The sequence below is a fragment of the Neofelis nebulosa genome, chromosome 8, assembly GCF_028018385.1.
Source record: "Neofelis nebulosa isolate mNeoNeb1 chromosome 8, mNeoNeb1.pri, whole genome shotgun sequence".
NCBI lineage: Eukaryota > Metazoa > Chordata > Mammalia > Carnivora > Felidae > Neofelis > Neofelis nebulosa.
In genome coordinates this window covers 52,144,657-52,288,835 of record NC_080789.1, presented here as the reverse complement: position 1 = coordinate 52,288,835, position 144,179 = coordinate 52,144,657, and the positions used below count along the sequence as shown (strand labels likewise).

Genomic DNA, 144,179 nt, shown 5'->3' with positions numbered 1-144,179 from the left:
AGCTACCGAGGCTATGCTATTTTTTAATTAAAAAAAAAATTAAATTTATTTTTTTTAATGTTTATTATTTTTTGAGAGACAGAGACAGAGGGTGAGTGGGGGAGGGGCAGAGAGAGAGGGAAACACAGAATCCCAAGCAGGCTCCAGGCTCTGAGCTGTCAGCACAAAGCCTGACACGGGCTCGAACCCACAAACCTCGAGATTATGACCTGAGCCACAGTCAGATGCTCAACTGACTGAGCCACCCAGGTGCCCCTACACTTTCTACTTTAAACCCCACTCTCATAGGACATCAAATTCCTCAGAGTGAAAAGACAGTTTATATACTAGGGGTATCTAATCAAGTTTAGACAGAATTTCTACCTCAAACCAGGACAAACGACTTTGAGACCTTTTACTAAAAAGCCTTCTTTTTGGCTCTGTGATATAGCCACAATGTATTAGGTAGAGACCTCCTTTCTAAATTTAAAGGGCCAATAAGTTTTGCTTCTAATAAGACCTCACCCTACAATTTCCTGACCAACCTGAACCTGACCTTCCATTGATATAAATGAGGAAGACTTCCAACAAAAATCCCCTATTTTAACTGAGATGCCTGAAAATCTGTGGGCCACTTCTAATTCTGACATTGGGAGGATAACAAGTGCAGAGCCTACAGAAATTCACAGATAGGACTAAACCTATTCTTATGTTGCCCCAATATCCATTAAAGCATTAGGCTATCCAAGGCCTCACACCTTGCCCAGGGGTTAATCATTCCCTGTTCCAGCCCCTGCAACAGGCAGATTTTGCCAGTCTGGAAACCCAACGGGAGAGGATGGTGACTTGTCCAGGACTTGAGAGCTATTAACAAGTTTTCCCCATTTCCCAGTTGTCCCAAATTCAAATACCTAAGTTTTACCAGACTCAAATGGTTCGCTGTTATACACCTGTTCAGCCTTTTCCAGCAGCCAATATCCATTTGCTTTTACTTGGAACAATCAATAATACACCTGGATAGTCAGGCCTCAAGGATTCATTGAGGTCCCTTACTTCCCCCATGTATTCCACCAAGGTTTCATCCTCCACCAGTTCCTGGGAAATCGATCCTTTTACAATATGCAGACCATCTCTTTCTATGCTTGTTTACCAAAGAGGTCTCCATAAAGAGTTCCACGGACTTGCTGTAGCAGTTAGGTGAAAAGGGACATAAAGTCTCTGAGGAAAAAATCTCATTTCTAGACGTTGTTGATTACCCTAGGTCATAATCTAAGCACGAAAGGAATCCAGTTATCTCCAGAAAGGATTAAGCTAAGCATAGCTTTGTGGATTTCTAACCTAGCTGGCTATTACACATTACGGGTTCCTAATTTTTCTCTGTTGGCTTCCCCACTCTATGAATTTACCGAGACATCAGTCCCTGAACCCCTTGAATGGGAAGATAAACATGAATGGGCCTTTTTAAGACTAAACTAGGCACTAGAAGAACCGCCCACCCTAGAGATACCAAACCAACCAAACCAAACCCTTACGTCTTATTTGTGTGTGAAAGAGATCATCAAGCACAAGAAATGCTGATGCAAGAAGAAGGCAATAAATACAGGCCTGTTACAGCATACAGCTCGACTCCCCTGCTAGAGCCTGTGCAGCCGCCGTAAGGCTCCAGCTCCAGCAGCAGTTAGAAGCCTTGGTGAATTTAACCTTAGGAAATGACATTTCTTTACACACCCCAAACTCAGCTTAAAGCCTTTGGTAATTCCAAAAGGATTCACACTTCCAACACTTTTCTGCAAGCAGACTAACCTCCTAGGAACTCTTTCGACTCCTACCCCCTCATCTGCATCGTAACTGTCAGGACATTCTTAATCCTGCTCCATTTACTGCCCCTGCCTGAGCAAGGGAGCCCGGGACTGTGGGGTAGTAATGTCCCATTCTGTGACACTGCGTCCTGATTTACAAGACATCCATCCCCCTTTTGACTAATCCTGAGTAGTTTTATTTATTGATGGGTCAGACTATAAATACGAGAAAGGGAACTTCCAAGCAGGTTATGCTGTTAATCTCCCACAAACTCACTCGGCCCAATAAGCAGAGCTCTATTCTATGCCCCCACCTCAGCATGCAAATTCCTGAAAGGTAGAACTGTTAACACTGAGAGCCAGTAGGCCCATGATTTGGGGATGTTCTGGAGACATAGGGGTTTTCTTATGTCCACTGGGACCCCAATCAAAAATGGGCAAGTAAACTCCTTACTGCCATTCTTTTACCCTCTGAAACTGCTGTCATCAAAACTGAGGCTCTCACTAAAAAGACTGAACCTGAGTATCAGGGAAATACCCTAGCTGGCTTTCATGCAAAGGTAGCAGCGACAGAACTTGTACAGGTTGTGGCACATGTGGATCAAGTCTATTCTGCTTCTACAAAAAATGACATCTTGTTGCCAGAAGTTTGCCATGTGGGGCAAAGGGTGAGGTCTCATCCTTGCAACGTGGCAACATTCTGTTCCCGAGACAGAGAAATTAAGATTGGAAGACAATGGTTGTAAACTTAATAAACGACTGGGGTTACCGGAAAATCAAGACCTTTCTTCCTGGCTCCCTGGCAAATCCCATTTTGTGGCTTTTGCATTCCTTCACCAACCATGGTGCATTTAAGATGACGCAAATTATAAAAAACATCGGTGGTGAAACTTCTTTAAAGAACTATAAATGTCTGACCTATCAGGACCATAATCCTGAAAAAACTATTTTTGTTCTCAGAGAACTCAAACCTCCTCTTTCCAGACCCTCTGCAGAAATGCAACTGAATTTCATTCATTTTTCACCTAGCATGGGTTATATTTTCTTGTATGTATGTCTTCCAGATAGGTTGAAGCCTTGCCCTGCTGCAAAGCTGATGCCCTTATAGCAGCAGAAAGACTGTTAGAAAACTTGTTTTCCACTTCGAGTATATCTTCTGTAATCACCAGTGATTGAGTCACCCACTTCAATGGGCAAATCATACAAGCATTAATGAAAGCTTTGCAAACCTCTTGAAATGATCACTGTCCCAATCACCCTCGATTATATCAGGCAAGACTGAGAGAACGAATGGGATCCTCAAACTTACAAATCTCTAAACTTGCTGAAAAACTGGACTCCTTTGACCTAAGGCATCGCTTCTGGCCTTGACGACTATTCATAGCACCCACTTTGGGAAACGAACTCATTCTACTACATGAGACAGTTACTGGTAGACCAATGTCTATTGGTATACAACTTTCTGTTGATGCCTTGTTTCAAGCTAGCCTGACATGATATTGTAAGTCTTTAACGTCTTTTGCTAAAGCCTATTATCAATAGGTTAATGAAGCTTTCCTGGATCCCAATTCAAGGATCCTGTCGGTCACAGTCTTAGAGCCTGGTGAATAAATGTCCTGGAAACATCATAAGAAAACAGCCTTCAAGCCCCACTGGAAAGGTCCTCCCCAAGTGGTTACTGATCACTAACACTGCTGCAAAACTAGAAGGCACTGAGCCTTGGGTATACACCTCACAGCTTAAGAAGGCTCCACCTGACATCTGGTCATATACAGACACTGGAAACCTCCAAATCAAACTGATGAGGAAGACAAGCAAATGACATCAAAGTAGACTGCTTCCCCCTGGACCAAGACTTCATACTTTTAACCGAACATGAAATTTTTTTACCTTTCCCTCTTTTCCTTTACTCTTGTCTTGGCCCATAAAAATAACATGCTTGATCCGTTATTTCTCAGGGAAGTGCTAAGGAAGGTAACCTTTCAGACTGCTGGATTTGTCATCAAAGATTCTGATCTACCCATGATGCTAGAGATCCTCTGGTGTCCCCTGTGACCAATTTCTCTTCTATTCCCAATGTTACTACAAACCATGATCGAGCCCCCCACCCCACCCCTTCAAGAAGCCTTTTACCAAGTTCGACTCTTAGAGCTAGAACATCCTCTGCCTTGTTTCACATTTCTCCATTTACGACTGTTATGTGCTGGATTCAGACCCAAGTATTTATGTAAATCTTAGTACACTTGCTCCCTCACGTTCTCATGATTATGTAGGTCAGACCTGTCCCTTTTCACGGAAATATCTCACCAGCAGCACCCACCTCTGCAAGGCATTTAGAATGACTATTTCAGGCTGGGAGATTTTCTTTCCCTATGTGCTAAAAACCTAACTGTCCCCTGTTTGAACAGGTACACACAGCAAATCCTGTGAATGATCCATTAACACTACCACTTAAACGGAGATGATCTGTGCCCTGATCCAGTCTGTCTTTGTGGTGGTTTTCACTCTCCTTGGGCCTATGAATGCTGAGAGAGCTGGCACACAGCCGGGCAATGTCTTAGATTATCTAACTGTGCCCTTGACTTTCCACAGTGAACTAAGACACCTCACTGGTTGACTCTCTTGGATTTATACATCAAGTTAGAAAGAAATTACCAGGAGACATTCATGACTCAGAAATCACCTCCTTTGGGGCGCCTGGGTGGCTCAGTCGGTTAAGCGTCTGACTTCAGTTCAGGTCACGATCTCACGGTCCGTGAGTTCGAGCCCTGTGTCGGGCTCTGGGCTGATGGCTCAGAGCCTGGAGCCTGCTTCCGATTCTGTGTCTCCCTCTCTCTCTGCCCCTCCCCTGTTCATGCTCTGTCTCTGTCTCAAAAAATAAATAAACGTTAAAAAAAAAAAATTAAAAAAAAAAAAAGAAATCACCTCCTTTGGCAGATACTTTTCTGGTTATTAGTAAATATAAATTAGAATACGACAGAAACCTCTCCCCTCTTTAGGAAAAAAAAAATTTTTTTTTTTTTGAGAGAATGGGAGCAGGGGAGGGGCAGAGAAAGCAGAAGACAATAGCTTCCGGAAAAAGCTCCTTAGACTCTCTGGCTAAAGTTGTTCTTGTTTAAAAGAATAGCCCTTGATTGTATTTTAGCTTAACACAGAGGTTTCTGTGCTATGGCTATACTGTAGCTGGAGTAACACTTCTGGGGAAGTTGAAACTCAGTTGTGTAAGATTCCTGAACAAGCCACTTCGCTCAAAAAGGTGACTCCTTCAGTGGGATCTTTTTTTTTTTTTTTTTTTTTTTTGACAGATTCTGATTGGTTTGGGTCTTGGGTACTACAAACATTGGGAATTATCCTGTCCATAATAATCATCATAATCTTCCTGGTGCACTGTATTCTCTCAAAAGCATTAAATGTGTGTTCACAGCCACTAACCATCAAGCAAATGATCTCTCCAAGATTGGAATGTCAGAAAAGGAGTGAAAAGAATGATTGACTCAAAGAGTGTGAACCTGGGGGCATCTGGGTGGTTCAGTTGGTTAAATATCCGACTTTAGCTCAGGTCATGATCTCACGGTTCCTGAGTTCAAGCCCCGCATCGGGCTCTGTGCTGACCGCTCAGAGCCTGGAGCCTGCTTCGGATTCTGTGTCTCCCCCTCTCTCTGCCCCTCCCCTGCTTGTGTTTGGTCTCTCTCTCTCTCAAAAAATAAACGTTAAAAAAAAAAAAAAAAAGATTATGAACCTGAAGTTGTGGCTTGTGAATATCACAGAGATTAAGCAAAAGACGTCATGACCTATGAATACCACACAAAGGATGGACAAAAGCTGCGAGAACTATAGAGCAGTATCTGAGAACAACACTAATGCCTTAAATTCTTATCACTCTCAGTTAAGCTGACAGTCTGATCAAAAAGGGGTAACTGTTAAGAAGAAAAAAAAAAAAAAGAGACAACAGGACGCTTGGGTGGCTCAGTCGGTTAAGTGTCCAACTTTGGCTCAGGTCATGATCTCATGGCTTGTGAGTTCGAGCCCCGCGTCAGGCTCTGTGCTGACAGCTCAGAGCCTGGTGCCTGCTTCGGATTCTGTCTCCTTCTCTCTCTGTTCCTCCCCCGCTCACACTCTCTGTCTCAAAAATAAAGATTAAAATATATATACATATACATATATATATACACACATATTTAAAAAGAGACAACAGTTCTCTCAAAAATAAAGATTAAAAAATTTTTAAAAAATTAAAAAAAAGAGACAACAGGCCCAAAATGGAGTCACTTGTGCTAAACTCCACGTCAGCAAACCAAGACTTAATACCTAATTACAGCCCCCCCCACCCCCCACCTTGTACTTGTAACCAGTCAACCTGGAATTATCTGGTCAGTACTAGTGAGGTAATCTGCCCACTGGGCCCTTCCATTCCCCTTAGGAGGGCTACCATGCCTGAAATGATGCATTCTTCGCTAACGACTTTTTTCTGCCCTCTTTCTGCCTTTAAAAACCTTTGCTTTTTTATAGCTTGGTGGAGCTCCTTTCTATTACCAGATGAGCCACTGCCCAAGTAATAAATCACTGAATGAAGCCAATTTGATCTTTACCTTTACTCAGCTGAATTTTTAACAGCAGTCTATCAGTAACACCTGGGAGCTTGTTAGAAATGCACAATCTTGGGCCCTACTCTACCCTTAATGAGCCATGGTCTGTATTTCAGTAAGATCCACTGGTGATTCATATGCACAGTAAAACTTGAGAAGCACACTCTGAAACAGTGGTTCTCAGGGTGTGTTCCCCAGCAGCATTAGCATCAGGTGGGGACTTACTGCAAATGCAAGTTCTTCATTCCTAGTTGGGGCGGGAAACCATTCCTGATGAATACAAGTGTGAAAACTGCTGCTCTAAGGACTTCAGCGCACCCACTTAACCTGCTGACCACAGTGGGAAGGACTGGTAGCCTGTTCAAGGCCTCGGAACGCCACAGCTGCCTGGAAAGGGGGATGCATAGACAGGAACGCGTCTACTAACCCACTATCCTATAATGAAGCCTGAACAATCCCACACAGGTTAAGGTCTCAGAAATCGTTAAGTCACAGGATTTCAGAAGCCATCAACTCCTCTGCAGGTACCCACTCTACCAACTTTCAGCTGTGGAAGCTGGGAGTCAGGGGAATAGCTTATCTGTCAAACTCCAGTGGACTTTAAAACCCCACACTTGCGCATCGTTAATATGCAGACGAAAAAAGAGTATCTGAGAAGTCTACATCAGTTGTCTCAAAATTTTGCTGAATATTAAAATCACAAGGAGAGCTTTAAAAATCCCAACAGCCAGGTTATATCACAGGTCAATCAACCATAATCTTGGGGATGGGACCCAAGCAAAAGCAAGCAGTGTCCTCCTCATCTGTGGAGGGTACATTCTAAGATCCTCCCCCATCATGGATGCCAGAAACTGTGGATAGTACCGGACCTTATAGATACTGTTTACTCCTATTACATACATACCTATGATAAAATATAATTTATAAAAAAGGCACAGTGAGACTAACAATAACAACAGAACAAATACAATATACTGTAATACGAGTTATGTGAATGTGGTGTCTCTCTCTTGAAATATCTATTGTACTGTACTTATCCTTCTTGGAATAAAATACCCACGTGATGAGATGAACTGAGGGGGATGACACAGGCATTGTGACATAACATCAGGCTACTACTGATCTTCTAATAACACATCAGGAGGAAGATCATTTGCTTCCAGACTGCGGCTGACCATGGGTAACTGAAACCGTGGAAGGTGAAACCACAGATAAGGGGTGACTACTGTATTTTAGTCTCCAGGTGATACTAATGGTCTGGAAGCGTCATTAAACATTTCTGTCAAAAGCCAGATACTATTTAGGGTCTGTGGTTATATAGTTTCTGCTGCAGCTACTTGATTTTGCTGTTGTACAGGAAAGCAGGACTAGAAAATACATACATGGATGAACGTGGCTGTATTCTAATATAACACTATCTATGGAAGATGGGGGTGGGCTAAATTTGGCTCACAGGGGTGTGCCAACCTCCCATCTCTAGCAGCACCATCCAGAATTTTCTTACTGAAATGTACTGTATCTGTGCTGTTCAACAGTCTGGCTAGTGACACATAGGAACTGAATCCTCGCTTTATTCCTGTGACCTTAAATAGCCGCATGCAGCCAGCAGCTCCTGAATCGGGGCAGGCTAGGGCTGCGAGCTGCTCTGTGACCTTCATACACCAGCGGTCTCACCAGAGTAACTTCCAAAACAAAACAGGAACAAGGAGAAGGGTGGAATCCTAAGCAGTGCTCCCACAAGAATGCAGAGAAATTAACGACAGCTGACACTCCAACACACAGGGGTTAAGGGCACTGACACCCTGCACAGTTGAAGATCCGCGTGTAACTGTTGGCTCTTTAAAAACTCAACTACTGATGGCCTACTATTGGCCGGAAGCCTTACTAACAACAACGTCAATTAACATGCTTTACATACCTATTATATGATGTGTTCTTACAGTAAAGCTAGAGAAAAGAAAATATTAAAATCGCGAGGAAGAGAATATATACATTTATGGTACTGTATTTCTCGCATCGTAAGCTTGCCATCTGTTTACAAGATGATCTGTCAGCACCTTAAGGGATATAACACACTGTACACGTAACACATATTGGTAACACTAGACATGAAAAAAGAAAAAACGAGGGTCGCCTCGGTGCCTCAGTTGGTTAAGCGTCTGACTCGATATCAGCTTGGGTCATGATCTCCTGGTTCATGAGATGGAGCCCTGCATCAGGCTCTGCGCTGGCAGCACGGAGCCTGCTTGGGATTCTCTCTCTTCCTCTCTCCCTGCCCCTCCCCAGCTCGCTCTCTCTCAAAACAAACTTAGAAGTTTTAACAACAATGAAAAAATGTGAAAAAAAATCCCTATTTACGGGTATAACGATTCATGCATTGGCAACACGTAATGTGGCTGCTTTATGGTGACCTAGTACAGCTGACACGAACGCTTCACAGTAGCCTAGCTTAATGGATGATTATATAACTTTTATGGCCAAAATTTATGGCACACAGTATTACAGGCATATTCATAACACAGCATTGAAAATATGGTTACATTAAAAAACTCTTACCAGCGGTGACAGGCTGACACCCAGTTTCTCCAATTTTGAGAGAGGCACAGGGCATGGTAACGTTATTCTTTGAAAGCACAAATGGCAAGAAAACTAACACATTAATTTTACTTTAAATATCACTCACCTTATGCCTACGTAAGGATAGGCCATCCATGTCCGTAGAAGCCTTGTACACAACATTCCACACAGTAAATACTTAAGTGATGCTGTTGATACATTTCTTGCTTACAGTTACTAGATTTTTACACAAAGACAAAAACCTACACAAGTTTAACGTCTGGCATGATGACTATTTTAAGGACAGAGGATCATCATAAATGTCTTCATCCCAGCATCTTGTTGAGTAGGCTGAGGAGGAGGAAGGGAGAGGCCAGTCTTGCTGTCTCCACACTGGAGGAGGTAGAAGGGGAGGCAGGCGCACTCAGTATAACTTTATGAAATACAGTGTAATTTTTGTCTTTTTTGCCATTTCTCTAAAACCGTTTCCATATGGTACCAATCCTTCTTCCACTGTTTACGTTAGCTTCAGTGCCTATATCATGGAAGGGTCCATGGCACTGAAGACGTTAAAAGCAGTCTTGAATAACAGAAACCCTTCTGCCAGACTGTCCAGTGTCAATCCTCCAAGATCTGTATCTTGAAACCCTTGACCCGCCCCCCGCCCCTCCTTTTTGCCGTATAGACAATCTCTTTCACAATTTCCTCTACTGTAAATTTTGTGAAGTTAGGCACATATGGACACAGTTTTCTCCAGTAGGAATTTATTGTTTTGGCCTTGGTGGCTTTTATAGCTTTTTCTACAACGATGACATCTTTTTTTTTTTTAATTTTTATTTTTTTTTATTTTTATTTTTTATTTTTGGGACAGAGAGAGACAGAGCATGAACGGGGAGGGGCAGAGAGAGAGGTAGACACAGAATCGGAAACAGGCTCCAGGCTCCGAGCCATCAGCCCAGAGCCTGACGCGGGGCTCGAACTCACGGACCGCGAGATCGTGACCTGGCTGAAGTCGGACGCTTAACCGACTGCGCCACCCAGGCGCCCCAACGATGACATCTTTGATGGTGTAATCCTTCCAGACTTTCATGATATTCTGGCAGGGTTCTCTTCCATAGTGTTGACAATCCTTTCCACAGAGTAATGTGTGTAATGAGCCCTGAAGGTCAAGGTCCTATGACCCCCTGATCTAAAAGCTGAATTAGAGACACTGTGTTTGGGGGCAAGGAGACCATTTCGATGCCTTCAGTGTCGAGCTCATGGGGTTCTGGGTGGTCATCCTCATTGTCCAATATCAAAAGAACTTTAAAAGGCAGTCCCCTACTGGCAAGGTACTTTCTCCTGACTTCAGGAACAAACCATTGATGGAACCAATCCAGGAAAAGGTTCTCATTGTCCAGGCCTTCTTGTTGTACAACCAAAAAACTGGCAGCCGGTGTTTATCTTTTCCCTTCAAGGCTCAGGAGTCCTGATCATAAACCCAACTGCATTTGTACAAAACAGCAGGAGTTAGCCTGTCCCTTTCTGCCTTAAATCTTGGTGTTTCCTTCTCTTCCTTACTAATACATGTCCTTCATGGCATTTTTCTCCAGAATAGGGAACCTCTGTCTGCATTAAAATCCTGTGTAGGCAGATACTCTCAAGGATGTTCTTAATGGCATCGGGAGCTTGTCTGCTGCCTCTTGGTTGACAGAAGCAGCTTCTTCTGTTTCTGTTACATTGGCATTTTTAAGCTACATATCTTTCTAAAATTTTCAAACCACCCTTGGCTGACATTAAATTCTCCAGCTTTATATCCTTCAACTTCCTTTTGCTTTAAGTTGTCACATAATAACTTTGCTTTCTCTTGAATCACTTTAAGAGTCTATAGGTATGTCTTCCGTATAGCAATCCTGTACCCACATAAACGCTATTATTTTCAATACCAGATAAAAAGGTATTTTGCAAAAGGTGTCAAGTTTTCATGCCTCCTGGCATGGCTGCAGTAATGGCCTCACGAATTTCCTTTTTTATTTTTTTTCCACAGTGGTGTTTATGCTAGATTAATTTATCTTGAAATGGTGAGCAACTATAGCGGCAGACCTGATCTACAGTACATATCCAGCAATTCGACTTTTTCTTATAATGTCATGACTTTTCTCAGCTTCTTGGGAGCATTTCTAGCATCCCAGGTGGCACTTTGTAAGAGTCCCATGGTGTTATTCAAGGCTTATGGTATTATATTAAAGGCAATGAAAAATACACGAGAACCAAAATCATTTACCACCATACCCAGTTTACTAGAGAGACAAACTGTTCATGCAGAGATGATTAGCACCACATGGCATTTTAAGCAGATACTCATGACACTTGAGTTCACTGTAACAACAACTGGAGGTGGCTAGGAAATTATACAAAAATACAGTATGTACTGCAGTTAATTTTATGCACTTATGGTTTAATCCTGCCTTGTTAAGTTTTTTTACACTTCTCTCGAATGGTGTCATGTATGTTCTGTGGAAGTTTTTTTTTTAATATTTAATTTTGAGAGGCGGGGGGAGGGAGGGGGGAGAGGGAGGGAGAGAGGGAGAGGGAGAGGGAGAGGGAGAGGGAGAGAGAGAGAGAGAGAGAGAGAGAGAGAGAGAGAGAGAATGAGAATGAATGCAAGCAGGGGAGGGGCAGAGAGAGGGAGACGCAGAATCTGAAGCAGGCTCCGGGCTCTGAGCTGTCAGCACAGAGCCCGAGGTGGGGCTCGAACTCATGAGCTGTGAGATCATGACCTGAGCCGAAGTTGGACGCCCAACTGACTGAGCCACCCAGGCGCCCCTGTGTAAGTTTTGATAAGTGTTAACTTTTTATGATAGATTTGTGTATATTTTATGGCAGTAAGTAATAAAATAGTATCTACATATAAATTATACATGTGTGACATATTTAACCTTTTCTTATTTTTTCAATACTTTTAGGCTACGTAGTTCATTTGCTAGTTTTTAAAAACTGTCACAAATCTCCAAAATATTTTCCAATGTTTACTGGATAAAACCTGCATGTAAGTGGACCCACGCAATTCACACTCATTCAAGGGTCAACTGCATAGTAATTTCATCCCCATAGTGAAATGGTTTTTTTCCTAACTAGAAAGGAGACAGATAGTATAAAGTTTGTATGGAGAACATTAAAAGATGTAAATTTTCCTTTTACTGATCTATAGATTCAGCATATCAACCAAAAATCCAATATGAATTTTTTCAGTTAATCTGAAAAGTGGTCTTTAAAGTTTGTATGAGAGGTGGCTAAGATCCTCACAAGGACAATGACAGAGGTGTGCCTTTACAGATTTAATTACACAGCTTTATAACAAGACAAAAATGATACTGGTACAAGGAAAGACACATGTGTGGAACAGAAAAAACAACGGAGTATTTATAGAGAAAAAAATGAAACTGAATTCCTCATACCATGCCAGAAAAACCAATTCTAGATACACCAAAGACTTCCGTGTAAGAGGGAGAAGTATGAAACTATTCTAAGAAAACCTAGGAGAATTGTTTCTGATCTCGAGGTTCAGAAGCCTTTTTATAAACAAGATACAAAGAACACCAACGATAAAAGAGAGGATTTATACATTTAACTCCTGTGTTCTCATATCTTAATGTAGAGCAAGGACAAGTCACAAACAGGGAGGACATCACGGGCAAAAAGATGCACTTCACAAGGGAAGCAACATAAAAAGCATAAATGAAAAAGGATTCACTGATCAAAAACTCAATTAAAAAATGGGCAAAAGATCTGAACAGACGTTTCTCCAAAGAAGACACAGATGTCCAATAAACACATGCCAAGATGGTCAACATCATCAGTCGTTAGGGAAGCGCACATCAAAACCACAAGGAGATACCATTTCACACCCACTACGATGTAATAAAAAGATAACAGCAAGTGTTGGCAAGGATATAGCAAATTTTGAAACCTTATACACCGTTGGTGCAGTTGCTTAAGAAATAGTCTGGCAGTTCCTCAATAAGTTAAACATAAGTCACCATACGAAAGAGCAATTCTACTCCCAGGGGTATACTGGGAATACTGCGCTATTCACAGTAGCCAATAAGGGAAAACAACCTATCAATTGAGGAATGGATTAACAAATGTGACATATCCATACAATGGAATATTATTTGGTAATAAAAAGGAATGAAATACCGATACATGCTACGACATGATTTCTGAAAACATTATACTCAGGAAAAGAAACGAGTCACAGGGGCCACATATGATTCTATTTATGCAAAATGGCCACAACTGACAAATCTATAGCAATAGAAAGTAGATCAGTGCTTGCCTGGTGCTGGGAGAGGGAGCGAAGGTGGGGGGAGACTGCTAATATATCTGGGGTTTCTTTTTGGGAAGGTGAGAATGTTCTAAATTTAGATTATGGTACGGCTGTACAACTCTGAATATACCAAAAATTACTGAACTGTCAACTTCAGTAAACTGTACAAATTAAGTCAAGTAAGCTGTTAAAATGATTCATCTCATTAATAAATAAAGAAATGCACACACAGTAGTAGGACCAAATAAAGTTTTGGTCTTTTTAAACCACTAGATTGGCAAAAATTAAGCTGACAGTTTCATATAGAACAAAGGGAAATCGCATACGTTGCTGCTGGGAAGGTAAATTGATGACCTCTATAAAAATAACTTGGTAATATCTGTAGAAGAGAACAATGTGCAGTTCCCATACCTTGGTATATACACACATGTTCACTGGAAGAAATATATAAAAATGCTCTAACAGCACTGTTCCTAAAACAAAACTAGCATAACAGAAAGGTTTATCCACTGACAAAACAGGTAATTAAGTTGTGATGCATTCATACAATGGAAATTAGGCATCTGTGAACAACACGTATCAGTTTGGAAACAATGCTGAGTTGAAAAAAGTCCCAGACTACGTTCAGTAGGGTATAATTTTTAGAGTGCAAAACAATATCAAAAGTAAGGTATTTCGTTTAGGAATATGTACATCATTACTAAAAAATTAAAATCCAGAGAATGGTAACCATGAAATTCAGGAAAAGGATCACTCCCACGGGGCATACAAAGGTAGGTAGGCAGGATGGGGAGAGGCATACGGGGGGGGATGCACCAGCACTGGGAATACATGCCTTCTTAAACGAGGTGATGAGTTCACGGGGATTTCTTCTATCTCGTAACTTATGTGAGTGACAGGAGTCCTCTCGTATGAAGCATATACTACCTAATAATATGTCGTAATAGGTTCAGACCAGTAAGAGTCACCTATAATGAGTCACCGTAAACCGCAGCACATTTTAATACTGATCCTCCCAACTTAATATTGATCCTTCCACAGATCCTTAGCTCTGTGCAGTGCCCGACACACAGGAGGTGCTCAAATATTCTTGAGTTAAGTGTGTTTCCTTTAGAATAAATTCCCAGATGGAATTGCTTAATGTATTTCTTTTCCTTAAGATTTTATTTTCAAGTAATCTCTGTACACAACGTGGGGCTCGAACTCACAACCCCAAGATCAAGAGTCGCACACTCCACTGACTGAGCCAGCCAGGAGCCTCTTAATGTGTATATTCTGAAGTGAAAGGTCTTGTTAAAGACCTTTAGCCTCCTGACAGCTCATACTGATCACACTTCTGTGAACACAGTGTGAGTAGTTTTTATTTTCTCAGACTTCTGAAAATACTGGGTATAAATCTTTGTAATCTTTGCCAGTACTGTAGGCAATAAAGGCCTCCTTCGGTTAAGCATTTCTTGGATGAGCACTGGAGCAATGTTTTTGCATTTACTGTGGCCATTTCTCATTTCTCCATGAGTTGTTAAGTTACTTCTTTTGCCCACTTTTCTACTGGGATATTAATCTCTGCTTTCTAAGAACTCATCTATTAGGACCAAGTACCCTTTTTCATGTATGTTGCAACTATTTTCTCAGTTTGTCACCTGTCTTCACTTTGTTTATGACGGTTTCTTTTTGGGGCAGTGGGGAGGGAAGGGAGGATACAGAACTCTTTATATGTGGTCCAGTCTTTTAGAAAACTCTTTCCCACCATAGAGAAGAGAAAAATTCTATTTTGTTCCCCAAATTTAATAGTTTAAGATTTAAATCTTTAAGTCTAAATTTATACACCCTGGAATTTATTTCAGAGTCTTGGCTCAGGCCTGATTGAAGGCTTTATACTCACCAAAATGGGCAATAAAGACATCCCATCCATCTGTGTCTTATTTGGGTTATATCCAGCAATGTCCAAAATAGTAGGACCCAAATCAATGTTGGCAACGAGCATCTATGAGAATGAGGAAAAAAGAAGCAATCTAGAACACAGTTTGTCTGAGTTTTCTTTTTTACCTGTAATATAGCTGTTCCCCACTCCATCCAGAAGACAAACAGCATTTACTATTATTATTTTTGTATAGCCTAGACTTACTGAGGTCTACTGACTCATTGATTCAAACATAACTACAATAATTAAAAAACAACAACAACACATAAAGGTTTAATAAGACTTGTAATATAAGCCCCTGGGAAGTTATGTATTTATTCAACCTATACTGTTATTGATCAAAACATTTTTCAAAACTTCTTTGGGACTGCCCGAAGTCTGATGAATTATGAGAAAATGTTGGGCTAATTAATTTATACAAAGTGTTTACAACTTGATTATTTCTATAGTTCACTAAATTTGATTTCAAATGAACTCCTGACATTTTTAAAAGTCTCAAATGTTAAATGCTTTTTAAATTTATTTTTTTATTTAAAAAAAATATTTTTTTTCAACGTTTTTAATTTATTTTTGGGACAGAGAGAGACAGAGCATGAACGGGGGAGGGGCAGAGAGAGAGGGAGACACAGAATCGGAAACAGGCTCCAGGCTCCGAGCCATCAGCCCAGAGCCTGACGCGGGGCTTGAACTCACGGACCGCGAGATCGTGACCTGGCTGAAGTCGGACGCTTAACCGACTGCGCCACCCAGGCGCCCCAATTTATTTTTTTATTTTTAGAAAAACAGAGCACGCACGAGTGGGGAAGAGGGGCGGAAGGGGAGGGGGAGGAGGAGAGGGAGCAGGAATGGGGGTCCTGAGCCTGACATGGGACTCAATCTCACGACCCTGGGATCCTGACCTGAACCAAAATCAAGAGTTGGGACACTCAACCGACTGGGCCAACCAGGTGTCCCAAAAGTTAAATAGTTTTTACCAAGGAGGATATTAGTCCTTTTCATAGTTTCTCAAAGTGATTAACACATACTAAAAAATGTTTGCAATAGGCTGGAGACCACAGAAAACTTATTCCAACAGTGCACTGATAAAAGGTTCCTTAAAGAGCACAGAACTTAAATGTGCTACATAAACATTCTAGACATTAAAGTTATTGTCCTGCATTTATACCTTGCCTTATTCCTTTAGTTTATTAGACTATTTTCTTTCTGTACACAAATCCTCATTAGGACCTAAACCAGAAGAGTCTAATACAATGGGACCACATATGCAATTTAAAATTGTCTAGTGACCACATTAAAGTGAAAAAAAAAAAAAGGGGAAATTCATTGTATATATTTTATTTAACTTGACATTAACAGGTACGTGTGGCTGGTGGCTACTGTAGGGGACAGTGTAGGCCTATTCAGGACCTAAGCATACACCTGAAGTCACTTCAGTCACAGGCTAGGAAAACCTTTGAGAATGGTGAAGACAATCCACCATGGAAACTAGGGGCACTAATGTTTACCGAGCACCTATTCTGTGCCAGTATTTACCGTTTATCCTCAATTAATCCTCACCACAACTGTAGGATGCAGTATATTTCCCCCATTTTACAGATGAGAAAATGAAAGGGAAGTAACTGAAACAAAGCCAACAGCTCGTAACTGGAAAAGCTACCATTTACTCAAAGGAAATTAAGTCTTCAACATTGTTGAGAAAACTTAGAGTGTCTTAGGAAAGGCCAAACGGGGACTCCTAACAAGTCAGGAACTTTTAATTTAAAAACAAAACCAAAAGTACAGACATGAAAGGCAAGAAAGCATCTTCAGGGCAATATCCAGGGGCCAGCTGTCCTGTGGCTATGATGGCTCTTGTAGGGCAGACCAAAATGCTTATCTTGGCTGTGAATCATTTAGTGTAATGCTGCAGCTGTCAGAAATTACCATTCAGTGGCAAGCCACTCACGGGAAAGGCAATCCGTATGTTACTGGGGGAAAAAACCCACAAAAATGACGTCTCTAGAGATTATACAAGACCCAGTGTAAGAAATATCTTGCCTAATTCCAAGACTCCCAGACAGACTGAACCGCTCTGAACACAGTCAAGAAGACTGGGTATGAATACAGAAAAGATCGTGGCAGGAAAGAGCAGCACATATGTTACCTTCGGAATCAGATCAAGGCAACAAGACCCTGACACGTGACTAAAAGATCTTCAGTCATGTCTAAAACATAAATGACGTAAAGCCAATTCCACAGGTATTAGTAATAGGACCAAGGCAGTTTCATAAGAAAACAAAAAAAAAAAAGTAAACACCACAATAATAAAGCCTGTAGAGATATAAAATAGTGACTGCCTGGGGGTGCCTGGGTGGCTTAGTCGGTTGGGAGTCCGACTTCGGCTGAGGTCATCATCTTGCTGTCTGTTGAGTTCCAGCCCCACGTCAGGCTCTGTGCTGACAGCTCAGAGCCTGGAGCCTGCTTCAGATTCTGTATCTCCCTCTGCCTGTGCCCCTCCCCATTCGTGCTCTGTCTCTAAGAAATAAACAAACATTAAACAAAAAAATTTTTTTAAATGGTGACTGCCTGTTTCACCAGCAATTGCCTCAAGAACCATCAGCTGTATGAACCGGGGGTGGGGGGCCTCTCTCGAGTGAGTCTGCTCTACGGGGAGACAGGTCTTTTAGGTTTCAGTACAAATCAAGAGTCCCTAAGATTCGGCCCAAGTGCCATAAACACCATCCCAGGACTCTCCGTTCCTAGCTATCTACAATAATCACATTTTTCATAAAAATAATGGACAAATTCTATTACCTTCTAGACTTTTATTTGACTAAAAGGTGAAGAGTCTCAAAATTAGCATACTATGTCAGGAGATGGTAGACTTTTAGTGGAAATGGGAGGAGTAAAGAATTCAACAGAATTACACCTAGCTCTGGTTTTTACAAATAAAAATTAGAATGGACACTATGGACCCATGATCATAACGACTTCTAGAAACATTAGCATTCAAGTTCCTAAAATGGTACTGCTTTTATAAGTATAAAGATTCATTTATGGATTGAAACCAAAAAAGCACACTGACAAGACCAAAAGTAAATTATTTCATAAATCACAGCCTCACTGTTTGGTAATGTTCTTAGGTTTGAAGTATACAGACATTCTGATCAAGTAAAAGCTCTGAGAAAATTCTGGGGCATGAAATCAAGGGATATCATGCCTTGCAGCTGCTTATTTTTTTTAGCTCTAAAAAAATGACAGTGCTACAGAATTACTGAAAAAAAATAAATAAATAAGAGGGTTCTCGGGAGGATACATCGGATTTCCAAACAGACATTTAAGCCCTGAGAATCAAGAATTCATGTAGAGTTATCAAGGGAAGACTCAAAGCATGCCAGAGAACACCCCAAATCCATGTGGAGAAAAGCAGTGGAACCATGTAAGAGAGCAGAGAACTCTCCCCATCTTGGGCTGCTTCATCTGGGTTGGCGCCTCAACCCCAGCTTCCCTACAAGTGTGAAGCCAGGGTGTCACTAACTTACACCTGAGAATCTTTCACTTACCATCTTCCCGACTTCACGTAGGGAAACAAGGCTTATTCTGTCCAGTCTTAAAGCCATTATGTTGTCTTCTTGACTCCCAGTTCAGTTCTATTTCCCCTGGATCATGCTGGTCATTTTTTTCCTGCTAACCTTTTTCTTGCTTAAAACCCTTTTGAAGAATTTCTACCACCAAATCTAAAGCTAGATTAACTTCCATCCAGGGGAGAAAACCTCAATAAGCCAGTCTTTGGCATTCACACATACCACCTGCTTCTGATCTCCCAACAGCTAAGCCCCACTGGTCAAACGTGCCTGCCCTGTTTTGGCCATCAGCTTCTGGAGGCTCAGTTTATTATGCCCAACTCAAAACCCTGTGCCACTCACACGGGACAACTGGCACTGAGACAACTATGTTGTCAACACATGATGAACTACCCACCATCTCTGACATTCTTTGTGCACGGTGGAAGCTGAGCATTTCACACGTCTCCAACTACATCTGTCAGCACAGCAATGCAAGACACACACACACACACACACACACACACACACACACACGGATTTTAACCACACACTTAATTTTCAGTCCTGGTTCTGCCACTTACTATGTGACCTTGGTAATTAATTAACCATTCAAGCAACAAGGATGTCCCCCAGTGTGTGTAAGGGCTGGGTAGTCTAAGCTTAGACAGTGCTTCTCTTCTAGGAACTCCCCAGATAAAAGACAAACTCAGTAGGGTGTGGTAAGTGTGAGGCCAGCTAAGAACATGGGAAGAACACCTACCCCAAGTGGGGGCAGGGGTCTGTAGAGACTTTCCAGACAGGAGTCCAAAACCGAAGCTCTAAAGGACAATTAGTGAGGTGGAAGGGGCTCAAGAGGGGCATTCCAAACAGAAGGAGCAATCAGCCATACAAAGGTGAGGAGGGCAGAGAGATGGTTCACTTAGGAAGTGAAAATAATTCAGTACAACTGCCACATTCTGTCCCCTGAACAAGCCAAGCTCATTCTCATATCTGTGCCTTCGCACTTATTGTTCTGCTCAGAATGACCTCCCACAAATCTCTGCAGGACTATATCCTTCTCAACATTCAGGTCTCTGCTCAAATGCGTCGGAGGCTCTCACTAACAAGTGTAGCTAAAGTATCTGGTTCTCCTGCACACAGGGACTTAAGAACTGATCTTCCCTGTCTGCTCAGTACTGTGTATCCAAGGCTGCTGGCACAAGAAGATACTTAAATATTTTCTGAGCTATACTGTAATGGTTAAGTACAGACTCTGGAGCCAGACTGTGATACTTTTTAGCTACATTTTCTTGGGCAAACCATTTAACTTTGTACCTCAATTTCCTCATCTGTAAAAGGGGGATAGCTATCTATTTCTCATAAGGCCGTGAAAGTTAAATGAGTCGGTACAGCTAATACACTTAGAATAAGAGCTGTCACATATGAAGCATTCAACAAATCATACTTATTATTGAAATGGTTTTCTAAGAACCAAGTTTCATTTAGACTGCTTAGAGAAGGTGAACTTTTCTCATTGCCACTGTTAACTTGAAGACAAAAGGAATGGTTTGTTCAATGGGCAGCTGGCTGTTACATTTCACTTTGTTCTCATTCAGCCTCCTTCCGCACACTGGTTAGAAGTGGCCCCAGTAGCCCTGCTCCTTACAAATGTACACAGCTGCAGACACGTCCCTGAATCAACTCCCAACATCGAGATCAATAAAATGCTTTTTAAGATTTAATGGTCCTCCAAACTCGCCTCTCTCCTTTGAAAAAAGGCCCATGTATAGGGAACTGAATTTGTACTGGGAAGTAACTGGCTTTGGGATTATAGGTCTTAGGAGAAAAAGAAAACTCCCAAGGAAATTATGAAGGCCATTTTACCTTTCTGAAAGAATTTCAACAGAATTCCATCTGAGCATTACAAAAGGAAATAAGTGAATTACAGACATTTAAACAAAGTAAACATTAAACCTCCAAATTAAAGTATCTAGTATACCCAGAAAGTCTGGCCCACTTTCCAAATTTAGCTTAAACGATGTATTTGCTCATTTCCTTTTGCCTCACAGAGCTGTTATCAGGAAACAAAAGACATAACTGGTAGAGCTTATCAATTCTTATCTCCCAAGCGTTAGACCAAAGTGTTTTGAATCAGGGTGCCTACAAAGTGTTTTGGATCTAGGAACAAAGTGCCTCAGTATGAGGTACCAAGTTTGGAAAAAGACAATGAAACCAAATGGAAATGGCAACGAAAGAAAGTGGTACATTATGACAGTTCTAGGAGAATCAGTAAAGCAGAAACACATTAGCAAGGAAAAGTCCCACAGAGAGAGGAACGAAATCCTCACAAGACAGGCTTTCTAGAATGTTCTACTCAAAGTGAGGACAGATCAGCAGCAGACATTGGCTGGGAAGTCTGAAATGCAGAGTCAGAACCTGCATTTTAACAAGGTCCCCAGGGGAAATCTGCCTGAGGAGTTCTGATCTACAGGGTAGTAGGCCTCAAACCGGGCTGCCTCTCGGAATCATCTGTGAACTGAAGAAAAAAAAACAGAGGTTGGGTCTCTATTCCATCCAAGTGAGTCCATTAGAACCATTGTGGATGTTGAACCTTTCACAATTTCAGAGAGTGATTTTGAGGAGCACTGCACGGGAGAGTCACTGTTCTAGGACAAGGTAGAGATTTACAGTCTTGCAGGGGTGCCTGGGTGGCTCAGTCGGTTAAACATGTGACTTCAGCTCAGGTCATGATTTCACGGTTCATGAGTTTGAGCCCTGCATCAGGCTCTGTGCTGACAGCTTGGAGCCTGGAGCCTGCTTTGGATTCTGTGTCTCTCTCTCTCTGCCCCTCCCCTGCTCTCTCTCTCTCTCTCTCTCTCTCTCAAAAATAAACAAACATTAAAAAAAAAGATTTACTTCTTGAAGGACAAATAAAAGTTATTTATCCTGATATGATATGATATGATATGATATGATATGATATGATATGGGGGTGGGGGGAATACAGTTAATGGAAGGTGGCCAGAAAATAAAAAAGGAAATCACTATTTCCAAGGCTTATAAATACACTTAAAAGATCTTAAGCCAATCAGACATCCTCCTCATAGCGGGAGAAATCTCATTAGGCTCTTCTCCAGAGAAATAACCTTCTTTTCTTAGGCAAGTGCTACCTGTAAACACCACCATTTTTTCAGGCACCTACCTTGCTTGTCTGATTTGGTTTGATCCCAGGTCCTCGAACCAACAGTGGAACTTTGATGTCAAACTCATACAGCTGTCTTTTGTCTATTGGCAAAGAAAACTGTCCTGAAAACAAAATACATGGGGTAAAGATGGAGCCAGGATAGATGTGTCACTGATTCATTTAATTGATAGTAAGAATGAAAACAACTTTGTCCTACTATTTATGGCACTTTAATGGAAAGTTTACAATCGCTCAGGTCTCTTATTACTACAAGGCAGGAAATGAGTTCATCTTTAAACAAATGTCTCAGGGGACTCGTTGGTCTAACACAGGACATATTCAGCAAAAAGAATGACTGGAAAGTACTGTAACAAATATAATTTATGTATGTTACTCAACCTGACCACAGCTGAATGAGGTTACTCTAAAAACTGTAAATAAAGGAACAAAAACGTTTATTCGGCCTTTCCTGAATCAATGAATTTCAAGATACCAAACAGCTGATATGAGGAAGTTCTTCTCTAAGGAATTCCAATTAATAAATGCAAAAAGGACAGAGTTAGGAAGTCAACACTTTGCAATTTTTGAGAGAATGGATTAAAGCAACAATCATCGATGGAAGCTTCGATCACAAAAGGTTCATAAGAGAGGCTCAGGCTGATACCACATGAGCCATCAATTAGGAGCCTTGCTAAAGTGGGCCAAGCAGACACCCTCATGAAGTGATGCAACAGGAAGTACGTGTCAGTGTCACCAAAGAAAGCATTCTCACTGGAAACGTGAATTTCTATTAAGATGGCAGATCTAACTACCCATCTATGGAAAACGCTGACTAAAGATAAACAAGCATCACAAGACCGCAATCAGCCAAATCTAGAATGCGAGATGTTAAAGAACAAAAAACATTTTTCCCCAATGAATTTAGTGGCAATGACAACCTTAGGGCACACAAAAAATACAGGTAGCATGTGGACTTTGTCTAGATCCCAATACATAACGGACCAGTCAGATACACAATCAATTATTGATGTACGGAATCACAATGTCTGAAGTTTTTCCAAAGCCTTCCAAGCTAAAAAAAGAAAAACAAGGGGAAGTTAAGAAGAATTTAAAAAACTGGTCACATGTAGCTAAAAATTGAAGCTGGATAATGAGGGTTATTTTACTACTCTCTACTTTGAGTGCTTCAAAATATTCACAACAAAACATTAAATGCCTAGGGGCACCTGGGTGGCTCAGTCAGTTAAGCATTCAACTCTTGATCTCAGCTCAGGTCATGATCTCACGGTTCGTGGAATCAAGCCCAAGTAAGGGCTCTGTGCTGACAGCGAGGAGCATTCTCGGGATTCTCTCCGCCCCCCGCACCCTTCCTGCTTTCTCTCTCTCTCTCTCTCTCTCTCTCAAAATAAATAAACTTAAAAAAAAAATTAAATGCCTAATCAATCTGCTACTATGCAAGCAAGTCTCAGGTTAGCAGTTTGAAGTTTGTGAAATTTATACGTAGGGAAAGAGGCCATTGGTTTCTAAGAACATCCAAGTGGAGAAAAGGAAAGTCACAGATCTAGGGCTGACTTATATACACTTCTGAAAAGACAAGACATAAAACAAAACCACACACACACAAAATCAGTAAAACTTCTTTCACAATTTCACAAGACAACCTTATCTTGGTCTTTCCTTGTAAAATTTCTTACGCCTGTATTCTCTAAGGTCTACTTGCCCTTTAAATCTAGTTCTGTTTCCTACCTCTTTCATAAAGCCTGCCTCTAACCCAGCAAGCTCACTCTCCTTTCCCAACTCCTAGAACATCACGTAATTTAGCATATGAAATGGCAAATAATGAAACCTGGTCTTTCCATGCTAATGAGAAGAGCCTCTAAGCAGAGGAGTCCTGAGGACAACACCCTCCAGGCTTGGGCACCCCTATAACAGACCAGAGCTGCCTGCCAGTGCTGCTGACTGGGTGAAAGAGGAAAGGCACCTCATCAAGGTCACAGGAATACCCCAGCCTGCCCCTTACCTGTGTGATAGCCATTGTCTGAGGTATAAAAGATGTATGTGTTGTTAAGTTCCCCATTGAACTCCAATCTCTTGACTAGTTTCTCCACAAGGTCATCAACTGACAATAAAGTCTGCCACCTGGATGTAAACAGAAGGTGACAATGGGACTTCAGAAACAATGACTGAGGGAATGCTATTTTGCCAAAAGAGCGGGAGCAAAGTCGAAAACAAAACAATACAAAGCCCCCAAACCACACCCCTAAAAAGCTCAAATCCCAAACTTCCTTTCCTCAAACCCCTCACTGGAAAAAACCAGATAATTTTCTAATTTCTAATTAGAAAATTCCAGAAGGGAAAAAAAAAATTCCAGAATGTAATTAGTTCATTACAAATTTAATGATTTCTAGAGAAATAAATGGAGCTTTTAATAACCAGTTAGCTTTATCATCACTGGTTATGACAGCAGAAGCAACTGGAAGAGAAAACTGTCAATTCAGCACTGATGAATACAGATTAATTCAGACAGACCTAGGCTACAACAAAGTTTAAGGGTCTAAACTAGGGGTTGGCAAACCATGGTGATGGGCCACAGTTTGCCCACTGTTTTTGTTTGCTTTTAAATTGTGGTAAAAAATACACGACACAAAATTTACCATCTTGACAAATTTTAAGGATACAATTAGTAGTATTAAGTATATTCACCCAGTGAAACAGATCTTCAGAACCTTTTCATCTTCTAAATCTGAAACTCTGTATCCATTAAACAACAAATTGTTTTTATATAAAGTTTTATTAGAACACAGTCATGCTCATTAATTCACATATTGCCTAGCTGGGCTCCAACAGCAAAGCTGGGCAACTGTGATAAAAACTGTATGGCCTGCCAGGCTACAATATTCACTATCTGGCTCTTCATAGAAAAAGTCTGTTATTCCCTGGTATAATCCAAATACATCTTAAGAGAGTATAATTGATTTTTAAGAATTGACGTAATGCAATTCCTTGAAATTCCAAATAGCAAAGAAAATACTTTGCTCTAGTCTAAGCCTTTGGGTCTTATACCAATATTGGGCCTGATTCTCACAAAGTGACCTTTTCTTCAAACAAATGTATTTTTTTTTTTTTTTTAACCAAATGGCTCCAGTTTGCAATTATGTTAGTCCTGGGGTCCAAAGACCATCTCCTATACACCTGAATGTAAAGGAATCTCAGTCCGCTTCTAGGGCAGCGGACCCCCAACCAAAGTTTCTCCCATCAACCAGATAAAGTCTACCTTCTGACTTTATCTCAAAGATAACCATGTTGTGCAGTCCCCTGTTCATGGGCTGGTTTGCAAAGGTCCTCAAAGACCATCCAGACTGATAAAGTAGCAGCTCTTACCTTTTCCTAAAGGCACTATCTAAAAACTGTATTGAAGAGTTAGTCATTGGGGTCTTGGCTTGCCTAATTAACCAGTGCTTGTTCTAAAATTTAAAAGAAAAAAAAAAACGTTAATACCAAGTTACTACAATCAAATAAACTACCAGAGTTGATAATGAAAAGGACCGTTTTATACTTCAGCAAAGAGGAACACTTAAGCAACTTCAGACTTCCTCTCCCCTGCCCCATGTGTTTGTAAAAACATGTCCTATAGATTATCACTTGTTCTTTAGCTTCTTCCTACTACCTCCCTAATGGGAGAAGGCCTGGACTCCTTGTTAGCAGCATTAAAACAGATTTGGTAAAAAGTACTGAGAAACTACCGGCTAAAAGGAGACTGAATTTGTAACTTTAAGTCTATGCTCTGGGTCTACTGCCCAAACTCCAAAAGGGTAAATATTAACTTTACCTTCCATTAAGTTTTGTCCTCATAAGCCATCATTCTATCACCCTCTATTTTCCTACCCAAGATGACCATCCTAGAGCCTTGGGAAAAATCTCATCATTGCAATTTCCTAAAACTTCAAACTCGAATCTAGAGGGTTCTTCTCATTTAAACAAAACACTCACAGTTCTAAAAAACAAAAACATTCCCATACATCATTAATTCTCTCCTCCCTCTTCATAAAGTCCCAAGCCACCATCTCCCAAACTACCATCTTTAAAAGGTTCTTAGTTAACGTGTTTGAGAAATGCTATACAGCGTATCGTCCTGCTGGGAATTCATGTTAGAACAGGAATATCTCTGAGAAATCCTATAAGAGTGACCTATTTAAAATTCCTCAACTTACTTGCTCATGGGAACTTCTATTAACTGCTTTTGAAACAGTCTGAGAATGACTCTCTAGTTCAAAACTCTGTTCTCTCAGCTTTAAAAATCATACTTAAGCATTTGCCTACAATGTGCCAGGCAACATGCTACTCATTTCTAGGTTCTTTAATCCATATAGCAGCTGCATGAGGAATGAGCATCTCCCACTTTAGACAGAAAAGCAGAAGTGAAGCATCTTGCTCATGTTCAGGTCACTTAGCTAGAAAACGGTAATGCTGAGTCTACTCTAAGACTCATTCTGTCTACCGGTTCACAAACAATGAAGATTTCTGGGTAACACACAGGAGGCAGTTGAGCACTTCTGTCTCTGAATCAGTGAACTGCCTATCCCCTGTGCCAAGGAAAGTATAAGTATCCTGCATGTAAGGCAAATATTTAGGTTGTGGTCCTTAATTATATTCCCTGCTCTGGCTCATTTCTCCATTTAACTTCCCCTTCCAATCATTCTGCACTAAGTCACCCCCTCCTTCCCATGCCTCAGGCCTAGTGAGGGCCACCCATAGGAGGCTGCTGCAGGCCTAGCTCAGCCCCAAGAGATGTGCCTCAGACACTGAGGAGAACCAGCACAGAAATCATCAGGAGAGTGGGTGCCCAGGTGGCTCAGTCGGTTAAGTGTCTGACTTTGGCTCAGGTCATGATCTCACAGTTGGGGAGTTCGGGCCCCGCATCGGGCTCTGTACTGACAGCCCGGAGCCTGGAGCCTGCTTCATATTCTGTGTCTCCCTCCCTCTCTCTGCTCCCCCACTGCTCATGCTCTATCTCTGTCTCTCAAAAATAAATATTAAAAAAAAAAAAAAAAAATTAAAAAAAAATTATCAAGAGAGCCTGTAGTCAGGGAAGATGGCATTTCTTTAATATTCCCTGTGCACGCTCCAGCTGCTAACTGCATATGCGGCAGGAAGCTTATCCGTACTTCAGAAGTAAGTTTACACTATCTATTGTACTTGAGACAGGTACAATTACCTTTAAAAGACCTGGAAGGAAAACTGACTACTGGCTCAATGGCTCTCTGACAAGTTACTTATATCGAGTATGGTTTAATTCAAGGATTGGGGGAAGCTACCGTTCCATGGATGTTGAAGTTCTTATTTCTTGGTGCAAAGACGTTCTGGAAGGTCTTCTGGTACTGAGGCGCGGCTGTCCAAGGCGAGTGTGGTGCTGGTGTGGAGATCATCATGAAGAATGGTTCAGAGTTGGATTTGTAGTCCAGGAAGCCCAAAGAGATATTAGCCTGAGATACATAAAATCCATCATCATCGACCCTATCCAACAGTTGAGGACCTGAGAGATGCTTGTTCTCAGGTAAACAGGAGGTATACGGTCATATTCACTTTTAAGCAATCTTAAGAATTTTAACAATCTTAATCGAAACATAACCTATGTCACAGTTACTTACAAGTGTGTTGTTAGAACAAATATTTGGGTTTCAGGCAATACTTATTCAAAAAATGTAAAGATATACCATCCTAAGAAAGGAATGAAGATCCTAATGATTTTACATGATCTAAAGATTGTTATGCCTCCCATAAGAAAAGAAATAGTACTTTGGCCATTCAAGTATTAGCTTATATTAAAACAGCTTAGAGTGTTCCTTTGATACCTTGAAGAATGTAAAAAGAGTCAACCTAATTCACAACACTGGGACAGGTGGATCAAGTTACCTTAATCTTATAAAAAACACACAGAGCGTAGATACGGTAAGTTATGCCAGTGAAAGCAGCTAAGCTGTGTGAATAACATTAAATCCAAATACAAACACCAGGTTTTTAATTTATGTTGACTTATATTTTTCATTTGCTTATCTGGAGATACATCACGAAACTGAAAACATCTCACATACATGTTATGCTTTTAATTGTTCTAGCTGAGGGGTGCCTGGCTTAGTCGGTTAGGCATCCAACTCTGGACTTCAGCTCAGGTCACGATCTCACGGTTTGTGAGTTTGAGCCCCGCATTGAGCTCTGCACTGACAGCACAGACCTTGCTTGCGATTCTCTCTCTCCTTCTCACTCTGCTCCTCCCCTGCTCACTCGCTCCCTCTCTCAAAATAAGTAAATAAACTTAAAAAAAAAAATTGTTCTAGTTGTTATATTTTCATTTATCCCCATCACTAAAGTCAAAGGATACTTGACTGCATCGATTTCCTTTTACCATCCCACCCACCTGCTTGAGCCCTCTCAGAAGCCTGTGGTTTCTCCAACATGCCAAGCATACTCCTGCCTTAGGGCCCTCACACTTGTTGTTCCCTCTGTCTGCGGCAACCTCTCTCCTGATCTGCACAGCTCAATCTCACCTCTGTCAGTGTTATCTAAGTAACCCCCATACCCTGCCTTATTTCTCTAACCGATCACCAAGAGGGACTCTGCTTCATCTACTGAACACATGTTATGCTGGGGTCTCAAATATTTGCTGAATGAATACTCTATGGAGGGGTGTCATTAGAAACACCTTAGATAGGAAAGGAAAGTCCTAAATTCACCCAGTTTCAGTAATTTTGATATATAAATACACAATGCCTTAAGAACTCCCAATCCCTATCTCCCCACCCTCATGGTGAAGCTGCCATCTCACAGCTGGTGAATGAAACGGGGGTCAAGAGTAAAAACCTCTAAAATAAAACCTCTTCAAAGTAATCTCTATAGTCTTAGAGATTAGCCTTTGGAAAAGGGATTTGTTGCTGGAATTTCAAGAACATTAGCTTTGAGCCTGGCTTATATGCAAAGAAAAATACCCTCAGGAGTTTTTAATCAGTTGGAAATATTCCTTGCCAGTTAAAAGAAGTTATTATTCATTCACATACTCAATATGACCAAACCCAAAGGTTTCCTAGGCAGAGCCTTCACTCATTTGTAAAACAAACCTGCAAGGACAGAGCTTCAGTAACTCACCAGAACATCTGTCAGGTAGTCCACACTGTAGTTTTCACCATGCTTTCGTGCCTTCCCATTGATAGAGAGGGTATAATTATAGTATTTAGAATTCTTTTCCTATTAAGACAGGAAAGTAGAAGTTGTTATGAGGTCAGCACCCCAAACAAAAGTCAAAATCGTGCTGGGTTAACCTATACTGTTTAATTAGTGATAGGACATCAAAAAAAAAAAGGCAATTAAGTCAATACTGAATCGGATTTTACATTATCTCAATACTGAATCGGATTCTTTGAAGTTTTATGAACTACTAACATAGTTTCAATAACATGTCCTAGTTTAAAATGCCACAAGTAGGTCAGGTAGAACAGCAAAACATAGTTAAACTCTGTGTGATGCAGGAAAAATATCCTGCAGGGAGTGACTTGTAAATCAACAGACTTTGTTTTAAGGAGATAAAATAGCTACTCATAAACACAAAGCAATTTATGTGAAAAATCAGAACTAGAGAGTAAATATATTTCATATCTGTAGGGCCGCATGTAATTGCCAATGACTCCAGTCATCACTCACCAAGGCGTACCAGTAACTCCAGCCCAGAGGAACATGCTCTAGTCCACCTGCATCTGGGGCTCCATACTGAAAAGCAAGACAAATGGGGCATCAGAAATCCTTAGACATGACCAGATCAGAAAGAAAGGAAACTTTTAGAATCTTTTTACTCTATTTTAATTTTTTTAAAGATGGGCACATTTAATTTTATTAATTTTTTTTAACATTTATTTATTTACTAGAGACAGAGCAAGCAAGCAAGCATGCACCAGTGGGAGAGGGACACAGAGAAAGAGGAAGACACAGAATCCAAAACAGGCTCCAGGCTCCGTGCTGTCAGTGCAGAGCCTGATACGGGGCTTGAATTCACGAACTGTGAGGTCATGACATGAGCCAAAGTCAGCCGCTTAACTGAGCCACCCAGGCGCCCCTAGAAATCTTTTTAGATCAGTGCCTGAAACATGATAGATGTGGGGTGCCTGGGTGGCTCAGTCAGTTAAGCATCCAACTTCAGCTCAGGTCATGATCTCACGGTTTGGGAGTTCGAGCCCCACATCAGGCTCAGGCTCTGTGCTCAGAGCCCGGAGCCTGTTTCAGATTCCATGTCTCCCTCTCTCTGCTGCTCCCCTGCCCGACTGTATCTCTCAAAAATGAATAAATATAAAAACTGAAACATGGTAGATGCTCAATTTTCCCAAACACATAAACCAGTCAAAAAGTAAAGAATATAATCCTAGGAATTTCTGAAGAAGGAGTTTGCAAACTAATGGCCACTAGGTCAAATCTAACCTGCCAACTGTTTTATATGATCAGCAAGCTGGGAGTTTTTTTCCAACCATTAAAAAATGCAAAAACAGGGGCACCTGAGTGGCTCAGCACGTTAAGTGTCCGACTTTGGCTTGGGTCACGATCTCATCGTTCATGAGTTCAAGCCCCATGCCAGGCTCCATGCTGACAGCTTGGAGCCTGATTTGGATTCTGTCTTCCTCTCTCTCTGCTCTGTCTCAAATATAAATAAACATTTAGAAAAAAAAAAAAAAAAAAACCTTTAAAATACAAAAACAGGGGCGCCTGGGTGGCTCAGTCGATTGAATGTCCGACTTCGGCTCAGGTCATGGTCTCGCGGTCTGTGAGTTCGAGCCCCACGTCGGGCTCTGTGGTGACAGCTCAGAGCCTGGAGCCTGTTTCAGATTCTGTCTCCCTCTCTCTCTGCCCCTCCCCCACTCATACTCTGTCAAAAATAAACATTAAAAAAATACAAAAACAATAGAGGGGTATTTTGTGACATGTGACAGTTACATGAAATTGAAATGTCAGTGATAATGAACTTTTATTGGAACACAGCTGCACTGTTGATTTTTATAATGTGTATGGTTGCTTTCATGCTACAACAGCAGAGTCAAATACAGAAGTCCCCCCTTACACTATGTCACAATGCCTACGTCATTCACCTCTTTTCATCTCATCACGTAGTATTTCATCATCTCACATCATCCCAGAAGATTAAGTACAGTGCAATAAGATATTTTGAGAGAGACCATACTCACATAACTTTTATTGCATTATATTGCTATAACTGTCCTTTTATTAGCCGTTATTAATCTGTTACTGTGCCTAATTTATAAACTACACTTTATCACAGGTACATATGTACAGGTAAAAACATAGTATATGTAAGGTTCAGTACTATCCATAGTTTCAGGCATCCATCGGGGGTCTGGGAAAATATCCCCCATAGGTAAGGGGATGGGGAGTGGGGGCAGAGAATTCTGTCATCACAAAAAAGACATGGCCTGCAGAGCCTAAAATATTTACTTCTGGCCCTTTCCAGAAAAAGTCCACGTGGCTTACACCACAGGGTTCATTTCCTGAGCTATTGATGGCATAGACTGAATACTCCAACTAACCTTGTGGCTCACAAGGCCAAAATAATATTATGAGCTCTCAGCCTACAACTTGTGCTGATGATGAAATCTACTTTCAGAGCTCAACTTATTTGAGGAGATGAATAAATAACCATAGAATCATCCCTTTTTTCCTTGACAAGGTTTACTACTGCCTTACATTTAAGGAAGAATCCTTGAGAAATCTTCATTTTTTTTTTTTAAATATTTATTTATTTTGAGAGAGAGAGAATATCCCAAGCAGGCTCTGCACTGGGGACTCAATCCCACGACCTGTGAGATCATGACCTGAGCCAAAACCAAGAGTCACACGCTTCACTGACTGAGCCACCCAGGCGCCCTAAGAGATCTTCATATTTTAATGAATTTCTCCTAATTTTATATACATTATATGATCTTTGATATGCAAAGTAGTACATGTTCTGTTTATGTTCCACATCCTTATCTCGATAACCTAGTATCTGTACTTATTTATCATGATTCTTTTTATTTTTTATTTTTTATTTTTTTAAATTTTTTTTTTTTTTCAACGTTTTTTATTTTTATTTTTGGGACAGAGAGAGACAGAGCATGAACGGGGGAGGGGCAGAGAGAGAGGGAGACACAGAATCGGAAACAGGCTCCAGGCTCCGAGCCATCAGCCCAGAGCCCGACGCGGGGCTCGAACTCACGGACCGCGAGATCGTGACCTGGCTGAAGTCGGACGCTTAACCGACTGCGCCACCCAGGCGCCCCACGATTCTTTTTAAATAGACTCTTCTTCTTTCAAACTCACAAGGTTGCAAGTTCTCTAAATTATTGTAGGGAGGGAAAGAATGAACAGAAAATTCAGATAAGATATTAGGATCTCCAGCAACCATGGATAAAGTGTATAAGAAAATACACATCTTTTCTTTGTCCTGCATCCCCTCTTCTAGTTTTACTAGAAGAGACAACCCAAACACTCAAATAAACTATATTTCCTTTAAATTTGAACTCTAAAAGCGAAGGCCAATGTGGTAAATGTGGGGGCCATGAAATCTGGCCTTGGCGGGCTATAAGGGGTATTTCTCCATCCAGGCACACGAGAGGCCAGCATATCAACCACACAGACATATGCTTTAATGGCCTGAATATCCCAGGCTCTGAGTGCTTTCCCTTCATTACTGATCTCTCCACATATTCCCATTTTTTTCAGGTTAGGACATGGGTTGTCTTAAGTTGTTACAATGCAGAAAAGATGGTAGAGGAAAAAATTCTTCACTTTGATCTTGATAAAGGGGGAAATGTAAACAAAAATGACAAACAGCCACATGACAAGCAAAATTCTTAAAGAAAAAGGGGCAGATGCATCAGACAGCAGCAGTCATAGGACCATTTTTAAATAAATGCTATCAGGCTACTTAAAGGAAGAATTACTGGGGCACCTGGGTGGCTCAGTCGGTTAAGCCTCCAACTCTTGATTTCATCTCAGGTCATGATCTCATGTTCATGGGTTCAAGCCCTGCATTGGGCTCTGCCCTGCCAGTGCAGATTCTCTCTCTCTCCCTTAAGATTCTCTCTCTCTCCCTCTCTCTGCCCCTCCCCTGCTCTCTCTCTCTGAAAATAAACTTAAAAAAAAAAAAAAAAAAAAAGGAAGAATAACTATAGTACCCAAATCATGCAAATATGTTCATGTAAGTAAATTCTTGTTTAATGGGAAGATTAGGAGAAAACATCTACCAAAAACATTTTAACATGACTCAAATGGATACTAATTGAAAAACAACATGCATTACGTTAATTCACATTTGTAAGGCTTTTTTTTTTTTTTTTTTTAAGGAATAACTAGATCATTTAACATACCTCGTTTAAGTACTTCCCTGCGAAAAAGGTCTGATAACCACACACTGATCTGAGAATTGCTGGGAAAGTATTTGGTTCTTGGATCTTCTGCCAAGACTTACTACTGCAGTTTCCCTCTAAAGTGTTGTTAACAACGTGATGATTATGTGGATACTTCCCCGTCAAGATACTGGCTCTGCTTGGGCAGCAAAGAGCACTTGGCACATACTACAAAGGGAACAGAAGCAAAAAACCCAGTTACACAAGAAAGATGGATTTCTTATCATTTCTAAACAGAATAAAGAAAGCTGTTCAATACTCTAACTTTGAATTTCTAGTTTCCCATGGAATAGAGGTTTTTTGGTTTTTGTTTTTTTAAACACATGACACACTTCAGAGCTGCGCTAAGTCACATAATGGAGACAATAAATCAGACAAAACAAACCAAGAGAACAGATTTCTTTTGCAGTTGGATTCTTGCTGCAGAATAGCAGTGATTCTAATCTCATCTGCCAAAGAAATATTTACATGGTAGGAACCGGGTCTTAACGAAGATAAAGAGTATCACTTGAACCTAATGTAGCTGAGAGGCACAGGTTCAGTTTTCAGGATAATCTGTAGTTTTATACATTTCCCGTGTCACTTAAGACACTGGACATAGTTTTTCTGCTCTAATTGTATTTCTATTAGCACGTATCATCAATAAATTTAGCCCATTCTACCCGATATTTGTATAGGTCTTAGTACACACATCACCAAGCCACTTTACAGAGAGTAATACTAGCCTATACTCGCACCAGCAGGGAAGGAATGCTCATTCAAGCACACCCTTGCCAAAATTACATATTATCTCTTTTAAATACTCAGCATTTCTTTGGCCTTTCAAAATGGATTTGGCATTTTTAAGTACTGGTGAGGATGAACATTCTCCACATGCGTACTGACCAATTATGTTTACGTGAATGATTTGTTCACGAGCTTTGCACATTTTTTTCCTCCTGGGGCATGAGCTTCGTTACATAAAATTTGAGTTGAGGAAGGATTCAGTCACATTACAAATACATACTTGCCATTTTTTACTTTTGCCTTTTAATTTTGTTAGATATTTGACTTCTGTAATCTTTACATTGGCAACCCTTGGATTCCTTTCCCATTTTTGTTTGCTGACCTATTTTTTGGCCAATGTGACACTGTTTACTGTATCTTCACATTTCATTTTATTATCTGGAAGAGGAATTTCTTCCTTTAAGAAATTACCTTGATTGTTCTAACCTACTTATACTTCCAGATAAATCTGAAATCCCTTTATTCAGCCTAAAAAAAAATCTTGTTGGGATTCTGATCAGAATAAATTAATCTTGCGTCTTCCCACAGAAAATGATGGGTGTATCTACATATTAAAGATTTTTATTATACCACTCATGAAGTTCTGTACCTTTATTTATATAGGTCTTAACTATTACTGGCCACCAACAACTATTCCTAGAGTCTGCTATATGAATGGGATCTTTTCTCTCTCCTCCCCAGTACTTCTCTAACTGGTTATACAGAAGAAAGTTATTTTTGTTTTTTCATTTCTGTTTTACTAAACTCAATTAACTTAAAAAGTTTTCCAACAGTTCCATGTTTTCTAGGTAAAAAATCCAAAGAAGTGGAAATAATAATTTTGTCTCTTCCAGTCTTCCAATTAATTCCACAAGATACCAATGACCAGACAGTTCAGAAAAGCATTCAGTGACAAGTATTATGCCCTTGTCTCGTTCCTAACAGCAATGCTCTGAGTCTTTCACCTCAGCTATAAAGCGTGGTATGCTATTTGTTTGAAATACTCATCACAGTAAGGATGCACTTTTATCAGCGTAATAAACTACCAGGAAAGGATGCCAAATTTCGGAGGACTCTCAAGCATCTATTAACATGAACATCACATTTTTCATTTTTCAACTACTGATCTTGTTGGTGGACAGTATAATAACGACCATTATGTAGTACTATGAGTCAAGTGCTTGTGTTACATGTACCAATTAATTTACCATCACAAAGACCTTGAGATAGGATTTAGTACTCCCATTTACAAGTGGGGAGACCAAGGGCCAGAAACCTGCCCAAGGCCACACAGGTAGAAAAGAGGTAGAGATGGCATTCAAACTAGGTGATCCAGCTCCAGACTCTGTGCTCTTAAGCACAACACTGTGCTGGTGTTTAACGGATTTCCTGCTAAGCCAAACTACTACTTACTCGGTTATGTGCATGGTTCCTGAATTTTGTTAGTATTTGATTACGGATTTTTACATCCGTCTTTATACACACATATATATTCGTACCTCACGTACACACATACGTGAATATACATACACACACAGATGTCAGTTTTGTTTGGTTGTTATTATCGTTCTCAGGTTTGACTATCAGGGTTAACTGGACTTTTGTAACATGGCCTGCAAGCATTTACCACAAAGCAATTTACATAGCATGAATGTTACATGACTCCTAACATCCATTTTCAAACCTCCAACAATGATGTTTTGAAACAAAATTCTCTAGTTCTGAGCTATAGAGCAAACTGGCTTAGACAATATCTACAATTAACATTCAATTAGTAAAAAGTAATGCTTCAATTAAAAGAATTTAAATCACATTAAATAAGGTTCTTCCTTTAAATCAGGCATCTAACTAGGAAAAAAACCACATAGATTACACTAGATCACCCGAAAGAGAGGGTTTCTTCCTAGAACATGAACAGGAAGTCTCACAAAATTAAATTCAAAACTTACAGCACTGGAGAAGGTCATCCCCATTTCTCCAATGAGAGCCTTGGTTTTTTTTAGTGGTGTCTGCAAAGTAAATAATTATCTGTTAAACCATTTCCTCCAATAAACGAAAACACACAGACCAAAACTCATGGTTTTTGCATCTTACTCGCAATTATCAGCTCCATCAGACACTAAGAAACCACCAAGAGTCCTGTGTGATTCTTGAGATGAACCAAACAGGTTTGGTTACAGTCAGTTATGTCCCGTGCAAAAGTTCAGAGGGGTCATAATGCTTGCAGGAAGGGAACATTCACAGCTGACAGCATTATTCCAGCAATGCTGATTTCAATGTGATGAAATTTTGGTGCTCTCATTCGTCACCAGCCCCCTTACAAGATAGATAGGGCAGATCTCCATTAATTCATCTTTAGAAGCAGGCTGTGGGATAGGATATGAAAGGAGCCTTCCACCCTTTAAAACAGAAATAACACTTAGATTCTAAAGGCCAGATAAAGCCCTGAGGCCCAGAAGAGGACTCAAATATCACACATTCAGTAGTGCAGCCTAAATCATGCTTTTCAGATATAAGCTCAAAACCCTGTGCACTAGACCAATCACCACCTCAGGTAAGGACTTGAACTAGGTGGCAAATAGTAGAACAATTAATCTCAAATCCTAGAGTGAGGATAAAAGTATGACGGTCATTTAAATACAAATAAAAGGAACACTAACAATATTCAGATTCCAGACAAAAAGAGGCTCAGTTTAGTTGTATTATATGAATCAGTTCACAATGTTATTGAAGTACTTTTTAAATACGAGACCATATTCCGTGCAGTTCAAGTATATCTTATTGTGCAATAATTCCTTAAAAATAATCTAAATATATGTTAACAAGGGTCTTGTTTACAATACTATATAAATCACTCTCTCCCACTGATTTCTATAGATAGTAAAAGATATAAGGGACCCATAAACTCGAAAGGATGAGAAGTCTAACTTATTCAAGAAGACCTTTCATAATTTCATGAGTAGATCCATAATAGGTTCCCAGGAAATGCTACAAATATACAAGGTCTTCACTAACCTTCTGAGGCAATGCCACTGGCTATGATCTCCCACAAAACATCACTGGGTGGTTATCTTTAGGTAAAGAATACTGGGCTGACTGAAACCCTGGTGTGATGAAAAATCTGAGTTACGACGACACAGGGAGGGGAAATGAGAATACACAGTGTAAGTGGGGAAAAGGACTACGTGAGTTGATTATGTGGGACTTAATCCTCAAACTGTGTGGTCAACACACAAAGCTCCTGAAGAGTATCTGATTTATAGTAAGACTATACTGTGTGATTTTTTTTGTTTTTGAGAGAGAGTGCGTGTGGTGGAGGGGCAGAGATAGAGAATCCCAAGCAGGCTCCATGCCCAGCACAGAGCCCGACGCGGGGCTCAACCTCACATTCCTAAGATCATAACCTGAGCTGAAATCGAACCAGATGCTTAACCAACTGAGCCACCCACATGCCCCTACACTGTGTGATTATAGCCTACTTATTCAACACTTAATAATTCATCAGTGTGTCAGGCACTGATCTAGGCAATGATGGATCAAAGACAGAAGGTCCTTGCCCTCATGACCTTTGTATTCTTGGAGACTTAAACTAACAGGTCAATAATCATTTCAGGCAGTGAAAAGCGCTACGAGCAGAGTAAACCAGGATGATGTGCTTACAGCTGGTGGGAGGAAAGGGGGAAACTACTTTAGATGGGTGGTCAGGAGAAGCCTCTCTCAGCAGGTAACTTTGGTGCTTAGCATCACATGACAAGGAGGTCAGCCAGGCAAAGAGCCAGGCGAAGGTGTTTTCAGGCTGAGTGAATAGGAAGTACGAGGGCTGCCAGAAAAGGAAAGAGGCACATGTGAGGAATAGAAAGAAGGCGAATATGGCAGAAGTAGCACAGCAAGTAAAGGAGACTGTGGTGTTAGACAAGGTCAAAGCACCAGGCAGGAGCCAGCAGATGATGCAAGGCTGCACAGGAACACAGATTCTATTGGAAGTAAGACATTTACATTAAGGGCCATAATTTTTATACTGTTAACACCAGTGTGGTGATAACCATCATCCATGCTTCATCAAACAAATCCTTTTATTTTTTTAAAGTTCACTTATTTATTTTTGAAAGAGACAGTGTGAGCAGGGGAGGAGCAGAGAGACTGAGAGAGAATCCCAAGCAGGCTCTGCACGGTCACCACAGAGCCCCATGCCGGGCTCAAACTCACCAACTGTGAGATCATGACCTGAGCTGAAATCAAGAGTTGGACGCTTAACCGACTAAGCCACCCAGCTGCCCCAAATAAATCCTAGACAAGAAACCACACTGTATTGAAGATGTGTGTCCATGCTAATCTGAATACTAAAATGGAGCCTTAAGATGTAAGAAAAGACAGCTGCAAGGCTGGTCAGGTAAAGGACGTACAATACTGTTTAAGCAGCAGCCAATCTTACACCTGAATATAGGTAGATGTGTTATACTTTAACTCATCCAAAGCAAACCCCTTCCATAAAAATCCTAAGGAGTCATTTACTTTCTTGGTTCCTGTGTATAACTGCTCTGAAATAAAGTTTTAACAATTCTAAAAAAAATCTATGGCTAATGTTTCTTTTAACAACCACTTTTAAAGACCTCTTTGGTTTAAATAAAGCAGACACGTGATGCCGTCTTCTCCTACATTTCATCATGACTCCTTCCCTCATTTCCTTGAAATTGCGACCAAGTGTCACTTTTTCCAGAGTGAATGATTTTACAAAAGAGCAACCTGTGCCTCTGTGAAGCACACTGGGTCCATCACACCATAACAACATTCAAGCAAAATCAAGAAATAGGAACTGTTCCCAAAGCAAAACCCCCAAAGTCCCACAGATGACACCTGTAAACAAATACAGTGAAATGTTAAAGATGATGCAGAAAAGGCTATTTCAAAGACGACCAAAAGATTCTACATGAAACAACAATCACACAAATGCTATAATCCTTTGACCTGAGCTAGTCTGGTGGACTAGCTGTTTATTTTGCCAACTGTGGCCGCAATTCACAATCTTTTTTGAGTCAGAGACTTCACTATCTCCATAAAAGATAATACACAGACTTTTACGTGTAAATTAAGGATTTCCGTGACCCCACCGGTGCCCCTCAGTATCATCTAAAGAATCTCTGATCTGTGGTAGAAGTGTCTATGCTGATGTGGACACGTGGAATGGCATCTGGTAAGTCACTATTACCACACTGTTCTAGAATAGGAGAAAAATGGGGCTCTGAGATCGTAAGACACCAGATTTTGCCCCTTATTAGCTACGTGAACTTTGGCCAAGTTACTTAACCCCCTCTCAGTATTAGTTTCCTCTTATTTAAGGAAAGGATAATACCTACAGCAGAGGACTCCTGTAATGACTGAAGCACAAGTTTAATACTTCACACTCTTAACTGGCTCCAGTAGGTTTTCAAACAGTTATTGTCTTAGTGCTTTCCCTTCAAGTCCTCTTTAACAACTAGTGGTAGAATATTCTGAAAGAGGCTAAAAGAGAAGCCAGAATACTCCAGAGTTGGAAGCATTAAATTTGACTTGTGCCCTCCACTCCATTTTGGCTCATCTTTCTAGTACAAACGCCTATAAAAAAGAATCTGCTACTGGTTTAGAGAAGCAAACACAACACGCTAGGGGAAAAAGAACTCAAATATATACAGACCACATCTGTGGTCCCTAAGAACTAAGACAATTCTGAACTCCTTACATTTTAGTGATAAAGTTTTGTTTTCACTAGAGATGTGAAAGCTTGACCTTTTAATTGTTTTAGTCACTATGCTATTACTAATTTTTTTATAGAGATGGCTTGCTTTTTCTAGACAAAACGTTAAAAAATTTTTTTAAATGTTTACTTACTTTGAGAGAGAAAATGCGTGCGCTCAAGAGTGAGCACAAGAAGGGGAGAGAGGGAGAAAGAGAATCCAAAGCAGGCTCGGCAATGATAGTGCAGAGCCCAATGTTGGGGCTGGATCTCAGGAAATGTGACATCATGACCTGACCCAAAATCAAGACTTGGACACTTAACCAACGGAGCCACCCAGGCGCCCCCTAGACAAAATACCTCAAGGGAATTTTGTGAGAAGAGTAAGAGCAGTGGTTGAAATGGAAAGAACAAAGTAAATTCCAGGAGAGCATTTAAGTCAAGACTCTTCAATGTCAATGTGGCTGAGTGGAAACTAAAAGGCAACGAGGCACATGTGGCAGGAAGAAGCATGGAGTCAAAATGCAAGCATCTTAAACATCAACTAGAAAAGAGTCTCATAGCTGTGGACACAGCCCCTGAGTAAGAAATAACATTTTAATCCATAACCCTTTAATATACATATAGATTGTATACTTTGCCCCATGTGCCACACCAACATTTTCTATTCTACTTTATTCCACAGGAAAGTAAAAATGCTGGTAGCTACTCACTAAACTGATTTCACAACTCACTCATGGGTTGCAGTCAGCTGAAGGACAGTGAGGTAGGGAATTCCCACACAGTGCAAATTAGGAACCTCTTGCCTGAAGTGTTTTCATAGTCTCAACATTAAGCTGAAAGCAACAAGAGAACTGAAAGGAAGAAAAAAATAAAGCAGACCTTTAAAAAAAAAAAAAAAAAAAAAGCCATACCCAGGATCAGAGCACTGAGGGTTTCAACTACTTAAGCGCCTTGGGAAAGCCACTCTCTGGGGCCTCCATGACTAGGGGGCTGGCTGAGTGCTCCTGAAGGTCGTAAATTCCAGATCTCTAAGATACAGAAGCAAAATGAACTCCGGGCAAGAACGAAGTCTCATGACAAAACATTTAAAATGGAACACGGACAGCAGTAGCCAATGCAGCAGCCAGGTGTTCAATCAGGCTAATTGAATTTTCTTGATTGTTGCGAGGCAAAAGGCTCCCTGAGTAGTTGACAACCTTCCTACCGGATTAGTTCATCTCGGCATTGATTTTACAAATAAATATCGGGCACAGACATTGTACACAGGGACAAATTCAGAGGTGGCCTAGGTCCTTCACAGAGGAAGGACCTAGGGCTGGACTTGACCTCTGATCCTTCAAACCAAAAGAAGAGCAATAAAAGTTTGCGTGCTTTTAGCCAGCACCTGCTCCTTGGTGGCTCAGCCCATCCCTAACTGGCGTCCACATGTTCATCTTGAGCTGTAAACGCGAGCTCCGCAGCACTAAGGTCCAGACTAGAAGCTCCGTGTGGTGCGTGCAGGTGTCTACTCCAACAGACGCGAGACAGAGACGCGGGAGAAAGAGGAAATAGAGTCCTGCAAACCCTGAACTTCCGTAAGGGGTCCGGCGTGGCAAAAGCGAACCTCTCCCGGGGGGGGAAACTGCCAGCTGAGGGAATTGGGGTGGGGACGGCGAAAGAGGGCAAGGAAACTGGGGGTCAGCCCGGGAGATGGAGGGGCGGGGCAGAAATAGAAGAGTTACCATGCCGCCGAGCACTTCGTCCTGGTCGTCGGTGAGGAGCAGCACCACATTGGGCCTCCGAGAACCCGCCGCCACCCCAGAGACCCCCAGGCAGCTGCCCAGCAGCAGCAGCAGCAGCAGCGCTGGGCTGCAGGAAGGCAGGTGACGGGGGTTGTCCCGCCGGGGCCCAGTTGGGGCCAGAGGCAGGAGCCACATGGCGGACACAGCGCCGGGGCGGCCCCGGGACCGAGTGGAGGGAGGCGCAGGTGTCTGAAAGGCTAGAGGAGAAGGACCTGCAGGAAGAAAGGGATTGCACGGGAAAGGCCCCGGGGCTGGGGTCAGGCGTTTTCTCCCCTAGCACGATCACGTGAGCCGGGGACTGGAGGCGGAGCACACCGAGCAATCACGTGAAGAGCGATAGGGTAGGACTGCGGGCGGAAGGGGAGGGAGGACGGACCACCCGGCCGGAAACCGGAAGTGGGCGAAAAAAAGGTCCGAGAGCTGGACCTGGACTTGTTTCATTCTCAGGCTGGGGTTGGGTTCTCGGGGGACGTGAAGCTTAATGGTTGGTGTAAGGTTTAAAATGGAGAGAAGATAAGATGGAATGGAGGAGAGAATCAGCTCACAGTAAGCGATTAAGAGGAGGGAGAAATGTACCTACCGCATAGTAAGATCAGCTGGTGGGCGAAGTCGGCTCTGTCATATTTAATCTCCGAGTCCACACTCACTGATGGCCTTACAGTTAATCATTTCTAATTTTCTCTACCACCCACCTACTAAATTTGGAGCTGGATACCAGATTAGCATTCTTAATTTCAAGCCTCGGCTGATAACATGATTTCAAACAAGCAAACGATTTAGAGATATCCTGACAGCCTAATGTTCCTTGGTGAATTTTTTAATATTTACCCTAATAGTCTTCGGTGAATTTTTGAAAGCCGTCTTAGAGGTTGTTGGAGGATATGCATATCGAACAAAAACAAAACCCCTGAAACAGTCACCCAACCACATTAAGTAATGTTTGGGGGAACAAATTCCATGAAACTAGGACTATAAATATTTCTGTGGTAGCTCTAGAACAGCTTTATCTCAACTCTCTGTTGAAGTCTATAAAAACAGAATTATCCCTGGCAGGGTGAAGGGTCAAGGCTTATTTCCAATTCAGAACAACAACTAGTACCTCCTGGCCCCTAACAAAGTGTATTTTCTCTAAGTACTATCCTATTGTGAGGTAAAAATAATTGGAAATACATCGAAATGTCACATGTACAACTATAAGATTTATGCAAAAGGAAGTGTTGCCTTTTTTTGTTTTTTGTTTTTTAAATAGATTTACAGAAGGCAAGAGAATCTTTACAAAGTGAAGTAGAGTTCCACTGCAAGAAAAATTATGCTGGGCATCTGGTCAGAGTAGTTCCCAGATGGCCATGGTACTGGGTAACAGCCTCAAGCTGGGCTCATTTTGCAAGCTGGTGGAATAACTCCTAGGAAATCAAAGACTTCCAGGAAGACTTCTGGCACAAAAAAAGAACCTGCTTCCATGCCCCAAATTGTAAGATTATATCACTGTTCTTATTTCAAGGCTAGATTATAAAGTATGATGGTAGGCACTTTACAATTAGGTGCCAACTTTATTCCAAATGCTAGGCATCTGGAACTTGCAATCTAGTTGCAGAGAGATATACAATCTAATAATCACAGAAGTGTATTATTACAAATAAGGAGACGTTTTGTGAAGGAAAAGTAAAAAGTGCAATGAGCATTTAAGGAGGTGGGGGGCTGACCGAATTTATGATAGGCTAAGGAAGTAAACTTCCAGTGTCCATGTGAAGTTTAAATAGGAGATGACTTGTTAATGGAATGGTTCGGTGGTAGAATGTCTCCTAGGCACAGTACAGTATGTGCAAAGGTCCTGAGGTGGTGCATTCAAAGAACTAAAAGATGCCAGTGTAGTTGGAGCAGAGGGAGAGAAGGAGAGGGAGAGGTAGACAGGACCCAGATCCTATGTGAAGGATTTTGGTCTTCATCTAAAGCTAATGGGAAATCACTGGAAGAATAAGGGAGAAAAAATATGTGAATTTTATAAGATCCTTTATGCTGTGGCATGGTGTACAGATTAGAAGAGGACAAGAATGGATAAAGGTCAATTAGGTGGAGAGATGATGGTAACAGGAACAAATCAGATTTTGTGGGGCATGAAGCTTATATGTATACAAGTTGGCAAGGGTGGCTTCTTAAAAAGAATAATAGTTACAAATACAAAATTAGGTACAAAGTGAATATTTTTTTAGGCTAAGAAAGAAATACCAGTATTATCAATTTTTAAAAGTTGAAAAATATTGCAAATTACAAGTGCAAAATTTTAAAACAGTATTTTTTATTAAATTTTTTTGATGTTTCTTTATTTTTGAGAGAGAGAGAGAGACACGGACACTCAGAATCCGAAGCAGGCTCCAGGCTCTGAGCTGTCAGCACAGAGCCCGACGCCGGGCTCACACTCACAATAAAAAATATTTTTATTAGTGAACTGCCAGATACATCTCTCCATGGTTTTTTTCCCCTACATTTTATGGCTATGTACCCTTCAATCATCTTTTATATGACGGTGGCTTTGTAATACTCTATGGAGAGAATAGGAAGATAATTTAGTCTTTTCTCTGGTGTAGTTGATCAGTATTTGATTTTTATTACTGATAGCTCAGAAGAATTTTTTTTTCATCCTCGCAGTTCATTGTTGGTTATACACACACATACACGCTCACACACGCTTATTGTAATCATGTATTACGAGTTTATGTTGTCTTCATTTATGTCAACTTGAGGTCAAATCAGAAATTTAAGTATTTTTAATGAGCTTATATGATTTTCTTCACAAATTGATTATCAAAAAAATTCACGGGCCTGTTTATTACTTTCATTTGCAATTTATCTCTTCATTTTAGACAATTACTGTCTTTGTTATCTGAAAAAAATTAGTACTATTTACTTCTCAATGTCAAGATAATTTCTTTTGATTTTCTCACTCATCTTTACCACTTTAATTTCATATTTATTGATTTTTTACCCTCAATTTTATATCAGTACTTTAGTAAAATAAATTACGAATGACCTGAGAAGGTGCCCACTATATACATCCACATCAGGAGTTTGTAATTTATCACATCTTTAATTGAAATGTTCCAAAGTGTCTTTCTAAATTGTAGTTAAAAATGTTATATTTGGGTTTTATCAGCTGTTGAATAAGTTCTTACATCTCATTTGTGTTTTGGTTTGTTTTTGAGTCATTGAAAATATATTTTAGAGTCCTTAAATTTTCTTTGAGCCTGTGTTGCAAGGCTTGAACACTTTTATAATGGGCAGACCATTTCATTATAGTTAGATGCTTTAAGGAAAAATCCAACTTGGCATATATGTTTAAAAGATCAAGAAAAAAAGATTCCATATAGTAGTCGAACCTGAAAATAAGATACACAACAGTCTCAGATTCTTGAAGTAGTTAACCTCAGATGCTTTGAGGCAGCCTTGCCTCTAACAAAATCAAGGTAGTGATTTGTGCATGGCTCATGTGCTGCAGTGGTTTTTAAAGAACACGCAGCCCTTTGTTCTAATCATCATAATAGCTGTGCTGACATGTGACTGTAAATGCCCAACTGCAGGTTGAAATGGCTCAAATCTTTTTTCACCTTGTTGAATAAAGTCAGACAAATGTTTTCAGTTGGGTGAAAAAGTTAAAAATTGCTAATAGGAGTTCCTATTAGAGGAGTAATCCACAATAATTGACAACTGATCAGTTTGTCACATCCAGAATAGAATGTATAATGTTATTATTTGGTGTCTGGTTATATATTTGACTTACCACTCTTTAAAACATTTCCCCATCATTTAAATTAATTTGTCATAAATTGTCTTGGTAAAATAAGTCACTTTTTATTTATTTTTTAATGTTTATTTTTGAAAGAGAGAGAGAGAGATGCACAGAATGTGAGCGGGGGAGGAACAGAGAGAGAGGAGACACAGAATCCAAAGCAGGCTTCAGACTCTGAGCCGTCAGCACGGAGCCCGATGCGGAGCTTGAGCTCACAGACCGTGAGATCATGACCTGAGCTGAAGTCAGACGCTTAACCAACTGAGCCACCAAGGTGCCCCAATAAGTCACTTTTTAAAATGTTATCATTTTTTCCTAGACCTTAAGCAAAAATGGATTAAACCCAGCTATTATTTGAAAAGTTCCCATGAAACTTCCATTATGACAACACTACTTTTTATCATGACCTTTGAAGTAAAAATATCTTTCACTTACATATTTGACAACCTTAAGATCTCCATCTCGGACCATGATGGAGTAATAGGGCTGGACTAACCTTCTTGCTATAAACAACCAGAAAACAGGACAAAATGTATATTTTTGCACAACGGACAACAGGCAGTGCAGGACTCTGATCCCTGGGTGAAAAGGAATCAATTGGCCGCTTTCAACTTGGAGGCACATTCTGAACCCGGGAGCCAGAGAGAGTGTTCCATGTAGAAAGAAGGTGAGTTGAGGGGACAGAGATGCAGTTTGGGGGAGGATGAGGTACTTGGAAGTTGTGGGGCAGAGTTCCAAAGAGAAGGAAAAGCTCCATCAATCTGCACAGATATCCTTTTGAGGTTTTGTTGAATACTAAGATGTGAATGTGTAGGGTGGAAGGCATCATAAGATAAGGCAACAAATAACCAAAAACATGTAAGAATTCTCAGTGGAAATATCTGAGATTCAACTAGCCAGAAGAGTCTTCCTTGATCACTGGGGGTATTCAGTAGAGAACGCAAAAAAGTCATACCTTGGTAGTGGGGCTAAATTACCATGAGTGAAAAGTATTGTACACCCGCAATGACAAAGTTTAAATACAAGTCGCAAAATATGAAGCTGATCTGCAAGAACCTTAACTTGCCTGCCAGAAGAAGGACACACACACTTGAAAAGAAAACTGCAAAATCTAGATACTCAACAATATGAAATTCATAATGCCCTGCATCCAGTAATAAAAAATTACTACACAGGATCCCAAATAGGAAAATGTGACTGATAACCAGGGAAAAATCAGTCAACGGAAACGTAATAAATGACACAGATGAAGTAATTAACAGGTCCGGGATTTTAAAACCCCTCTTACAACGATATGTCATAGTCGAAACAGATCTAGACCGTCTGGGCACCCTGCAGAATGTCATATCTGTCTGCTGCACCCATGACATACTGATCAGGCGGGGTGAACAAGAGGCAGCTAACAGGCTGCCATCTTTGATATGATGCATGTGCTCTCGGGAGTGGGTGACGGACCCTATGAAAATTCGGGGACTTGTCCCTTCGGTAAAGGATTGTAGGGGTCCAGGGGTGTATCAGGGTCATGGTCTCCGAGGCAAAAACAAATTGCTGCATCTTGCTTTTGTTATTACAAAGAAGGAAGCCCAGTGCTCATTCTACCTTTCTGTATTCTGTATGCAACCTATTCTACCTATGCATACTGCCTCAGCTGTATACTGCGTGACGCTGAGTGACGTGGAAGGCTGCCAGCTTTGAGTGGGGCCTGGAGCAGACAAGCACGCTACAGCAGACAGGGCTGGCTACGTTGTAATCTGTGCGGCCCAGGGTGAAGTAATGCAGAAAAAAAGTGCCACGAAATGTACTAAAGTATAAAGCCTTTCATTTTAAAAATACTGTATTACTGGGGCACCTGGGTGGCTCAGTTAGTGAAGTGCCTGACTCTTGATTTCAGTTCAGGTCATGATCTCATGGTTCGTGGGTTTGAGCCCCACGTTGGGCTCCCCATTGACAGCAAGAGGCCTCCTTGGGACTCTCTCTGTCTCTCTGTCTCGCTCTCTCTGCCCCTCTCCTGCTCACATGAGCACATGTTCTCTCTCTCTCTTAAATAAACTTTATAAAAAAAATCTTGTATTTACTAACAAGATGCAGTGGGGGTTCTAGTGATACTTGAGTAACACCATAATCTTACAAACCGCAATTAATATTTTTGGCATTATAATTTATATATCCTATAAATAACATTTTATTAACGTGATACCTTGACTGCTAATATGATTTTTCTGGCTTGCTTTCCTGCAAATTCATTTCTTAGGCCATCAAAATGTATACTTTTAGTAACTTCATTTTCATTTGATACAATTGAAAGCAATGTCATTTGCTCTCAGCAAATGCATGATTGCAAATAATTGTTAATAATTTTTAATTTTTTTTAAACATTTTTATTTATTTTTGAGACAGGGAGAGACAGAGCATGAACAGGGGAGGGTCAGAGAGAGGGAGACACAGAATCTGAAACAGGCTCCAGGCTCTGAGCTGTCAGCACAGAGCCCGACGCGGGGCTCCAACTCACGGACTGTGAGATCATGACCTGAGCCGAAGTCGGCCGCTTAACCGACTGAGCCACCCAGGCGCCCCAATAGTTTTTAATTTTAAGGAGGCTCTTTCTTCCAACATAACTATTACTGAAGCTGTTAATGGTATTTTATAGGCTGCATAACAAAGGGATAAATTATTGATAGATTATTTCAAAATAGAAAGTTTGTCATGTGGAACTGACAATTCTTGTGGACTAATTTTTCTAAAACATTTAAATCTTATAGATCAGTTTTATTTAGATATTAATTTAATTGTAAATGTAAGCCAAAAATTATTGTGATTTTGCAGTTGTAAAATTGTTACTGGTATAATAGTTACACTGTAATGTTTCCTTTGATATTTCCTATAACTTGTGGAAGGTGTACAAGAAACCTCCAGCAGCTTCAAACTTTAAAATATTTTTTAACGTTTTATTATATATTTTTTGAGAGATAGAGCACGAGCAGGGGATGGGCAGAGAGAGAGGGAGACAAAGAATCAGAAGCAGGCTCCAGGCTCCAGGCTGTCAGCACAGAGCCTGATGTGGGGCTAGAACCCATGAACCATGAGATCATGACCTGAGCTGAAGTTAGATGCTCAACCGACTGAGCCAACCAGGTGCCCCAGCTTCAAACTTTTATATACAGCAATTCAAGGTGCCTGTCTATTCATTCTATCACAGCATCTTCAATTACAAAGCAAAATTACTTTTAAATTCTTTTCATCATTAATAATTGGTTCATCTGGACTTTCACACGAAAATGGTGTTATTTTCTGTTTGTAAGCTTGTGGATATTTGTTTTGCCATGTTGCAGAAGTTTTCTAAAGTCTGAAGAATTCTAAACTCTTAATTCTAATAATTCAATGAATTCTCTGATTTGTTTTATTACGATGTTCACATGTGTGCTTTTATTTCATAATAATTTACTGGCAAAATGTATTGCCTGAAAGCAAGCAGTTCCCATCCTAGCTCTCAAATATTTGTGCAAATACCACAAAGATGGGATCTGGGGAGCAGATGGGGATCCCCACAACAGGTCCCAGCCTTGGCCTTGTGTAGAGCCTCTTTCCCTTCCTGCTGCTGTTGCCACCACTGCTGCTTCTCCACTGTTCTCTCTGCTGTTGCTGCCTCCAGTTTGGGCTGTGGTCTTTTTCTGACCCCTCTGGGGCCTGAGACTCCCTGGACCGCCCTGAGGCATTCCCTGTGACCATTGCTTTGTGCCTGGCTGCTGCTTGTGGCATTCTTTGTCCTGGTTTATCTCTTCTGCTTATGCATGTCCCATTGCACTTTATTTTCAAAACACAAGTTCAAAGATAAAATTGTTAGTAATTTCAAGGTGGTGACCACAAAGCATCAGGCCAGGTGTGGGTACCTTCTCAGAATGATGCTCTGTGCAACTACAGGGTTCACATCTTAAAGTCTGTCCTGGTGGCAGATCCAGCTCGTGACGCATGTAAGCCTTCTGCTTGGGCCACACACTCTGGCAGACCCTATGGTATTCCGGGTGCCAGTGATGAGAAAAGATGCAATGTGGAACAAGCCCCAGTGGGAAAATGTTATCTGCAGCAGGATTACGCATCTTTTGAAAAATAACTCCTGGTGTACTGAGCCCTGATAGAGATGGAACTCTTGGCCATGAGACACGGAATGACCATGCGTCCTGTACTGTCCACAATGAGTTGGGTCCTCTTGGATCTACCAAGTTGAAGTTGGTTAGGATCAGCAGTAATTTCACATAAGATGAAATATTACCTCTGGAACCAAGCATGAGCAAGACTGGAGGGAATAAACAAGTGCATGAGTAGGTAGCCCAGACTCTCAGATCGCTCAGCAGGGTTACTGGAGTACCCCTCTCTCAGCCCAGACCTCAGGTACTGTATGACCAGCCAAAGGAGGAGGAGAAAGTCAGAGCCTGGTTTATGGATAGAACAGCTTGGTACATTGATGCAAGGTGGAAATGGATGATGAGTTGCCGCATCACTTGGGGCTGGCCTTGAACGACAGTGGTAAGAGAAAACCATCCTAAATGGGCACGGCGTTGGTGCACCTGACCATCCAGGTTGTGTGGCAAGGGAAGTGGTCTGACATTAGAATAGTATATGCATTCATTGGTAGTGGTGAATGGCCTTGGCTGGTCCCGTCGTGGGTATGGAAGGAAAATGACTGGAAGATTGTAGATAGGGAGGTCTGAGGTAGAGGCAAAAGCATGGACATCCAGGAACAGGCACAAAGTGTGATGATCTTTGTGTGACATGTTTATGCCCACCAGAAAGCACTCGCTATGGAAGAGGCACTAAACAACGAATTATACAAAATAGCTTGGTCATTTTAGGTTAACCACCCTTTGTCAGTGGCCACCTAAACGCTGGCATGGTAGGCACCTCACGCTCAAAGAATGTCACGTGATTACAGGTGGGCTAGCAGAAGTTTGGCTCCCAGCTGATACGCATTGAGCAATCACAGTTTTTTACTATTACGAAGAAAAAGTTATGTTCTGTCACTTGGAAATCTAGTGTAACAATCATTAATTAAACAGTAAGATGAGATCTCCAAAGTTCCTCTTAACACGAAATTTCATGACTTAAATGTCATTCATAATTAATAGCCCTTATTTTTAAATGTTTATTTCTGAGAGAGAGGGCGTGTGCATGCAGGGGAGGTGCAGAGAGAAGGGGACAGAGGATCTGAAGTGGGCTCTGTGCCGACAGCAGAGAGGCCAACACGGGGCTTGAACCCTTGAACCGTGAGATCATGACTTGAGCCAAACGAACGAAGTCTGACTTAACCAACTGAGCCACTCAGGCTCCCCTAATAGCCCTTGTTTATTGGCTAACTACTATGTATCACTACGTATTTCCTAAGGTCTATCTAAGGCTTGATGGTTTTTAAAAGTAATAAAATCTCTTTTTAACCTGGAATCCCAGCTTTTTGGATTGAAAAGTATGAGTCTTCCGCATGTCTAGTTATTAAACTGAAAACGGAGATTATTGTAGTCCAAGCATATAAATAAATTGTAATCAGCAAAAATAAAGAGCAAAAATGAGCTTCCATGAGCAGAAGCTGAAACCAAGCCATGACTTTTTGAATTTCTCTTATGCCTGGGAATGAGAAATCCCGGAAGGATTAGAGTAAAAGATTCAATGCTAGATATTAGAAATCAGCCATTCTGAGCATAATCAAAGCTTTCATCATAGCAATTCATTATTTATGTGTGTGTCTTAACATGCTGAAAAAATTATCAAATTATCAAAAATGTTGAGAGTCTTGTTAAGGTAGTTTTTTGTTTTTTTTTGTTTTTTTTTGTTTTTTTAGTTACCTTTAATGTTTATTCATTTTTGGTGTAGAGAGACAGAGTGCAAACAGAGGAGAGGCAGAGAGAGGGAGACACAGAATCCAAAGCACACTCCAGGCTCTGAGTTGTCAGTACAAAGCCCTACTCGGGTTCAAACCCACAAACCATGAGATCATGACCTGAGCTGAAGTTGGACTCAACTGAGTGAGCCACCCAGGAGCCTCTTGTTAGGGTAGTTTTTTTTTTTTTTTTAATTTTTTTTTTAACGTTTATTTATTTTTGAGACAGAGAGAGACAGAGCATGAACGGGGGAGGGTCAGAGAGAGGGAGACACAGAATCTGAAACAGGCTCCAGGCTCTGGGCGGTCAGCACAGAGCCCGACGCAGGGCTCGAACTCACGGACCGTGAGATCATGACCTGAGCCGAAGTTGGCCGCTTAACCGACTGAGCCACCCAGACGCCCCTTGTTAGGGTAGTTTTAAGTGACAGGTATCAGAAGGTTATTGGTAAGACCCCAGTGCCTGTTTGGAAATTTTAAACGTTCACAGCCTGTAGTTTGCACACTAGATTTACGTAAATTGTATTCTATAAATTGTAGTAAATTGTACTCAATATAGGTGCTCTTAGATCCTTGTAAATATAATGTATCACTAGACCTTATATCTGGCATAAAGTAGTTAGTTTAATTATTTAAGTATTGAAACTAAGTTTCCAAATAAGTTAAAATACTGATTATCAGTAGCATAATTAACCATAGTAAACTTAATTTTAGCTATTACCTTTAGTCATGATCAGTTTGAAATCATATTCTGTGAGACCAATAGTTCTCTCTTACCTCCAATTAGAAGGCTTCAGAGCTTCAGGGAACTCACCTAGGGACTTCCAGTCACCAGGCAGCAGTAATATAAGGTCCAAAAATGGGCTGCTCTATGCTAACACCACTTCTAAGATTCTTTTTAATGAGACTCTCTTTTTTTTAGGAAAGCAGGTAATTTGTTGGTCTTTTGTCTAGTTTGATGAGCATACATCCATGAACAAAATTAGACAAAAATTCCTGCCTTCAGGAGCTTACATTTTCCTGGCAGAAGACAGATGACAAAATAAGTCATTAGGTGATATGGTAAGTCGGAAGATGGAGCATATTATGGAAAAAAGAGAACAAGGAGGGGGAATAAGGGAATGGTGGAGGGTGGGGAGCCACAGTTTCAAATAGAGTGGTTAGACCCACTGAGAAGATGATGTTTAAGCAGAGACTCGACCTTGGTGAGGTAAGAGTCCTGTGGGTATCTGGGGGGATGATCATTCTAACAAGTGCAAGGGACTTGAATCTATTTTCCTTGTTAGCTTTTATTTTGCCAATTTCCGCTCCTAGTGTGGTTTGGTACTGATGGGAAATGAGAAATAATTTTGAAGTTCTGAATAATTTAGAAATGTTGACTGTCAATGACCTATTGTGTTTACTGGTTTCTTTCCCCATCTCCTTCAAGCTCACTTTGAGTTTCTTCATCCGTAAGTCCTGACAGAGATACCTAACATGAGGTTCTGAAGACTGGTAACCACATTTCTTACTGGATGGAGATAGAGAAAGGGTTGGGGAGTCAAATAAGAAAAGAGATCCAATTTCATTGTTTCCCTTTACTGAAAGTCCTGCGTGTTGCAAACTTTGGCATATGAAAGAAGCTCCCAGCTAAGCGTCTGACTCTTGATTTCAGCTCAGAGGGTCATGATCTCACTGTTGGTGAGATTGAGCCCTTCGTCAGACTCTGTGATGACAACTTGAAACCTGCTTGGGATTCTCTCTCTCTCTCTCTCTCTCTCTCTCTGTGCCCCTCCTCTGCTCACTCTGTCTCTCTCTCAAAAGTAAATAAACATTGGTTGATGGGGGGTGGGAGGGAGGGGAGGGTGGGTGATGGGTATTGAGGAGGGCACCTTTTGGGATGAGCACTGGGTGTTGTATGGAAACCAATTTGACAATTCCATATATTGAAAAAAAGTAAACATTAAAAACAAAATTTTTAAAAAAGCTCAAAAGACTAAACAACAAAGTAATAATTTCATTTTTCTATTTAATACATTTTATAATTCAATGGGCATAGTAGTAAATACAGTTGTAAAACCACAACATGATGTTTCTAGTCTTTTTAAAAATTCTGGATACCTAAGGAGAAAAGTCGTTAAACGTTTGCTTTTCTTACAGTAACTCCAAATTTCAAAAAGGGCCCTATTGCCCTCACTCTGTGTTTACAAGCATTGTGGTGGTGGTGGTGACCAGAGGCCTCAGGTTTCTACCTGTAGGGTCAGACTCTATTATGAAAGTGCCATGAAAAGTAAAACGTGTGCTGAACAAACATGAAGCCCCACCATTGTTCACTCGGTGCATTGTGGCTGCTTTTAGAAATATGGCAAATATTTAATAGCGCTAGGGCTTACACAAATACATGTTCATCCATTAATGAAAATCCATAATGGAGTCCATAATGGAATATGTATTCATCCATAATGAAAGCCAGACACTTTAAGCATTAAGGGAAGTTCACTTTATTCTTTGTGAATGGGCAGTTATTTAGTCCCTCTGTGCCTCAGCTCCTCACCTGAAAAGTGAGGCTATATATAGCACTTACCTTTTAAACTCTGTATGGTGAGGGATGTTAGTTCATTAGACTTATATTGAAATATACTCAAATATCAAAGCCATATGTTGGACACCTGAAACTAACTTAATTTTAAGTCAATTATACCTCAAAAAAAAAAAAGTCCCACAATATTTACCTGCTTTATTGGGTTAAAGTGAGAATTAAATGGGATAGTTCGTGCCAAGAACTAAGGATTTGGCACACACAAAAAGCCGTCAAAAACGTTGAGAATTACTACTAAATTCACAAAAATACATGCCGTGGAGGGACATCTCAGGGTTCTTCCACTGAGGTCTAATGTAAAGATACATCTCTCAGAATATTACCGTCAGCTTTTGATTTCACTGTCAGAATCAGCCATGTCAATTCATTGGTGCGGTCATCTCACGGACATTTATTAAAGCCCTCATTCTCTGTTAGGTTTTGTGCCTGGGAATTAGTTGATCTTAATCTAGCACTTGACTTTTTCACTGAAGGATGAAAGTTCCCAGCGTTATCAAATCTCCAGCATAAGCCAAGTCTTCAGAAAGGTTATTGTCAGAAACTAAGAGCGCCTTGAAAGGCGCCCGGATCAGGTGGGACGGTGGGAAGGGCTGGGCACTGTGCCTTGAGTACGCGAAGAAGGGAGCTCCTGGCCTCGGCCTATTGACTGGCGTCGAGAACTCTCCCCCGCAGGATTTCTAGCAGGTGGCTGACTAGGAGGCAAGAATTGCCCCCTTTTTGAGTTAAATCACGTGCTTAAAAGTAAAGGTGGGGGCTGCCAGAGGGCCCTTCCCCCTCCGGCTGAAGGCTTCATCCTGATGCGTTCTGGCCACATCCTCCTAAGACGCGGATCAGATAGCGTTCCCAGGGGAAGTGGGGCCTCACCTGCTGCAGGTGTCCCCAGGTGGTTCAGAGGCGTGGCCGTATGCCCCCCAAGCCCCCCGCCCCGCTCGTCCCGGTTCGGAGCTGCGGGGCGGCGGCTCGCGTGCCCGCCGAGGGGAGGTCAGGAGCCTCGGGGATCTGGGGCCCGCTGGCGCGGCGCCCGGCCCAGGGCACCCCCGGCGGCCGTGAGGCCGCGCCTCCTCCCGGAACTGGCCGGCGCGGCCGGGCGGGAGGAGAGGCGGGAGCCGGGCTTTCGCGCACCGCGGGCCATGGAGGTCCTTCCCACGGGCGGGGGCCGGACGGGGCGCCCGGAGTCCGAGACAGGGCGGCAGGACGCGGCGGAGGAAGCGGTTGCCGGTACGCCCCGGTCTGTGTGCCTGCGCGGGGCGCCCCCGGCGGAGCAGCCTCGAGGCTCCCGGGACTCCTGGGAGGCCGAGGAGGACCCGGAGCCCGGCGAGCCGCGGGGCGGCAGGACGAGCCGCACGGCGTCCCTGGTGAGCGGCCTGCTCACCGAGCTGTACAGCTGCACTGAGGAGGAGGAGGCGGCGGGCGGGAGCCGGGGGCCCGGGGGTCGCCCACGGCGCCGCGACAGCCTCGACAGCTCCACGGAGGCCTCCGGCTCCGACGTGTTCCTGGGCGGCCGCGGCGGCGACTCCCGGGTGCTGCAGGAGCTGCAGGAGCGGCCGAGCCAGCGGCACCAGATGCAGTACCTGCGGCAGAAAGGTGAGCTTCGGCGGCTTCGGGGGCTTCGGGGGCTTCGGGGACGGGCCGCAGGGCACCCCGCCGCGTCCGCCGGCGCTCCCGCGCTCACCTGGGCACCCCTGGCTGAGCCGCGCGGCGCTCCGATACTACGGTTGGGGCGGCTCCTTTGACCTGCGGCTAGTGGCCGCGGTGTCACTGGTTCGTGGCTAAACTCAGTTCTTACTGTGCCCCCGCCCGCATCCCTCTCGAGCTGCTCAGTGGAACCTCAGTTGTTGGGGTTGTAGCGGGTGGTACAGTTGTTGGGGGTGGTAGCGGCGGGTCTCCGCTCCTCTGCGCGCACCGTGTTTGCAGGAGCCCCGAAGGGAGAGGCAGCCCACCTTCTAATTGCACCTGAACAGCTCTTTCGACTGTTGGGAGTTTCTGGTACGCGTAGCACAAGTTGCCTAGGGGGCGCCGAGAGAAGACCGGCGACTCCTGGGCCTGATTTTTTTTTTTTTTTTTTTTTTTAATTTCTCCTAATCCGCCCTCCCTGGCCACACCACTAGGATAGTGTTTAACTAGTGAGGCAGAATAATTCGATAATGCAGTTTCTAAGCAGAGCGGATGAATTCCATTTCTGCCAGCCAGTCTGGTTTCAGGAAGCTCACTCGGCGGCGGATTAGTGGAGGGCCCTACGCTGTTGGCTTTAGCACAGGGTTTGACTGCTGGTACCTTCGATTTGAAAATGGACGTGGCTTTTGGGGAGTGGGGGGGGGGAGAGGCTAATTTGGTGTTTCTTTTGTTATCAGACCCTGATGCTCACGTCCTGAGGTTCCCCCCCACCCCCGCCTTAACTGTTCATAATAGCTTGCCTTTCAGGCACCGTTATTACAGATGTCTTTTTCATAGATGTATCAAGACCTCAATTTATATAATAAAGTGAGGTGTGGAAAACAGATGCTAAGCCGCCATAACATATCTTGAATTAGTGTCCTTGTGCTAAATTGCCAGGAAAGGAAGGAAGGAGAGAATACTATTGAATGGTCTCCTGTCTCCTAATTGTAAGTCTAGCTGGTGCCAGGTGGGGAAAAAAAAAAAATAACAGAAAAGGAATAAATCTGTCTGCTTTCTCGAATCTGTGTAAACAGCTTTCAACTTCCTCCTTTGGCTTCCTAGCAAAGGTTTTTTTCTCAGCTGATTGTTACAAATGGCTTCTGCCTTCCTCCCCCTGCCTGGGACTTTGCCTGGAGTAGTGCCATTTAATTTTACACAGTTTTTTGGCTGTTCTCGGAGTGTTTATGCCAGGAGTTCCGTGGGGGCAATAGGTCTTTCCGAATCCAACAGAATCAACTCTGAAGAATTATGATTTGCCTTTCTGTCTTTTACAAGGCCGTTCACTTTTCATTACTGAGCAAATTTGGGGGGTTGGCAATTTCCTCGTGGAAGAGGAAATTTGGCAAGCTAAAGTTTAAAGTTTAAAGAGCTCTGTCTGTGGATTTCAAACCAGTGACCACTCTACTGATTCACAAGATCGCCAAGAGTCTGTTTTTCCCAAGTCTCAGCCTTATTGCATAGTTGCCTGCTAACCTTTTCTTTCCTTTGAATCGACTCTGTTAAGATGAACAAAAGTGCCATATTATAATAATCTTATACGCACCCACACGCACCCCCTTTATTGATGAGTATCATTAGAATATTAAGAATAAACAGGTGGAAGCACGTGGAAACAGCTGTCTGCATAAATAATTTTACAGCTTATTAGATTACTTGATTTTGTTTCAAGATCAAAAAATGTCCCTCCTATCATAATGCTTTGTAGATAACCTCTTCACTCTATTAGGATTTTTGCTGTAGCACCTATTTAGGTGTTTGGCGTGTGTGGGTCCTTTATTTCTGTGAAGCATCAGAATGGTTTCTCAGGAAATCTTGGCTTCCGTCTTGGTATTTTCATAAAGGAGGTGAACTTTGGAGTCAGAGTGCTTGAATCGATATCCTGCCACTGTTCATTACTCGCTGTGTGACCTTGGGCAAGCTATTTAACCTTTCTGTGTCTTATTTTCCTCACTTACAAATATGGATAATAATAACACCTACCTCCCAGAGAGGACTGTGGTGATAATTATGTAAGTTAATGTGTGTGTAAAATGCTCAACAAAGTTTAGATACTATTTTTATCAACATACACACTGGAATTTCTTAGAGAGGAAATTGTCCGCTGCTTGTCAGTTGGTCTTTTCCTCATTTACTTAACAGCAAAAGTGGCTGATGCTGTGGGGCATGCAAAGATAAAGGAGACCTTATTATTCCTGTCTTCAGGATGCTTTATCAGCAGATATTGCTGTAGAAGACATTTCTAAACTCTGAAGATTTTTCCCATGTTGGATAATACACATAGTTCAGAGCATCACAGAGCTGTGGATACCTTAAGAGTTCCTGAAAATGACTCTTTGTTGGAAGGAAACTATAATGTAAAACAAAAAACAACTATAATGTAAATGCAAGATAATGATATTCCTACCCTTTCTGTTTCTGGAAGGAAACATTTTAAACATTCAAAGAAAGGCTCTTTGCTCTGTGGAAGGGATCTAGGGACGAAGAGCCCCCTGGTCTTCTCTTTTAGCTTGTTTCCATATTTTTTTTTTTTTTTTAACATTTTTTATTTATTTTTGGGACAGAGAGAGACAGAGCATGAACGGGGGAGGGGCAGAGAGAGAGGGAGACACAGAATCGGAAACAGGCTCCAGGCTCCGAGCCATCAGCCCAGAGCCTGACGCGGGGCTCGAACTCACGGACCGCGAGATCGTGACCTGGCTGAAGTCGGACGCTTAACCGACTGCGCCACCCAGGCGCCCCAGCTTGTTTCCATATTAATTTTCCTTAGAACATGAATGTTATCATTTAACCTAAATGTGTTCTTTTCCTTATGTGCCACCAAGTTTGAACTCAAGGTAAGAGAAATGGCCTTTGTTCTCTTCTTCAGAGTAACCCCTTATTCTTATTTTAGTGCTATTTATATTGATGTTTATAAAGACTGTTCACATTTCTTTCTCAAAATAGTCTTGTATGCTAAACATAATTTGAGCCTGGGAGTACTACCTTGCCTAAGATCACAAAGATGGTTGGTTGGTCCAAAGGGAGTTCTTTTTAAGGTCTAATACATTTTCCATGATGTGGCTAAACATGATTGCTGTTAAAGGTCCACCTTGTACTTCTGTTATACAGACCCCCAAAGTTCTTTTTCTTTGACCTCTGGGTTTTTTTTTTTGTTTTTTTTGTTTTAGTTTTTGAATGCTTCTTTTGTTCTCTTTCGATCCTCTCTAGTTTCTCAAAGTCCTTTTAAAAATGAAGAGACCTGGGGCGCCTGGGTGGCGCAGTCGGTTAAGCATCCGACTTCAGCCAGGTCACGATCTCGCGGTCCGTGAGTTCGAGCCCCGCGTCGGGCTCTGGGCCGATGGCTCGGAGCCTGGAGCCTGTTTCCGATTCTGTGTCTCCCTCTCTCTCTGCCCCTCCCCCGTTCATGCTCTGTCTCTCTCTGTCCCAAAAATAAATAAAAAACGTTGAAAAAAAAAATTAAAAAAAAAAATAATAAAGTCCTCCAGGGGCCCCTGGGTGACTCAGTCGGTTAAGCGTCCGACTTCAGCCAGGTCACGATCTCGCGGTCCGTGAGTTCGAGCCCCGCGTCAGGCTCTGGGCTGATGGCTCAGAGCCTGGAGCCTGTTTCCGATTCTGTGTCTCCCTCTCTCTCTGCCCCTCCCCCGTTCATGCTCTGTCTCTCTCTGTCCCAAAAATAAATAAAAAACGTTGAAAAAAAAAATTAAAAAAAAAAATAATAAAGTCCTCCAGGGGCCCCTGGGTGACTCAGTCGGTTAAGCGTCCGACTTCAGCCAGGTCACGATCTCGCGGTCCGTGAGTTCGAGCCCCGTGTCGGGCTCTGGGCTGATGGCTCGGAGCCTGGAGCCTGTTTACGATTCTGTGTCTCCCTCTCTCTCTGCCCCTCCCCCGTTCATGCTCTGTCTCTCTCTGTCCCAAAAATAAATAAAAAACGTTGAAAAAAAAAATTAAAAAAAAAAAAAAAATGAAGAGACCCAAATCCCACACAGGATCTCTAATGAGGGCCTAGCCAATTCCGAGTTGCATGGAAGCTTCTTGCCTGACTGGCAGATCACACTCCAGTGACTAATGATAATACCAAGTGTGACAGACGAAACTCCCAAATTGTAATGATTATTCATATAAAGATTGCTGATAATTCCGATTCCCAAGTCTTTTTTCATTTGTGGAAAAACAGCTGTTGGGAATATTAATTTTATGAATGTAGAATTATCCTTAATTTATCTGTGTAAAGGAAATGTATCTTCTATCATATTTGAAAAACTACTGAGTTTCTAAAGTGAAATATTGTACCTAATAATCAAGCTATTGGAAGACTGTATATTTAAAACCAAACCAATATTGCTATATTCATCTACGTTAGAAAATGTGGTTATTTGCTTTTAACGGATCATTTACAAAGGTGAGTGCTTTTAAAAACGTTTGTTATCAGGGGACGTCTGAGTGGCTCAGTTGGTTAAGCCTCCCACTTCTGGTTTCAGCCCCAGGCGTGATCTCAGTTTTGTGAGTTTGAGTCCCACCTCAGGCTCCATGCTGGCAGTGCGGACCTGCTTGGGATTTTCTGTCTCCCTCCCTCTCTCTGCCCCTCCCCAGCTCATGCTGTCTCTCTCTCTCTCTCTCTCTCTCTCTCTCTCTCTCTCTCTCTCCCAAAACAAATGAATAAACTTTAAAACAAAACCAAACGAAAACATTTGTTATCAAGGGCGCCTGGGTGACTCAGTTGGTTGAGTGTCCAGCTTCAGCTCAGGTCATCATCTCAAGGTTCATGAGTTTGAAACTCGAATTGTCGCTGCTGTCGGCTTGGAGCCCACTTCAGATCCTCTGTCCCCTTCTCTCTCTCTGCCCCTCCCCTCCCCCCACTCACACATTCTCTCTCAAAAATGAATAATCATTTATTTAAAAAAATTGTTATCAGCTGTTAGATTTACCATTGATGTAACAGATTCAAAAGGATTCTTTTCTTGTAAGCTTACCGTCTGAGCACTTTAATGATACAAAATATACATGCCAATTTTCAGGCAATGAAAGGTAAATCTGCAACCTGAGCTAAATGTGACAAGAGTCTTTGCTTACATGTTGCAAGTAGCCTCAAAGATAAAACTTATCTTACAGTAATTATCTCATGGCCAGGGCAGGAAATGTTTGAGTGATTTATTTGATCAGAATATCTCAGCTGAACACGTGCATGTAATCCTGGGTGAGAAGCCAGAATTACTTGGTTTAAATGGATGTTCTAGATATTCGTCCTATGATTGGTGAGTGTTACATGGGAATTTGTATTCTTCTCAGGGTATTTATTTTCTTATTTTTCTTTTTCTTTGATAGACACTAATGAACTGAAGACAATCCTTCAAGAGCTAAAGCATAGAATTGGCGTACAATCTGCAAAGCTACTTCGGCAGCTGAAGCGAAAAGATAGGCTTCTGCATAAAGTACAGAGAAACTGCGATATCGTGACTGCGTGCCTGCAGGCTGTGTCCCAGAAGCGGAGTAAGTGCTGGAGTGGGGTTATCCCTTTGGCCACATGTGTCTGGAATGTTAGTGGAGCTGAGCCAATAGTTGTTGTGTTTTTGAATATATGGCAAAGTTTTAAATGGAAGCTTCTATCATCGAAACTGAGAGCTATGAACAACTCAGTTTCCTGGGATTTTTTGTTTTGTTTTTGTTTTTTGTTTTGTAAAAATGTATACTACGTGTCTGATGTTACAAACTTCATTTTATTATTCTAGATTTGAAGTCGTACTTCATTTTGACCATGGTTATTTTTACCTGATGCTAAATAATGACTAAAATATTTTTAGAACTGCATCAAATAGACACAGCCTCAAAGGCCTTTGTTCTCTTCTTCTCTGTGTCACTCTAAAAAGTGAATCAAACATCGGCTTTAAAAAAGGACCCTTTTATAACAGGAACTTACACTTGCTTTGAAATTTAAAAAAGACGAAATATTTTAATAAGTTAAATCTGTCTCATAGGTCATCCATTCACAGCTAAGAGCTGTGTGGTTTGTTAACTGAGTTAAAAATGTTAAATCATTGATCCTTGTTAGCTACGGGGTGTAAAACCTTGTGAATTAATCTTTTAATTCTCCATGCAATAGTTTTATGTTTTATTCTGCTAACATTTCCCTATTTTTGTTTTGTATTCTTTATTAACATGCAGCACGGCAGAACAGTATATTCAGGTATGGCAAATTTAGGCACCAGTGATGTTTTGATCAAATGCCTGTGACAGGTTTTTGGGTGCATGTGAAAGTTGCTTTATTTTGTTTCTTTGTCCCACCACATTTTGTATATGAGGTGATACCTTTTAGAGTTTTTTTTTTTTTTAATTCCAAATTAAGATGTGTTTGTTTTCATAAGACAATTTTCAGGGTTTGACTAGTTTCAGATAATAAAATTAATGGCTTAAACTTCATTCTTAGGTTTATGATAAAAAGTAAATACCATGTTTTCCTCCTCCTGTTTTATTATGTCACTGTTTGTTATCCCCAAGTTGTTATTCTTGCTGTCTCCTAAAGAAGGTTTCAACCTAATGTAAATTGAACAGAATGTTACGTAATTATCATAATGATATAATGGTCCATACAAGGAGCAGGATGTAATTGAATTGACTGATTTTGAATAGGGTTTTCTCCAGAGCTAGGCACTTGTCTGAAACAGCTAGAGAAGGACGATACGGATATAGATATACATACACATGTGTGTATATTTTATATGTGTATCTATGTACAAAAAGTTGGCATGTGTTATATTTGATATTTTTCCATGGATTCTGATTGATTCACAAGTGTCTAGTAGAAATTCTGTTATTTTCCCTTTATTTTGAAATACCTTGATTTTTCTCTTTTCAACTGTGTTTTCATCTACCATTATTACTGTTGTACCAGACGTTAAAAGCATGAAGTGGTAAATGCATGGGGTTTGGATGTGGGAAAAAGTATAAGGGGGCGATGGAACCAGTGTTAGGAGACAGAGGGGAATGTCTGGCTGGCATAGGATCACGGGTTGATAATTACCAGGGACTGATAATCATTTAGAGTTTGAATTTACTTGACTGATAAAGGGACAGGCATTTGTGTCTTTTTAGAAAAACGTGTTCACGAGAACCTAATTCAATTGTGAATTTGAATGCAGCCTTCCTATGTATTTTAGGGTTTGTCTCTTTAAATCCAGCCACTGTTTCATATTTCATAGAGTATGGGATTAATGCCTCTTAACCTTGGGAGTTACATTATCACCTTGGTAATAAGACTCTACTAAATGGGACAGAATGTTTTTTGTTGAATTAAGAAATGACAGTGGATCAGGGGTGCCGACTGAGCCACCCAGATGCTTAAGAGTTCTAAAGAATTTAGATCTCACTGTTTTGTAATGAATAACTGAGCTTTCATTTTAGCAGTGATTGGCAGTGATGCGTTCAAATACAACATGTATGTTGACTTTTTTGTATTTAATATACAGAAGTCCAGATAACCCTCATTTTCTCCACTATATATGGATTCAGTCCTTATAATTCTTTCCATAAGTGATGTTCTCCCTTTCATAACATGTTATAATGTAATATAAAACTTTTTAACCTTTTTTAAAAACGGGTCATTTCCTATTGATACACCAAAGAGGATATGATTTTATAAGTAAGTGTGGATTATGAACCAAAATGACTAGGTTGTGTTTATTTCAAACACATATGCTGTAACTGCTTGGATTTTATGGTTTCTTACACCAAACCTTACAGTAGAATCCCTTTATTACTTATTTATTTAGTTTGTTTCAAGTTTTTATTTAAATTCCAGTTAGTTAACATATAGTGTAATATTAGTTTCAAGAATAGAATTTAGCAATTCATCACTTGCATATAACATCCAGTGCTCATCATAACAAGTATCCACTTTAGTACCTATCACCCAGTTAGCCCATCCCCCTGCCCACCTCCCTTTCAGCAGCCCTCAGTTTGTTCTCTATAGTTAAGAGTCTGTGTTATGGCTTGCCTTCCTCTTTTTTTTTTCCCCTCTATGTTTTGCTTCTTAAATTCCACATATGAGTGAAATCATATGGTATTTGTCTTTCTCTGATTTATTTTGCTTAGCATAATAGACTCTAATTACATCCACATCATTGCAAATGGCAAGATTTCATTCTTTTTGATGGCTGAGTAATATTCTATCGTGTATATATATGTGTATATATACATATATATGTGTATATATGTATATATATGTGTAATATTCTATCACATATATATATGTATATATATGTATGTGTGTGTGTGTATATATATATATATATATATATATATATATATGTACACACCACATCTTTATTTATCAGTTGATGGACATTTGGGCTCTTTTCATAGTTAGGCTATTGTTGATAATATTACTATAAATATCAGGGACTGTGTGTCCCTTCAAATCAGTATTTTTATATTCTTTGGGGAAACATCTAGTAATGTAAATGCCAGATCATAGGGTAGCTCTATTTTTAACCTTTTGAGGAACTTCCATACTGTTTTACAGAGTGCACGAGTCTGCATTCCCATGAGCAGTGTAAGAGGGTTCCTCTTTCTCCACATCCTTGCCGACTTCTGTTGTTTCCTGCATTGTTCATTTTAGCCATTCTGACAGGTATGAGGTGCTATCTCATTGTGGTTGTGATTTGTATTTCTCTGATGATGAGTGATGTTGAGCATCTTTTCATGTGTCTGTTAGCCATCTGGATGTCTTCTTTGGAGAAGCATCTATTCATGTGTTCTACCCATTTCTTAACCAGATTGTTTGTTATTTGGGGGTTGAGTTTGATAAGTCCTTTGTAGGTTTTGGATACTAGCCCTTTATCTGATATGTCATTTGCAAATATCTTCTCCCATTTTGAAGGTTGCCTTTTAGTTTTGTTGATTGTTTCTTGCTGTACAGAAGCTTTTTATCTTGATGAAGTCCCATAATTCATTTTTTGCTTTTGTTTCCCTTGCCTCTGGAGACATATTTAGTGAGAGGTGACTATGGCCGATGTCAAAGAGGTTGCTTTATTTTATTTTTTATTTTTTATTAAAATTTTTTTAACGTTTATTTTTGAGAGAAAGAGACAGTGTGAGCAGGAGAGGGACAGAGAGAGACAGAGGCACAGAATCGAAGCAGGCTCCAGGCTCTGAGCTGTCAGCACAGAGCCCGAAGCGGGGCTCGAACTCACGAGTGATGAGATCACGACCTGAGCTGAAGTAGGGTGCTTAACTGACTGAGCCACCCAGGAGCCCCAAGGTTGCTTTATTTAAAAAAAATTTGGGGGGCGCCTGGTGGCTCAGTCGGTTGAGTGTCCAACTTTGGCTCAGGTCATGATCTTGAAGTTCGTGAGTTCGAGCCCCGCATTGGACTCTGTGCTGACAGCTCAGAGCCTGGAGCCTGCTTCAGATTCTGTGTCTCCCTCTTTCTCTGCCCCTTCCCCACTCATACTCTGTCTCTCTCTGTCTCTCAAAAATGAATAAACGTTAAAAAAAAATTTTTTTTTTAACGTTTATTTTTGAGAACGAGAGAAAGAGAGAGAGAGAGGGAGAGAGGCAGAGTGCGAGTGGGGGATGGGCAGAGAGAGAGAGGGAGACACAGAATCCAAAGCAGGCTCCAGGCTCCGAGCTGTCAGGACAGAGCCCAACATGGGATTCCAACCCATGAGCCATGAGATCATGACCTGAGCCAAAGTTGGACGCTTAACTGGCTGAGTCACCCAGGTGACTGAGGTTGCTTTATTTTCGAACAGGATGGGATTAAGAGCAGGATCAATATTTGCCTTGTAGAAGAGCATATGTTCCCCCATATTTAACCATTTGTCTAAGGATAACCATGGTATAACCAATTTATTTTTTTTTATTTTATTAAAATTTTCTTTTAATGTCTATTTATTTTTGAGAGACAGAGCATAAGCAGATAAGGGACAGAGAGAGAGGGAGACACAGAATCCGAAGTAGGCTCCAGGCTCTGAACTGTCATCACAGAGTCAGATGCAGGGCTTGAACTTATGAGCTGTGAGATAATGACCTGAACTGAAGTCTGACGCTTAATCGACTGAGCCACCCAGGCATCCTTGGTATAGCCAATTTAATATTAATAGTAAAATTAATAATAAGAATGGTAGTGGTGTCACTATTCATTACGTGCATGCAGGTGTGCAGGAAAATCACCCTCAAGGCTTTAAGACAATGGGATAATTAGATGAATATTTGGCCACGAGTTCATCTGTTGTCTTTTTGTTGTTGTTTTTCTGACGTTAAGGTTAAGTGGTTTGCTTATTATGTGACTTGATTATTTTTCCTGAAGGCAGAAAGGAGGCTATCTTAACTATCAGCATTTCCTAATTTTATAATTTTTTGGATTGGTGTAGTAAATTTTTAAGTTATGCTGGCTGAGTTTGTGAAATGGTAGTATAAGCAAGTAATAAAATCTACCTGTCATTGGAAAACTGTGGTAAAGAGGGAAGGTGGAAAAAATGTGGACGTTCATGAAAGTATTGTCTTTATTTTAGCCTTGTCAATAAGTACAGGAATTTTTTTTAATTTTTATTTTTTTAATTATTTTTTTTTAATTTTTTTAACGTTTATTTATTTTTGAGACAGAGAGAGACAGAGCATGAACGGGGGAGGGTCAGAGAGAGGGAGACACGGAACCCGAAACAGGCTCCAGGCTCTGAGCTGTCAGCACAGAGCCCGACGCGGGGCTTGAACTCACGGACTGTGAGATCATGACCTGAGCCGAAGTTGGCCGCTTAACCGACTGAGCCACCCAGGCGCCCCAAGTACAGGAATTTTAAACAGCTTACTGCCTCATTTGATCAATGTGTCTGGCATCTTTAATACTGTGACTAAATCTTGCTGTCTATCATAAATACCTGGCAGACACACTTGCCAAATAGTGAATGGTAGTGGTCCTTATTCTTTTTTTTTTCTATGGTTATCTTCTCTAAAGTAGCCTTCTCTGTGGCAGGAGAAGGAATTTGTGTGGCTTCAGGTTGGTGGCACCGACATTCAACATTTTCTGCTAAGAAACAATTCTCTGTGTTTTTAGAACAGATTATGAAAGTAAGTGCACTCAACCCGCCATTCCCCTCCTAGGTATTTACCCAAGAGAATTGAAGACGTATGTCCCCACAAAAATGAGGACGTTCATGTTGGTAGAAGCACTATTCATAATAGCCCCAAAGTGGAAACAACTCAAATGTCTATCAGTGGGTGAATGGATTAACAAAAGTGGTATATCCATACGATGGAATAGTATTCAGCCATAAACAGGAATGAAGCACTGATTCATGTTACACATGGACGACCCTTGAAAACATTATGCTAAGAGAAAGAAGCAAGACACAAAAGTCCACATATTGTACGCTTCTATTTGAAACGTCCAGAAGAGGTAAATACATAATAATGGAAAGTCAATTCGTGGTTGCCAGGGGCCAGGGTAGGGAGAATGAAGAATGGCTGCTCATGGTATAGGTTTCTTATTAGGGTGACAAAAATGTTCTGCAATTAGATGGTGGTGATGGTTACACAATTTTGTGAATATACTAAGCATCACTAAATTGTAGAGTTTAAAAGGGTGAATTTTATGGTGTGTGGATTATATCTCAATAAAATAAATACAGTCAAACCTTGGTTTGTGAGCATAATTCATTCTGTAAACATGCTTGTAATCCAAAGCACTTGTATATCAAAGTGAATTTCCCCACAAGAAATAAGGGAAACTCAGATGATTCATTCTAGAACCCAAAAATATTCACATAAAAATGATTACAATACTGTAATATAATACAAAACAATGAATAAAATACAAAATACAAAGAAAAATAAATTAACCTGCACTGACCTTTGAAAACCTTTGTGGCTGATGTGAGGGAGACAAGAGAGAGGAGGGTTATTCTGCAGGACGACTTTCACTATCACTAACGGAATCCCTGCTGTCTATTGGCTCAATGGAATCTTTTTCTTTTTGCGCAGCTTTAACAAGGAACCTATCCAATGACGCTTGCTTTTGCCTCCTTTTGAGGTTTTTGTGGAAACGTGCTGTTGCATTGACAATCACCCACAATCCTGCAGAGACAGAAAGAGAGAGAGAGAGAGAAAGAAAGGGAGAACCATTGGCTCGGCTGTGATCATGTGACATTAGGTGCCATGTACTACTCATATTGCAAGACATGGCACATTTATCAAGTAAAAATTAGAAATGTTTGCTCGTCTTGCAGAACACTTGCAGAATAAGTTACTCGCAATCCAAGGTTTTACTGTAGAATGTGTTATTGTACAATAAAAGTAATAAATGTAATAAAATATGTGTTAAAAATATAACCCACTCCTCATGGAAACTTCGGAAAATACAAAAGTATGAAAAGAGGAAAAATCGCTTTCGAAAGACATTTTTTCATAGTTTTGAATATTTATTCAAGTGTTTTTTTATGCAAAGTTTTTCCAAAGTCAGCGTACAACATAACATTTTTGTATCCAAAATTGTCAAACTTTCCATTATTATGGATTTACCTTTTTCATGTAACATCATAAGCTGGCATAAATTATCCATAAATATAATTTTGAACGATTAATGCACTGTTTTTCAGTCCATCATTTTGTTTTGTTACAACATTGTAATAGTGAAAAACCTCCTTTCAGTCATAAGTACAGAAACACAACTTAAGCTGATTTAAGTGAAAAGGGAAATTGATTGGCTCACATAATTAAAATTCCAAGGCTGTGGCTTCAGATGTAACTAAATCAGATACAGCTGCCTATATATAGTATCTTTAAGGGGCACCTGGTTGGCTCAGTTGGTTAAGTGTCCAACTTCGGCTCAGGTCACGATCTCACAGTTCAGACAGCTCAGAGCCTGAAGCCTGCTTCAGATTCTGTGTCTCCTTCTCTCTCTGCCCTTCCCAGCTCACACTCTGTCTCTTTCTCTCTCTCAAAAACAAAAAAACAAAAAAAACAACAAGCCATCAACAAAAAAAACCCGCACCCCCCCCCCAATATTAAGAATATGAAATGATATTAAGAATATGATTTCATCCCTTAGCAGTGCTTTCCTCTGCACCAAATAACACCAAAAGGGCCACTATGGCAGCTCCAATTAATCAACCTTACCTGAAAGCACAAAGTTCTTTCCACAGTTCCAGAAAGTTCCATAATTCACGTTCCTTGACCTAGCTGGGTCACCTGCTCACTAAGAATCAATAAATATTTATGTATGTAAGAAGGTGATAAAGTGATAAGTACTATGGGAAATAAAAAAAAACAGGTTAGGGGGGCACCTGGGTGGCTCAGTTGGTTAAGCGTCTGACTTACGCTCAGGTTGTGATCTCGAGGTCCGTGAGTTCGAGCCCCACGTCGAGCTCTGTGCTGACAGCTCAGAACCTGGAGCCTGCTTCTGATTCTGTGTCTTCCTCTCTCTCTGACCCTCCCCCCATTCATGCTCTGTCTCTCTCTGTCTCAAAAATAAATAAACGTTAAAAAATTAAAAACAAAAACAGGTTAGGGCAGATTTGGAGTAGCCAACAATTACTCCTGGTGTTACCAGTCTTTTATTAGATTTATTCATAGGTAATTAAGGTTTCTTGATGCTATTTTAAATTGGTATCTTTTAGAAAATTCATTTTCTGTTTGTTTCTAGTACATAGAAATATGGTTGTTTTCTGCATATTTACCTTATATCTAGCAATCTTACTTTTTTTGTTGATTCTAATTATCTGTACATTCTTTTTAATTTTTATTTATTTTAATTTTTTTAAGATTTTATTTTTTTTAAGTAATCTCTATACCCAGTGTGGGGCTTGAACTTATAACCCCAAGATAAAGTGTTGCAAGCTCCACTGACTGAGCCAACGAGGCATTCTGATAAATTATTTTGTGTTAAAAAATTTTTTTTAATGTTTATTTATTTTTGAGAGCGATAGGTAGAGTGTGAGTGGAGGAGAGGCAGAGAGAGAGGGAGATACAGAATCTGAAGCAGGCTTCAGGCTCTGAGCTGTCAGCACGGAGCCTGACATGGAGCTTGAACCCACGAACCTTGAGATCATGACCTGAGCCAAAGTCAGATGCTTAACCGAATGAGCCACCCAGGTACCCCATTTTGTATTTTTTTAATGAACATAATCTTTATCACCTGTGATTACGGTTAAGACCTCCATGATAATATTGAATAAAAGTAGTGATAATGGGGTGAAATTTTTTTCAGGTGCAATCTCAGACGGAAAGTTTTTTCCCCCATCATTTCCCTATTAAGTACAATGCTTGCTGAACATTTTTTTTTTAAATTTTTTTTTCAACGTTTTTTATTTATTTTTGGGACAGAGAGAGACAGAGCATGAACGGGGGAGGGGCAGAGAGAGAGGGAGACACAGAATTGGAAACAGGCTCCAGGCTCCGAGCCATCAGCCCAGAGCCTGATGCGGGGCTCGAACTCACGGACCGCGAGATCGTGACCTGGCTGAAGTCGGACGCTTAACCGACTGCGCCACCCAGGCGCCCCCCCCTTTTTTTTTTTTTTTTTTAATTTTTTGCTTGCTGAACATTTTCTATAGAAGTCCTTTATCAAATTAAGGAAATTCTCTTATCTAATTTGCTAAGATGTTGAACTTTATCATACAACTTTATTGCTGTATTGAGATAGTATGTTGAAAGTTAAAACAACTTTGCATTCCTGGAAGTATCCTAATTAGGTCACGAGATGTATGTATTTATATATACATATATTTCTGACTTTGTTTTTCATAATATTTTATTGATGATTTTTATGGCTATGTTCATGAGTGACAAGCTTATGATTTTCCTTTCTTATAATGCTCTTGTCAGGTTTTGGGAGACTCATAAAAGAAGCTATAGAGTGTGCTCACTTTTTCCATTATTTGGAAGAAATAGTGTAAGACTGGAATGATTTCTTTCATTTTTGATAGAATTCACTGGTAAAATATTTGGGCCTGAAGCTTTCTTTGTAGGAAGGTTTTAAATTATGGATTCAATTTAAAAAATAATTATAGGATTATTTGTATTTTCTATTTCTTCTTATATCAGCTTTGGTAAATTTATAGGATTTGCCCATTTCCCATACCTTGTCACATTTATGGACAGAAAATTTTAAAGACTATTTTTTGGGTTCCTTTGGTGTTTCAAGATACTAAAACAGTTCTACTGATTTAAAGAGGAATTCACTTACCACTTAAAATATGTTTTATTATAGAATGTATCATCATAAAGAACAGTATTTTAACAAATATGTATATTAGAAATATATTAAAAAAATAAAGTTCTATGTATGTGGATATCTACTTACCAGAATTGAGTAACAGTTACTAGAACATTAGAAAACCCTCAGTGCTCTTCCCTGATTGAAATTTCCTCTCTTCCTCACATTCTCTTACTTTTCTCTGTAGTTTTTCTCCCTGCTGTGTAAATTCCTAAATAATGTATAGTTTTGAGAAACTGAGTAGCAAGCCTAAGCCTAGTTGTACACAGAAAGGGTAATTAATGTTTGCCTCTGTTAGATAAAGGCTCCCAAGAGATAAACCAGGCTCTGGATCATAGTCTGGTGGTGGGTACCCCTGAGAATGCACAGGACCCCCTTCTGGGGGAGTCAGGGAGCAAGGTGATAAATGAGGCTTGTGGCATCTGTCAGAGCTGAGGTTTAGGCTATTTGCTGCATGATCAGCTAAGTTGGGGGAATGGCCTGCTTTTTATGTTTGATTCAAAGCTTTCCATGACTTGCTCTTGCTTCCAGAAGTAGGTCAAAACACAACACTTTTGTGGGCATGGAGGGGAGGAGAGGGTGACCACTTCCTCAGCACATTGTGAGATAAACAAGTCCAGATGAGAATGTGGACCTGCTCTCCCAGGCATTCTGTCCTTGAGTTAGAAAGATGGTCCAGTAGCAGGAAGCATCTTGCATTGACTGCCATCAATACAACTGTCACTTGAGCCACACTGCTACAATCTGGACTGATTGTGCTCAAACTGGTGCAGAGCTCTTACCTTGGGGTTTCCCTTCCCTCTCTATGCCTCTCTCCTGTGTTGGATCTTTTGTTTCCCATATCCCACGTTTTCTTCTTTCCTGATTATTCTTTTTATATCATTGCCTGTATCCCCTCGAGCAAGGGTGCCTGTGAGGTAGAAGTTTGGAAATTGTGCAGGAATGAAGATGTCTTTATTAGACCCTTCCTTTGACAATTTCATGCTTCCTCTGTTGACTTCTTCCATTCTTGCTCTTCAGAAGTCTGGAGCCTTTCTGATTCCTTATCCTTTGTACTGGACTCCCCCCTCCCCCCACCTCTGAAAGCTTGTGGAATCTTCTCTTTGTTCTTGGTGTTCTGAAATTATCACATTCCTTCTTATTTTGCTTGGTGTGGGTCTGTTTTCACCCATTGTGCCTGGCCTTGATAGACTCTGAGTCACGCAGCTTACATCCTTCAGTTCTGGAAAATTTATGTAAATTATTCCTTTGATGCTTTTCCTTCCTCCTTTTCTTTTTCCTCTTTCTGGAATTCTATTTTTTGGCTGTTGGAACTTCTGGATTAGTTCTTGAATATTCTTTGTTTTCTTATTTTCCATCTCTCTTCTTTTGGTGTCTTTTTTTTTGTTTGTTTGTTTGTTTTACTTTCTTGCAGACTATCTCAACTTTATTTTCCCATCCTGCTATTGAGACCTCTTTTTTGGGGGATTGTTATTTGATTGTTTTATATATAGTATCCTACTCTTGTTTTATAAATTTATATATTTTCTTATTGCTTCAAGGATATTAATGATAGAGACTAAAATGGACAAACAGAAAACAATTTGGAGGAAAGAGATTATACAAGGAGGAAAGAAACTTTCAAAACTTATTATATTTAGAGTCTTTTCTCAGATATCTAGTAGTCCTTGGCTGTCTGCTTGTAATTAAGTGTGGGGGTCTAAAATAGTGACTTGAACTCTGAACTGTCCAGTAAGGCTTCTTGATTTTGAGCTTTGCTCAAGAGTCACCTGGATGGGTCCCCAGGTAAGTACCTTCAGGTCTTTCCTTTGGGGCTGCTCAGCTTCCTCAGGGAAGAGCTTGCTGACCTCCTGCTTGGATCGTGAAGGTCTGTGGGCGTAAGCACTGGGATCTCTGCCTTCAGCAGTCAGCATGCAGGTGGTCGCTGAGTCCCTTTGTGTTAGGTCAGGTACTCACCGTCAGCTGGCTGTCCAGCAACTCTTTGTTTTAACCCTTTTCAGAAAGGAAACCTTCAAACTTTTGGAAGGATGACAGAGGAGTAATTGCCCAACCTCATGAAGTAGAGGGGAGGATGTAGGGATGCAGCCATTTCTCAACAGCTTCCTCCAGGTTCTCCTTAGTAAGCCTCCTCAAGAGCTGGCTGTCCATCTCTGAGTTTTGTGGAATATGTGATGTAATGAAGCTTTGCCTTGTCAATCTGAGATCTGGCTTTGTAGGCTCTAAGTCAGTTTCTACTTGTCCATATGCTTTTTGAGCTTCAACATTTTGTTGTTGTCTCTGCTGCTTTGTTTCCTGGTCCTTATAGGGTTACGGTAAAGATCCCTGTACTGTAATTTTAGTGTGGTTTTGGTGGGGACCAGATTTACATGCAATTTTTTTCTGTCTGTCTTCTTCACTCAGATGTGCATATTCCTTTTTCATAAGTTCAGAAGGTAAAAAGAAATTAGCATTTTTTTCAGGTTTTACTGAGATATATTTGACATATAAAGAAGTTAGCATTTAAATTAAGGTAGATTTGGGAGCTCCTGGATGGCTCAGACGGCAGAGTGTGGAACTCTTGATCTCAGGGTTGTAAATTCAAGCCCCAGATTGGCATAGAGATTACTTAAAAATAAACTCTTAAAAAAAATCTTAAGGTAGATTTGCCTTAAATTTGGAACTTGGTGGCAGAACCGTGAGTTTTGGCACAATTTTGTTAATACGGATAACAGATTTAGGTATATTTTGATATATAATTAGCAGTTTGATCTGCCCTGAAGTAACTTAGTGAGAATATGACTAGATGAAAGCAACAGGATTGTAATTGCTTACAGTATTTTTAGCCATAGTTTCCTCTCATTTTTAAAAAAAAACTCTTTAGTGTCTTACAGCTTAGGGTTATTTTTTCTGTTTTGTCCTAATTTGCTCATTCCTACGCATACTGCAAGTTTGTAGAATATTTGAAACAGTAACAGCTTTTGAACCTCCGACTTCCTAGAGATTGTTGGGGCTTTGAAAAAAGCAGAAGATGTTTGTTGTGGCTTTTAGAAAAAAAAAAAAATCTGGAGGCGCCTGGGTGGCTCAGTCGGTTAAGTGCCGAGTTCAGCTCAGGTCATGATCTTGCGGTTCATGAGTTTGAGCCCTGCGTCGGGTTCTGTGCTGACAGCTCGGAGCCTGGAGCCTGCTTTGGTTTTCGTGTCTGCCTCTCTCTCTGCCCTCTCCCACTCATGCTCTGTCTCTCTGTCTCTCAAGAATAAATAAACATTAAAAAAATTAAAAAGAAAAATCTGAATCTCAAAGTCATCATAATTTAGAACCAGAAGAGAATTTAAATCTGATTTCTACTTACTCCCAACCTAATGGTTGAGCAAAGTGAAGGGTAGAGGAGTTGAGAGCTTTGCTAATACTCAGCTGGTTGGTGACTGAGGACTTCCTGGTTGGTGTCCTTGCTATCAGTTATGACAAGAGAAAAATATACAGCCAGCAGGGGGAGTTCTCATTCTCTCTTAAGCTTTCTTAAAAACAGTATTAAATTTATGTTCTCTGTACAGTAGTCCTCCCTTATCTATGAGGGGTAGGTTCCAAGACCCCCAGTGGATGCCTACAACCGTGAATAGTGCTGAATCCTGTATATACTATGTTTTTTCCTATGCATACACACAACTATGATGAAGTTTAATTTATAAATTAGGCACAGTGAGAGATTAACAAGTAATAACAAAATAGAACAATTATAACCATATACTCTAATGAAGGTTGTGTGAATGTGGTCTCTCTCTTTCTCTCTCTCTCAAATTATCTCACTGTACTGTACTCACCCTTCTTGTGATAATGTGAGATGATACAATGCCTACATGATGAGATGAGGTCAGGATATGATACATCAGGGGCATCATTTGCTTCTGAACTGTGGTTGACTGTGGGTGAGCGAAACCGCAGAAAGTGAAACCACAGACCCAGGGCGGGAGGACTTTTGTGTTGTCTGAACTTGAATCCCAGTTCTGCCACTCCCTGGATGTGCAATCTCATGCAAGTTAATTAACACCCCCGTGCTTCAGTTTTCTCATCAGTAAACAGAGGATGATGATAATACCTACTTCTCATTATGAGAATTATGTGAGTTAAAGTATGTGACGTGGTTAGAATAGTGTTGGCTGCATCATTTACTCTTACTGCCTTTATTCCTGCAGTAGGAAGGGTTGGAGGCTGCCTTTTCCATCAGCGTTTGGATACGTGCCTTTTTAAGGCAACTGTGAAGGTTGCTGAGGCTCCTCACATTTAAAAAAAATTGATGGGGTGGCGTTATTGGAGGAGGAGATACTGAATAATCATGATTAGGTGTTTTTACATCTTTAGCTTTTTGGGAAAGCGTAGCTTACTCTTCTCCAGTAGCATGCAAGGAGATGGCTCGTCTCTCATGTGTCACAGTTGGGAAGAGGATATGTATACATATTGTGGGGACACACATTATATCTGAAAGTAGGCACCTGCCTGTCTGCTCAAAGGGAGATAGGAGCAAAGATGAGAGTCCCCCAAATCCTCCTTGAGACATCTCAAAGAACCGGGATAGAGGAATGATAGACACATGTCATGTTGGTGAGGGTGGGAGGCGTTGGGAGACATTTCAGGCAGAGATAATGGTGCAGAGGCTGTGAGAGCATCAGATATTTGTGATACTTTCAGTAATCTAGTGTTACAAATTATATAAAACCGGAGGCTGGAGGGACGGGGCAGAGCTTGAGGCGGGAGTTTACATTGTGTCCTATAGCATCACTGCTGAGCACTAGAGTGATGTGATTGGAGTTTTGTGTTTCAAGGGTCATTTTGGCACCAGTGAGGAGGACAGGCTGCAGAGGGAGAGTGTACATGAGGAGTATCAGGAGGAGGCTGATGCAATAAATGAGTTGAATTGATGGGCTCTTGGAGAAGGAGCTGTGGGAATGGAGGAAAGGCAGTGAGACATTTAGGAAGGAGATTGGGTAGGGCCAGGAGGCTGGTGTGGGACGAGGAGGAATCTGGGGGCCTGGGGGTCTGGGTAAGGCTTGGGAAGCATTAATAAGTGCTTGCAGCTAAGATCCCTTAGGGGCACCTCGTGGGGCTGTTGGGGAGGAGTGTGTGGAATGGCCAGAGAACAGAGTCCTCAAAGGAGAGCTGTGCAGAAGAAGCTGTTGGAGGACAGAGACTGTTTCAAGGAGGTGCAGTTTTAGCTTCTATAGAACAGTTCTCAAGAACTTTTGTAAAGTACACATGGCTGTACATAAAATTACCATAGAGGAGTCAAATAGGAAAATGAAAAACACATCAGATTTTTGCCTTTTTGTTTAAAGTTTATTCATTTATTTTGAGAGAGATGGGGAGTGGGAGAGGGGCACAGACAGAGGGAGAGAGAGAGAATCCCAGGCAGGCTTTGCACTGTCAGCATAGAGCCTGATGCGGGGCTCGAGCTCATGAACCATGAGATCATGACCTGAGCCAAAGTCAGACACTTAACCGACTGAGCCACCCAGGTGTCCTGGGATTTTTGCCTTTTTAAAATGATGGGAGTGCCTGGGTGGCTCAATCGGTTGAGCGTCCTACTCTTGATTTTGGCTCAGGTCATGATGTCATGGTTCATGAGATTGAGCCCCATGTCGGGCTCCATGCTGAGCTTGGAACCTGCTTGGGATTTGTGTAGACTCTGGGTCTGGAGTTCTCTCTTGTCCAGCAAGAGAGCAGACATGGGATTAAAATGTGAGAGAGGCTAATGTCCGGGAGGAGACAAGAGCCCCGAGTAAGGGTCCTTGCTCTGTTTTTATTAGGATCAGAAGGCTTACAAGCATGATGGAGTACACAAAGAGACCATGAAACCGTGAACATTAACTCATGGGTGTGAGGAAAAGAGGGTTTTGAAGACATGTGGTGTTAGGAGTTTGGGTCAATACAAAACAAATTCCTGGCACTGAGCAGATGGTTGTTTACAGCAGGCATGAGGTGCCTTGTCTATCTTTAGCTAGCCTAGGGGATAAGACAGACCTAGCATGCTACCTCAGGGTCAGCAAGGCACCTTTCTTTTGCTAATAAGCTCTGCTCTGGGCAACTTTGCCCTGGTGTGGTCGATAGCCCTTTTTACCTATACTGGTCCTTCCCTCCTGTGAAAGCAGCTTTCTGTTATTGTACTAAAGGGGGGGGGGTGCTTCCACCCTGAATACCTAATCTTGGATGCTTTCATCCTGAGGCTTCCTATATGCCTTCATTCCTATATGCCTTTTTTTTCTTTTATTATTTATTTTTTGAGAGAGAGACAGAATGTGATTGGGGGAGGGGCAGAGAGAGGGAGACACAGAATCCGAAGCAGGCTCCAGGCTCCGAGCTGTCAGCACAGAGCCTGATGGTGGGGCTCAAACTTGTGACCTGAGCTGAAGTCGGACGTTTAACCAACTGAGCCACCCAGGCACTCCTCCTATATGCCTTGTTAACCCATGGGTGCAAGCTCAGGCAATTCCTAAGCTTATTCCCCACAGGGATTCTCTCTCTTCCTCTTTCTCTTCTCTTCCCTCACTCGTGTCCTCTCTCTCTCTCTCTCTCTCAAATAAAAATTAAAAACAAAAAAGTGATGCAGAGGAGTTTCTGTTTCAGTAGAATGCTGGAGACAGAAGCCACATTGATTTAAAAGGCAAGGGTGTTATAGTCTTTCCAAAGTCTTTTGGTGATGCAGTGAGATGGATTGAGAACTAGGCTTGTCCCGACTTCCTTGCATGGAGCCTTTTCTGTGTCCCCATTGGTTATTATTGATTAACCTTTTCCTCCTCTTAATTCCATCATTCCTTATCCTTAGTTCTATTATAGCACCAATAACATTTTACCATATATACACACACACACACACACACACACACACGTATGTATATACATATATATAGTGGTAGTTTGTTTCTTTATACATCTATTTACTTCCTTCCCCTGGCCATTTGACATAGATCTCATGAGGGAGAGGCTATATCATTCACCTTTTCACCTTTTTGTCCTCAGCATCTGTTACAATGCTTGGCATTGAGATGAGCTCATAGAAGGTCTGTTGGATGGATAGCTGGGTGGGTGTGTTGGTGGGATAAATTAAGAGGTTCGGTCAAAGTCACCGTGCATGTGTGAGGCAGGTGACTTGATGATGGAAGTGAGGGGGACAGGCAGAGTAGGCACGGAGCTTGTGAACAACAGTGCAGATTTGGATTCATCACTCTGACATATGGGAAAGGGACTGATCAGGAAGGAGCAGTATCGGGATGGTTGAGATTGGAACTTTGTCATTAGTAAATGTGCAGGAATTTTGTGTAATTATAACATCTTAGAATTTTGGAGCTAGAGGGGACCTCATAATTAATCTAGTGTAACTGTTAACAGAACACAGGGCACTAGTTTATGTGAACTGCCTTCCTAGCTAGATTGAAAGCTTATTTGAGAGTTTGGCTGTTTGGCCAGGACGTACTTATTAATTGATAATGTTAATACAGTCTTATTTCTATGCGAGGATGGAGTGAGTAGGGAAAAATTAGGTTCTATCATTCTAGTTAGAAGGTCCAAAAAACTGTTTGAAAATTTATGTATTAGGCCGCATAACAATAGCAAATACAGATAATTCAGCTGTATTGTCTTTATTTCCTCAACAGCATTGTAAAAGTTTACTTACCCAATTCTAAATATATATCTGACCCTATCTCCCTCCTCAAGATGTCAGAAGTCTTTTCCTACCTGCTGCTTGGGGTTTTTGTCATGATTTTTACTTTCAATGGATTATATATCACTGAATAGTAATGTAACATCATTTTTTTTTTTTTTTCTGGTAAGGGCATGAGCAGGTAGGTGTTAGTAATGGACTCTGTAGAAGTAATGTTTTGAGGGGCACCAGGTGGCTCAGTCAGTGAAGTGACCAGCTCTTGATATAAGCTCAGGTCATGATCTCACGGCCCTCAGACTGAGCCCCATGTCAGGCACCAAGCTGGGGGGTGGAGCCTGCTTAAGATTCTCTTGCTCTCTCTCTACCCCTCCCTGCTTGTGCGGACACGTGGTCTCTCTCTCTCTCTTAAAAAGTTGTCTGTCTGTCTGTCTATCTATCTGTTTGTCTGTCTGTTGGGAAAGAATAGCTTCTAATGAATGCACATCACAGCCCATGCCTAGCCTTTTAGACAGTGCTCTTTTTTGGTTTCACTCAGCATTTCCTTCTCAACACAGTTCCACTAAGGCAACATCAGAGTTTCCCATTTGGCCTGTGATCTCTCCCATAAAGTTTCTGATATGCATGAAACTTGTAGATAGGTGCCTTGGCTTTTTGTGTGTCTCAATCCTCCAGCTAAAGGTGCAGACAGAAAGGGTCTCATTCTTGGGGCGCCTGGGTGGCTCAGTCCGGTAAGTGCGTTGGACTCTTGTTCTTGGCTCAGGTCTTGGTCTTAGGGTTGTGAATTCAAGCCCTGCCCCCTACCCCCTTGAAGCCTACTTTAAAAAAAAAAAAAAAAAAAAAAAAAAAGTCTCATTTTTCAGGTCTTGCTGCCACTACTCAGGATGTCCACCAGAGGGCAGGCTTGCTCCTTTTCCTGATCCGGGGCTTGGACCCCCTCCTTCCTGCTCAGTCTTTCTCATATCCAGCAGTTTTCTGCTTTGTCAGATCACACAGTTTCCAGAATCAGTATGTGATATAATTAAAAACGAATGGAAAAGAAGGCACAAAAGTCATTTCCTTGTTTTCTCTATACATTGTGACTCTTTTGGGACAAACCTCTTTCAGCCCTTGTTGGTGGCCTTCTCTGAGCTTTTTCTGCCCTAATTGTCCCAAGATCAGCCACAGAAAGTATGAGATACTCCACCTTTAACCCTTGTGGTTTTCAGGTGTTGGGTGATGAGTCTTGATAGAACATTAAGGAGGCTTCTCATGTTTGGTTCCCACACCAGGTTCTCAATGTGCCAGTACTCCTACAAAAAGACCTAAACAATATATACACAGCCATATTGATGGATTTTTGATTTTTGTTGTTCTTGGAAAGATGTAATGATAATAATAATCCTCCTTTTAGAGGAGGAGCTAAATTTGTGAGGCCTATTGGGCTGTGAGTTCAGGAGTCCTGGGTTCTGTTTGTGGTATTACTGTTTTTTTCTACAGATTGTCCTTCTTGTCTTTGTTTACCTGTTTGTAAGCACAGTATTCTTCCCCAGGGACTTACTGGTGACTCTTCAAAGTGTCCCATTGAGAAAATATGTTTCCCCGTTCAGAGTTTTATTTGCTGTATTTGGGAAGGACTCACTCCACACCAGAAAACATAACAGATTTCTTGGAGGTAATGACCTCTTCTGTCTGCCATCCGAGCCTGGTCATTTTTTAATTTAGTTGCAGTTCTATCCCTTTATATAAGTGAATGTTGAACAATGAGTTAGAAGGTGTCTCTATTATAGTCACTGTGAATAATCCCCCCCCCCCCACCTGCGTGTGGGGTGAACAGTGAAGTGTGCTCCAGGGGAGAGGGAGGAAGGGGGAATTATTGTTTAGTGGGTATAGAGTTTAAGTTTGGGAAAAAAAGTTCTGGAGATGGTTGTACAACAGTGTGAATATGTGGACCAATCAACTTCAGTATCCAGTGCCCTCCCCACGGATGGCTGGGACCAGGCTCTCTTAAATTGTCCCATTAAGTTAATACTCCTTGCACTTGAATTTCAGTCTGTGTTTAACTTGAAACCACATCCAGTGTGTCAGTGCTGTGAATATAGCTAGGGAATGTGAGTCTCAGAGTGATTAAATGACCTTGCTGAGTTTTCCCAGGAAATCAACCGAATTCTCATCTGAATTCATAGAGTGAAATTTCAGATCCTTCAGGATCATTTAATCCAATGTGCTCATTTTACAGACGATGAAATTGAATGCTCAAACAAGATGTTTATACCCACCTTACACCTATTAAGAAGGCTTCTATAGAAAAAGAAAAATCTGGAAAATAACAAGTGTTCACAAGAATGTGGAAAACATTGAAGCCCTTGGACGTTGTTAGTGGGAAGTTAAAGGGTGTTGCTGCTATGGAAAACAGTATGATGGTTCCTTAAAAAATTAAAAATAGAACTATCATATGATCCAGCAATTCTACTTCTGGGTATATGCCCAAAAGAATTGTAAGTAGGGTCTGGAAGGACATATTTGTATACCCATGTTCATTGCAACGTTATTTACCATAGCCAAAAGGTGGGAGCAACTTGAGTGTTCATCAGTGGAAGAACAGATAAACAAAAATGTGGTATATATATATATATATATATATATATATATATATATATATATATATATATACATACATACAGTAAAACATAGTTCAGTCTTAAAAAGGAAGGAAATTCTTTTTTTTTTTTTTAATGTGTATTTATTTTTGAGAGGGAGAGACAGAACGCAAGCTGGGAAGGGGCAGAGAGAGAGGGGGAGACACAGAATCCAAAGCAGGCTCCAGACTCTGAGCTGTCAGCACAGAGCCCAACGCAGGGCTTGAACCCACAAACTGTGAGAGCATGACCTGAGCCGAAGTCGGACACTCAACCAACGGAGCCACCCAGGTGCCCCAAAAGGAAGGAAATTCTGACACATGCCACAACATGGACGGACCTTGAGGACATTATGCTAAATGAAATAATGCTATCACAAAAAGGCAAATGCTATATGATTCCACTTACATGAGGCACCAGAGTAGCCAGAATTGTAGAGGTATAAAGTAGAATGGTGATTGCCAGGGCCTGGGGAGAGGGAGGAAGAGGGAGTTATTGTTTAATGGGTATAGAGTTTTAGTTTGGGAAAAAGAGTTCTGGAGACAGTCGTACAACAGTGTGAATGCACTTAACGCTACAGAACTGTAGACTGAGAATGGTTAACACGGTAAATTTAGGTGTATTTTAATGCACATGCGTGCGTACACACACACACACACACACACACACACACAGATGCTTATGGCCACATGGGTAATTGGTGCTGCGTTTCCTCTCAACTCCTATTCTGTTTTTGTCCTAATATACCATTCATGGCATTTTCCCCCCACAAAATTACTCGTGGATCAAAAGCTAAAGCATCCTTCCATCAACTGGTTTATCACTGTCCAGAAAAATCATTTTCATTGTTGATGTGTGGACGCTGTTTGACTCTCTACCTTCCTCTCCTTCAAATCACTTCCCATTCTGTGCTCCAAGCAGGAGGAGTTACATGAGGTGCTTAAAACTCACCACATTCTCAGGGTGATGGGGTGGCTCAGTTAGGTGTCTGACGTCAGCTCAGGTGATGATCTCACAGTTTGTGGGTTTGAGCCCCATGTCGGGCTCTGTGCTGACAGCTTGGAGCCTGGAGCCTGCTTCCGAGTCTATATCTCCCTCTCTCTCTCTCTCTGCCCCTCCACGGCTCATGCTCTGTCTCTCTCAAAAATAAAATAAACATTAAAAAAAACAACAACTCACCATATTTTTTCCAGCCACAACTATTTCCCCTTGTCTGGTACTCTTTTCTTCACTACCTCTATGTGGTAACTTCTATTTTTAGGGTGCAGCTGAGGCATCATCTCTCCTGCCAAGTACTTTTTTTTTTTGAGAGAGAGAGAGAGAGAGAGAGAGAGAGGCAGAAGGAAATGGAGAAAATATTAAGCAGGCTCCAGTGCAGAGCCTGACGTGGGGCTCGATGTCACAACTGTTGAGATCATGACTTGAGCTGAAACCAAGAGTCGGACCCTTAACTGACTTAGCCACCCAGGTGCCCCTCCTGCCAAGTACTTTTGACTACATAGTCTGAATTAGATGCTCACTCTTTTCAGGGTCATCCTGGTCACATAGAGTTGCCATATTTTATTTCCTGGTCTGTATCTTACATTGGACTCTGCTTTACCAGTCTTGATATTCCCAGTGTCTAACACATTGCTTGTATACGGTAGAGGCTCGAAAATTTTTATCAAAGACGTACTGTATCTCGGAAGATACTGCTATAAGGGGAATATATTCAAAACTGCTGGACACCAAGTGCTAATCTGCATCTGTGCATGTGTATGTTTTTAAAGGCATCTCTCTTCTTTTAAATACTTATTAAAAAAAATTTTTTTTACATTTATTTATTGTTGAGGGACAGAGAGATACAGGGCACGAGCAGGGGAGGGGCAGGGAGAGGGAGATCCAGAATCTGAAACAGGCTGCAGGCTCTGAACTGTCAGCACAGAGCCTGACGCGGGGCTCGAACTCACAAACCGTGAGATCATGACCTGAGCTGAAGTCGGATGCTTAACTGATTGAGCCACCCAGGTGTCCCTTATTTATTTATTTTTAATTTATTTTTAATGTTTATTTTTGAGAGAGAAAGAGACTGTGTGAGCGGGGGAGGGGCAGAGGGCGAGGGAGACAAAGAATCCGAAGCAGGCTCCAGGCCCTGAGCTGTCAGCACAGCGCCTGATGCGAGGTTCAAACTTGTGAACTGCAGGGTTTTGACCTGAGCCGAAGTCGGACGCTTAGCCAACTGAGCCACCTAGGCGACCCTCATTTTCTCTTTTTACTGTGCTAAATTACATATCACTTTACCATCTTAATTTTTAAGGGTGTATTTCAGTGGTATTCATCTTGCAAAACCACATCCACTAAACAATAAGTTCCCATTTCTCCCTCTCCCCACACCCTGTAAACCACCATTCATTATTTGCCTTTAAAAAATCCCACTTTTTTAAATGTTTATTTATCTTTGAGAGAGAGAGAGAGACAGAGCGTGAGCAGGGGACAGGCAGAGAGGGAGGGAGACACAGAGTCTGAAACAGGCTGCAGGCTCTGCGCTGTCAGCACAGAACCCGACGCGGGGCTCAAACTTGCGAATTGTGAGATCATGACCTGAGCCCAAGTCGGACGCTTAACCAGCTGAGCTGCCCAGGTGTCCCTGTCTTTTGCTTTTTTTTGTTTATTAAAAAATTTTTTTTTTAAGTTTATTTGTTTTGAGAGAAAGTGCAAGCAGGGGAGGGGCAGAGAGAGGGAGAGAGAATCTCAAGCAGGCTCCTCACTGTCCACGCAGAACCCAATGTGGGGTTTGATCTCACAAACTGTGAGATCATGACCTGAGCCAAAATCCAGAGTCGGACACTTAATCGACTGAGCCACTGAGACACCCCAGAATTTCCTTCCTTTTAAAGGCTGAATAATGTTCCTCTGTACATATAGGTCACATTTTGTTTATTCATTCATCTGTGGATGGGCACTTGGATTGCTCTCGCCCCTTGGCTATTGCAAATAGTGCTGCTGCAAATATGGAGTAGCTCTGACTTCTTAAACATGGCAAGTCTTGGGGCGCCTGGGTGGCTCAGTTGGTTAAGTGTCCGCCTCTGGATTTTGGCTCAGGTCAGGATCTCACAATCAGGAAACGAGCTGCATGTTGGACTCTGAGCTGACAGCATGGAGCCTGCTTGGGACTCTCTCTGTCTCCCTCTCTCTCTGTCCTCCCCTATACTCACTCTCTCTCTCTCTCTCAAAAATAAATAAATAAACTGTAAACATTGCAAGCCTGCCCTTGTGCCATTCATATAGCATTACATCAAAAAATACACCTTTAATGCCCTGAATTCTTTACAGTCTTCATCCGGAACCATTTTTCTCTATGCATCTGCTTTGTGTCCTTTTCTGGTCTCCTCAGCTTTGATCTTGTGACTTGTTTTTCCTCACTTAAAACTGCTTCTATAGCTTCCCTCTGCCTCTGTGAGTCATGATTCATACCCAGCCACTTGTTTGTGGTTTCTGATCAGTATTGCTACAGGTCCAGTCTGAAGGCTTGCTACTGTGCCTCGTGGAATGTGGGATCTCCCGATGGAATGTTGTCCTCTCCCTCTTCCTTGTGTTCTTTCTCCTTCCCTCCGGGTCTTTATCTTCCACGTTCTCAGCTGTTGCGGTCAGAGAAAGGGGGATTCTCTGGCAGTCGCCCTCCCACGTTCTGTTCAGTACAAAGCCCCCCTGCCTGACCGTTCATTCCTGCTCTTCCCCTCCACACACCTCCCACGGTTGCAAGGCCACGGAGAAATGAAGAGTGACCTCTGGGACTAGAGATAACCAATAGCAAAATGTGGCCCTGGCTCCCAACAGCCCTTGTTGGTAGGTCTGCGTTTCACATCCATTCTGATTCAGCCGTCCGACTTCTCCATTGCTATGTGCTCTCCGCCCCCACAGTGCATCTTTCCTCCTCATTCCTTTCCTTCACTCTCCACCTGTTCCTCCTTTGTCATTCCCCAGTGTACCACGGGCATGTGGCACTGGTTGTCAGTGACACACTTACTGGAAGGTTTCAGGGTAATGTAGGAGAAAGCTACAACAGGGAAGGACACAAGAAACGGCTGACTATCGAATTAAGTCTTAGACAGCATTGTCCTCGAGTATTCTTTGGACTTCTTCCCCTGAAAATTGCTCTCTGACAGTCATTTCTGTTAGACCCTAGTAATCTGTTTTAGAGCTCAACTGTCCTTCCTATTAGGAAGCCATAAAGCTTCGGAGGTGGAAGGTAAACTCACATCACTGGCCTAATCTAATTTTTCCTTCCTGGGAGAGTCAGCCATAGATGAATTTGCTGCCCATAGCATCCCTCTATGTGGTTCCAACTCACCTAGATGAGGACCAGGTGGGTTGGTGGAGTATCCTAAGCATTTCTCTTTGACTAAAGTTCATTTCAGATTAAATTGTACATCAAATTTTGTAACGCAAATGTTGGACATATGGCAAGGGAGCATCTGAGGGGTTGACTCACTGCGTCAAAGCTTCAACATTAGTAAGTAGTTAATGAGATTTTGCTACCGTGTGTGATATTGTGCAAGAGTTTTCAAACACGTTTTTAAAAGTCTGGGCAATTTGGTTTGAATCATCTCAAATGTCATCCTGACTCCGAGACGTAGTAATTACAACAGCTGCTCCTTGCACATGAGGGAACGCAACAATGGCCTGAACATCACTCAAGACTGATTATACCCTGAGTCCGCATCATTTACCATTTTTCTCTCTATGGAGAGGGTCTTTAATTTGTTGCTTTCTCAGCTAATTAACCAGCTTCCTGTTTCCTGTTTCACATTCGGCAAATTATTTTTAGAGATCAATCATATCTGCAGTTTCTCGGGGAACTTTAAGGTGGCCCACATTTTCCCTGGGTGAGTTGTGGGGTGACCTGATGCAGAAAGGCATGCCCCATGCGGTCTCCACCAAGCCCATCTCTCTGTGGGCACTAATTAACTCCTGCATGCCCCATCATGTGTCATAAAAGATACAGCTGGTTTTCTGTAATCCTAGCCTAAGAACCTTACTCGTTTGCTCTGTCATCATGTTTTTTGTTTGTTTGTTTGTTTGTTTGTTTGTTTGTTTGTTTTGGTTCACTGCTGTGCTGAGCTAACCTTGCTGAAGCAGATGCTTTGTTACCTGTACCAGTACTTTGTTTTAGTAGATTAATAGAAGAGGGGGAGTTTGGGGAAATGATGGGTATCTTATTCAGTTTTGGTAACATAAATGGGGCTGTAAGCAAGTTTTCACAACTTCCAAAATGTTTTTGACCCTGCTTAGATAAAAATACCTGGTTATATTTCATTGGCTTAGTGGATAGAGCATGACTTTAGAGTGAGACAGACCTGGGTTCAAATCCCAGCTCCGCCTTATTTGTACGACCTTTGGAAAGTTATTTCACCTCTTGGTTGGTTTGCTTGTTTATTCCTTCTTTCTTTCCTTCCTTGGTTCCTTCTTAGGGAATAAAAGTCAGAAAAGTACAAGGAAAAATATAGTAGGCTCCCATATTCTCACCACCCAGAATTAACTGTATTTGATTGTATTTTCTTTTTAAAAATTTTTTAAACGTTTATTCATCTTTGAGAGACAGAGAGAGAGAGACAGAGCATGAGCGGGGAAGGGGTAGAGAGAGAGGGAGACACAGAATCCGAAGCAGGCTCCAGGCTCTGAGCTGTCAGCACAGAGCCTGACGCGGGGCTCGAACTCACGAACCATGAGATCATGACCTGAGCCGAAGTCTGACGCCCAACCGGCTGAGCCATCCAGGTGCCCCTCTCTTTTCTTTTTTTAAAGTTTATTTATCTTGAGAGAAAGAGAGGGACAGCATTGAGTGGGGGAGGGGGAGAGAGAGAGGAAGAGAGAGAATCCCAAGCAGGCTCTGTACTGTCAGTGCAGAGCCTGATGCGGGGCTCAAACCCACAAACTGTGAGATCACGACCTGAGCTGAAACCAAGAGTTGAACGCTTAACTGACTGAGCCACCCAGGAGCCCCTGATTGTATTTTCTTTTAGTCATTTGTTTCTTATGCTTAGTAAAACAATTACCCTGATGATATATGCATACACTGCCCTTTCGCTCCCCATTTCTTGGAAGATAATTGCTACCTTTTTGGTAAAATGAGATAATTAGAGTACCTAGTTTAGTGATGATTCGTAGTAGACAATGGGTACATGGTAGTTCTTGCTATTAGTTGTCCCACTTTTATCCTTACTTCTTTCTTTGTGCAACTGCTTTAAAAAATATAGTCCTGGTAAATTGACAGACTTAGAAAAATGATTTTTTTGGACAAGGTATTTCTCCTTCCTGGATGTCTTTGCCACCTCCAGCTCGAGGAATTAGCGTTAAAACATGTAAGAATGTAGAGCACACCATAAAACTTACTTACATTGCAAATCAAAATTTATTGAAAGACCAGAACTTTCTACCAAATGATGGGCTACATTTGGGAAAACTCTTTAAAATAAAATGATGGAGCCAAATTTCAGAAACTTGCATGCATTATTTAAAAAGTTATAGTATTGGAGGAATGGAAAGACTGAGAAGAAAATTGCTTACTTAAACTGTGCTGTGAAAGATTGATTTCCTGGTTGTAGTGATCTTGCAGGGCAAGTGGCTGTTGGGTAAATAATGCTGGGGCTTTATTAATTTATGAAGAGCAGGGAAGGATTAACTTGTCTGCATTGAAGAGACTTCTCCTCAAGTAACATGTTAAAAAAATCAAGATGATTAAAAATGTGAGCAATTTGTCAATTTAAATTAATGTTCTCTTTTATGGGCTTCCTAGACTAATTTTACACTAAAATCCATTCCAGAATGGGTGGTAACATAATTAAAGACGAAAGAAGCTAGAGTGACCTGGCGGCATCATTTGTAATCTGTAGCAATATTGATGTAATAGTTTAAAATGTCTTTCCTTTAGGAAGGGGAAAAAATAGTTTCAAACAGAGAGGGAGGCAAACCCATAAGAGACTCTTAAATACAGAGAACAAACCGAGGGTTGATGGGGGGGGCGGGGGAGAGGGGAAAATGGGTGATGGGCATTGAGGGGGGCACTTGTTGGGATGAGCACTGGGTGTTGTATATAAGTGATGAACCTTGGGAATTCCAAAAACCAAGAGCACACTTTACACACTGTATGTTAGCTAACTTGACAATAAGTTCTATTAAAAAAATAAAAATAAATAAAATAGTAGGTCATATTTATATAGAGCTTACCGTGGGCCAGATGGTATAGTAAGTGCTTTACCTGCATCATTGGATTGTTAGAATAGCTCCTATTAAGTAGGTACTTTAATTGTCCCATTTTATGGATGAGGAAACTGAGACAATTAACTTACCCAAGTTACATTGCCCCTGAGTGGTAGAGCCAGGTTTCAAGTCCAGACAGCTGGTTCTAGAGTCTGTGCTTTTTGGCTACTATACTATGCTGACTGCCTTGATAGCTAGTATTTTAAGAGCATCTTTCACCTGATGAGCAGAGCAAGTATGTGACATTTGAGCGTTACATGTTTTGGAAACTTGTCAGGGAGACTAAGAATAGTGTTTGGGGATTTTTTTTGTGCTTTGTACAAATGTCAGTCAAAATAACTGTTTATAAACACATCTGCTTATGTCTCTTGTAGTTGAATAAAAAGCTCTTTTTCAATGAGTGGGAAGGTATGGCTCTCTTCCTGACATGATGAATTTATGATGTTGTTTATTTTTAACATTCATGTACTGAGTACCAAATGTGTACAGAGTCCCATGCTAGCTGCGGGCAGTTGGGGGGGGGTACATACAACAATGAATAAGACTTAGTCCCTATGCTCAAAGGAGTTTATGATCTATTGAGAGGAGAAGATGTGCTTATAAATAATTCAAAGGCATAGCTGAATCAGCTGGGGGGGGGTGGGAGAAGTGTGGCATATGGAATACAGGTGCTAAGGCAGGTACCGTGTGTAAAAAATTATTTTTAGAGAAAGAATTGACCTATAACACCGTATTAGTTTTAGGTGTATGACATAATGATTTGATATATGCATATATTGTAAAGTGATTACCACAATCTGCAGGCACCGTTTTTATTTTTTATTTTATTGTTTAAAGACGTTTTTTATTTGAGTATAGTTGGCACACGGTGTTTACAGCTTCAGGTGTACAACACAGTGATTCAACTTCTCTACACGTTATGCCATGCTCACCACAAGCGTAGCTACCGCCTGTCATCATGCAATGCTATTACAGTATCACTCACTGTATGCCCTATGCTGTGCCTTTTATCCGCAGGACTTACTTGTTCCATTATTGGAAGCCTGTATCTTTCACTCTCCTTCATGCATTCTGCCCATGTCCCCACCCCTTTCCCTTTGGCAACCCTTAGTTCTCTATAGTTTTGATTCTGCTTTTTGTGTGTTTATTCACTTATTTTGTTTTTTAGATCCCACATATGAGTGAAATCATACAGTATTTGTCTTTCCCTGTCTGACATATTTCATTTAGTATAATACCCTCTAGGTCCATCCATGTTGTCACAAAATGGCCTTTTTAGGGGTGCCTGGGTGGCGCAGTCGGTTAAGCGTCCGACTTCAGCCAGGTCACGATCTCGCGGTCTGTGAGTTCGAGCCCCGCGTCAGGCTCTGGGCTGATGGCTCGGAGCCTGGAGCCTGTTTCCGATTCTGTGTCTCCCTCTCTCTCTGCCCCTCCTCCGTTCATGCTCTGTCTCTCTCTGTCCCAAAAATAAATAAAAAACGTTGAAAAAAAATTAAAAAAAAAAACAACAAAATGGGCTTTTTATGGCTGTGTAATATTCCATTGTATATTTAAATGCTACATCTTCCTTATTTACTTGTCTATCAGTGGGCACTTATGTTGCTTCTATATCTTGGCTGTTGTAAATAATGGTGCAATAAATGTAGGGGTGCCTATATCTTTTTGAATTAGTGTTTTTGTTTTCTTTAGGTAAATACCCAGTAGTGGAATTATTGGATTGTATGATATTCTATTTTTGATTAAAAAGTTTTTTGTTAATGTTTATTTATTTTTGAGACAGAGACAGAGCACAAGTGGGGGAGGAGCAGAGAGAGAGGGAGATACAGAATCCAAAGCAGGCTCCAGGCTCCGAGCTGTCCACACAGAGCCCGACACGGGGCTCGAACACACGAGCTATGAGATCATGACCTGAGCTGAAGTCGGATGGTCAACCGACTGAGCCACCCAGGCCCCCGTATTTTTGATTTTTAAAGGAACCTCTATACTGTTTTCTACAGTGGCTGTACCAATTTACATTCCTATCAACAGTGCATGAGGGTTCCTTTTTCTCCACATCCCTGCCAACACTTGCTACTTCTTGTCTTTTTGATTTTAGCCATTCAGACAGGTGTAATGTGATATCTCATTGTGGTTTTGATTTGCATTTCCCTAATGATTAGTGATGTCGAGCATCTTTTCATGTGTTTGTGGGCCATCTGTATGTCTTTGGAAAAATTTCCATTCAGGTCCTCATGCAGGTACCATTTTAAAATGTTCAATCCAGGATTGTGATCTGGTATCTTTTGTGTGTCATAGAGGCAATGAAAAAAAAAAACAAAAAACATTTACTGACTGCCTATGGTGTATCAAGCCCTATGCTGGGAAATTATTTAGAAGTTTTCTAAAATACTTTGTGGTACTTAGTTTTCAAGTATCGGGAGGTTTAAAATTTAGAGAAACCAGAGGTTGCCTTTTTTTTTTTTTTTTAAAGATACAATCTATTCCCTCCCTAGGAGCTGGCATATCTAATTGATTCTGGCATCAGGCCAGACTAACATACTGCCAAGTGAGACCCTGTGATAAGCTGGGACTAAAGACAATGGTAATTAAAGGTGCCAGCACTGCTCTATCAAGTACATGAGTATAATAGGCCATATTTGTATTGCTTCTAGAAGAGAAGAAACACATAGAAAGTGTACTTATTAAGCTGTCTGCTTCTTTAAGAGTTTTTCTCTGTTACCGGGGCACCTGGGTGGCTCAGTCGGTTAAGCGTCCGACTTCGGCTCAGGTCATGAACTCATGGTTCATGAGTTCGAGCCCTGCGTCAGGCTCTGTGCTGACAGCTCAGAGCCTAGAGCCTGCTTCGGATTCTGTGTCTCCCTCTCTCTCTACCCCTCCCCCACTTGCACTCTGTCTGTGTCTCTCAAAAATAAATAAACATTAAAAAAAAATTAAAAAAAAAAGAGTTTTTCTCTATTACCCAAACTTTAGGCTGACTTTCAAAGACTAGAACACATACATAACCATTTCCAGGGATACACAGGTATATTCCTTTTTTAAAAATGTTACTTATACTTGAGAGAGAGAGACAGTACACGAGCAGGGGAGGGGCAGAAAGAGAGAGGGAGACAGAACCTGAAGCGGGCTCCAGGCTCTGAGCTGTCAGCACAGAGCCCAACGTCGGCTTGAACTCACAAGCTGTGAAATCATGACTGAGCCACCCAGGCGCCCCACACTGGTGTATTCCTAAATCTTTATGAAGGTAAAGGTAAAAATGAATAAGTCACCAGATATGCTACCCTTCAAAACACTGAGGACTGTGTTGATTGATACACCATAAACTTCCTCTTACCCCCAAGTACATGTAATTCAGGAGATATGCATTTTCCTTTTAATGTAGTTCCTAACATGATTTGGGATTCCTTTCCAGTAGTGTCTTGGATTCTCATATAATGAGAGTAATTATCTAAAGATAATGTAAGATTCTTAATAAATACATAAAAATTCAGTTTGTTCAGAATAGTCTTTTGAAGTCCAAGAAAGTGTAATAATACATCTTACAAGTATTCTTAATGAGGACTGAAGCCAAAAGGATCTTTTTGCTTAAATTGCAGCTTACCTGAAAATATAATAACTCCACCTGTATTCTCTGTGCATTACAGTTGGTAAACATTTATATTGGATTGAGGGATTCTTACAGAGTAATAGAATTTGAGTATCAGTTAAACTGAAGCTATTTCACTGTTATTAGTTGTTGAGCCATACCTCATTTTACACGTCCATTGAGGCTATTCCTGTCTGCTGGGTGTGTAGCTTTTGCCCGAGAACTCTGAAGGACAGGGCATTTAAGGTGTTCTGAGGCTCTGGGTTTTGTTACAGGTAGAGCATTCTTACATTTTGCTGGTATCTCTCTGTAACTTCCATTTAGCAGTTCTGATACAGTCCTTTGGAGTTAACATGAAGCTAATCTTAATATTCTTTTTTCTTTTTAATGTTTATTTATTTTTTGAGAGAGAGAGAAAGCGAGAATGGGAGGAGCAGAGAGAAAGGGGGGAGAGAGAATCCCAAGCAGGCTCTGTACTGTCAGCACAGAGCCCGATGTGGGGCTCCATCTCAGGAACTGTGCTAAAATCAAGAGTTGGATGCTTAAATGACTGAGCCACCCAGGCACCCTGCCAATCTTAATAGTCTTATCAAGTGAGTGAGGGCAGTAGGGTAAGAATGCAAAGGAAGAACACCTGGTCAGAACCTCGGTAAGGTATTCTGGCCAGTCACACTCTCCTGTGGGTCTGGTCCTGGGTCCTCTGCTGGGCAGATATTTGGGTAGACCGCCCTCCGGGCCATTTTAACTTTATCCTGTACAGTAACAACGTACACTAAGGAAAAAAGGACGCCCAAATGTAAATGTATTGAGTGCCTGCTTTGTACCACTGTGTGCTAGACTCTGGACTTTTGCTATTATTTTGCCCTTTAATTCCACACAGGACCTCAAATCAGTATCGTTGATTCTAAAGATGAGGAAACTGAAAGCTAGGAATTAAGCAACTTGCCCGCAGACATCGAGCTAGTGAGTGGAATTCTAACCTTGGTCTGCCTGCCTTCAGAGCCAGCACTTCCATGACACATCACATTGTCCCCTGGAGGGCCGCACTAGGTGCTGTGACTGCTTTGACACACTTCCTCATTAGCCTGCATATTCTACACCTTCTGAGTGATCTGAGGCTCCCAGACCAGCCACGCCAACATTAATGTTGACTCTAATCTCTCTTTCCAATACTTCTTTCTTCTCACCGTCAAAATTAAGCACGTTCTTCTTAAAGACATGACCCTTCTCCTCTCTATGAACATGTATTTGCAAGCCACGCTAATTTGCATCAATAGGTATCAGAAACCCTCTCCTTTCATATCCCTTGACTGGGTCAAAGGAACCATAGAATGGTTTGGTGTAAAAGGTTGGGAAGGTCAAGCTAAGTAGTTCCTCATGACTAGGGTGAACAATGATACCGTCTCCTGAAGCAATGGTCTGCGTCTTCCAGCTCTACTCCTGATGTGGAAGCAAAGAGCCGAATCGCCACAATTGTAAGAGCAGAAATCAGCTTTGTCTTTGGCTTGTTTTCAGTTGAAATCTAACAGTTTAATGAAATAAAGCCCTGGGGAAACATTGGAATACACAGTCCTTAGGGTAAGGTAAAGATAAGGCTATCCCTCCACGTACTCACATGATATTTTAAATACTCACATAGTATTTTAAACCTTTCACACTGTCCTGTCACCACCCATTTTGTCCTTCCCTCAGTAGACTGTAAGTTCCTTGAGGGTAGAGAATGTACTGAATTCATACTTTTATTTCCCACAGACCATAGCATAAAGCCTTTCCAACTGCAGTTGACGAATGAATGTTTATTTCATGAATGCATAAATGAATAAAAGAAATATAAAGATGTCTTTCTGTAGTCAACATAAACCTACCTCAGGCAGTATTAAATCACTTTCACTTATTTTGAGGCAAGAAAATACTTCATAGAAAATCAGAGGCCAAGAGGAATAATATGATGACTTCTAAAATTTTGGGTTAGCTGTGTATCTGAGGTTGTGTGGACTTGGCTGCAGGGTTTTAAGTACATTTTCATATGGTACCCAGAAGTGGGACTTCCACTCCCCTTGGGAATTAAATTCTCATATCATGGTCATAACTTAAAAATTTCTGATCTGTAGGGGCGCCTGGGTGGCTCAGTCAGGTAAGCTTCCGACTTGGGCTCAGGTCATGATCTCATGGTTGGTGAATTCAAGCCCTGCGTTGGGCTCTGTGCTGACAGCTCAGAGCCTGGAGCCTGCTTCGGATTGTGTCTCCCTTTGTCTCTGCCCCTCCCCTGCTCATTCTCTCTCTCTCTCTCAAAAATAAATAATAAACATTAAATTTTTTTTTTCTGATCTGTAGACAAAACTGGTTATTCTTAAAATACTTCATCCAAAATATTTGAACGTGTGTGTATGTGTGGGGGGAATGTTAGGAGTGGTTTTGTTCTTGAAAATATCTGATGAAAGGGAGTAGTCCAGAGAAAGCATCAACAGTGACCCTCAGGAGGTAGAGTGGATTTGGTTTTGGAATTTAAAAGCTTCTCTGTTCCATGCTTGATAGGATCCTTTCTCTCAAATAAGATACAAAAGCCACACCTGATTGTCTGCAAGGATGACTGTATTTAAATAGAGAAATCAGTTTTATGACTGAGGGGAGAAAATCACACAAAAAGAAAATAAAATGTCCCATGTACATAACGTGATATGTCAGATAATTGTAAGATTTTCTTCCCCCTCAGTTTCTTCCTGCTGCCCTGCCTCTGTGCCTCTTTCATGATGGGAAAATGGTTATGATTGATGCTCATCACCATGAGCTCATAGTGCGTGGGCTTTGTCCCAGATAATGGGTTGAAGGAACTACCTATTAAGTCCTTACTTTTAAGTAGGTCTGAGGAGAGTGTTAACCTTTACAGTACTGGTCATAGGTACTGTCCCTTTAGGGGAGATGTGATTTTTACTATTCAGGAGTTGCTCACAGACTTTCTCAAGTCGTGGGGAGAGCAGAGAGGAAAATAGTGGCTTTATGCCACCAGACCCCCACCCTTCTAGTTAGCAGGGGTGCAAAGATGTACCCATCTCCTGCTAGACCCACTAGACCTGCTATGTGGTAACCTCTCATCTGCCGTCAGAGACTTGGGTACTCACAAACGATGGGAGAAAACTCTGCAGCTATGAGGATGAGTTCCAGGCTGTTTCTCACCCCTCCCGCCCCCTGCCCCCCACTCCCAAGCAAGACAGCTCCCTGTAGGGTTTTTTTCCTCTCCTCAAAGCAGGCTTCCAGGGCTTTTTCTCTTGGTAATTGTCACTACTAGTTCTGTTCAGTCCCTGTAGATAAGCACGTAGGCCCTTTTTATTTTAAGATTTTACTGTTATAAATAGTAGCATGAGGAAATCACAAAAGTCCCAGACCCGATTTCTGTCTGGAAGCCCCTTGGGACAGAGCTTTTATTCCTTAAGTTGGGCTTTCTGTGCCTCCGAATAAAGGAATATTTTGCTCTCAAGAGAGCCTCACTCCCAGCTCAAGGACCTGAAGGTGCAGGGGTAGCTGAAGATCCCTGCTTCTTGTATCAGCCTGGGAACTTCCATCTCTGGGGATGTCCCGTGGGGATTGGACTCTGTATACCATTCAGGAGGCTCTCTCAAAACACTCATTTTCTTTAGCAATCCAAGTAAGTTTCAAATCCCAATCAGTTTTCATTGAGCCTTCTTTTTGCCAAATACAGCTTAAATTGTAATTGTTCAAGGCTGTGCCAAGGTATGATTTGCCCAAATGTGAATTCACTGATATTATTTGATTAGTAAAGATCACTCAATTAGTAAAGAGGGATGTTAAGTTGGCCTTGGCTGGGAATCTTACCACCTGAGGTCTTCAAGCAAAGTCCCTGCTGGCATTGTTTCCTATGCAAGTTGACTTCAGGTGACATCTTTTGCTTCTAGAAAACAATATTGCAGACATGAATAAGAAACCATGAGTCATACAATAAGTATAATACTAGGCTTATGCCATGGCTGCTTTTAGACCATTGTATTTTACTGCTTGTTTAATTATCTGTTTGCTGTAAAAGTTGGCAATCCTGGCTTTCCTCTTCAATGTAAACAAAATAATAATATTTAATTCTGTCACTATTTATTGCTATAATAGTAGAAACTATTTTTTTTCTTTTTTTGCTGTTTTCAGTTTCTATGTAGTTTAGAATGGCAAGTTTTCAAGGAAACTTTTTTAAAAGAGTTTTTCCTTGTAATCAATTGGAGATGAAACAGAATTTTTATCTTGAAAGTAAACAAACCCATTACTAATGGGAAAAAAAAAATTGTCTGGAGAAGAGTTATGGAGAGAGGGCTTTTTGTCAGCCATGACATGTCGAGGTGGGCTTGGCAATCTAGGGTCTAGATTCTCCTTTGGCAGTCCAGAAACTTGATTTCCTCAGCTCACTGAGAATTGGGCAAATTCGGGGGTATTGGCTGCTATTAACTGGCTGGTGCATTTTCTTCTTTGCAGCAAAATCTATGGGAAGTCGGATGACACTCAGCCTTTGTTTGGTGAGCATGGAGTCTGGGCCAGAGGGACGGGGATGGTCTGAGAGGCACATGTCCACCAGCTGTGGGAGCTGGATGTCCCTTCCGCTCCAGAGGCAATGTTGTAGAGCCGAGCCCACTGCTCCTCTTCTTGGCTGCTGAGGCTGTCTTTCCTGCTGGCCCAGTGTTAGAAACTGAGTGTGAATAGCCTCTCTGGTTAAAAGAGAACACAGAACCCCCTAAGGTTTGAGCAGATGAGAGCTCTCTGGAAGATGAGACTGTGCATGCAGATACCGGCTTGTTTTCTTGGATTTTCCCTCTCCTTCCGGTTCTCTTCCTTTGATTCTGGCCATTCATCACCGTCTTCACAACCAGGGGCCTGTGGTGCCCTCTAAAAAATTGGCTAAAGCCAAACGTCAGTTCTCTTTCTGTTATTACTCTCAGCACAGCTGAGATAGGCTGGAACAGTCAATGGACATCTTATTAAAATTAAGAGAAAGCAAAAGGAAAATCAACATGTACTGAAACTATGAAAGTATCGGGCTGACAAAGGATAGATTTTGAGCTTGGTGTAAAGTGTTGGGAAATCTAAGCCAAACAGTCAATTATGACCAGGTTAAACAATGACTTCATCTTCTCAAGTGATGAGGCAGTACTTTTTCAAAGCATTTTTCCCCCAGTGGGGCAGGCATAACCGAGTAGCTTACGTATCCCAAATGAGCCAGGTTTACTTTTGCAGATTAAGAATCTCATTTTAACAGATTCTATATGTATGAAATGTGTATTTCATGATTAGAGTTGTGTCATTTCTGACATTGTCCTCAGATTCTGGGGTACTTCATAAAGCCCAGAATGTACTGATTACCAAATAAGTGTGCCAGAGTCATAAGAATGACTTCTTTTCCAGCTCTTTCAGAATATCATTAGGACTGCATTTAAAAAATACTCAATACTTTTCGGGGGGCGCCTGGGTGGCGCAGTCGGTTAAGCGTCCGACATCAGCCAGGTCACGATCTCGCGGTCCGTGAGTTCGAGCCCCGCGTCAGGCTCTGGGCTGATGGCTCGGAGCCTGGAGCCTGTTTCCGATTCTGTGTCTCCCTCTCTCTCTGCCCCTCCCCCGTTCATGCTCTGTCTCTCTCTGTCCCAAAAATAAATAAAAAACGTTGAAAAAAAAAATTAAAAAAAAAAAAATAAAAAATACTCAATACTTTTCAATCAATAGCAGTCATTGTTTTTGATGGTCAAAAATTTCCATCTTTGGCCAGTAGTAGCCTATTCATGTGACTCTTATGTCCTTTTGACATGCCCCTATTAGTCTTGGAGCACTTCCTTACTTCCTTAGCTCATCAAAATGGTTCAGGCTCATCTTGTACTTTTTTCTGGCTCAGATGTAGAATCAGTCACACTTCAAAGGAGTCTTGATTCTTTTTAGTGGGGAATGGTTTTTAGAGACCACAACTTGGGTGCTGCAGGTGTTCATTGCTGCTGGGTTGTCTTTAGTTCAAAACCCACTCAGTGTCTTTAGTTCTAAACAACATGGGTTTGAACTGCACAAGTCCATTTATAAGTGTTTTTTTTTTTCAATAAATATAGTACTGTAGATGCATTTTCTTTTCTGTATGATTTAAAAAAAATTTTTTTTCAATGTATGATTTTCTTAAGATTTTCTTTTCTCTAGCTTACTTTATTGTAAGAATACATATATAATACATTTAACACACCAAATATGTGGTTTTTTTTTTAAGTTTATTTTTAAGTAATCTCTATACCCAGTGTGTGGCTCAAACTCACAACCCCAAGACCAAGAGTCTCATGCTCTACTGATGGAGCCAGCCAGGTGCCCCCAAAATTTGCATAGGAATTAATTTTTTTTTTTAATTTAGAGAGGGCAAGTTGGGGACAGGGGCAGAGGGAGAAAGAGAATCCCAAGCAGACTCTGCTTAGTGCAGAGCCCAATGCAGGGCTCAATCCCATGACCCTGGGGTCATGACCTGAGCTGAAATCAAGTCTCAGATGCTCAACATACTGAGCCAGCCACGTGCCCCAGTAATTAATTTTTTTTAAGTAAGCTCTGTACCCAGTGTGGAATGCAGGACCCCCAAGACCAAAAGTCACATGCTCTACTAACTGAGCCAGCAAGGCACTCCATTCAAATATGTGTTGATTGACCATTTATGTTATTGGTAAGGGTTCTGGTCAGTAGTAGGCAATTAGTAAGGTTTTTGGAAGGTCAAATTTATATGCAAATTTTCCACTATTGGGGGTGGGTGGGAAGGTTCACATCCTTTACTCCCCTGTTGTTCCTTGTTCAACTGTGTATGTATTTTTGAAAAAAAAAAAAAAAAAGACAAGTTCATACTAGTTCCAAAGTTCCAAATATAATATTGCAGAATTAAAAAAACCCTTAATTTCTTTGTACACTTGAGTTTTCGGTTACACTGAGAACGTCTTGGTTTCTCGTGGCATTAACATTATTTGCTTTATCCCATAGTGTACATAAGGATTAAAAAAACATCAATATAGTAACAATAATGCTACTTACTGACATTTAAAGTTTTTTTTGCAGCTCTTTTTGCCCTTGGAATATATACCACCATTGATGTATAGTCACAAAAATGTATTCTAAAGCAACTTGGTAATTTTTTCTGTATTCTTGTGCCAACAATAGGATATTCAGTTAGGTTCATTTATTTCCATTCATTTTCATTTTTTCTTTTTATTTATTAATATAACATGTTATCCCAGAGTCAAAACTATATAAGGCACATCCAGAGAAGTCTGTTTTCCATTCCTCTTTCTTCCACACTGTTCCCTCTCACATAAATACTTTTTTTGTTGTTTTATCCATGTAGTATTCCTTTTCTAAATATTAGCAAATACAAATGTCTCTGTATTTCCTCCTATCTCCTTTCCTTCCTTATTCCTCATTCATTTTTATGATTAATATTCCACGGGTGACTGTCATAGTTTAAGAATGACTCCCTCCCCCCCCCCCTTTTTAAATAGTAATAATAGTTAATAGTTCTAAACTACTTAAGTCTATGGCTGGACAGAGGGGGCACTTAAAAAAACTGCTTTTAAATGTGAACAATTCTTTTTTCTTGAAGCCTGTTCTTCCAAGAGAAACAACCATTATTATTCGGTGTTACGCGCTTTCCATGCCTCTCTAAGCTGCCAGGAAACTGTGTAACACCATTTGGGATGAAGCTTGTGTTTCATCACCTGCCAGCTTCTCTGCCACGCTGCCAGATTCGTCCTGCGTTCGGCTGACTGTCCCTTCTGAAGCTGCCCGGATAGGTGGGCACTTGAATCTCTCTGGTGTTCTGCACCTGAGACTTGCTGTCTTTGGTGCCACCCTCCAGCCCCTCCCAGATCTTGGGAAAAGCGCGGAAGTCTCCCGCAGCTTCTGGTCCCGGGGCGCATTTGTTCACCTGGCCGCTCTCCAGTTCCCAGGCTCCCGGACTCTGGGGTTTCCGGGCTCCGCAGTCCTGCGGTTCCTGGGCGCAGGTGCCAGGAGCCCGCCGGGCGCTCAGGAGCTGAGGCCGCCCTGGAGCTAGGGCCGCCCGCCTGCGCATGGTGATGCCGGGATTGGGGGCGGGAGCGCCGCCTTCATCTCCCGCGCGCTCGCTCGCTCGCTCCCGCCCCCTTCCCCGCCCCAAGCCCTCTCCTGCCTCAGCCGTGCAGGCTCCGCACTGCAGATGCCTCCCGACCGCCCCGCGCTCGGTGGCTCCAGCGGTGCTTCGCAGGTCCCTTCGACCCCCGGGCTCCCGCCGCACTCTCGCTGCTCCCAAGGGCCCCTCGACTAAGGAGACTCGCTAAGTCCCGCGCGCGGAACCGCTACGCCGGCAGGGCGGCGGGGATCCAGGCGGACGGTGGCCGCGCCGGAGCCCCGGGCTCTCTCGAATGCGGCAGGACAAGCTGACCGGCTCCCTGAGGCGCGGAGGGAGATGCCTGAAGCGGCAGGGTGGCGGAGGCGGAGGCGTGGGCACCATTCTGAGCAATGTGCTCAAAAAGCGCAGCTGTATTTCTCGGACCGCGCCCCGGCTGCTCTGCACTCTGGAGCCGGGTGAGGTCCCGGGGCTGCAGATGGGGCACTGTAAAGTAGCGTGGCGCCCCGGACTGGTGCCTCTGCCTCAGTTGAACTCCGCCTAAACCGGGCAGCGCTCGCGGGCCGCCCGGTGCGGGGTACCGCGGCTCGGCGCGGGCGGGGCTGGGTCGGTCTGGGAGGGAAGAGCGCGGACGAAGGCCTGGGCGCGGGCAGCGGCCTCCCAAGGCTGGGAGGACTGGCTGCTCCCGGTGGTTGCCCGCGGGTCCCAACCCTGTGGCTTGTGCGCGGTCTAGCCCTGTTTGTACCCAGAGCTTAAGGCGAGCGGTGCGCTCGGCCTTGTCCGCGTGGTGGGGAAGTGCTGGCGGCTACCCGGGCTGCCAGAGGCCGCGCAACCAATTGTGCTTCGGGCTCACTGGAAGCCACGTCTTGAAAGAGGTGTGTGAGGCGAAGAAAGGAGAATGTTTGATTCTTGGGGTCGAAGGGGGAGGCAGCGGCTGCGAAGGAAAAATCGGGTGCATTTTCCTGAGTGTCCCCGCGGCGTGAGTGCTAGGGTCAGTTCGCCTGGAGCCTCTAATTTGTGTGTCCGTTTGGGGAGCGGGCAGGAAACCCTCCTGCAAGTAGAGATCCTTTCTTACAGCTAAAGTCCGGGAGCGCGCCTTGTGTGCTAGGCTAGGCCCTTTATGGTGGTAGCCTGTGTTTACACATCCTTGCTTCTCTAGGCTGCATAACTCCGCGTCTGCTCCACCACCCGGCATCCCTCCCCCGAGGTTTTATGGGCCTGGCGCGGGTGCCTGGGCACAGAGCTTTCTGGCAAAGGGTGGCCGCAGAGGGAGCCGGCTGCACTCTCGCCGATGCTTAGCGCTCACTTGTCCCCAGCGTGGCACCAGCGGGGTTCCAGGCGAGTTCGTCCTCCCCCAGCCCCTGCCCAACCCCCCCCCCCCCCCCCGCGCCACCGGGGACCTGCTATCCTGAGGCTGCTGGAGAGAATCTGACGAGGCGCGGAGCCCCAAAGGGTGGAACCCGTGACTGCCTTTACGAACCTTGTGGTTTCTTTGTTTTTCTCCCCGTGGAAGTGTCTAATTGCAGAGACTGTAGTATTTATTCACCATCTGCCTTTACCCTTAAAAAAAAATTTCCTTTCCACGTTAAAAGTGTTTTATATTTCTGAATCCGGAACAGCCGTGACTATCAGATGAAACATAAGCCTTCTCCCCTGCTTTAGAAGAAAAGAGGAGAAAATGACCTGATTTCAGCTATCGCATGCAGGTGGTGAATGATCAATTCCAGTTAAATCCTGTGACTCATTCTAGATCATGAGAAAATAGTTGTGGTTTAGATTAACCCCAGCAGGTTTCAGCACCTGGTGCCCAGCAGGTGCTCTGAAAAAGCAAAGGGAGCATATTCGGTCATACATACAGGGAATCCAGAACTGTCAGGTCGGTTGAAATAAGTCAGCGCTGGACAGAATATCCTTGTCTTTGTTAAAGCAAAAGTCATGAGTATGTATGCTCCTCCGTTCAGCACCCCGAGTCTGGACAGCAACCTCACAAGGGAGTGTGTTTCATCCTGCCTTAAATCATTCGCTCCAGCTGGAGGCACTCTTGTGGCCATTGTATCATTGCTCTGCACTGAAGCAGGACTTCATTTAAACGATCTCAGAGAGATGAGAAATTGTGGGGGTACTTGATAGACCTTTGGAGAAGGAAATCTTATCTACTTAGGCAGAATATGCCTGTGGCCCTGAATCTTTGAAAAGAAGTATCAGGGCATTGATTGGATGCCTGGGATTCTTTATCACAGCTTGACTTCAGAAATCTAGGACCCAAATCATGTATTCACAGTACTCTTCCCAGAACTCCCAAGAAGGATATCTGCATACTGTCATGGGCTTGGGCAAAACATACATACCTCTTTCTAGTTTCTTGACTCCATATATATGGTTTTTTTTTTTGTTGTTGTTTAATTTTTAATGTTTATTTTATTTTTGAGAGAGAAAGAGGAGAGAGAGTGTGACTGGGGGAGGGGCGGAGAGAGAGAGAGAGAGAGAGAGAGAGAGAGAGAACGAACACAGACTTGGAAGCAGGCTCCAGGCTCTGAGCTATCAGCACAGAGGCCAATGCTGGGCTTGAACCCATGAACCGTGAGATCATGACCTGAGTCAAAGTCAGATGCTCAACCGACTGAACCACCCAGGCGCCTATCCATATATATATGTATATATATATATGTGTATATATATGTATATGTGTGTATATATGTATATGTGTGTATATATATATATATATATGATTTTTTTTTAAGTCTACCTTATAGTAATTTTAAATTCTGAAAATTGTTTCTATCTACATACCAATTCCTAAGTACTGGAAGTTGTGGGGAAGTTTTCAGTATGCTTAATCTGCAATCAACATCTGAGAAAAAATATTGTCATAAATGACAATTATAAATTGTAAAACTGAATACTATTAATAATGTTTGGTATATCTTGATCCTTGAACTTTTAAGTAATAAGTCTAAAAGAGTGACTTGAAATATGATTTAATTCATTTTGAAGTTGTAGAAAAATCTAGCATTTTCAGAGTTGATTCTTTTTAATAAAATTTACATGGGAGGGATTGCCTGGCTGGCTCAGTTGGTTGAATGTCAGATTCCTGGTTTCAGCTCAGGTCATGATCTCGCAGTTCATGGGTTCAATCCCCAACCCCACCAAAATAAATAAAGTTAAAAAAATTAAGCTCATTAAAAAAATAATAAAATTTATGTGGGAATAAAAATTGTCATGTAATTTCATTTCAAGGACAATAACACATACTTCTCACATGGAATTCTGAATAAAAGCCTAGTATGAATATAGCATAAAGTCTTTATGTATTATAAATACATTGTCTTGATATATTCTCCCATTTATTCTCTTCCATAGATTTGGATTTTAGTCAAAGAAGTTTGTTTAAAGTTGTAGATAACTTTAAATAATAGTTATGTTATCTATAGTTATATTTTTAGCTTGTAGTCTGTAATTAAACATACAAACTGTTTTATCTTCAGTGAGTAAATGTATCATAGAATTTTAAGGTACATGAAAATCTCCAAATAAGATTGTTAAAATGGATTATTCCACAAGTGAGAAAGCAATGACATTATTTTGATAACTTTTGATATTTCACTGAAGTTTCCTTCATAACTTAGTTCACGTAAATGTCTTTTCTAAGACAAATTCTGTAAGTAGAGAATTCTCTTCATAAGTTTCATAAATATTAATTATACTTTGCTGGGTGATTTATAGTTAATCATCATACTAATTTACTGAGGTAGATATTATTCTTCATTTTAAAGATAAAGTATTGAGACTGAGACAGGTTAAATAATTTGTTTGACACTAGGGACCAGAGTTGAGTGGTGGTCTGAATAACTCCAAGCCTGTGATGTCATGCTTTTGTTTTTGTTTTTACACGGCTCCAAACAACTGTGGAAGCCACCATTCTATGTGCTAAACTACATTCTAGTGGCCATAGGATATTTTTTATTTAAAAAAGTAATATTATTACCTTTTATCTTAACAAAATTGACTAAAATTTAGTAAAAACATGTTTTAAAAATTTTATAATGATTCAGTAGAATCAGGTTAATTTTTAATTTTATTTTTGATCTAACATGTTATTTATTTCCAAAATAACAGATGTATATTTTTGTTTTAGGAGTTGACACAAAGTTGAAGTTCACTCTTGAGCCATCTTTAGGTCAGAATGGTTTTCAGCAGGTAACTTTGTTTTTTTTTTTTTTTTTTTTTAGTTTTGAAAATACTCTTATTTTGGGGTATCGGTAGGGCACACTGAGATATATTCTCAAAGTGGGAAAATTAGCCTATACTTTGACATGCATAAGATGAGTCAGTTTTTAAAATTATAAATAAACTTATGAGGCTACAAGTGGCCCGAGTTTATACTCGCAATGAAAAATTTTGTACTTTCTCTTAATGGTGCAAGTGTGAAAAAAAATTAAAAAAGCCAAATATCTATTATTTTGAATCCGTAATACATGTATTTGTTTCTGAACCAGAGCTTCCCAATCATTGTGTGTGTACTGCACAGGGGTCACAGGTGTATTAAGAGTACCTAAGGTGGGGGGTGGGGGTAGGGCTTGGAGTAGTTATATGTGGCTGAAAGAAACTCTGTTTATCTTAGTGTGCTATATGAATTTTATCATACTCTGTGGATGTCAAAATAGGAAACAAGTTGAAAAATGCTTATCCAGGTCAGTATCACTTTGCCAATATTTCTTCTGTGCTCCTAGTGGTACGATGCTCTCAAGGCAGTTTGCAGACTATCAACAGGAATACCAAAGGAATGGAGGAGAAAGGTAAGGAGGATGCATAGGGCTCAAAACAAAAGGATCAGCCCTCCGTTCCTCTTTAAAATGTCTGAAATGTCCAAAAGAATATTCTAGGTTAGGAATTTGAAAGCTGTCTTTCTTCATTATCTATGCATTTAATAAGTATTTATTGATTATTCCGTGCCAGGTACTGTTCTGGGTACTGAGGATACAGGGAGTGGGGGTGGTGGTGGAAAACCACAGACCAAAATTTTTGGCCTCATGGAGCTTACAAGGAATGCAATATAGAGTATGTCAGATGGTGATGTGTCATGCATAAAAATAAGGCAGAGAAAGAAATAAGGAGAGTTGAGGGGAGAGGAATGGAAGTAAGGAGGTGGAATTTTAAATAGCAAGGTGACATTTGAATAGTTGGTGAGGCAGCTACCTGGGGAAGAGAACTCCAAAGAGAGGGAACACCCTTAGGCTAGAGTATCACAAAAGCGAATAACCAGGATGGCCGAAGCCCAGTGAACCAAGAGGAATGCGACTGGAGGGAGGGTCATAGAGATAAATGTGATGGGGTCAGAGGGTGGTAGATCATGTAGGACCTTACGGGCCATAGTAGGACTTTTGCCGAGTCTGAGATGGGAAGCACTGGGAAGTTTTGAGATAGGGAGTAACAGCACACAACTTACATTGTGAGCAGACCTCTCTGGTTTGATAATATGGACAAGGGCAGAAACAGGGCGATCAATGGAAAACTTGTGATAATTCAGGCAAGACATCGATCAGGGTTACAGTAGTGGAGATGGAGAAAAAGGATTAAATTCTAGATATATTTTGAAGGCCGAGTTGACAAGAATTCCTGTTAGGTTGAATATAAGGTATAAGAGGGATGTCAACAATGACTTCAAGGTTTTGACCTGAGCTTCTGGAAAGTTAGAGCTACTGTTTACTCAGATGGAAGGGGCAGATGTGTGTGTTCATATGCATGCATGTATCAGTTGACGCAGTGGTAGATTAGATGATTGGTTTGCTATCTGTTAAGGTTGAAATGCCTATTAGACATCTAAATTGAGGGTGTCAGGTGAACATTGGGATATATGATTGTGATGCTTAGAAGAAAAATCTGACTGGAGATATTGATCAGTGTTATTTCTGCTAAATCGTGTTGAAACGCCAAAACTTGAAATGCTTTCTTAGTATGTTATTTATTTTTCTTAGTATGTTAATTTGTAAACCTAGTCTTAATACCCCTAGAATTTGAAGGTGGGGATTCTTCATCTTCAAAATATACATTAAAAGTCTTTCAGAAACAGCTTTTCAGGAGAAAGTAATCAAAGGAGTAAAAATATCCAGTGACTCTTTTAAAGAAAGTTTTTCATGGGGCTCCTGGATGGCTCAGTCGGTTGAGCATCCGACTTCGGCTCAGGTCATGATCTCACGGTTTGTGAGTTCAAGCCCCGCATCGGGCTCTGGGCTGATGGCTCAGAGCCTGGAGCCTGCTTCAGATTCTGGGTCTCTCTCTCTCTCTGCCCCTCCCCCACTTGTGCTCTGTTTCTCTCTGTCTCTCAAAAATAAATAAATGTAAAAAAAAATTTAATTAAAAAAAAAAGTTTTTCATTATAAGACCCTGTTGTCAGTTTTGTGTGTGTGTGTGTGAGAGAGAGATGGAGGGATAATTTAAAGGCAGAGGCCCTGCCATGGTGAAAAAAGACCCATTCTCCATGAATGACCAGGTGGCTCGTGTCCATGTACAGAGAGCAATTCAGAGTCAAGTCTAACAAGTATATAACATAATATAGCTAATCCAGTGAACTGAAATAAAAATGGAATTTTTTTTTGTTCTCTTAACAGTATCCATAATGATCGGATCATTGCTTGCTGCGTAGCAGAAGCTCAACAAATAATAAAGAAAACAATAAATGAAAGGCTCTAATTGGTTCAATTCAGCACAGCAAACATTTCAATGAAAAGTTGATTTCTACAAGTGGGCTATATATGGTCTAGGATCAGTTCCCATTTTCTTGTTAGATACGATAACTATTTTTTAAAAGTTTATTTTGAGAGAGAGTGCGCGTATGTACGAGTGCATGTGAACAGGGGAGGGGCAGAGAGAGAGGGAGAGAGAACCCCAAACAGGCTCCCCACTGTCAGCACAGAGCCTGATCTCATGAACCATGAGATCATGACCTGAGCTGAAACCAGGAGTTGGTTGCTTCACCAGCTGAGCCACCCAGGCACCCCTGTGATAACTATTTTTTAATAAAGAAGGATGAAATTATATATTTTAGTGTAGCATTCTTTTTTATCTCTTAATATTTTAGGTTTGGTTGACCTTGGCAGATCATTATTTGCACAGTATAGCTATTGATTGGGACAAAACCATGCGCTTCACTTTCAATGAAAGGAGTAATCCTGATGATGACTCCATGGGAATTCAGATAGTCAAGGTAAGTCCCCTGAGTTTGGCCTACTGTCCTGACTTAAAAGGAAGATTCTAAGAGCCAGGTGTTTACTGGATAGAGGATCAAACGTTATGGTCTGAATGTCTATATATTTTCTGCTTTCTTATTTCATTAGTTAACAGCCTTTTAATGGGAACTTTGACAGTATCTTGTCTTCATAAATTTGTATGTTGGCAGTAAGAAGAAAATGTTTCTGTTCATATTCTATTTGCTTATCTAACTTACTTGACAGGAGATTGAAATTTCTTTTACTTTCTTTAGCATGGGTCAGTGCTGTTAACTGGATTTTTACATAAAAGTCACAGATTGAGAAATTTAAAGTTAAGTATATTTCCTATTAAAATAGTTGGGCTCTTATTAGGGCCTTTGATAATTCCTTAACTGTTAATTTATGAAGATAGATTGACTGATGGGTCTACTTTGAACCAGATGGTCAAGGGTTCATGCCAGCTGTGGAGGCAGCTGTGGTTTGCCTACTGGGATTATTACAGTTGATTAGGGCCTGTTGCCAAAAGCCAAGGATGCTGATTCAATTTGATCCCACTACTGTTTTCTTACATAAACCTCCAGCACATGGCTTTTGATTTTATGAGTTCATTACAGTGTAATGCTAAGTTGGGTTATTTTTAATGCTTATTTATTTATTTTGAGTGAGTGAGAGAGAGAGAGAGAGAGAGAGAGCATGCACGTGAGTGCGTGTGTGAGTGGTGGAGGGATAGAGAGAGAGGGAGAGAATCCCAAGCAGACTCTGTGCTGTCAGCGTGGGGCTCGAACTTATGAACCATGACATCATGACCTGAGCTGAAAGCATGGGTCAGAGGCTTAACTGACTGAGCCACCCACGTACCCCTAAGCTAGGGTTTTAAAAGGGAAGTTGTCTCATAAATTTTGGCCACCGGAAGATGGCTAAGGTTTTGGCAGATTTGAAGATACTTTTCTCATGAGGAAGTACTAACTAAAAGAAGTTTCTATGTGATCTAACTTGGTCTGTTTCAGACAAATGTTGAAAACAATTATAAAATTTTATTTTGTATGTTTTAAAAGTGTCTGCACTATCCATCTTTCAGCTTTTTATTTGGAATTTCAGAATGTTTCTCAGAAATGAAGTATTCCATATATTTTTAAAAAATGTTTTCATTTATTTTTGAGTGAGCATGAACAAGCAGGTGGCGGAGGGGCATTAAGAGAGGGGGACAGAGGGTCAGAAGCAGCCTCAGCGCTGACAGCAGAGAGCCCGATGTGGGGCTTGAACCCCTGAACTGTGAGATCATGACTGAGCCGAAGTCAGATGCTTAACTGACTGAGCCACCCAGGTGCCTCAAAGTATTCCATATTTGAAATATTTTCTTTCTGTTTAAATTGTGAATGAAGGCAATGTACATTTTATAACAATCATGTTATTAAGAGAATGTTTCGTTTTTCTCATTGAAGTAAATGCTCTGTCAGTAAAATGACATTAGCTCATGAAAATCATAGTCTCTGCTTAGTTATTAAATGATATATATTGATCTCATTAAATATTAAAGTACAACAAATGTTTCTGTCCTTTTTATACAAATTTATAAACCAATTTAGATAGAAAGATTTCTGTGTTTTGAACAGAATAATTTTTCTGTCTCTCTGCAATATAGATTGCATTCTTTGCTATTTTGATTTTTCTCCTTAATATTAGAGTTTTAATAGGTAAATATTACATTGTGTTTTCGAGAAAGGAATAATGTTAGCATCTATCATATGTGTATTGAAGTGACCGTTGTTTTATCTGAGACCTAGTATTAAAAGAAACTGTCAATTTGTATAGAATTATAATGCAATTTTTGTTAATTCTGAATCACATTTGTATCACTTCTGGAAACAACTTAACTTTAATAGAAAATTAGAAAGAAATTTAGAAAAATTTGACTGAAATTCCCCTTGAAAATGTCCTTAGTCAACTATATCCGAATAAAACTGGAAAAAAATGTATCTTTGCATATTAGAAAATGATAGGAGAAAGAAAATTTAAAAAATTGTTTTTGGCTTGTGTCTAGGGTACATATATAGTTTTAAAAACTAAAATCCATGTTGGGGCACCTGGGTGACTTAGTCGATTAAGCATCCAACTCTTGGTTTTGGCTCAGGTCATGATCTCAAATTTCATGAGTTTAAGCCCCATGATGGGTTCTGTGCTGACAGCTCGGAGCCTGCTTGGGATTCTTCCTCTCCCTCTCTTTTTGTCCCTCTCTACCCTCTCAGAATAAATAAACTTAGAAAAATAATCAAAAATAAAATAAAATAAAAATAATAAAAAACTAAAATACATATTCTATTTAGTGCTGAAGCAGAGATACAACTAAAGGCTTTTTTTTTTTTTTTTTTTTTGTAGAGAAAATAAGGAACCATTAGAAAAGATAATTGTTTCTCTTCTTTAGGATCTTCACCGCACAGGCTGCAGTTCTTACTGTGGCCAGGAGGCTGAGCAGGACAGGGTTGTGTTAAAACGGGTCCTTTTGGCCTATGCTCGATGGAACAAGAATGTTGGTTACTGCCAAGGCTTTAACATCCTGGCTGCTCTAATTCTGGAAGTGGTGGAAGGCAATGAAGGGGATGCACTGAAAGTGAGTATCAGGCTCTGGAGAAGGCAACTGAAACTGTCTGAGAGTCAAACGTTGGAACTGTAATATCTCTTCCTTTTCGACCCACTGCCTTCCGAGGGGTTTGCTGCGCATTTGTAATTACCCATAATAACATTTCCCCCACGTTAAAGCCAGGTCAAGTGATGGACTCATGTAACTGCCAAATGTGAGTAGAATCATTATGTTTTTAGTCTTGCTTATGAAACAGCATATCTTTAAAATTTTTTTTAATGTTTATTTTTGAGAGAGAGAGAGAGACAGACAGACAGAACATGAGTGGGGGAGGGGCAGAGAGAGATGAAGACACAGAATCCAAAGCAGCCTCCAGGCGCTGAGCCGTCAGCACAGAGCCTGACGCAGGACTGGAACTCACAAACTGTGAGATCATGACCTGAGCTAAGGTCAGACGCTCAACTGACTGAGCCACCCAGGTGCCCCTGAAACATCATATTTTTAAAGCAAGTTGAATACTAATTGTATTAATTATCCATTGCTGCATAACAAATTAGCTACTTAAAATAGCAAACATGATTTACCTCATAGTTTCTTGGAATCAGGAATCTGAGTGCAGCCTAGCTGGCTCAAAGTCATATTGTTGTGACATCAAAACTTTTGGCTGGGTCTGCAATCTCATCTGAAAGCTCACTTGGGGACAGCATTCACTTCCAAATTTGTTCATGTGGTTGTTGGCAAGATTTAATTTCTCACAGGTTGTTGGACTGAGGGCCTAAGTCTGGCTGGCTGTTGGCTGGAGGCCTTTTTAAGTTCTTTGCCATGTCTCCATTTCGCAACAAGGCGGCCAGCATCCCTCAGAATAAGAGAGTAAAAGAGAATGGACAAGGTAGGAGAGATTCATTTGCGGATTTGTAGCCTATTATCAGTTACATTTTCATTTTTGTTACATCCTATTCATTAGAAGCCAGTCACTAGGGCTAGCTCTTTCTCAAGGGGAAGGTCTTACACAAGGGTGTGACTACCAAGAGGTGGGACACGAAGGGTCTTGTTAGAAACTTCCTACTTTCCCACAAGTTATGCTTAATTCAGGTTGGGTCTTGTTACTGGATTGCTTTACTCTTTCACATATGGGGTGAGGTATGGAGGAGGTAGGCTGAGAGTGAGTGTGTATTATGGAAGGTATTTGCATGGAGAAAGGTTGTGGAGGTGAATTATATTTTATTATCTTTTAATCTTTGATACCTGGAACCTTTGTTTGTTAAAAAAAAAAATTCTGGAAACACTTTGAGATGGGTCACAAGCAATTTAAGCTTATGTGTTGGAATGTGAGTCAGTGAATCACCAGAAATAATCTTTATGAGAAATGAAGCATTTCACATGTGCAGGATGACTACTCCCTTATTAGTTTGGGGCAATATGGGGTTGCTAATTCATGTTTGAACTCTCAATCTGCTATTGATTGCAATGCTTTGTGATGGGTGGAATAGATACTTAGTCTTTGTATCCAAGAGCCTCCCCCAAGCCTTGTGTTTGATTGTGGTAAATAATCTTAAGGATATTTCCAATCACTGACTAATGTCATACGGACAAACAAACAAATATTCCTTCTCGTTTTGTATGTATCATGGTGGAATTAATTATAAAGCCAGCCTGACATAGTCTAAATCCGTATTCACCCTTTCACTTTTTCCATTCGCATATTTAAGGAAACAGCTCTGAAGCTACATGTTCATCAAATAAGTGGGGGAGGGAGGAGCCAGAGACAAATAAATGTATGAATTTAAACGTTTAAAACGTTTTTTATCAAGAAGCAGTTTTGTTTACTCAGTCTATCAGCTTTAGTCAATTTTTTCTTTTCAGATGTAATTTCTATGCCTATAAAATGAGAACTGTTCTGTTGAAAAGTTAGAATAAGCAATTTGGGTTAGCAGGTGAGGTGGAGTAGTTTGGGGGAGGGGACATACATGCCAATCAAATCATGGAAAGGCTCAGTGATACTTGGGAAACTAAATGCACATAAAAAAGATGGATTAGATAAAGCTGAGGAGCTGCATATTTATATTTCTGCCTCTAAGAAAATGAACTCTGTGAAATGAAATGACATCATCATCACTTAGGAATCTTGTGGTTAGACATTGAATATGCAGAGGAAGATTAGATTCATGAAGAATCATTTCGGATGCAAAGGAAGATATTGGTATCCGTGTTTTTTAGCAGCTATTTTGGCCTCTGCAAATTTTTTTTTTTGCAAGTTTTAATTATTAGGCAGATATATAGTTTATTTTAGAAGGAGGTGAACCATTTCCTTGCTTTTCAGCACTTACTGTTTTTTCTTAGTAACTATTTTTAACTACTTGTTAAAATTTTGATGCTCCTTCATTAGTTATTTTTTAAAAAATGCATAATTTTTTTAGAGTAGTTTCAGGTTCACAGCAAAACTGAGTGGAAGACACAGATGTTCCATATGCCCCCTGCCCCAACACATGTGTAGCCTCCCCCATTATCACCATCACTTCTCAAAGGTACATTTGTTACAATCCATGAACCTGTATCAATGGGTCATAATCACCTAAAGTCCATAGTTTCCATTAGGACTCACTCTTGGTGTTGTACATTCTGTGGGTTTGGACAAATGTTTAACGACGTGTATTCGTCATTAAAGTATTTGTAGAGAGGGTATTCACTGCCCCAACAATGCTCTGTGCTCTGCCTATTCATTCCCCCTGCCCTCACCCCTGGCAACCAGTGATCTTTTAACTATCTCCACAGTCTTACCCTTTCCAGAAAGTCATATAGCTGGAATCAGAGTATGGAGCCTTTTCAGATTGGCTTCTTTCACTTAGTAATATGCATTTAAAGTTCCTCACGTCTTTTCATGGCTTGATGGCTCACTTATTTTTAGTGCTGAATATTATTCCTTTGTCTGGCTGTATGTAGTTTGTCTTTCCATTCACCTACTGAAGGACATCTCTGTTGCTTCCAAGTTTTGGCAGATATGAATAAAGCTTCAATAAACATCCATGTGCAGGTTTTTGTGTAGATGTGAGTTTTCACTTCCTTTGGGTAACTACCAAGGAGTGTGATTGCTGGATCATATGGTAAGAGTATATTTGGTTTTGTAAGAAACTTCCAAACTGTCTTCCCAAAATTGTGACTATCCAATTTTGCGTTCCCGCCAGCGACGAATGAGAGTTCCTGTTGCTCCACATCCTGGTCAGCAGTTGGTGGTGTCAGCATTCCATATTTTTGCCATTCTAATAGGTGTGCAGTGGTATCTCATTTTAATTTGAATTTCCCTGATGACATATGATGTGAAGCCTCTTTTCATATGCTTATTTGCCATCCAAACACATCTTTGGTGAGGTATCTGTTAAAGTCTTTGGTCCATTTGATCCTACTGATTATTTTATTTTGAGCTTTCAGACTTCTTTGTGTATTTTGGGTAATAGTCTTTTATCATATGTGTCTTCTGCAAATATTTGCTCCCAGTCTGTGGCTTGTTTTCTTATCCTCTTGACATTGTCTTTCACAAAACAGAAGTTTTTATTTAAAGAAATCTAGCTTCCCAGTGACTTTTTTCATGGATTGTATCCTTTGCTGTTGTATCTAAAAAGTCATCACCGTACCAAAGATCATCTAGGCTATGCTGTCTTCTAGGAGTTTTATAGTTTTGCATTTTATGTTTAGGTCTGTGATCTATTTTGAGTCATTTTTTTGTGAAAGGTGTAATTTTTGTGTCTAGATTCATTTTTTGGCATGTAGATGTCCACTTATTCCAACACCATTTGTTGAAGAAACTGTTTTGCTCTATTGCCATTATTTATCCTTTTTTTTCCCCAATGTGTGGTCTTTGAAATATAGTGATGGGTGGAGTGACATACTTAACAAAACGCACAGCTATCTCTTATGTCCTATGTCAGACTTAGAGATGCCTTTGGACAGATAATTTCATTGTGTCATAAGAATTACTATGATAATTGGAGATTTGTTTTTCTTGTTTTGTGTAATTTTGAGAGGTCATAGTTTCTTTTTTACTTTTTAATTGCTAACTGCTATCTTCTTTTTTTAAGTTTATTTATTTTGAGAGAGAGAGCAAGGAGGCGAGGGGCAGAGAGGGGGAGAGAGAGAATCCTAAGCAGGCTCTGCATGGCCAGTGCAGGGCTCTGTGCAGGGTTTGAACTCACCAACCGCAAGATCATCACCTGAGCCGAAACCAAAAGTCGAAGGCTCAACCGACTGAGCCACCCAGACACCCCCATGATTTCTTTTTAAAGCTTAAGTGTCTCTCTCTCTATTATATCCTTAGATAGAAAGTGCAGTAATAGACTGTTACTTTTAAATTTTACCTTTGTGATCCTGTAAGTCCCTCTTCTCCTTAGAAGTAGAGTGCAAGGTCCCCACCAGGATACTCCGTTCTCTCGGACTTCTGCATTCCTCCTCAGCTGGCTCCAGTCTCTCTAGGACTTCCTTCCTCCACAGATTGAATATGCTGTACTCCTTTTATTGCTAAGCTCTACCTGTCCACTCTTGGAATAAAGGTCTCCGAGGGACCTTCTCAAGAGGATGGCCCAGCCTTATTAGTCAAAACTATGACCCTAAAAACTAGAAATTACAAGCCAGGGATGAGGGACAAATGGGCCCTTGTCAGGTCTGGGAGAGAATTTTCTTGGAAAATAGAGTTTTGTGTTAGACAGAAAAATCAAAATGTGAGACAGCTACTTCTCTACCAACATATAGGGTTAGCTATGATTCTATTCTTAATCTTATTTTTCCTGGGCTCTGGGGACTCAGTGGTTTTCTGGGGTGGGGGAAGACCTAGCAGAGTGTACAAGCTGATGGGGAAACAACCGGAGATTGACATATAGAACTCTTGTGTGTTCTGCTCGGTCAATCTAGTGGTTCTTGATATCTTAGAAAAGGTAATGCAAGTAGAAAAGTCAGAATGAAAAGAGTAATTTGAAGAACTTGTGAGACAATCTTATGAAAGAAATCCAGATTTTAGAAATACCGTGTATTCACACGAAACCTTGTTGCAGTCTCCTGGGAGAGGAAAGCCACTATCAGTTTCTGAGCTGATGCTAAGTGAATCCTGAGACTTGCTTTAGTTGTGGTGTTTTATGATGGTTCAGCTCTTGGTTTTCATATTAAGGTTGTAAAACTGTGCTGACATCAGGGAGCCAGCATTGAGATTCCTGCTGGCTGCTGATGAAGTATGTACTCCATCACTTCTGAATGGGGCGGAAGGTTGTATAAGCACAGCTACTTTGGGGGTGAACTTAGGTCTAGTGGCCCATCTAGAAACTTTAGACTGACACATTTAAAGAATGGTGTACTTTGGCTAACAGCATTTTTGAATATGTCCCTTCTATTTAGGACATGTTAGGGATCCCAGGTTTTCAGAAGTAATCTTATTCTTTGTATTTTTCTTCAGATTATGATTTACCTTATTGATAAGGTACTTCCTGAAAGCTATTTTGTCAATAACCTCCGGGCATTGTCTGTGGATATGGCTGTCTTCAGAGATCTCTTGAGACTGAAGCTCCCTGAATTATCTCAGCACCTGGATACCCTTCAGAGAACTGCAAACAAGGAAAGCGGAGGTAGTGATGATTCAGTGCTCTTATATCTGTGAAAATATTTTACTTTGATTCCACTGTACCTCTGAGCCTAAACCTTGAACAGAAATACTTGTTTTCAGGTATTTCTGTTAGTGAGAGTACGGTGCAGTGAAATAGATTGCTAGAGAACAAGAATAGAACTGAAAAAATGATAGGGCCACATGCTGAACCTCTAACTGGTCATGGTTAGGAAGTCAGTCAAGAACCAAATACTTTCCCAGTATGAGATCAACAACTGAAATGATGTAATGCACTCTAGGTGAAGAATGGTGTCCATGTCTTACCATCTAGTTACACTGCTCTAAGCTGGCACCCATCTTATAGGAGTTCTTTAAAACAGAGCGACAGGTACAATTTCACACAGACTATGGTTTTGCCTGAACCACTGAGGCTATGGAGAGAGGAATATGTGTTTTCATTAAGTTTTAGGAGATACGTCAATAGTCTTTTGGATTGAAACGTTTAATTGCTCCTTTTATCTATTCATGGTAAGGGTATTTAGATTTACCAGAGATGAGTGGGTCAGCTCATTCTGGAGAAGGGCTCTCCAGGACGGCCAGCTAGAATCTGCACCCTGAAGGAAGGCACTAGGTTGAGACCGGATGGAAACTCGGGTCTGTAAGCAGCTCCGAGTCGCTGTTGTCTGGTGGGCATCTCCCAGCTTTCCGAAGCACCCCAGCTAACGGCTGTGAATGTACCCACTGCCTGCGCTTCCCTGGCTATGCTCAGGATACCAGGAAAACAGAGCTTTGCTGTGTTTCCTGTATACGGTTGCCAACCCCCCACCCACACATTCAAATCTGGGAAAATTTGAAACAATCTGAAGACCTAATCTGTGATTACAGTACACTGGAAATTTTAGTGACACCTGGGAGTCTCTCAGCATTTCCTTCTAAACCATTTGAATAATCTCATTTAATTTGGCCGTGCAGTGTAATTGTGCACCTGTGTGGATTTCATAGTGCTTCCAGATAGACCACCTTGCCTGTCCCATGTCAGACGTGCTTTCCTCGGCCCTACGTTTTCCTCCATAAGTCCTGCACTTGCTTATAAGTGCTGCCCTTAGATTCTAAGTCTCTGAAAAAAGATGCTCCTTTGTTCTTTAAGAAGAGAGGAAATGAGAATAGAGCTTTTTTTTTTGCTTATCCTTGGGTAAATGCACAGTCTGATTAACTTGGAGGGAGGATCAGTTTAAACATCTACATTTTTTATTTCATAAAATACATACTTAATGCCAGGAAGTAGGAGGGAGCTCTGTGTTTTTGGTGAATTCACAAACTTCATTGTGAGCTGTGTGTATAGTTTAGTTCAAAATATTTTAAAATTTCATGTTGTTTAATCTACAGATACTTTGGGATTTTCCAGCTTTCTTTCTGTTATTTATTTCTAGTTTAATTCCACTGTGCTCTGAGAGCTGTGCATAATTTAAGAAGTAGACAAGTAATTTCATAAGGAGCCTTGTTTTTATCAGTAGCATTTGAATAAAAGTGGGCTTTATGAGATTTTGAAAATTGAATTCAGGTTTTGAGAGGCGAAAAAATCCTTTCTTTTAATCCTGTTTTTGGTGAGGAAAACGTTCTCCTTAATTTTTAGCACCACAAAATAAATAGGTAGAGCCAAATAAAGTTTCAGGTTAACATTTCTGAAATATAAAGAATTTGTGAAGGTTATATTATTGAGATTTTTACCAGACACACTTATGTTCTTCCAAAAAAAAAAAAAAAAAAAAAAGGAAAAAAGGAGGAAAGAACCAGAATTAGAGATATGAAGAAATCAGTCAGGAAATGTAACATGTTTAGTGGGCATGGAAGATTGAATGAGGGTATTTTTATATCTTGCAAAACATCAATTCTGAAGAAACATAGAGTATTTGATTCATTTCAGGTGGATATGAGCCCCCACTGACGAATGTCTTCACGATGCAGTGGTTTCTGACTCTTTTTGCTACGTGCCTCCCTAACCATACAGTCTTAAAGATTTGGGATTCAGTCTTCTTTGAAGGTTCGGAAATCATCCTGAGGGTGTCGCTGGCCATCTGGGCAAAATTGGGAGAGTAAGTGATTTCCCCCTTCTGTTCTCTGGTGTGGAGGGCCTTAAGAAGTTCTGTGCTCTAATATGGAAAGCATCTGTATTTAAGTGTGAGCAAAAGAGAAATTTGGGAACTTTGTTGAATTGCTTTAGCTTTCTGAAATCTTAGTTGGCTGATTCTTGATTGTTGGGGGGGGGCGTGGCAAATAGAATCTATGTTGGGGAAGGGGGTAAGCTTTTTCAGGTCTGCAGATATCTTCCTCCTCTTCAGTGCTAGTATCCTGGCTGGCTTACTTTTGGCAGCTTCTCCCTGGACTCTAATTGGGAAGAGGGGGAGGGAGAGGAACTTAGAAGAGGAAGATCTGGAGAGGAGTAGGTGGGCTTGTTAGTTAACATTCATGATTTGGATTATTTTTTGAATTTTTATTATTTGTTTAGTTCTGCCTTTCAGGATCACGATAGAATTAAATGAGATAATATGTATAAGGTATCTCTGTGGTGCTTAGTACATAGTCCATAGTAGAACACACAGGGGGCGCCCGGCTGCCTCAGTCGGTAAAGGATGTGACTCTTAATTTCAGGGTCGTGAGTTCTAGAACCCCTTTGAGTGGGGAGCCTATTTAAAAAAAGGTAGAACACATGGAACTTCTTTCCTTCTATCAAGAATTAATTCTATGATGAAACCTATTACTATTAAACATATTGCCACATAGATGTTATTTACATTTGTTACCAGTAGCAGAACTATAAAAAGGAGGGTATTTTCACCCATCTCTAATATATTATGACTATTACATTAAAATTTTACCTTCTGGGTAATGGAGAGGACAACAGTTATGGTTATAGGACAATTGTTATAGTTAAGATTCAGAGAAGTTGTTAATGTTTCTTTCTTAGAGCTATAAATGACTTGAGTGGGTACTCATAGACAACATGTCAGAAAACTAATAAATCACTGACAGTGTTTTGTTTCAAAAACCTTTTAACTAGACTTTTTATTTATGCTAAGTTGTTTCCTGGGAGACTTGTAGCATTTCATACTTTTTGCAAGAAAGATCCACCAACTATCAATTCAGGGATGTAGAAAGATCATTATTGTGTATAAGTATTTTTAAACATCACATAGCTATCTCATTTGCCTTTGTTTTATCGCGCACTGCTTTTCAGCTAGGCAAATAGATGAGTGTTCTGGGGATTTGGTGTGCTGTTTACTTATCTTTTCATTCCCCCCCAGTATCTATATTTTTCTGTAATCATGTGTTTCCAACCTACTGTATGCCTGAAACTCTTTGCACTTTGATGGTTTCTGTGGGTCTGATAGTCCAGTTGCTGGGTAACTAGTTTATAGGATTAAAATACTGTAGCACTTAACTGTGTGCTGAGTTCTAGTAACCTTTATGTTAGTTCTTAATTATGGGGCAGGAAGAAAAGAAGCGATTCTGTTTTTACTCCCGTCTATCCATTATCTGCAGGATCAGAATTTATCCCTATGGTCCTCCCAGGGATGTCACACTGTTGAAATAATAACAGATACACTTAATATCCAATATTCATGGAGTGCTTGCAATGGACAAGCATTGTTCTAAGCATGCTAGATGTAAAGCTAACTCGCTTAGTCCTTGCATTTCATAAGGCAAGGACTGTTATCATCCCCATTTTACAGATGTGGGAACTGAGCCCCAGATAAGTTAAGTAAATTGCCCAAAGACACTCAATAAGTGGACAGCCTGATTTTGAGCCCAGGTATCCTGACTTTAGAATCTGTACTTTTTTTTTTTTTTTTTAAAGATTTTATTTGTAAGTAGTCTCTATACCTAATGCAGGGCCTGAACCCACAACCCCAAGACCAAGAGTCGCATGATCCACTGACTGAACTAGCCAAGAACCCCTAGAATCTGCACTTTTAATTATGTGAATCTACGGACAATAAATAGCTATCATTTATGAAATTCAGGGGATATATGAATCAGACTGGTAGGACTTTAAATGTTTCAGAGTCTTTGCTCACTCCACTTCTAGAACCTGCAACTTGTTCAGCAAAAGGAAGGGCAACCAGTATACATCACCAAGTGCCTACAGTGCCATCATTCTGTCAGGCGGCTTAAACACATTTTCTCATTCAGTTCTTTGCATAATCCTGTGAAGTAGGTAGGATTATTCTCCCTGCCTTTTCAACTGAGAAAGCTACCCCCGGAGGGTTAATTAACTAGTTCATGGTCACACAGCTCATGAGTAACAGAGCTGGGACTCAATCCTGGATCTTTCTGACTCCAGGGCCTGTATTCTTCCCCACAAACTTTGCACTGGAAAAATCGTGAACAACATCTCCATGGGACCTCTCCATTCACTTTACTCCACCAGCTTGGCATTTCTTCCTCTCACTCACACCAGCGGTGCTTTTGGAATATGTAAGCCATGGACTGTCAGCTCACCTTCGCTGGCATCTCCTTAATGTAGCCTTTCTTCTCTGACCCTATGCTTTGGCCTCATGCCAGGCCTAGCGTGGTGTTTCCTTCCTTGTCCCCCTGTCATACTCTACACTTGCCATGCGACCTCCAGCCAACCTTGCCAAGGGCACATCTGCTCTCACATTCCCTGTTCAGCACCTTTCGGTGACTCTTGCCCTGAGGAGGCTCAGCCGGCATCTGAGGCCTTTGCCATCTGCTGTCTGCAGCTCTGTACCCTGAACACTTGCTCTCTCCCTCTGGCCACATAGGCCTTCTGGCCAACTTTGGTTGCATGGAGCTCCTTGCAGGGCCTGGAGAGGGCCTGCTGTCTCCTGCATCCATGTCTTTGGAACGCTTTTTCTCTCTCGTCAACCTGGAGGATATTTTTCAGAACTCATCTGAAGCATTATTTCTCTTCCTCACCCTCTAGGGTAAACGTAACCACTTTTTCAGTTATGCCCACATGCCACTCTGTATCTTTGTAATAGCACTTCAATGGTCTATTTCATTTAGTGGCAGTGGGATTGAAGAACACTCCAGAACCTGAAGTTTTTCCATCATTATATATTTTTTGGATGGCTCTGTGGAAATTCCCCGACATTAGTGCATGTCAAAGAGAAGGTCTTATGTTGGTGGGCAAATAAAATTATCCTACTATCCAAAAAACATTGTAATAAATGAAACAAATACACAGTGCTCTTTGCTTTAGACTATTAAATTTTTTTCCCTTCTAGAAGAAGGTTGAAAGTATAACCTGCCTTATAGGTTGCCAAGCGACAGACTCTTTTTTTCTCTCTTTCTTTTTAATATTTATTTATTTTTGAGAGAGAGCACAAGCTGGGAAGGGACAGAGAGAGAGGAGACAGAGGATCCAAAGCAGGCTCTGCGCTGATAGCAGTGAGCCTGATGCAGGGCTCCAACTCACAAACTGTGAGATCATGACCTGAGCTGAAGTCAGACCTCACCTGACTGAGCCACCCAGGTGCCCCCACAGATTCTCATTTATGTACAGAAGCACATGCAGGAAGTAGGATGTAATCTCCAACTGGCAGCAGTGTCCTGAGAAGAAGTGAAAAATTTCTGCCTGTGAAAACATCCTGTGGATGATGAAATATACAGAGAAAGTTCTCGTATTTTTCACTTCCCTTCCTACTGTGGCTTGGTTTCAGTTTTATCAGTGATCTCCTCATTTGCAGATTAAAAGCCCCAGATTCCCTACAGGGGATAATTGTTCTTTAGTACCCAATTTTGTGGTCCTTAGATCTGATCGGTGGTAGGCATTCTGCTGTGTAGACAGTGTCAAATAAAAATAATAAAGATGCCACAGATGGGGCTGTGAGGCTGGGGAGCAGGTAAGAAAGATGAGAGCTCACCTTGTAATAAGTACATCTACGTTGCCTTTGGTATTTTTTTATCTTTTCTCTGCATTCAGCAAAGATGGGTTTATTTGGGAATAGCAGAGAATTTCAAGCCAGGACATGCAAGCTACGACAAAGCCATAGATAGACAAGTTCCCAGGAGTGTGGTTTTTGTTGATTGCTAACTTGATTAATTTAATGGCAAGAGGCACTGTATCCTGTTGAAACTGCAGTACATGCCTGATAAACAACACGGGTGTCCTAAATAATTCATTTTTCTGTTCTTTCTTTATCTAGGCAGATAGAATGCTGTGAAACAGCCGACGAATTCTACAGCACCATGGGACGCCTTACCCAGGAGATGCTAGAGAATGACCTTCTGGAAAGCCATGAACTCATGCAGGTGAGTGGGCAGCCTGGCCCCATTTTGGCTCTGGGAGTGCTGGGTGCTGTGGGAATAGGCAGTGTCACAGCAGCAATTTTGGGAAATATGTTTGGCCAGCCATCAGATTTAGTTTTTCATTTGACCAAGAGTCTATATATATAATTTGATAAGAATCTCACTGTGTCACAAGAGGAAGGAAGAAATGAATAATGGATGTTTGTTATACTTCCATTCAAGCTGCGTTGCTTAAAAATCATAACGTGCAATCCAACCTCTAAACCCCACCCCTGCCCAAATTACCAGGTACTTCTTCTGAATCTGATTCTTAACCTTCATAAAGGGAGACTTGTGGGGCAACATATTATTTTGAGGGAGAAATTATTGAGGGTTGAAAAGGAAATTATTCTTTAAAAATTTTTTTAAATGTTTGTTTTTTTATATATAGAATAGTGGGGGAGGGACAGAGACATAGGGACAAAGAGAATCTCAAGAAGGCTCCATGCTCAGCACGGAGCCCGAATGGAGCTCGAGCCCATGACTGAGATCATGACCTGAGCCAAAATCAAGAGTCAGACGCTTAACCAACTGAGCCACCCAGGTGCCTCTCCACCAAAGGAGATTATTCTAATCAGTGTTTTGGTAATTTGTTTTACCCATATATTCTACTCATGTTGTTTTATATTAATCATAATATAAAAAGACTTGAAGGGTTTTGTTATTTTCTGGCATGTTATTATATCTCACTATCATATTCACCAAGGCATTAAAAGCGATAGTGAGTATAAAAAAGATAACAGATTTGTTAACATTCTCTCTTGCATTAGGTTCTGTAACATGATTTTATCCTTATTCTCCTCTGATGCTTCTGACTACTGCTTCTCTTCCTGGTTGTTCCTTTTGCCCACCGACCAAACTCTGGGTCTTGTCCAAGGTTGCCCTAGGGCCTTAGTTTCTTCTTTCTCTGTGATTTCTCTTTCTTTTTTCTGAGTTTCAACTTTTACCTTTATGTTGGGTTCCATGCATGGGGTTATGTTTGGAGGGTGCTGGGCCAAGTCAACAGATTGGAAAATGAAGACTCAGGCCCTGACTTCGGGCTTGAGAAGCGAAGAGTTTCCATTCCTTTGCTCATTTCCTGGCACTTCCAGCTCCTTCTCAGAATCCCTTATGTTTGGAGAATGTTCACCACCTGATAGGACTGCCCCGAACATTCATATATTTTTTAAAATATATGTATTTTTTTCATTTATTTATTTTTGATATAGAGAGACAGAGCACAAGTCGGGGAAGGGCAGAGAGAGAGGGAGAGACAGAATCTGAAGCAGGCTCCAGGCTCCAAGCTGTCAGCACAGAGCCCGACACGGGGCTTGAACTCACAAACCGCGAGATCATGACCTGAGCTGAAGTCTGACGCTCAACCGACTGAGCCATTCAGTCGGACTTCTCAAGCCCAAAGTCAGGGCCTGAGTCTTCGTTTTCCAATCTGTTGACTTGGCACAGCACCCCCCAAACATAACCCCATGCATGGAACCCAACATAAAGGTAAAAGTTGAAACTCAGAAAAAAGAAAGAGAAATCACAGAGAAAGAAGAAACTAAGACCATTCAGCCATTCATATTTTTTTATCTCAACTTTTCTTTGCCTTCTCATCTCTTCTTTCTTCTTTCCTGTCTGTCTCAGAGGAAGAAGGGTTCTGTGTGATGCTGACGTTGGTGCTATGATCCCGACTCTTCTCACACATCTCAGGGCCATTGCTTCATCACTCATTCTCTCTCTGAGGGAAGTACCTCTTTTTGAACATGGCTCTGTGTATAAGGTCTGTGCTTGGCATTTTCCACATATGGGATCCTTTACGTCTCACAGAACTGCCTGATTCATCTGCCCAAGGCAGGACTCTAGGATATTATCCCTTCCCCCTCGTTCATGAAACATTGTTGGCTACTCACTGCCTACAAAACGAAGCATGGATTTCTCAACTTATCATCCAGTGCTCTCGACTGTCCTAGCTCCTCCCTTTCATACCCTTTTCTTATTCTGGTCAAGTCAAGCTGTGCTCCACACTCCCAGGAATCCCTGGGAATATGCCTCCTCTGTACCTGTGCCCCCTCTGTTCAGTCTTTCCCATCTACCTTCACATGATTAAGGCCTGCCTCCTCATGAAAAGTTCCAGTTCAGATGCCCTCTCCTTTGTGAAGCATTCTCTGATAGTCTCAACTAAAATCATCTCCCATTTCTCTGAATCACTGTGGCATTTTCTTTGTACCTCTCTTGTGAACATTCATCACATTCTACTTTAAGACTGTATCTTAAATCAGTGATTTATCTTAAATCAGTAATATCCTCAGTGATATTTAAAAAAAATTTTTTTAAGTTTATTTATTTTTGAGGGGAGGTGCAGAGAGAGAGGGAGACACAGAATTCTAAGCAGGCTCCATGCTCTCAGCTGTCAGCACAGAGCCCGATGCAGGGCTTGAACTCATGGACCACAAGATCATGACCTGAGCCAAAGTTGGATGCTTAACTGACTGAGCCACCCAGGTGCCCCCTCAGTGATATTTTTAAGCTCCTTGAGGTCAGAGCCTGTGCTTTGCTCATGAACACTTAGCACTTTGCCTTTTACTACAGCTGCTCAATAAATTTATTACTTCATTAAACAAACATCTGTTGAGAGTCTGAGATTAATTTCCTGCCTTCTCTTTTTCAATAAATGTTTGCTGAATTAAACAACACTTATATGGTGGCCCTCCTTCCAGATTCCCTCCGCTCTAATAGCATTGGCATTTTGCTGCCAGAGTGATTGTCCACACTGCTTTGGTCATTTCATTGTTCTTCATAATGCCTTCAGTGCTTCCTTGTTACTAACTGCAGTAAATAAAATGCTTCAGCCTAGTTTTCTAGGTCTTATATTAACTTCTCCAAACATTTTTGAGCATCTCTGTCAGAAGACTTCCTTGAGGAAATGATTATGTGGTTTTACCTTTTAAAGATGGAGTTGGCCAGGCTCTATATATGTGTGTGTATATGCGTGGGTGCATGCACATGTGAGGTGTGTGTGTGTGTGTGTGTGTGTGTAGGAGGCAGTGGTGCAGAGCAGAAAGGGAAGTCATGGTTGAGGAAGGGGCACAAGCAAAGACATGGCAGTGGAAAACTTTACAGTGTGTGAAGGAAACTATGAGCAGTTTGGTATTTGGTGTGGATATGGAGGACCACAACCTGTGGTAAGGATTGGACTTGACCTTTTAGGTCAGAGGTTGTGAAATTGTGCTTGCTGGAATTCTAGGGGTTCTGTGGAGCCTTTGGAAAGGGAAAAAGAAGACCCGAAACATTTTAAGGAGAGAAGGAAAATGGTCTGAGTTGTGGCTTCTGTCAGATACAGGGGTAGCTCAGCGAAGGGTGGACTTGAAAGGGTCAAGTCTGCTAGCAGGAGCCCGTGAGAGGCAGTGAAGGGTAGAAACAAGGATGGAACAGAGACAGTACTTAGAAGGCGAAATTGGGGGCGCCTGGGTGGCGCAGTCGGTTAAGCGTCCGACTTCAGCCAGGTCACGATCTCGCGGTCCGTGAGTTCGAGCCCCGCGTCAGGCTCTGGGCTGATGGCTCAGAGCCTGGAGCCTGTTTCCGATTCTGTGTCTCCCTCTCTCTCTGCCCCTTCCCCGTTCGTGCTCTGTCTCTCTCTGTCCCAAAAATAAAAATAAAAAAAAAAATAAAAAAAAAAAAAACGTTGAGAAGGCGAAATTGATGGGACTTGGCCACGGAAAATGGACATGGGGTGAGGGAGAAAGAAATGGGGAGACAACGGCAACCCACAGGTTTCTGGCTTAGGAGGAAGAGCATAAAAGTTTATCCGGGGCAGAAATAGGGTTTGTTTGGAGACAGATTGCATTGGAGGTGCATTCTTGCTGCCCTGTTCCTTACCTATCGAAGGTGTTCCCCGACTGGAACCTGTTGCACTGGGCGGAGGTCTGTTGCTACCTGGCCCTCTCTGTTCATGCCCGTTCCTGTGAGAGGGCTTGTGGTTCCCTCTGCCACTTTCTGTGAAAAATGGTCTGCCCACCAGGATCCTACTCAGTCTCTTCTCCACCACCCCCCCGCCCCCGACAGCCTCTCTTATCTCAGCCCTTATTGACGAGCCTTCCTCCATATTCTTTCAGTACTTAAGATTCTCAACAACTGATTTAATGCCAATTACAGATTATTTTATATTATTTGGTGTTTTTTTCAAATGTGTTAATCTTATTCTCTAATGAAGTAGTAAGTTCCTTAATGATAAGGGCTTCCTTTTACTCTGTATCCCCATAACACCTAGAGGAGTGGTTGGTTTTTTTAGCTTTATTTACTTTTTTTTTTAATATATATATTTTTTAACGTTTATTTATTTTTGAGACAGAGAGAGACAGCATGAACGGGGGAGGGGCAGAGAGAGAGGGAGACACAGAACCGGAAGCAGGCTCCAGGCTCTGAGCCATCAGCCGAGAGCCGGACGCGGGGCTCAAACTCACGGACCATGAGATCGTGACCTGAGCTGAAGTCGGATGCTTAACCAACTGAGCCACCCAGGCGCCCCTAGCTTTATTTATTTTTGAGAGAGAGAAAGAGAGCGAGTGTGTGCGAGCAGGGGAGGGGCAGAGACAGGGAGAGAGAGAGAGGGACAGAGGATCTGAAGCGGGTTCTGCATTGACAGCAGCAAGCCCAATGAGGGGCTCGAACTCATGAACTGTGAGATCATGACCTGAGCCGAAGTCGGACACTCAACTGACTGAGCCATCTAGGTGCCCATAGAGTACTAAGAACCTATCCAGTTATGGGACGCCTGGGTGGCTCAGTCGGTTAAGTGTCTGATTCTTGATTTCGGCTCAGGTCATGATCTCGTGGTTGTGGGATCAAGCCCCGAGTTGGGCTCTGTGCTAGACATGGAGCCAGCTTAAGATTCTCTCTCTCCCTCTCCTTCTGCCCTTCCCCTGCTTACACTCTCTCCCTCTGTCTTTAAAAAACAAAAACCAAAGAATACACCTGGTTGCTCACTGAATACACAGACTCCTAGAACATTAGAACTCGAGGCAGTGTTTTTCACACTTGACTATGTATGAGAAACTGCTCCAGAGTGTGTTAGAATGTGGACATTTAGTTCATCGGTGGTTCTGATGCACCATGGTTCTGATATGGTGTTTTGTTTTGTTTTAATTCTTTTTTTTTTTTTTTAATTTTTTTAAACATTTATTTTATTATTGAGAGAGGGAGAGACAGAGTATGAGCTGGGCAGAGAGAAGAGGAGACACAGAATCTGAAGCAGGCTCCAGGCTCCGAGCTGTCAGCACAGAGCCCGACGTGGGGCTCGAACTCACAAACTGTGAGATCATGACCCGAGCCGAAGTTGGACGCTTAATCAACTGAGCCACCCGGGCGCCCCTGTTTTGTTTTAATTCTTAAGTTAGTTAACATACGGTGTAGTCTTGGCCAGGGATTCATTACTTACGTATAACACCCAGTGCTCATCCCAACAAGTGCCCTCCTTAATACCTGTCACCCATTTAACTCATTCTCTTACTCACTTTCCCCCTCATCAACCCTCAGGTTTTTGTTTTTTTTTTCTGTATTTAAAAGTCTCTTATGGTTTGCCTCCCTCTCTGTTTTGATCTTATTTTCCCTACCCTTCCCCTACGATCATCTGTTAAGTTTCTTAAATTCCACATGAATGAAATCATATACCTGTCTTTCTCTGACCTGATGTAGCTGGTTTTTAAACAACACTTAGGGAGGCACTGGTTTAAAAGAAGCTTAAAGATCAACTAGCCTAATTCTGTCACTTGATAGAGAGTGAGCTTATGGCCAGTTTTTTAGATTGTCCAGTGGCAGACCCAGACTGGGAGCCAAGTCCCCCTCTCCTGGCCTACTTTTCCCCTACCACCAGCCCACCGCTTCCACGTTAGTCAAAACGTGTCTTTCCCGAAGCTGAAATCCCCTTTAGAAAAATAAGGCAGCATTTTGTTTCACTTAAACGTTGCCAGAGCGAATGAGAGGTACGTTGACACACGCCATCTTTGTCCTATAGAAATTTCCAGTCTTAGGTATTAGGAGAAAAGACAACCACCTCTTTACCTTGCTGTGAGAGAATCCTAGAGGGAAAAATACCTACCGGCTGTGGTTTGATCAATTGGATGCCATGTTAGCGGCTTTTCTTCTGCAGAGGAAAACATCTGGATGGAGATGAACTGAGCCTAATTTTGTACAACTCATGTTTTCGTGTTTTTTGTGAAGCATGTCAGTAATGACAAATACAATTTTGTTTTCAGCGGTTCCTAAATATAAATGTCTATTTAAGTGTACTTTGGTAGTTTGAATGGTAAGTTGACTTATTGGTTTTCCTTGGCATCATGGAGTATTATGGAGAGAAATGGTGAATGTCATTTCAAGGCACTCTGTTTTCTTTATTCAATCTTTTTAAAAAAAAATTAATTCAGTGGCTGGGATCCAATTATGGTGGGCCATAAATCTGTCAGCAAACCTGAAATGGCTCCAGATGAAAAATGTGGGCTGTGCGTAAGGTCTTTATTTTTGAGCTGAAAGACAGGGAAGGATTCTCCCTGGTGGTCTTCCCAATTTCTTTACATTCTAAGTGCCACACACAAAATCTGCTGGGCTTTTTCCTTCTGTAAATCATATCACTTTTTTTTTTTTTTTAAGTAGCAAGGGCTGTTTTTAAAAAATTGATGGTGTCTGAAAAAGACATTGGGAGAATGCCAGTGAAACAGCGGGTGTGGATTTCAGTGAGACTTTGGACAAAATCTCTCATGACTTCCTTGAGGGCAGTAGAGAGAAAAATCAGGTGCTGTTGTCAGAAGGGTTTGTAGGTGCTTGGGACAACCTACCTCAAAGTGTGTATCAGTAATTATTGTTACCTGGGGGGAGCTCTCATGTGCTGTGAGGCAGGATCAGCCCTTGGAACGTTCACTTTTTTCCATCAGGCTTGGGAAGGTGGCTGAACTAAATTATGTTTACATTCCATTCTAACCTGAAGATTCTGTTAGTGTACCATATTTGGCTCTAAAGTGATTAGTAAAATTCCTTTTTTGGAATCCATTGTAAATCTCTGATTTACAACGTTGGAAAACAGAGCTTCTCAGGTACCCCGAGGACTATAGTGATGTGTGGTGTATATTCATGGCATAAACTCGCCTTCAGACGTGAGACCTTCGACTAAGTGAGTGAATATATGTGAAGAGGTGCTATAAACACATTTTTTTTTTCCAGGAGCACTGATTTCTTCTTTGAAGGATTAACTAAAAGTAAAGGATAGAGGAAGATAGACCAAAAAATAGAAAATGAAAGCACCAATGCAGCCAGGTTTTTGTTTTTGTTTTTGTTTTTGTTTTTTTTTTGTCAGATGTCTGAAGCTGAGTGGCTCTTAAAGGAGCTTGCTAGGAGCCCAGGCCAATTACTCTGGGGCAGGATGTACTTCCCATACTGTTCTTACCAGCTTCCTTCATGAGGCTGGACAAGGGAATATTTTAATGATTTTTTATAAAACTGACAAAAATAAAACACAAGTGAATCTTCACCTGGTCACCCTACTAATTGTCTTCAATGAGACATCTTCATTCATAAGGAAATTTGAAATTCCTATCATTAATAATTTCATCTTAAAAAAATTTTTTTTTAATGTTTATTTATTTTTGAGATAGACCACAAGCAGGGGAGGGACAGAGGGAGAGGGAGACACAGAATCCGAAGCAGGCTCCAGGCTCTGAGCTGTCAGCACAGAGCCTGACATGGGGCTCAAACCCACGGACTGCAAGATCATGACCTGAGCTGAAGTTGGATGCTTACTGACTGAGCCACCCAGGTGCCCCAATAATTTCATCTTTTAAACTTGAATCCCAATGGTATGGGTTTCTCTTTTTAAATTATTAAGGTGTAGTTGACATAGTAGTTTTAGGTGAATGGTTTCCTGGGAGAAGTGAAACTTAGGGTGATTAATATACATTTTCTGGAGAATAAGTACTTGAAGGATTGAAGGAAAGCATTTGGAACAATTAAGCTTTAATAAAATTAAGAGAGCAAACGTGATTACTTTCCTCCTGCTGGTAGAATGATATATAATTTTGAAATTCTGGAGGAAGCACAGGTGCTTTTCCCATTTTTATTTATAGATTTTTTAACAGCCTATGCTTTACACCCTGTCACTTTTTTTCTTTCTTTCTTTTCTTTTTTTGTTTTTAAATAACAGCTAACAATTTTCACCTCGAACTCATTCACAGACATTTGAAAAGGTGGTATCTTTGGCGAAAGCTTGTGGCTGATCACACGATCACCCACTAGATTTAATGTTGTCCAGATGACGTTGAATGTCTATAAAAGTCATCAAGCAAAGCTTTGAAAAACAAGCACTGCATATGAGCATCACCGATGGGTTCTTTGTTAAAGAAATAATAGAGAGCTGTGAATTTCTGAGTTAACCCACCTGTCAGTTGAGCCCAGAGGAAGTCAGACTGCCCCCATCTGCCACCCATGTTCACCACTTGGAATACCCAGTCACGGCTGGATTGATTTGAGAAATGAGCATTGTGTTCCTCAGTATTCTTTTGTCTTTCTCTAAAGGGGATATTGAAGTAGAATCTCTCCACCTGCTGTGTGAGAAGCAGAATCTACCTCTTTACACCCAAATCATAGAACTTTAATATCTTTCCACGATTGAGAAGAGTTGTTTAAGGCCATCGTTTCAGACTTGACATTTTTGCTTGTGTTTTTCAGACTGTTTATTCTATGGCTCCATTCCCTTTCCCACAGTTGGCAGAGCTGAGGGAAAAATACACCTACAACATTACACCATTCCCAGCCACAGTTAAACCCACCTCAGTTTCTGGGTAAGGTCTTTTTCCCCCCCTTGTTGTTTTCATGATGGAAGACTTAATATCTTAATGTGTTGGTGTAACTTCATATTTGTTAAGCCCCAGATATATCTATTCAAAGTAGTTTGGTACTTAAAATCTGAATGTTTCTTTCCCAAAGGTTTTGATTTAAATTCAAGACAGATTTTTAAAACCGTACTTTCCAAAGAAGATTGGAACATAAACTGAAGGAATATTTAGAGACCCCACAACTTATTTAAAAATGTCAAATATTAAAAATTTTAATAATTAAAATCGTATAGAACAGGTGCATGAAGAGGCAGATGGCCTAATTTAAAATGAGAAGACAAGAAATTGACAAATAATATATCCCTGTATAGGAATTTAGTGTTTGAAAACTTAACATATCAAATCAATAGTGAAAAGTGTATTTAAATAGAAAAAATGAAATAATAAAACTAGCAGAAGAAAGTGTGGAAGAATGTCTTTAGTTCTTTGGAATTGGAAAGGCCTTAATAATGGACTCAGAAACACAAGGGAAAAAGTTAAGTAGTTTAGAAATAATTTTCTGCATGACTAAAAACAGAACAAAACAAAACCTTCATAAGCAGGCGCAAAAATATTTTGTGAAAAAATATTTGTAATTGCGATCTCTCATGTATAAAGTTCCTAGCAATCAGTAAGAAAATGGCTGCCCAACTGAGACACGATGAAAGGATGGGGATTGGTAGTTTATGTATAAAAGGCAGCATCGGTTGTATGAAGAGAAATGCAGCCTAGAACTAGATTGAGACTATGTTTTTATCTGTCAGATTGACAAAAATTCAGAAGGTGGATGTGCGCTCTGTTGGTGACGCTATAGGGGGACACTCTTGCACAGTACAGGCGTAGCGCATTGCTGTAAGATTTGTGGCAGGCAATTTGGCAATATTTCCCCAGATTACTAGTGCACATATCCTTTGACCCAGCAATTCTACCTTTATGACTTATCCCACAGATGTATTTGTACACCTGCAAAGCACAGTCTGTATAAGGTTATTTATTGCAACATTGCTTATAATGGTATAAGATTGGAAACCATTCAGGTGTGTATTGTCAGTGGCCTGGTTCCATTACATGGGCTACATGCACACAATACAGTGCAGCTGTACAAAAAGGATGAGAAAGCTCTGTGTGTGAACGTGGAGAAAGTTTTAGGTACATAGAAGCAAGGTGCAGAAGAATGTATACAGTATGCCAATAATTATGCAAAAGGAAGAGAAAAATAAGACCATAGTTATCTTTGCTTATCTATGCAATAAAGAAACTGAAGAACACATAGAAATTAGTAGCAATGGTCACCTTTGGGAATTAAGTAGGGCAAAGGCAGAAGTTGGACAGGGATGGGAGAGAGACTTTTTATGTATGTTACATTCATAGTTATATATAAAAATTAAACCATGTGACTATATCATTTATTTTTCAAAAACACCACAATTTTCTTTGAATATTTCTTTTTCTTTTATGTTTCCCAAGACGACATGGTAAGGTCAGAGACAGTGATGAAGAGAATGACCCAGACGATGAAGATGCTGTCACTAATGCAGTGGGGTGCCTTGGACCTTTCAGCGGGCTCCTGGCACCCGAACTGCAGAAGTACCAAAAGCAAATGAAAGGTAAAGAGGTCGCTTTCTATTTAGATGATCTCAATGTGTTGGGTCACTATAGCAAAGGTATTATTATTGTGTCTGATCAATGACTACTGTTTCCTCACCTGGTTACCACTATTAAAGGTCTTTGTTAAAAGTGTCTTCTGTGCTACTCTATCATGTAGTAGGATCTCTCTGTTATGTGTTACACACATCATACCTATATCTTTTTCTTATGTGTTTTGCCTCCAGTTTATCTGATTCTACTTCGTATGCTCAGTTCCTTAGCCTGGAACCTGGCATATAATAGATGTTTAACACATTCTGTTTGAATTAATTGATACAGAATGGCTTCTTTTCCACTATAGAGATACCCTCTAAATCTAAAACATTATGGTAGCCTCTCCTTGAATTTGAGTAATTAGAAACTTGTTATCTCATAGGACATTCTGCTGGATCCCTCTGCTTAGCCCATGGTTTCTAGTTGAGAAAAGATAATCTCCACCTACCAGTTCTTTTAATAGTTCTTTTGAACAAAAGACAGCAAGTCTACTCCCTCTTTTATTGGATGTCTCTTGAAATCTTGAGGACATCCATCATGTCCCCCAAATCCTTGTCTATGGTCCAAGATCAAAATTTTTCAGAAGGGATGACTTCCAGAACTTTTGATATTCTGTATATTCACCTTTTAATGTCCTGTAGTGTGCCTCTTAAAAAGTGGTGCTCTGAATTGGATGCTGTACTACATTTGTTTTTTTCTTATAGAGAATGGACTTTTTGTGGTCTGGACACCATGGACGTAATGAACTTTTTTTTTAAGTTTTTTTTTTTTTTTTGTAAATTTTTGAGACACACACACACACACACACACACACACACACACACACACAGCATGAGCAGGGAGGGGGAGAAAAAGAGGGAGACACAGAATTGGAAACAGGCTCCAGGCTCTGAACTGTCATTATAGAGCCCAGCGCAGGCCTTGAACTCCCTGACTGTGAGATAATGACCTAAGGCAGAAGTCAGACGCCCAACCGACTGAGCCACCCAGGTGCCACAATTCTTGTCAGGTTTAACTAAGTTCAGATTAGCAGGACCCCTTTTAATTCTATTCTCCTTTTTTTTTTTTTTTTAATGTTTATTTATTTTTAAGAGAGAGAGAGAGAGAGAGCATACGCAAGCAGGGAAGGTGCAGAGAGAGAGGGAGACACAGAATCCAAAGCAGGCTCCAGGCTCTGAGCTGTCAGCACAGAGCCCAGTGCGGGGCTCCAACTCATGAACTGTGAGATCATGACCTGAGCCAAAGTCGCACACTTAACCGAATGAGCCATCCAGGCACCCCTTAATTTTCTTCTCCTTAAAAATGTGTTTTCCATAAAAAAGGAAGTAAATTTGTCTGATGTTTAAGCTTTACCTGACTAACAGTTTCAGCAGATGCTACGATAGTTGAAATCCTCACTAATTATTTTTTTAAAAGCGGTTCCCAGGCCGTTTTACATACTGTGCTAGAAAAGCCTATGTAGTGTGTCTGCCCTCACACAGTGCTTATTTCTACTTCTCAGATGTAATCTCAATTTTATTTAAGGGACAAATCTGCTAGTTGTAGGTGTCACAGGAGCAGAAACCACATCAGACAAAACACACATAGGCAGGAAATGTGTATTAAATGAATAAAAACATTTCTAGTGATGCAGTGATTCAAAGTTTTGATATGTTTTTTTAAATGTTTATTTATTTGAGAGAGAGAGACAGAGCATGAGCAGGGGAGGGGCAGAGAGAGACACACAGAATCCAAAGCAGGCTCCAGGCTCTGAGCTGTCAGCACAGAGTCTGATGCGGGGCTCAAATTCACAAGCCATGAGATCATCACCTCAGTTGAAGTCAGATGCTTAACTGACTGAGCCACCCAGATGCCCCGAAGTCTTGATAATTTTATAGAATGTGTTGCTATTTTTAACTTAGGAAAAACTCACTTTTAATGATGGTCTAAACTCTACGAACAGTCAATTCCTTATAAATCCTCATGCAATTATATGCAAATCTGTCAACTGACTTTAGACACCTGGAGTTATATTTTCCTAAGGGAATTTTAGAAAAAGGCAGTGATATTTATGTGGAAACAGTTGTTCTTATGTCTACAGAATGAGCAAAGTGCTAATAAAATCAAACAGTGAACCCACACAGCTCATTTCAGACCCACAGTTAGGCTAATCAGAAAATGCGGAAATATTTTCAGGACCAAATGAAAACCAGCACAACAAACTGGAGCATGCATTTTTTTTTTTTTTTTTTTTTTTTTTTTTTTTTGTGGTTAGAATTCGCTGGAAGTTAAGATACCACACTGGGGCACAGTGTAATCGTTCTCCTCCATGTCCGTGTCTCTCTCCTCTGGAGTGTAGAACCAAATGAAGAGCAGAGTCTGCGGTCTAATAACATTGCAGAGCTGAGTCCAGGAGCGATCAACTCTTGTCGAAGTGAGTACCATGCAGCTTTCAACAGTATGATGATGGAGCGCATGACCACAGATATCAACGCGCTGAAGCGGCAGTATTCTCGGATTAAGAAGAAGCAGCAACAGCAGGTTCATCAGGTGTATATCCGGGCAGGTAATGTGATTCTTTGTTTGAATCAATTTCCCCTCTGTGTCTTGTGAAGGAAGGAACCATACTCCTAGGATCGCCTCGGTATTGCAACCCTGTAGCTCAGTATCCGCAAACACTGCTGGCATGAGGAAGTGACCTATTTAGTATCCCCTTTCTTATTTTATTAGGCTCGACTGAAGAAAAAGACCATGGGTCCCTTTTAGGTACCAAGAACCAGGCACTTGATGGTATTAAACACGTCTGTACTACGTGTGCTTGTGGAGAGGGGTTTACAAATGATGAAACTGTTGCAAACGCCATGCAGTCCTTGGACTTGAGACATTTTTGAGCTCTTCCTAAATTTTAGGCATTTGAAAATGGAATCTATTAATCTGTGCACTAGTAAATTAAGCTATCCACTGGTCATTTAGGTAGTAATATAACAGAAGTTGTCATCAGAGAAAAAGGAAGAAACCATTCCTGTGCCTCACCGATGGGTTAGCGGGGTCTTTCTTGGGGATCTGCCAAGAAGAGCAAAATTGGATTGAGGTTGGAAATGCTCTTTTCCAAGGACTGTCCAGCTGCTTTTTTTGTTTTCTTTTTAAATTCCACAAATGCCAGTGAACAGTCTGCTTTGTGATTTAATACATGCTGATTTGGGAAGTGGTTTGTCTTGTTCTAAGTGAAATCCTAATGAAAATGATGCCTGTTCTGTGTTAAAATGAAGTTGACTGGGGAGCACGTGACTGATCTTGCACGAAAACTGTACTTAGCTTCCACTTACGGGGGCGGAGCGGGTTAACTTCCTGAATATTTTTACTTTGACTTGAATCATTAAGAGGGCATTCACAAAAGAAACAACTCTAGCACTTTAATTTTAAAAACATTGGCTCAAACATATCCTCATTTTTGTCCTTAAAGAAATGAGGCAGGTAAGGATGGATATGCTTCTGTCCTTTTAAAAGATGAGGAAATGGTGACTCAGGAAAGCTTAGCAGGGTTGTATAGCGATGGTCGGTGGTCAGGCCAGGGCTAGACCCCCGTGTTCTGATTCTTTACATAGTCCCTTTTTCACTTGCGCCCTACACATCTGTGGGTGTGATGGTGAACAGTTGTCGGTGGGTATTAAATTGGCCCAGTGTCTTGTGCTGTAGCTATAGGGGGTCAGTAAACAGTGTTCCACAGGCCACATCCGGCTAGCTGCCTGTTTTTGTAACTAAAATTTTATTGGAATACAGGCATGCCCCCTTATTTACATATTGCCTATGACTGCTTTTGCACTACAAAAGTCTAAAATATTTACGTATTGTCTATGGCTGCTTTTGTACTACAAAAGTCTAAAATATTTACAGTCAGGAAAAGTTCGCTGACCCTTATCAGGATCATGGTTTGTGTGGTTCCTTTTAGGGAGATTGTTGCTCAAAGACAAAGAGCATTGCTTTTGAAACTTCAGCGTGCATGTAAATCACTTGGGGATCTGTTAAAATGAAGAGTCTGTTTCAGCAGCTTTGGGGGGGGGGGGCTGAGATGATGCATTTCCAACAAGCTCCTGGGTGGTGCCAGTGCTGCTGGGTGGGGATCACGCTTTGAGTAGCTTTTAGAAGAGATGGTATAAGAGGATTAGCAGTGCAGGTGGAGAGGGTGCGCTTGACTTCAGCTTCTGAGATGTGAAGGAAGGTGGTGAGCATGGTGGTTGAGGTCCCAGCTTCCCAGGTTAAGGAGGACGGGAACTTGGGGCCTTTTGGACCCGGTGCCTTCGGTTTTTGGGGAGAAATCGGAGGAAAAGTTGTTTGCTTTTGGAGGAGTAAGTTGGGGAAGTCAGGTAGGAGCGTAGAGAAAGCAGTGAAGATTTGGGTAGGTCATCGAACGGAATGGAAGAGGGAAAGAAAAGGGTTGTTCAGTGGCTTTGAGGACCCAACAAAATAGGAAGTTATGAATCTGAAGGGCTTTCAGTCCACATGTCTGTGTGATTTTTTTTTCCCCCCTCCCTTTTTGGAAAAGATAAAAATCCAGGTTTGGGATTTTGCCAGGGATAAAGAGATAGGGGTGTCAAGAATGTGGTCATTGGTGAGGCAGCATCCTGGTGATCAGCCATGCATCTAGCCGGGGGAGGAGTGCAAGTGACTCACACATAGACAAGGGGTTATGGGAAGTTTGAAAGACGAGAGAACCCAAGTCTCTGGTTCAGTACTATGTATAGTCATATCGAGAACCTGAGAGCCAGGAGAGCCAAAGAGAAGAATCAGAGACTTAAATATTTTCCAGGTAAGATAGATCTGGGTGATGAAGTTTCGGATGGAATTGGGGAGGCTGAGGAAGTATGAGGATGGGTCAGTCAGAGAAACAGTCATGCAACTGAGGGAGGTAGTAGGATATGGGATGGAGAGGAGACTGTAGTCAACATTTTCAATGAAGACTGGAGTGTGACCCGAGGTACATGACAGCAGTCGAGAAGCGTAGAGGTGAGCTCAGCCAGATGATAGGGATGTCAGGAGGAAGGTTGCTCACACAGAGATGGTAGGGCCTTCTCCCTACTGCTTCTGCCTGCTGTTGTCATCTCTGGGGCCATGTGTGTTTGAGCGTCATCTGAAATAGAGGCTTGGTCGTAGCCACTGGAGGAGGACGACAGGAATACTATCACCAGTGCCCTCCAGGAGAGCACGGCTTTGGTGCTCTCCAGTTTCAATTGGCTTTCGAAGTCCTTTGAGGACACAGGAGTGGGATCAGGAATCAAGTAGCAGTGATCTCCCTACATTTTCACCACCTTCTATCACCTCTGTCATTCTGCCTGCTCTCACCTTTATAATATGCAGTGTGTTCTTTTCCTACCCCTCAGAAGCTAACAGCTGATAATCCATATGGTCGTGGCGTTTGACTTATTTTTAAAACAGTCTTCTAAAGTTTTCTAGGTACAGGACCTCTGAGGTTATTTCTCAGAGACAAAAACTCTCAGTAAGAAACAGTAGGGTGTCTGCACTTTAGTAATGAGGGGCCAGAGTCTGCTTCTTTTTGTATCCTCAGCCTCTCGTCTCCTCCTTTTGGAAGAGGAGGGAACAGGTACTCCAGGCTCTAGGGTTGAATTCAGTTTCTGTTACCTTCAGTCACATGACTCTGCAAAACCTGGCGGATACGTGGGTTGGGATGTGGGGACAACCTCTGTGATTCCTGTTCTGTGATGGATGGTTTCTCTGTGGTCCATTTCACACAACCTTTCAACGTTTCTTTCAGATAAAGGGCCAGTGACCAGCATTCTCCCATCTCAGGTAAACAACTCTCCGGTCATAAACCACCTTCTTTTAGGAAAGAAGGTGAAGATGTCAAACAGACCTGCCAAGAATGCGGTCATCCACATCCCCGGCCACACAGGAGGCAGAATGTCTCCTGTCCCTTATGAAGACCTCAAGACGAAGCTCAATTCTCCGTGGCGAACTCACATCCGAGTCCACAAGAAGAACATGACGAGGACCAAGAGTCAGCTGGGCTGCGGGGACACCGTTGGGCTGATAGAAGAGCAGAATGAGGGCTGCAAGACTAAGAGCCCGGGGGCAGCGGAGTTCCCCTCCAGCCGCGCAGCGGCAGCTGGAGGAGAAGGTGACAGCTCGGAAGGCTGTGTGGGGAGGACAATCGAAGGGCAGTCTCCGGAGCCAGCGTTTGGGGATGCCGACGCTGACGTGTCTGCGGTCCAGGTGAAGTTAGAAGCCTTGGAACTGAACCGGAGGGATGCTGCTGCCGACCCTGAGCCCAAGGCACACGCGCCCTGCCAACGGCACTTCCCGGAGCTGCCTGATACGCCCGGGGAAACCAAACCTCCCCAGGGCGGCCACCTGAAAGCACCCATCTTTAGCCCTTTCCCCAGCGTCAAACCACTGCGCAAGTCAGCCACTGCCAGGAACTTGGGATTATATGGTCCTACAGAAAGAACCCCAACCGTGCACTTTCCTCACATGAGCAGGGGCTTCAGCAAATCCAGCGGTGGAAACAGTGGCACGAAGAAACGATGATGGCCTTCAGAAGCTTCGACTGTAGATGCGCCTTCCCATGGTGGTAAAAGGGTTCCGGCTGAGGCTCCAAAAGAGTGTTAATTGTCCGGTGAAAATGAATAGATAGGTTCAGAGATGAGCACCAGTCTGTAAAGATGGGAAATGGAACTTTTCTAGTGGGAAGCCAGGACAGGGATGTTTTCCCACCCACCGCTAACCGATCCAGTGAATTCTTGTGGCAGCGTAAATATTGTAGTTTTAAAGCGTGAAGTTTTCCCTATTTTTAATCGTGAGTTGTTTAGAAAAGACTGCGTATTTAGACTGTTAACCCCTCTTCCTTCTTCCTGTTCTGAAGGCTGTCAGGGTCCCTGCGACAACACTCCTCCAAACCTTCTGGTTCTCTGGGCGTTAGCGATACTCAAGCATGCACACACTAGCTCCTAGAACAGAAACTGTACAAAGGAAGTAAGTTTCTTAGTTACAAAAAACATCCTGATTTCCCTCTTCCTGCCCCACTGGGGGAATGTTTGTGTGTGTGCGTTTTTCTTCAGTAGTTTCTCTCAGTCAGTCTGAAGATTGTTTTTTCATTCTAGAGCTAAAGTGCAGGAGAAAAATGTAGATAGCCTTAGTTTCCCTTTCTGCCTGCAAAATGAAGAAAACCCTTTATCTGTTGAAATTTAGGTTAAGCCACCAATTTGAAGATCTTACCCAGAGAACACACACGGGACATGCATTAAGCAATCGCTCTGAACGGCTTGCTGATTCTGCTAAGCTTTCCTCAAGGTTCATTTTTTTCCCCTCTAAGAAGAATTATGGTCCTCAGTGTTGGGATGACTTGGTGGGCTCTCCATGGAGCGTGTCCCGTGTTGTCCTCCGTGCAGCTCACTTACCTACCAGCTCTTCATGGCAGACGTAGCGATGCTCGATCGTGGCTCGAGCCGTGTTCACGGCTGCTGCTGGGAAGCCAGAAACACAGCACCTGCAATTCTGTTACTTGAATTTTGTGCTTTTTTGATTGGAGCACTTTGTTGAGTACTTTTGTTACTTGAACACTGCCTTTCTTTGGAGAAGGCATTAGTGCTTTCTAGCTCTCTCTTACCCACTTCTCTCCCAGTCCCAGCGGGTCAGAGACAGCACCTGTTATCTCCACTATGCAGATGGGAACTCTGAGCCACACGGAGGTTAAGTAGCATTGCAGATACTCAAGGGGAATACTCCCAGTATTCCCTGTGACTTGGTCACATCTCCTCTGGCACGATAGGCGGATTTACTGCTCTTTGTACACAGATGCATTGGCTGTATAGGTTCTAAAAACCAAGACTGGGAAGCCACTCATTGTACTCCCTCTCGACTCAGAGGACCTTTCTTCAGATGGTACAGAGTCCCGTGATGGCGTTTCACAAAACCAGCTCTGTTTTTACCCAAAAATGTGGTTCATTTTAAAAATGCTTCGTGCAGCTGTCATTTGAACAAAGGCTCACTCCTCAATCCCCTTGTCTTACTGTTATCCGAAGAATAGCCTCAGCATCTTTATCCTCCTCTCTGATAGACCTTGACCATGCCTGCAGGCACATTGTCGATGCACTCAGTGTTCATTTGGGCTAATTGGATTGCCAATTCTGAAACCAAAGCTATAATTTTAGAGAGGGCTTCTACTGTGAGAGGTATTAATTTTCATAATAAAATAGAGAATGTGGTAGTGTGGGCTTTTTTTTGAGTAGAAGACACAAGAATGACATACAGTGAGAAAAGCCATGTTATCCCTTTTGTGGTATTTTTACCCCCAAAGGCACTGAAGGTGGAAAATATGACTACTGAGTTATTGCGGTGTTGGTCTTGAATTCTGTGCCACCTGAAGTTGGCATGCAGCTTCTTAAAAAGCAGCCACGCCCACCACCTCTGTCTTGGGAAGGGAGGAGGTGGGATGTTGGGCTCACCTCGCGTCCCGCTGCGGGGATGAGACCCGCTGCATTTTTCAAAGTTAAGCAAATGACACGATTTTCTTCTATCTGCTAAAACTTTACAGATAATGATTCCACCTTATATTCTTTTCTCCTCCCCCACCCCAATGAGTCAGAACAGACTCATCCCTTTGAGGGATGTCTGACTGGAATGGAGGAGTAGTCTCTCTTCTCTTGAGTCAGCCCCACGCTCCCTGAGGATCTAGGTCCAGGGAGGTGGATGCTGGGGCGGAGCCGCTTACCACAGTCCTTGGGATGGCGCTGTTGTGTCTGCTAAGTGTCTTAGTGTTGGTGACATAGGCCCCACCGGTTTCCCTCTGATGGTCTTTCTGGTAGAGGGACGGACGAGACGGGCGCATGCTTTGGAAGAAGTATTTTATCCCAAATGGAAGAATGAATAACTGAAAGGATCATAGTCCTCGGAGGTCAAAATGACCTTGTCAGGATTTTAAAAACCGAAGGATTTCTGTTGAAGCACTCTCTGTACCAATAACATGCATGCATTGTACCGAGTAATCGCAATGTGAATCGGTCAATTTTGGAGACTTGCCTACTTTAGGAAATAGAGAAATCTGCAGTAGCCTTCACCACACAGCATGTACAAAGACCAGTATGGACTCGTTCTCCTCCCTACGTATTGGACACTGTACTCAAGCACCAGAAGTACTTACCAAGTAGCGGTTTCTTGATTTCTAGATCTGTCTGTCCCCTGTCAGCACTTGTGCGGGGAGTCCCCTCCTTCCAGTGCTTCTGCACCTCAATACTCTTACAAAAGCCTCCAGATGGTTTAAACCTAGTTTGTAATGTTTGACCTATGGGCTGTCACTTTTTGAAACATTGTATTCCTTTTTCTTTTTTTTTTTTTTTTGTCTCTGTTGTTCTGAAGAATTGTACTGATTACAAAGACATGCGCATAAAGATTCTTGTTGTTGTAGCTGTTGTGCCATTTTCTGAGTGCATGCGTAGAATACCGTTGTGACACTGACATCCTCCTTCCCCTTCCGCTTCAACTTTTTCCCCTGCTCGGTCACGGAACTGGGGAAACAGCCCAGTAAGCTCCATCTCCCCCAATCTAATCACTGGGCTGCAGGGTGGCCCGTGACCTCTTGAGAACTTGGCAGAGGAGCGGGTTCCTAGGTATGAGTGAGTAGAGAGTTTACTTAAGAACGTGTGTGTGAATGTACGTATGTGTATAAAATTAGCCATTAGGTTTGTCATTTTCCTTTGTTTCAATAAAATAGGACACTAGGAACGTAACTCAGCTTCTTGGTCTCATGGGTGGGATGTGAATGGACAGCTGTGGTCACAGGCACTGCATCAGCCTGCTCCCTTCATCAAGTCTCCCTTTACTCTTTCTGAGCCACTTTCTTTGCTGCCTCCAGCAATCATTTGAGGCAACGTTTAAAATACATTATTTTTTCGGGGTGCCTGGGTGGCTCAGTTGGTTGAGCATCTGACTTCGGCTCAGGTCATGATCTCACAGTTTGTGAGTTCAACCCCCTGTGTTGGGCTCTGTGCTGGCAGCGCGGAGCCTGGAGTCAGCTTCAGTTTCTGTGTCTCCTTCTCTCTCTGCCTCTTCCCTGCTTGTGTTCTTTTTCAAATAAACGTTAAAAAAATTTTTTTAAACATTATTTTTCCTAATGAAAGAAGTAGCATATATTTTAAGAAAATTTGCAAAACCGAGCATAAGGAATCCTCAGTGTTCTGGTATGGGCTTCTCCGGAATGTTCTTGTATGTGTGTGTGCATGTATACACACACACAAAGGTATATTTAGCTGTCTTTCCAGTAGACGCTCGTATACAGCGTCATTTTCAGTGACTTTCCTTCACGTGTTCATGCCAGAATTCAGCACTGTTGTCAAACAGTTGGTTCCTGATTGTAGGTAGTATTTGAGAGCATCTTAATACTTACATCTTTGTGTACAGACTTAACTACGTTCTCAGGGTACATTCATTGAGGTGGTGTTACTGGATTAGAAAGTATGAACATTTTGGGGGCACCCGGGTGGTGCAGTCAGCTAAGCCTCTGACACTTGATCTCAGCTTAGGTCATGGTCTCACGATTTGTGAGATCGAGTCCCATGTCAGGCTCTGCACTGACAGTGCTAACAAGCCTGCTTGGGATTCTCTCTCTCTCCCTCTCTCTCTCCCTGCCCCTTCCCCATGTTCTCTTTCTCTCAAAATAAATGAACTTTAAAAATAGGAACATTTGTGGGGCGCCTGGGTGGCTTGGTCGGTTAAGCGTCCGACTTCGGCTCAGGTCATGATCTCATAATTTGTGAGTTCAAGCCCCATGTTGGGCTCTGTGCTGACAGCTCAGAGCCTGGAGCCTGTTTCGGATTCTGTGTCTCCCTGTCTCTCTGCCCCTCCCCTGTTCATGCTCTGTCTCTCTCTGTCTCAAAAATAAATAAATGTTAAAAAAAATTTTTTTAATAAAAAAAAATAGGAAGATTTTTAAGCCATATGTATTGTCAAATTGCCACCATCAAAGGTTGAACTTCTCATTGCAAGCCATGAATAAGAATGCCTGTTTCTCTATGCCCTTGGATGAGGCAGCAGTTTTTTTTCTTTTTTTTTTTTTTCTCTTTTCTTTTTTTCTAGGACCTCCAGTATTGTAGAAGCAGTGATAATGGGCATGCATACCTCATTCCTGGCTTTTGAAGGAACCATGCAGTAAGATGTTTGCTGAGATTTCTGGTAGGTATCTTTTATCAGGTTAAGGAAATTACCTTTTATTCTTTGTTCACTAAGGTTTTAAAAAAAATCAGCAGGTACAGTTGACCCTCAAACAGCAGGAATTTGAACTGTGGAGGTCCACTTATATGTGGATTTGATAAATACAGTGCAGTACTATAAATACATTTTTCTTAGAATTTTCCTAACATTTTCTTTTGTCTGGCTTACTTTATGATAAGAATACGGTGTAATACATATAACATACAAAAAATGTGTTAATTGGAGGTTTATATTATTGGTAAAGCTTCTGGCTAACAGGCTGTTAGTAGTTAAGTTTTGGGGGAGTCAAAGTTATACGTGGATTTTCAACTGTGCTTCTCACCCTCGTGTTGCTCAGTGGTTAATTGTATTGAACTTTGTCAAATGATCGCGCATTGCATACTTTGAGAAGAAACTAGTGTGTGAGATTTGAACTCAAACTTGAGGAAATGACCACTACCAGGTTTCTCTAAGAGTATTAGATATTTTAGAGTTGGAAGTGATAGGAGTAAAAGTTTTATGTGCAAATTGTCATTGCAGTAAATTTACTAGTAGAAATTTGGAAAGAATATCTGAGAACAGAGGAAATGGTTGGGGTGAATTATGGTTCATCCATAAGATGGAAATGCCTTGGTCCATGAGTGTTTCCCCCATTGGAATGGCTGTTACCTATTACATAAGGCAGTTCAGGTGAAAGTCAGCAAAGTGTGGAGTCGTGGGGCCCCTGGGATACAGCCATAGATGGGAGGCCCTTACCGGACGGTAGCTAAAGTAGAACCAGGCAGCTTTTCTTTCACAAAGACAGCCTGCGCTCGATCGCATGGGGACTGAATGGGGCCTGGGAGATTGCTGGGGTTGGATCAGCTCCCGAGAGGTTCCCTGTTGGCCAGCTCCTGAACCTGAGTCTGCATCTCTCCTGGAGCTCAGCTCAGGTCAGACCTACTGATGACTTGAAAAGTCATGCTCTGTCTCTTCTTCACCTCGTCCAGCACACCCACTCCTTATCTGATTGCTCCACTCTGCACCCCAGAGGCCTCA

General features: G+C 41.5%; 2 protein-coding genes and 1 long non-coding RNA gene across 7 annotated transcripts in view; 2 read left to right on the top strand and 1 right to left on the bottom strand.

The window, feature by feature from the left end:
* GNS (glucosamine (N-acetyl)-6-sulfatase) overlaps window positions 1-41,826 on the bottom strand; it is a 55,685-nt gene extending 13,859 nt beyond the window's left edge. The window contains exons 1-10 of the mRNA XM_058742134.1: window positions 41,496-41,826; window positions 36,011-36,070; window positions 33,258-33,464; window positions 29,551-29,616; window positions 28,999-29,097; window positions 27,174-27,341; window positions 25,240-25,322; window positions 23,879-23,997; window positions 21,877-21,980; window positions 15,112-15,213 (exon numbers count right to left, since the gene is read on the bottom strand). Coding sequence (XP_058598117.1) covers window positions 15,112-15,213; window positions 21,877-21,980; window positions 23,879-23,997; window positions 25,240-25,322; window positions 27,174-27,341; window positions 28,999-29,097; window positions 29,551-29,616; window positions 33,258-33,464; window positions 36,011-36,070; window positions 41,496-41,690 — 1,203 coding nt within the window. The 5' untranslated portion in view covers window positions 41,691-41,826. The remainder of the gene's footprint in view (window positions 1-15,111; window positions 15,214-21,876; window positions 21,981-23,878; window positions 23,998-25,239; window positions 25,323-27,173; window positions 27,342-28,998; window positions 29,098-29,550; window positions 29,617-33,257; window positions 33,465-36,010; window positions 36,071-41,495) is intronic.
* Window positions 41,827-41,948: 122 nt separating this feature from the next.
* On the top strand, window positions 41,949-45,184 carry LOC131519276 (uncharacterized). Of its 2 annotated transcripts, none has more exons than XR_009265573.1 (3): window positions 41,949-42,101; window positions 42,805-43,026; window positions 43,895-45,184. It is a non-coding gene; the product is annotated as an uncharacterized LOC131519276 (long non-coding RNA). The 2 variants fall into 2 exon arrangements; XR_009265572.1 differs by having other exon boundaries at window positions 43,891-45,184.
* A 9,392-nt stretch (window positions 45,185-54,576) lies between these two features.
* Window positions 54,577-141,359, top strand: TBC1D30 (TBC1 domain family member 30). Of its 4 annotated transcripts, XM_058742129.1 has the most exons (14): window positions 54,577-55,367; window positions 60,762-60,926; window positions 103,945-104,006; window positions 104,540-104,605; window positions 106,888-107,013; window positions 109,440-109,625; window positions 115,030-115,198; window positions 117,101-117,269; window positions 121,347-121,452; window positions 130,177-130,289; window positions 131,790-131,929; window positions 134,302-134,508; window positions 134,673-134,732; window positions 137,713-141,359. In XM_058742129.1, exons 1-14 carry the CDS (start codon window positions 54,581-54,583, stop codon window positions 138,483-138,485), a joined length of 3,129 nt encoding a protein of 1,042 aa, XP_058598112.1. In that variant the 5' UTR covers window positions 54,577-54,580; the 3' UTR covers window positions 138,486-141,359. The 4 variants fall into 4 exon arrangements, with proteins under 4 accessions (XP_058598112.1, XP_058598113.1, XP_058598114.1 ...); XM_058742130.1 differs by lacking the exon at window positions 134,673-134,732; XM_058742131.1 differs by lacking the exons at window positions 54,577-55,367; window positions 60,762-60,926 and adding an exon at window positions 99,828-100,267.
* Window positions 141,360-144,179: the final 2,820 nt, after the last annotated feature.

What these genes read in the sequence shown, in the direction of transcription:
- TBC1D30 (XM_058742129.1), top strand. Translation starts at nt 54,581, where the DNA reads ATGCGTTCTGGCCACATCCTCCTAAGACGCGGATCAGATAGCGTTCCC. An exon ending in TGCAAACAAGGAAAGCGGAG is followed by an intron (nt 115,199 to 117,100) that starts GTAGTGATGATT and finishes GATTCATTTCAG; the next exon opens with GTGGATATGAGCCCCCACTG. An exon ending in ATCTGGGCAAAATTGGGAGA is followed by an intron (nt 117,270 to 121,346) that starts GTAAGTGATTTC and finishes TTCTTTATCTAG; the next exon opens with GCAGATAGAATGCTGTGAAA.